We start from the raw sequence: 144,179 nt of genomic DNA on the forward strand, positions 1-144,179 counted from the left end.
TATATTTTTGTAGGCGTAACAATATAAATACCGGCAAAACTTCTTATTTATCGATGCAAACAATAAGCACCGTCAATAATTCATATTTACCGGCACATACAAAAATGCCGAAATATAAACGCCGATAAATTGGTTTTTTATTTTTTATTTTTGTAGATATATTATCATATGTGTGCTAATTAAAGGAGAAAATTCAATAATATTCATAAAATTGAGGGGAGGATGCATCTTAAGCTAGTTCTGCTGAAGAGGTTGGTAATTTGTTTACCAATTTATATAAGGAGTTATTTTCGTCTTCAAGTCCAAAGGATATTGGAAGTTGTATTAGTTCTATGATCCCAACAATCACTGAGAAAATTATTTCAATTTAACTAAGGAATTCACTGCTCTTGAAGTGAATGATGCTATTTTTCATATGAATCCATTGAGTTCTTATGGACCAAATGGATTTTTATTAGCTTTTTACCAAGACCATTGGAGTATTGTTGGGCAAAATGATTGTGAAGTTGTCCTCAAGTTCCTCAATTCAAATTGTGATATTGGCCACATTGATGATATTTATATAGCCTTAATCCCAAAGGTTAAAAGTCCAAAGAAGGTTTTAGACTTCAGGCCAATCAGTTTATATAATGTAATTTACAAAATTATTTCTAAAGTGTTGGCAAACAAATTGAAGATAATTTTACCAATTGTTATTTCCTCCACACAAAGTGAATTTCTTTCTAAAAGATTAATTGTAGATAATGTAGTGGTTGCTTATGAAACTATGCACTTGATGAATAGTAGGAGCTTGGAAAAAATCAGGTTATATGGCAATGAAGCTTGATATGAGTAAGGCATATGATAGGGTGGAGTAGGGTTTCTTAAAAGCTGTGATGATTTAAACGGGATTCAATGGAAGATAGATTGATCTTATTATGATATTGTTCTCCTCAAAGTTCTTTTAGACCAACAAGAGAGATAAGACAAGGTGATCCTTTATCACCCTATATTTTTATTCTATGCTCTGAAGCCTTAAGTAATTTGCTCAACAATGCCTATGCATCTACTGTAATCTCCAGTATCCAATAGCTAGAGGCCAACTTTGCATTAATTATTTTTTTTTTACAGATGATATTTTACTTTTTTACAAGGAGAATTCATTGAAGTGGAGCCGATTGATTGCAATACTTGACACTTATGAAAGGGCTTTAGGACAAAGACTGAATAAACCAAAAAAATCTATCCATTTCAACACCAATACTAGTAATGAGTTTAAGGATATAATTTTGAGTATTACTGAGTTAGATATACTTCATCCTATGAAAAATATTTGGGGCTGCAACTATCATTGGTAGATCTAGAGCCCAATCTTTTAAAAGCATCATGGAGAGAATAAGAACCATATTAAGCAATTGGAAGACAAAATTTTTATCACCAGTGGGTAAAGAGATTTTGCTCAAATTAGTGGTTCAAGTTTTGCCTACTTATAGTTTGGGTGTTTTCAAGCTTCCCAAAGTTCTACTTAAGGAAATAAATAGAATTATGAATAATTATTGGCAAGGACAACAGCAAAATAAAAAGAAGGACAACAACAAAATAAAAGGAAAATTCATTGGGTTTCTTCGAGTAAGATGGAAAATCAAACATAGTTGAAGGGTTAGGCTTTGGAGACTTGGAGAGTTTCAACTTGGCAATTTTGGCAAGTAAGGGTGGAGGATTATTCAAAGGCGTGATTCACTTGCAGCAAAAATTCTCAAGTCAAAATTTTTTTCAAAAACTTCTTCTTCCAAGCCAAAATTAGTTCAAGACCATCTTATATTTGGAGAAGCATCATGGTAGCTAGGCATATAGTGGAAGAAGGGTATTTTTGGAGGAGGGACAATGGAGAAAGTGTTAAAATATGGAAAGATAAGTGGATTTCTCAACCAACTACATACAAGATTCAAATTGTTGTTGGAATTTTTCGAGTTTTGAATGATGATGAATATGTGGATGCTATTATTAATTCAAACACTAAATACTAGGATGTAGATTTGATTGAAGAAATATGCTCTTATGATGAAGGTGCAATTATAAAGATACCTATTAATTAGGGCATGCTTGAGGAGTGAGATGAGATGAGAATTTTGTAAATATTAGTGAGATAGTTTGTAAATAGTAGTGAGATAGTTTGAGTTATTGTTTTATGGGATTTTGGGAAAGAATTGAGAAAACGTTAAATAAAAAATATTATAAAGCTAAAATATTGTTAGAATATAGTTTTTTAATATTATTTTTGTTTGGAGATTTGAAAATGTTGAATTGTTTTTTTTTTTTTTTTAAGTTTGGAAAAGTTATAATGATTAGTTTAAAAATGTTGTAATGATTAGTTTGAAAATATTTGTATTTGAGTAATGTTTGGAAAGGAAATGTGATGAGTTGGGATAAAATGAAATAAGATAAGGATTTTAGGATGGAAACTTTTTCCAAACAAGGCCTTAGTCTATCAAACTATCCAAATAAGGTAATATGGAGATGTACAACAAGTGGTCAATTTACTATGAAAAGTGCATAATATTTACAAAAAGAAATACTGGATTGAGCTAAAGGATAGTCTTCAAATTCAAGTTGCAAGGAAGAATTAAGTATTGTACAAAATCTGAAATTAAAATTCCTAGTATGGTGGGCTTGTTTAGAGGCATTACCTACAAATCCAAAACTCTTTTAGAAGGAAAATAATGAAGTCACCAAACTGTCCAATATGTTTAGAAGATGAGCAAAGTACTATCCATGTTCTTTGGGAGTGCATAGCAGTAAAGAATGTATGGAGTCTATGATCAAAGAAAATCCAGAAAAGCAGCTTGACAGCATAATGTTTTAATGCATATGTAGCCATGCATAATCTAGTTGGTGAAGAACATATGAAAGAAATAGTCTTGATAGCAATGAGACTTTGACAGAGAAGGAATGACTTTATTTTCAATAGCAACTTTTCCCATCAAATTTGGTGATGCAGCAATCAAAACAGTATTGATTTTAAGGAAGCTCAAACAGATTTTGTCAAGCCAGCAACGGGTGGAGAAAATTTGATGAATAGATGGAAGCCTCCTACTGGTAAATTATTCAAAATTAACTGAGATGCAGCACTTAATAAATCTCTTGGTAAAGTTGTTGTTGGCAATATAGTAAAAGATGGTGAAGGTAATGTACTAGCCACTACAAAAAGAATGCAAAGGTTGCGCAACCTGATTTTTTCTATAATCAATTGCTGGCTGAAGTTTTTAGTGCTCTTCAAGTCACAATTTTTGATAATGAGTTGGGCTTAAGAAGGATTATCTTGGAAGGTGACTCTCTCCGAGTTATTAATAACATCAAGCAACATGATACTCTTTGGAATAGTGCAGGTTTGATCATAACAAGTGTGAAAGATAAGCTTATACTATTTAATAAAGGGGTTGTTAGGCATGTTAGGAGATAAGCTAATATTGTGGCTCATTGTTTAGCCAAGAATTCTTAAGAGTTAAGAGGAGAATTCTATTGAGATGTAGGATTGTCCATCTTGTATTCTATCCCTTCTTTGATGGAGGTTCATTAATAAATATATTGATATTGATTCTTAAAAAAAAAAAAAAAAGTTTGTGAAAACCCTTTGTAGGTCTAACACTTATCGTATACTAATTTTGATGATTTTATATTTTACACCCCACAATTGTTTAATTTTCTCTCATCTAACTTAATTAGGTCATGAAGATTTTTGTCCATTGCCATTGGCGTGATGAAAACTTTTAGACCAATTAACTTATTTAAGAAAAAGTTTATTTATAAGGCGGTGTGGATAACAGATCTAGTAAAATATTTACATGGTATAATTTAATTGAAAAATACTACTCTCAATGAGAGTAGCTATTGAAAAAATAAAAAATTTATATGCAGTAACTTTTTTGCACTCCTTGTATACTCCATTGATGTAATTTGTCAAAATAATTATGTTATATTAAAAAAAGTGATGTAGTCAATCACTTCAGTGAAGTGCATAAAAGTAATTGTATGTAATAAAACTCTTAAAAAAACCACTGAAATGATTTTTTTTATTTTTTATTTTACTTAAGAATCAAGAAAGTGGTTTTAATGACTATGAATTTTTTAAAAATATTTAAACGGTTTAAAAAAGTATCTGAAAAAATAAAATAAAATAAAAATTACGTTTTTTTGTGAGAATTCCCGATGGGTGTAACATTGCCCAATTTAATTTAGTAGGTAAATTTTAAGTTTTTTTTTTTAATACAATTAGGATAGGGGTTTTGAACTCATGATTTCTATTTGAAGAACCGGGCCGTATACCATCAAGCGATCAAGATTTTGACATAAATTTTAAAATTTGAATCTTATAAATCAAATATTACCATTTAAAGTAGATAATATATTCTACATATCAACTTAAAAATAGAATAAATTTTTATTTAATGATAGTACTACATCAAATAGGAAACAAATTAAACAATACCATTTTTTTCAATGAAACAAGTCTAAATTAAATCATAGAAAATATAATTGGACAAAACATTTTTTTTTATAGAAAAAACATATAATTATTTGTTCAAATTTAAACGACCCCGTAGGTTAAAAAAAAAAAAAGGGACCCCGTAGGTAGAACAAACATAACCGATGCCGTATTCCGTTACATCCAGTCCCCAGCCCTTTGGAAACGGCAGCGCATGTCATCTGACTCGACTGCTTGTCGCGACAATTTTCTTTTTGAAAAAATATAATTGTAAGTATAATTATGTATTAATTTATATATTAATATAATATAATTAATTAAAAGTAAATTTTATTTAAAATAATATTAATTTAAATTTTAAATATAAATAAATTAATATTGATAGATATTAGTATGCGAGTGTTTATACGTAGCAAAACTCTTTCTTCTTATACCTCTTATTCATTCACCGGGTCCTTGAAACTGCGAGTGGGAGAGTGTTTTTAATTTTACAGAAAGAGAGATGGGGTTGTTGATCTATATCTGTTCTTTGGCTCTGCTAGTTTCTCTAGTACCTCTGGGTGTCGCAAAAGATCAACTGAGCTCAAGGGAGTGCGAGGATCTGGGTTTTTCGGGGCTTGCTCTATGCTCTGATTGCAAGACTTTGGCTGAGTATGTCAAGGACCAAGGTAAACCATTTAAAAACCCATTATTTAAGCGAATTGGCGGGTATGTCTTCTATTAATTGGTAGCTCTCTCGAAAAATCATATATGTTTTTATTTTTAGGAGTCGTTATAACATTTTTGTCAGTCTGGATTTATGTAGTTCACTGGGCTTTCAATATTCTATTGTGGTATTGTTTTTTTCTTGCCTTGGATTTGTAATTTGTTTCTTTTTTTCCTGGATTGTGGAATGTTAGTTTTGTTTATGAACTCTTATCATTTCCTTTGGTTCATATTAAGGGTGTTCGTTGACTATTAATTATGAGGTTTTATGGGATTTTAATAGTCTTTCTCTTGATTATCATTCATGTAAGTTTCTTGGTTTTCAAGTTTATGGGGTGTTATGCTTGATTTTGGCTTGGAATTTTAGGTTCTTAATGGATTTGTATTGTTGTATTGAATGCTAGCCAGCATTGTTTATCATTTCTATGATTTTGGTCTTTTGGGATACCTGTTGATCATTGGTTTTGCGATTATCTGGACCTTTAGAGATTTATATATTAGGCACTTGCGTGTTTTGTTTCCCAGCGATTATAGTGTGATTTTGGGTGATAATAATGTGTTCTGCTGTTGGTTTTTTGGATTTAAGTCGAATACGTGGAAGACTTCTGAAGTAATGGATGGATACCTTTTAGTCTTATAGAAGTAATACTAAAATCTCAACTCTCGGTTTTGGTTTAGCAGAAAAATCTTTCTCTACACAGTTTTATAAGATATAAATCTCTGGTGAAATCTTTGAATTGGATAAAAGTCTAAAGACATGTTTTCTTCCTCAAGCAGACTGAAAAAAGAAATTGTAACAAAATCTTTTACAAGTAGAACTTGCAACTCATTAGTCTAGGTGCAGGGTGTTTATCATTGAACATATAACTTGTCTGGAGATTAGATGATGGGACGTGAACAGCTTCTATACATGAAGGAGACAACCCACATTTATAAATATACTGATTATTAGGTTGTTCCTCGACACTTTGACTTCTGACTCAAGTTATGCCCTAGGGATTCTCCATAAATAAGACTTGTTGCTACTACTGTTGTTATAGATGTGCTAACATCTGATTTTGGCTGTAGATTTGGTATCAGACTGCTCGAAGTGTTGCACTGAGGATTCTGATGATTCCATTAGCAAGGTATGAATAATATTTCCAGAATTCTAGAAGCCAAAAGTGATAGTTTCATTTAATATATTTTTAGATTCACTTGAGCAAATTTTGCTAACCCGAAATCAGTCAAAAGACAAAAGATTGATTAGGTAAACATTGATGAAAATAAGACAACAGGTTAAACTGTCAGGGAACTGGCATGACTGACGACACTTATTTTGTCCGTTCACTCCTCTTTTTTATTTTTTATTTTTGATAGGTCTCCACTTTTTTATTTTCTTTCCCCTTAAATTATGAATACGTAATTTAGCTTTAAAATTTTCAGTCCAATCTTTAAGTAACAATGTCCTTTAATTATAAAAATGTAAATTGAAGTTCAAGATGCTAAAACAAGAAAAAAATGCACCGTGGATGGCTGTCTCAATCATACTTCCTTTCTGGGCCTTCTTGTACCTTCTAGCACCTTTTAGCCATGTGTTAAAAAATTTAATTGATTGGACGCTTGGATATGTATTGGGTATATTGAGAGTTTGAGTGTATCAGAAAGGTCTCTTTACAACATGAGTGTACATGCTACTTGTCTAACTCGCCCTCTTTCAAAGATCTTTTCAACTTCACGTGCATCATGTTCCAAATCACCATGTCTTTACCCGCATCATTTTCCATCTGGAGCCGTAAATCTTCTTGACTTTTTATTTTTATTCATTTACTCCAATGGAAGGAAAAAGATGCTGTAGTTTAACTCTGTGGAACTGCAGATTACCTATTCTGGTGCTGTACTGGAGGTATGCATGAGGAAACTGGTTTTCTATCCTGAAATTGTGGGCTTCATTGAAGAAGAGAAGGATCAGTTCCCTTCAGTAAAAGTTCAATATATTTTCAATTCTCCACCAAAGCTGATCATGCTTGATGAGGCAGGCCAACACAAGGAAAACATAAGGTTAGCTTTCTTTTGTTAGTGTCAACTGTTGAGCACTGGTCTCTCCACTGGATGGATAGAAATTTTGGTTGAGAGATTTGCTTGACCTGATTGATGATAAGGGAGTGATGATGCTGAAATTTGTTTAATTTGTATATGTATAAAAACCTCGCTGCTTGGTTATAACCCCTCCCCCTTCGTTAATCCCCAGTATGTCATGCACCAAAGACTGAGCTCTATGTTACCCAGCTGATGTTTTCTGCCTGGCTCGTGTCAAAGTGTCAGAAACATTTGTTTTCCAAAATTTCTATCATTATAGAGTTCCTAGATTTTCATATCCTTTACTTTGTTATTGTCATGTTAATAGGGGCAGGTGCGGTAGGGTGTTTTGAGGGGTTTGGAGAGTCGGGAGTTGTCCATGCCATGTTGACACGCCATATTTGGGTAAATCAAAGATGGAACTGACAGATCTTGCCTTGATCTGATATCGGTAGACAACCAAAACATGTACCTTAGAAATTAGACAGCTGCAATTTTAGATTTTGATGTGGCTGCCGTACAGTGGCATTTTAGGTTGAGATCTCGTTTTAGTCCAATTTTGGCACAGAAAACACAATTGTCTGGTTTTAGTTTGTTCCAAGTGAATAACGGGTATACGTTAGGTCTGAGTTATTCTACATACTTCTCTTATTGGATCACTTTTTTCCCTTATCACAGGATCGACAACTGGAAACGGGAACATATACTGCAATTCTTGAGAGAGAAGGTTAATCCCACTTCAGCAGACTGAGTTCTTTTTTTTTTTTTGTCTCTACCCTTCTGTGTCCTGATTGTTACAGATGTCCAGATTCCTTTTCTTAGAATTTAATAAAAATGTAGACGATAAGAATGGAAACATCATATTTTCGGGCTCCTTTCTTTATATACAAAAGATGTGAACTACACAAATGAATTGTATTGATGAAAGCTGCCTCTCTAAACCATAGCTTGGATTTGGTGGAAGATTCCGAGGGTCCATGAAGACCCGACATTAGTAATTTAGTGTTATCCTGCTTAATTTCTCTTCTCAAAATTAGCATTCCATTCAGAGTAGCTGGATCTGGGTAGGTTTATTCGTCTGTAGCTGGGCTCCATCAGAATGAAAGGTTTTCAACTAATAGATCCACCTATAATTTCCATTCTCCGGTTTATCTGTTCAATCATTGAATATTGTTCTGGGCAAATGGCGTGAGCTACAAAGCTGCATGAAGCATCAGCAGCTAGATAAATTGGATCTCTGTTCCCAGTTTTATTGTGGTGATGACAAAAATGCACTAGTCTAGCAACAAGTTCTAGGCAGACAAAAAGAGAAACAACAAGTTCTAGGCAGACAAAAAGAGAGAAATAGTATCCATTTAGTGATAATGAAATAACCCATAACTCTCTACATTTTAAACTATATGGATGCTATTCATTTAAGTTGATACCTTCTCTGTCAAATGTGGTAACAAGATAGAATAATGACCACTATTCTACTACAATTTTACTATTTTTTTTATTTTTTATTTTTTATTTTTAATGATTAAGAAAGCGACTATTAGTAAAATTATATATTTTTAAAATTTTTTTTAATGATTAATATATTAAAAAATAAAAAATAAATAAATACACTACAAGTAGTAAAGTGGGGATATACCATCCTCTTATTTTTGGATCAAAAAATAAAAGAGGAGGATGGAGATTGGACATTTGATAAATGGCGTCACAACGGGAACTGCTTTGATCACTCAGGCAAAGAAGTTACGTAAAATGATATTCCCCCCTCCATATATTCATAAATAAATTAATTATCATCATCCTTATACAACTCAGGTTTTTCTAAATATACATTTTCGCATAATCAGTAGAGAGATGATACACATTCGATACTAGGAAGCTTCTACCATTACCAGCTTATAATCAGGATGTTGAGGAAATTGCTTTCCCACAGTTCAAAAGATAGCCTATTCACGCTCCAGATTTCCATGGATACGCCGTGCTGAAGTTTTCGGTCACTAATTTGCCTCTGCCCAACATAATATTTGTTGCACAGTAAAAGTTGGTTACCCTTTACACCACCATTCTAGCCGCATCAAAACCCTTGCGGTCTCTGTGCGACGTATTGCCTCTCAATGGAATTGAGAAATAGCCTTCTCAAACTTGGGAGAAGTAGTCTTGATAGGGGCCCAGATATCTGCACCATTGCTTCGAGCAACTCCAGCTGTGCAAGAGACTGGAACAAGACATAAACCTTTGCTTCTCAAACTGTATGGTCCTAATTCCTGGAGACAGAAAAAACACTGCCTTTATATTCCTGTCATTCCTTTTCTCCAACTATGCTCAGTTATATGGCATTTCTGAGATTGGAATCAAGGATTCAAGGGCATGTTGAATAGCCGAGCATCTAAAATCAGATCAGATTTTTCTTTATTTTTTTGTCCAACAACCTAAAATTGCAGGCATGACCAAATTATTTATTATAGGGAAAATTTGTATACCACCAATCCTAAAGCAATCCAGTACCATCATTTGCAGTAATTGTTCGGTTTCCTATTTTGGAACTGTTGTTTTAACTAATTATGTAAGTACTGTTCCAAGTACCATAAAACACCCTTTATCAGAGCTGCTTCGGAGAAAAATCCAAATTTGACCATTCAGTGTTTAGTATATCCTACAAATGTTCTGCTAATGGATGGCTCAAGCTCACCTGCATTACACTTGGGGTACTTTGGAGGTATGGAGCACTCAACACCTGAAAGCACCGATAAAAATCAAAAAGCAATGAGACCAAACTGAAATCTGTCAGCCATATCTTCAAATAATTAGATACAGATGTCTAGTAGTTCAATCTTCAAACATCAAACTTTAGCCTCATGTAGTTTGGATCTCTCAAAACAGTTTTTAATGGATACAGATACAGATATGATCAGTAGCCCAAGAGTCCAAACAAAACTCTATCACCACAAAGATGGTTGCATCCCTCAATAAAACAGTTTTTGATGGAGCAACCCTTGGGCGATGATTTTTAATCTTTACTTAGGAGATAATCCATGATGGCACAACCCATAATAAATTGTCTATTTGCTTTATTGGACATGGCCAAACAAGTCCAGCACATCTCAAAGTTGGACAAACAAGATTTTCTACAGGATAAAACTTTCATCACTGTAAAACAAGACAACAAAATGGTCACAATCTAGGGAAGTGCTATCACGTGTATGCTATAGATGGGCTACTAATGATAGTTCAGAATTAAACGATCCTAGTTAATAGATGGGCTGCTAATTATAGTTCAGAAAAACAAAGCAGGAAAAGAACAAACCTTAACTTGTTCATGAAGGAACTGTATGTATTCCATTGCCTCCAAAAGGACAGAAGCTGTATCTGTCTGCAGTCAAATCAGAAAAGCTTTAGAAACAACATCAATGGTGAACAACTCTATCAGGGAGAGCTTTAATGGATGAGCTATAACCTAGAAAGAGAACAATGTGTCCCCAAGTAACATCTTTCTTTTTTCCCTAGGGCATCCCTCAATAGCATGCATCTTAACAACATTACTATAATTTAATGTTTTCTTTTCACAAACTCAGTTGGAGATGAATATCCTAGAACTGATCTTTAAAAGGATCCATGCTTTAATTACAATGTCAATTTTCTGTATTACCTTCCCATATGGTGAAACAAGCTGTTGCAGAGTCACAATTCGCTCGCCAAGTTTATCCTTCCTCTCCTATTGTTAAAGTGAGAAAATAAAATAGTAAAATAAGAAAAATAAACACACCAACAAATTACAGATAGTATGCAATAGGGTGAATTGAAGCAGCTCCAAAAGGGACTCAAAATTGCACTGGGATAAATTCTCAACCACCTTCAAGAAATGCTTTCAGATTTCCTCTAGAATAATTTAGCCAACGTGACTGTTTCAGCCACGTGGCCTTTTGGCATTCCCTTTATATTTGCTAGTTATGCCACTTTACTTTTGGAACTGCATATATTCTGCTGGAAAACCATACTCCAACAAAGAAATATAGAAAACGAAAATGGAAAAGGAGATGAAGAAACCTTGGCAGACAAATCAGCCTTATGCCGTTTGGATGTAAGAGAAGTGAGACTTGTCTCAACAGAACAGGGGCTCCTTTTGTGTTCCGTCATCTTTCCTAACTCTATCCCTTCTTCTCCCTAGTTTGAAATAATATAATAATCACTCGGTGAGATAAGACAAAAGGCAACAAGGGCAAAAAACTTGCATGTCCATAATCCGCTTGAAAATATATATAAATCTAAACCCAATAACCAGTATCTTAACTTAATTTATGTTCATATATTTTTCATAATGGAATGATATCTAGACTAAAGGGAGAATGCGCCTATGTGCTTGCCGAAATGTTATACCAGCCCTTCAATCAAATTCTATAATGCTGACTACAGAAGTAATTCAAACTACCGTGAATAAACTCATATTCCAATAAATTAAGTCTTTTCTTGTTTGCATGCGATACCGGTAACACAGAGTAACCATGTAATATGACCAGAATCATTTATACAATATTATGACAAATCAACAATGGACGTATTCTTCATAGTTTTGGAATTTCTGGAGTTTTGAAATTTGGAGCCAGTCATGGTTAAGCAAGTGAGACTGCGACTGATCTGGGGGGCAGTACTCCATAAAATGAAAAACAGAAACCAAACTCGGAAAAATTAAATTAAATATCTGTGGGAAAGCAAACTCTTAATGGAAGTCCCAAGAAGCAAATGCATTTTGCTTGAGACCTCAGCTAGGAGGAAAGGTCCATCTTCACCTCAAGATATGTCACACCCGCGTGTCCAATCAGTCCTAGTAAACAGGCATGATCTACACCGGTACACCTTGCAAAAATCCCAACCCGTGTGGTAATGCCCACAATAATAACAGATTAAAGTTGACCATCCAATGTAATTGACTTTACTTTAAGAAGCATCCCCGAAAGAGGATAGCCATTTTTAGCCAATTATAAACCAGATTGGCATTCTCAACATACCTTAAAAAATCAAATTTTATATGAACCATACACGAAACCATGCAAAACAAATCATAACATTACAAAGTTCATATCTTTAAAAACAAGGTATGAACCATTTTGGTCAGAGGCTAACCACCCTCAATTTAAAACATCCTGTAATATACTTCTATCTGATATTATCAAAAAAAAAAAATCAAATATATATAGATTATATAATATATATATATATATATAATCATAATTAATTAATAGTAGGCTCCACAAGCAGACAACGGGACCATGAATCCATGAAGAACAGATCACCTACACTCACAATTAATATAATACGAATTTATGATACAAAACAATTTTATAATATATAATAGTAAGAAAAATAAATAACAAAGGACGCTTACAATTGCTAAAGACAATTGCTAAAGCTAATTCATCATAGCAATCAGAATCACTGAGTTCTTTCAACTTGGCGAGGGGTCCATGGTTTGATTAATTACACCACACCAATGAGCCAATCTAACAATTAATTGGGGTTTCCTTATATGATAAAAGATCAGATGAAAATAATTAATAAATCTTTTGGGGATAGGATTGGGAATAAACTGGATTAAAGAAATTGGGTATGGTGGGACCAGATTAAATATTAGACAATGCATGAAGGAACCGTAAATTAATCCAATTTTGCACATAAATCAGCCTTCCCACCTTTATTTAATAGCCAGAATAATATGTTAACGAATACCAAAAAGTAAAGACAGCAAGTAATCCACAAAGCGAGAGTATGTCCAGAGAATGTCATGAACACCACCCCTACCATCACTTATTTCAAAATAAGAATAAGCAGGAGAGAGAGAGAGAGAGAGAGAGAGAGAGAGAGAGAGAGAGAGAAGAGAGAGGGGGGGGGGGGGGGGGGAGGAAGATAGAGAGATGAAAGAGTGGCAGAGGGAAGTACTTTGATCGCAAGGTTAAGAGGGGAAGATTAATAGTGATAATTAGGAACATAAAATTTATCAACAAAAGGAATATTTAACATGAGTTTTACTTTTATCATGTGAAGCAAGTTAATTACAACAAAACAAAAGAAACTAGCGGAGAAAATGAGAGAAAATAAATGAAAGGTTTAAAGCTTTGAGTACTTACAGGGTACTTAAGAGTCTGCATTGCAAGGAGCTCGCGATCGTCTCCAACTTTTTACTCCAAACCCTCCAAGACCCACCACAGATGTCACCCAATCTAAGGACCACTTTGATTGAAACCCAAATAAATGTTTCTTATATTGATGTTCCTACTTACTATCCCCGTCCAACTTCCAAAACCAAAAAAATAAAACCACTCTTTCTTCTCTTCGTCTCTTTCTCTCAGTGTATTAATTAAAACTTCTGCTAGAGTTTGTTGGGTTTTCAAGTTGTAAAGTCGTGGACTTTAAGCACAATCAGCGTACATGGTTTTCACTGAATCAGCCACATACTTTTTTTTTTCCCCCAAAGTTCCAAGAATTCGCTGAAAACATCAGAAAATTTGCAGGCATATGATACTAAAAGGGGAAAATAGTCCGAAAACGATTCCGAACGATGACAATGGTCGGACAGTGGGAAAGAACGAAACGAAGAGAGAGAGAGAGAGAGAGAGAGAGAGAGAGAGTGTGTGAGGGAGCTTGTGTAAAGAAAGCTGAGGGAGAGGGCCGGAAGTAGGGGGAGGTGAAGGGCATCTGAAAGGGTGTTATAAAGTTTTTTTTCAAGTTAATAAAAGGCTCGGAAATTAAATTTATATAGATATATGATTATTTATTTGACAGCTAATATACAACCGTGTTGAGAGAGAGAGATTGAAAGTAGTTAATTTAACCATAGATGAAGTCACTGTCCTAACTATGGTTCAAAGAGGCTGGAGAAAATAAATTTTAGTTAATTAATTTTTTCAAAAAAATAAAAATGTGTGTAAGCAATTCAATTCTTGTGGCTTGGCTTGTGAGTTGTGATGCTTTCTGCTTGAACTTAGCTCTTGGAGAAAAAGTCAAAGTTCACAATCTGCCATATAAATGCAGCTTCATCTCTCATGTACGCTTGAAATTAAAGAGAGAAAATATTGCCCGTTTTCTCGTCATTCAATGTAAAGATGGAAAATCTGGGATGCTGTACTTGTCCCTTTAATTCAATAAAGAGAGCTCATCATTTTTTTAATCAAAGCTGCTGTAAAAATAAATAAATTACAGATATAAGGTAGGGAATCGAATGTTTCAAACAAATATTCATTGAAGAAGTGACAACAACATTCTGGAATCTGGAGAAAGATGTGAATAATATATATATATACATATATATATATATATGAGTGCATAGGTATCGTATTCTCTTTAAAAAAAAATTAAGTAAATATAATTAATTTTTTAATAATAAATTTTACTTTTTTTTTAAATAATTACTTGCTCCTTGGACCACACTTTATAATTATACATAGAATTATATATATATATATGATAATGAAGGTGTTAAAGTAAGGGATTGCCAAAAGACAGTTTGCTGTAATGTAATTAATATATCGATTAGTTGTGATTAAAAATTGTAATTAGTAAAAAAATACTGTAATTATCTGTTTTGGTAGTTTCGTTATAGAAAAATTTTGGTCTTTAATGACATTCAAGAGAACACCCAGAGAGAGCATGGCATACAAACTACCATGTATTAATCTTAAAAATATATATTTTATTATAAAGTCTATGTAAAACATACCTATAAAGTGGTTATATGATATAATTTAATTTTGAAGATTAAAACTGAATGATTAATGCTACTTTACATCTAATTTATACAACTCCCTTTATCACGTACGTGGCTAATTAAAAAAGTTCAAAAATATATATTCAAAACAAAATTATGCCCAAAAACATAAAAAATTATAAGTTTATTACTATTTTATGTTGTGCTTTTTATTTTTTAATAAGTCACGTGACACCGCAACAATATGGCAAAGTGGATGGTATAAATTATAGGACATAGTAACATTACTCTATTTAAATATTACAAATCAAATCTTACTATATAAATCATATGACCATAGTATGCTCTACACACCGATTTGAAAATATAATTACTCTTAATCATATAAGTTGCAGTTGAGTGATTATGCCATTAAACTACAATATATTGATCCGTCAAGAGTAAAACCTGTTCTTAATTTATCATACTTGATTTTAATTAGATACCAAAACTTAAAAGATAACAATAATATCAATGGATGTTTGCATAATAAAGTCATATATATAGAGAGAGAGAGAGATCTTATTTAGTTATTAAGTAATTTTAAAATACGGATAAATAATATTCTCACTAATTTCAGATTTACTATTCTATAATCTTCCAACACCGACACGTGCAATTGTAACTCAATGTCGATGGCATGTACGGTTCGTGGAACATGCATAACGAGTGCAACCACTTTTCACGACGAGAATATTAGAAGTGTAGCCTACGTTTGAGGTGGTGAGACAATGCTTGCTTGCTTGGCTATTCCTAAGAAGACTTTAATTCTCGTAAATGACATTCAAAGTAAGATGCTGCATTGATAATTGGATCAAGCATGCATCTACAAAGCATACTCTTGTAAATTTGGAGAAGATTGCTTAAAATTTTGTATTCGTCGAGGTTTAAAGATCAGGACAATCCCACCATCTATTTATGTTGTTTATTGGGAAAAATGAGTTTTAAGACTAGTTTAGTTACATAAATCTAAACTATCTAATTTCATCTCATATAATCATTATAAATTTTTTAAATTCTTACATAAAATATAATAAATAATTTAATTTTTTTAGATTTTAAAACAAAATTAATATTAAAAAATATTTTATAATAATATTTTATTTAACTTTCAACAAAACATCTCATCTCATATTATTTGAACTGTATAACCAAATGAGACCTTACTTTTAATGTATACATAATAAACGGTAATATATATCTTAAATTGTAAAATTTAAATTATAAAATTTATATATTAAATCAAATTATATCATTCTATTAAACATATTCTACGATTTGAGAATAAATTTATATCTATATGTGAGAGAAAACATGTTACATGTAATCACCCTATCCTATAATATGCTCCTTTTTAACTATATTTCCTTCTAGACATTATTGTTAGTTTATTGATGTACAAGGCATTCCATCAATTGATGAGTTGTCGGATTTAACAGATAGGACATTCTCATCTGTTAGCTTGAATGACTAGACAATACTATACTTGAATGACTTTTTCTTTTTTCCTTTCTAATCATTCTGATTGAATTAAAGGGAAATGCCGGTGAGATTGGCTGTCGAAAAAAAAATTCGATTTTTTATATATTTAATTATGAAGAATGTATTTTTAAATAAATAATAAATTTTGTTTCCTTGTTAAAATGTGTAGAGGGGTTTAAAAAATTTTGAAAAAAAAAAGGAATTGCACTCCTTAGCACAAAAATTCGATAGGGATAGGGCTCTCAGTCGCCTAGCACTAACCGAACACTAAAAGAAAAATGGACTTAGTTATTAATAATCTTTTTATTACATTGATTGTAAAAATCTATTTTTCTTATAGTAAAAATAAAATAACAAAACATAAAACTAAGTACCAGACAATTCCAGATGCTACCAAATGCAATTCAATCAAGTTTGGTTCAAATTATAGAATAGAGCAATGATATATATAAAACTATTTAACAATTTTTAATATAATCAATATTTATGTAAAGTGATGTTATTTTTATAAGTTATTTTATAAAAATATCTTTAATTTAAGACATATTTGTATAAAAAATTATAAAAAAGATTGTATATTTATCATTTTCCTATTTATAAAAGACTGATAATATATAAACTCAACTCGACTTGAGGGGATTATTCGAGAGTTCCAACCAATAATGTTGTTTTTATATATGTCCAAACTTTACTCGTAGCTCAAGAGTTATAATCGAATCAAACCTACTAGTAGATTTTGTTAGCTTTTAGATTTAACCTAGAAAATGGCACAACTAAATTTGAACTAACATTTCAAATCCATGACGTTATTACTAAAATGCATGCTGGTGCTAACTATATATATATATATATATTTTATGAAACATTAATATCTTATTAATTATCAATATTTTATCTCTTGACACCCAAACATTAATTAGAGGTTGTTTGAAAGATGTGACGGTTTCATCTTATTTGATCTCATATCGTTCATAAATATAAATATTTTTCAATTTTTTCATATAATCATTAGCTAATCAATATAATTTTTCCAAACTTACAAACAAAACATAAAAATAGCTCAACTTTTTTCAAATTCTAACACAAAAATAATATTTTTATTATACTTTTCCCCTCTCATTTTTTAAAATTCCATGAAACATCATATAACTCAAATCATTTTACTACCATTTACAAATCATTTCATTATTATTCACAAATCTTTCATCTTATATATCTCATTCTCTAAGCATTCCAATGTTATGTTTATTTATCGAGGAGATCTCAAATTATTTGAATTTATTTGTGAATAGTTATATTTTGTGACTTTCATTAAGATGTGTTTAAATGTGTGGCGTATATACATTTGAATATAAGAAATAAATTAAAATATATTTAACTTTTTATAAGAAGTTAAAAATATAATAAGTTTTATTAATAAATAATTTGAAATAAATTGAAATGAGTTTTACGTGATTGGCCTAGAACGAAGAAGAGAGTGGTTGGTTTTGGCAAATAACACGTTCTTAGAATTTCTATCCAAACATAGCCTTTTGTCCCCCTCACCAAAAACTTCCTCCCAACAAAACTCATAGGATGAAGGGAGACACTTCATTTTCACCGTGTCATAGTTTCAATATCCGTCCTTAATTTCCTAGCCTTTCCCTCCTTTCACATTTTCGCTAACTTTCTCGTTTTCTCCAACCCTTTAGAGACTAGAAGTCTAGATCTATGGTTCTTGACTCAGTACCATCTCTTTATATGCTTCCGCAATTACTAGCAAACCCGCCATTCATTCACCAACCCCACCGCCGAACCCCCTTTAATTGTTTTGCGTTCTACCTTAGTTTTTAGTTTTATTATTATTTTTAAGGACATTGAACACTAATATTCTCGCCCCAAATATTCTCACAATAAGATAACTATACCTTTAAATTATATAATATGATAAATACATTTGAATTATAAAGTCACGATAACGATAATATTTTGTGCACAATAACACATTAATTTAATAAAGAATGTTAAAATATACATGACTTTAATAACATATAATAAACAACCCCTTTAAAAAAGGTAAGGTAGCAAATTTACGCTTTTGACAATTGGAAAGAAAAATGCTTTTGACAATCGGACTTGTCATTCAAACGAAAACGAACCGAATCTGAAAAGAATAAGAGATGCATTAATTTGGGCGGCATACAAATAGTCATTGATCATCTTAATAACGTTGAAATAAAAAGCAAATTTTATTGCTTTTTTGACAAATGGATCGACGCGTGTATTTTGGCAGAAAAAAGTGATGGTGGTTCCAAGTTAGATCCTTGAATTTGTCGCTGGATTTTCCGAGTAATTTGGCATGGGATTCAGCTTGAAATGGAAGTTTTTTTTTTTTTTTTTCGACAAAGCAAGCATATTATATATTAAGGCATAAGGTAGAAAAGCGGTTCAGCAGCAGTCATGTATATAATCAGGGGAATCTTTCTTATTATGAAAATTAAGTAAAGACGGTGGAATAGAGATGAGAGGTATGCTTCTAAATATTTTGTTGGTATTGCTTATTGTGTAATGGAATGTACACATCGATTTATATTTCGATATATTTTTCTCATTTTCTAATTTTGAAATGACTTTAAAGCTAGTTTGGATGATAGGTTGAGTTGAGATTAGTTGAAATAAAAGTTTAAAATATTATTTTAAGATTTAAAAATTAAGAAAATTATAATAATTAGATGAAATGAATTGAGTTGAGTTGGATAACCAAACGGCACCTAAAGCAAGCCTGATATCTTGGATGATTGGCTTAGCTAACTAGTATGGATTGATGCTTAAATCCTTAACTGCCTGTAATGTATTTAAGGAGTGTCCAGCAATTACAAGCTTGAAATGGAAGCTAATTATGACTGCAAGCTTCCTATAAATTTAAGAGTTTTGATACACACAAATCGGTGTATTATCATATAATTTATAATCGGATCTATTAAAGTTTCTTTAAAAATTAAAACATTAATATTATTTTAACATAATTGATATGAAAAGTTTTCACATTAACAATGTGTTGGGTGTACAATTAAAAGTTTTCTCTAAATTTAAATACGATTTTAAGAGTTATGTTGTTCGAATTCTAGAAGTTCGAAAATAAAATTAATATCTATTCAAATTTTAAAACTCAATAAAAATTATAGAACCCAAATTAAATATTTATCTTTTTTTACTTAAATCTTAAAACTTGAATGAAGAATCTTGATATGGTACGGTGAACATTTATTTATCGTTGAGAATTATTTATAATAATACTAAAAATTCAAAATCGTAGAATTATTTATGATAGTAACTCATGATCAAATATAAGTTAAGTAGTCAAAGAATTTGGAATAAATTTGGAATATGAACCGACAATAAAAATATAAAAATTTATTTGTACAAATTTTAAATAGATAATTCTTATATAAGATCCCGTAAAAGAGTGAATCTTACTTTAAAAATATATATAAAAAATTATTCTTTATTAATAAAACTCATTTTTTTATTTAAAAAAATATATATAAAACTTGCCACTCAAAATATAGCATATCCTCATTTGAATTGAGAAGTGATCTTATCTTATTTTATATCATTTTATCTCATTATCATAATTTTTTAAAATTTTTATATAAAATATAATAAATAATTTAATTTTTTAAAAATTTTTTAAATCTTAAAATAAATAAAAATATTTTTTTAACTTTTAACTTTTATTTAAAAATAACTCGTCAAAATTTAGACGAAGCCGGATCCACCACCAAATCTACCACTCTCTCTCCCCAGTACGCCAAATGATTTTGACTTATGAACAGTACTATTTCCTACAATTCTAACAGGGTAACTACACACGTCACAGACCAAGCTGCTGGCTCAACTTAGCTATACACCGAACCGAGCCGAGCCGAGCGACACTCACCGTGGTCTCCGGTTTTATTTTTTTAATAAATAAAATCATTTTTTTATTTTATTTTTAGAGAAATGTTTGTCTGCTTTTGGCGGGAAATCGCTGTCAGAGCAGTTTCCGCATTCAGGTGGAAGGTTTTCTGACAGCGGGTCCCACTCATGTTGTCGGGACCCACCATCTTTCCTCACCTTTGATTCCCCCAAATCCTTTCCCAATCTCCGCCCTATCCATCCCTTTTTTCCGCTAAACTTACTTTACGAATTCCGTCCGTGAGCTTGGATTTCTGGTCCTACTTGTGTACTCGCTATCTACGCTCTCCGCGTGTTATAAACGGCACGTGCCACTCTCGGAGGCTGGCTTGGACCGTCACCGTCTAGAAGAGAGAGTAGATGCAAGTCGCGAGTAGAGTTGGGGGATGTGGGGCCCACGGCACACTGCGGCCGTGCGCCAAAAAGTCCACGAGGAGGAGGATTTAGTCATTAGTGGGACCCACGCGGTTTTGCTCTTTGTCCTTCGGGAGTACTTCTTCGGACCTATGTGGGAGTGGGAGACGCATAGGATAGGATTGGTGCCTAGGCCCTAGGCCATAATAAATATCGAGAATTTATTTATCTAAAATATCTTATTTTATTTTATTATTATAATTATTATAATTTTTTATATAAAATATAATAAATAATTTAATATTTTTAAATCTTAAAACCATATTAACATTAAAAAATTATATTATAATAATATTTTATTTAATTTTAAAAAAATCTTATTTCATCTCATCTATATAACTAAATGATATTATTTTTTCTTAATAATTTTAAGTTGAATATATATAATTTTAATTTATATTAAAATTTAAATTCTATAAATTAGATTATACCATATAGATAGTATAGGGTGTAAAATTTTTCAAATAGAATTATTCATATAATTTTATAAGACAAACATTTTATCTACCAAATGATTACATAAAAGTAATGTCATAAACTGATATAGTTTGATATGATTTGTTAGATCATTAAGTTAATTTTATTACAAACTAGATTTAATAGATCACATAAAACTACTGTTAGATGTGAAATTACTTTTATATAATTTCTTTGTGGTTATAACACTCACATTCATATAATTATGCAATTCATCCAAAGTTAGATATATTATTTTCTATAATATAGATTATAATTATACAAATTTATAAAACAAATTTATTATAAACATGAATGGTGGATTTTTTTATGTTGTCTATCGTTAGGGTAAGAGAAATTATATTTGCAGTTTTAAAGAGAGTGTGTAAGTTCAGTATATTCTATTTGAAAAAATTGGATAAATCTATAATCTAACTAATTTATTTAATTTTTTAATGATGAACTCGAATTTTTTTTATCAAAGCAAGTGTGGGCATATTCTATTTAGCATTACTTTTAAGATAAAATGAATGCAATAATAAACTCACAAGAGAGTCTATGGAGATTGAAGGTTTTGTTTACAAAAGTATAAAAGAGAGAGGGAAAGAAGGTGAATTACCAGCCAAGTCATGCCCTCATGAGGTAAAGCAATGATAGACTTGAAGCGGGACGAGAAGGCATAAAAATATAAAGCTGAAAGATGAGACACAGTCACACAAAGTTGAAAAATATGACATAAAACGGGAAGATAGGCTATAAAAAAGAAGAGGAGGGAAACAGAGACTGGGTTTTCCGGATTGGTTTCGTGGGAGAATGGAACTGATACCAGAGATCACTCCATGCATGGAAGACCACATAAACACTTTATCTCCTTCATTTCATTTTAAGTAAGTCATGAATTAGAGTTCTAGCCACATTACCACTGCGAACTATCATATGAGATGAGAGAGTCATTCGATCATATATACTGTAAGCATTCAAATGTGACCCAAAAAGCCTGAAAAACTATATATTTAAAATTAACAAATGAACTTGCAAATAAATTTAAAAACCGATCCGAGACACAATTAATTTTATTGGTCATTTTGACGATCATAAATATACATATTATACGTTGGACAAAGCTGTTACAATCAATTGTTGCTATGAATATAATTTTGTCTGTTTGTCCTTTGGCAATTATTCGAAGAGTAGTAGGGCAGCTAGCCATGCATACTTTTTACATAATATATCGCTAAAGAATACTAGGTATAGGGCATTTGATTGAAAAATATGTAGGTATTAAGAATGTGATGATTAGCATCATTGAATAATTTTGATCTGATTAAAGACTACGACAATTGTTTGAACCTAGACTACTCATCACTCATGTCTCCTTCCCTTTACGCTTGCTTGATCAACAATAATGCATTTTGTGTGCTGTCGAATTTCTCATGTTATATGCTTTCTGAATTAAATGCCTTCTCACGAAATAATGCACTTTTTTTAAAAGGGGGTGGGGGTGTTTTGAACCCAAATTTTCTACTTAAAAAACTAGATCGTATGCCATCATGTCACAAAATAATGCGCCTTTGGTTGCTTGCCATATGATGATAAAAGTTGTAATATCTTTCGGACGTAACTTGGTAATCTTTTTTGGGCTTTTTTATGCGGGCGCGGGCCTACTACGGTCTTGAACTCTCAAAATCTTTTCAACTCCTATAGTGGTACGTACTATTATACAAATATCTAAAAGAAATAATATTTATAATTTTAAAATATATAAATTTCACGTATTATCTTTAAAAGAGAAGTAAATAAATCTAAAATTTAAATAAAAATTATTTTTTAATAATGAACTCTATTTAAAAAAAAAAAGAGTGCAGAAATTTTACACATTCTAAAATTATGTCTACTATTATGTACTTTATATACAAATATATAGAAAGTGAAGGTCTTATGCCGGTGTTTCGATGCATCTTTCGATTGTTATGTTTCTATGTTTATGTTTTTTCTAACTGATGATAAGGACAATTGTGGTCGTGGAAAACTTCTACAATCAATCTAGACAAATAAGATGCAAAACATTCCGTTTCACTACGAATTTTTTAGTGGCAATTTGATAGTTTATTTATTAGACTATTCTAAAACCGCTTCAAGCGACTTTACCTTTCTAGGAAATTAGTGGGAACCATTTTTTGACTCGAGATTCATTTTTTCTTTTTATTTTTTTATTTTATTTATTTCACTACATTTATTTGTTTTGATATAATTGTTGGGACTCTCACTCAATTAAATCTTGTATTATGAAACTTTTTAATTTATCTATAAATTTACTTGCTTAAGTTAAAAAAAAAAAATACAGTACTGATGTCAACATCGATCATAGATATTAGTGGTCACCATGCACTGGCTGATCCACACGATTCCAGAGAGTACGCCGATTAGAAGCAGTTAATTGCTTTCAATCCGTCACCTAAAAATCCTTGTATCCACCTACTAAATGTCACCGATCTGCCCAACTTATGGAATCCACCACCGACAGATTGACCCCCCCACGCCCCTAATGCAGTATTTCACACGTCGCTCTACAGCCGTTTTCACATGCAAGTACGTAAACCAACGAAGTGGTACGAACAGATTTAGAGGGCACCGATGTATCGTACGCTCGATCCCTATGCACCCAGTTGATCTAGTACTCCAAGCAGCCGCAAGCTCCATGAAATGTACTATGTACACGACTTGTAAAAAGAGTCAATTAGACAGACAGGCATGCATGCACCACCTGCATATATGCAGGGCGCAGGCACGGCCCATGGACCATGCCCGTTTATGACTACTTGATCAGTACGCATTTTCACGGACGATCATCAATTGATGTCGAAGTTCGATCATCCAATTACCCGACCACGATTCACGCATGAACATTGGATTATACGTTGAGTACTGCATGTGAATGCCTTCCCAATTATAGCGAATGTACAGTACGGAGTCCTGATGACATTGACTCACGTATGTATCATATTTTAAGTGATTTATCCATTAAATTAATTAAAATAATGTCTTACATCAGTTAATTATATCATGATTTCAAAAAATAAAATGTAGCTAGCATGAAGATTAATATTATATAATATTGCTCATTATCTTTATATGTGAACGATTAGTAATTCTAGCTAGTGATCAAATCACACTCATTGGTCCGGCCGGCCGGCCACCTATCATTACTAGTCAATTTGGCGAATATCTAATAGGGATAACTAGATATGCTTTGCTTGCCATTTTAGATACATTCCTTTAGGCATAATATTTTTGGAAGGGTTGATAATTAGATGAATTTGGAGGAGGCCAGGTAGGTAAGTATTGTCTGGGTTGCATACATGCACCTTTATCATTACGTACTATACTACCAGTCTCATGACGAATAAGATCAGTTTATCTTATCTTATATATGGTATGTATCTTGAATGAATGGTACCGGATGTACGTACTCGTCTTAATATTACTTATTATCAAGTTTAGCTAGCTAGGCTCGTGACCCAGGCCTTGTCATCTAGCTAGCCTCGTTATCTACATCCAGACCCAGTTTAAGTCTGGCGAAGTTTTATCGGATTAGATGATTTAACTTCAAAGGAAGATGGGGTGTCTAATTTACATAAATGTTACTCATTGGCAACGGCAACGACAACGTCGGCCTGATCACAGACGTACAAATATCACAAGCGCCATGCATATATAGTAGAATGCTCCGTACGTACTACTGCATGCAGGTTATTTGTTTGAAATTTCAGCGCCCATCTTAGTGATTGTGCATATAAAATACATACGCATACATGTATGAGAAATGTTATATATAAGTTCTAATTAATGGACAAGTTTCATCAAAACCATTTGTCACTACAAGAAAAACGGTCTTTTGCAGCGATTTATATATTGTTGCAAAAAAAATCGCTGCAATAGGTAATCTATTGCAGCGATTTTAATTTTGTCGCATGATTTTTAAATTAAAAGCGGAAGAAGTCCTTAATTTTACATTTGCAGCGAAAAATACGACGTTTGCATAGATTTTGATCGCTGGTGTTACTAAAACACGTTCCAACGCCTAAATTATCGTTGTTATTACTTTTGGGCGCCAAAATTTTAAGAAATGTTTTATTTTTCCCCCCGATTTCTTTTCTTCTCCACTTCTCTCTGTTCTTTCCTTCTCCAAAATCGCCTGAGTGTCTATGCCCAATTCTTTTCCTCTCTCTGTAATTTCCTTCGATCACCAACCTTAGTTCCTCCGCCCCATTTACCTCCCACGGCTACCCATTGACCCAGCAACCCAGCAACCCATCAGACTCCATTTTAAAATCCTCAACATCCACCCTTCCCAGTGACCTTTCCTTTTCTCCCTTCCCTCTACTCCGAACGCCCCTTCCATTTTTTTCTTGGCTAATTCTCTTTTCCTTTCTCTCTTTCTCACATTCTCTCTTCCCTCTAGATTGGCCCGATCCTCCCTCTCTCCCCTTCTCTCCATTTTTCATTTTCTTTTCCCACTTACGTTACTGCTTTCCTCCTCCGAAGGTTGTCGATTTCTTCTCTCTTGGCTTAGGTTAGGAGCAGTTGGCAGTTGGCAGTTGGCAGTTTCGTATCGGTGGAAGACAGAATGTTGACATCAAATTTTCACTTCTTGCATCGTTGTGTTCGGACTTGTGCTTTCTGCCCTAGACTGCCTCTCCGAGTTGGTCTATTTCGATTTCTATTGTGGGGAAAGGGTAAAATTCCTACTTTGGCTTGTGGATTCGATTTGTATTTGTATTGGTTGATTTTTTTTAAACTCATTTAATCAGTGATGCTTTCGAAGGTTGGCAAGTAGTATTTGATATATGGATTCAATCTGTGATCCTTTCTGCATTTGTAAATTTCGAAGTTTGCTTCCTAATTGAATTTGAATGGCTTATTTCTAGTTGCTAGGATTATTAGGTTGGCAATGCTAAAATGAAGCTGGCGTGTAGTCTGAGTTGGGTTTATTTTGAGTGAAGTAAAATCGGGTTTTTTCGAGTCTATTTAGTTTAATGCATATTTTGGCTGAAGAGAAGACTTTGAGCAAACTGTGGGTGATATTTAGTTGCAAAAACCAGAGATCTAATTTTTTTGATTAAGTTCTGGAAATTAGAATTCAGGGATAATATTTATGAGGAAGTTTATCAAAATTGTTAATTCATTGGATTGGTTTAACTTGGGAATGCCGATGGTTGCTATGTTGGTTGAAAAATGCAGTAATTAGGGCTGTGAGTATTTTTCTGCATAGTGCAGGCTTTTATCAGAAGATATTAATTGGTCTTATAGATGTTAAGTTCAGATTGGAGATTCAGTTTGGACTGCTAGTGTAGGATTATTCTCAGTTCAAGTTTGGTACATGAAAATGTGTAATGCAGTAATTGGCGCTGTGAGTATTTTTCTGCATAGTGCAGGCTTTTATCAGAATAGTATAGGAGCATAGTACATGCTTTTCTCATAAGAGCAAAGTTTGTGATGTTTTTCATCGTTGACATAGAAATAAAGGAGACTAGAGGATAGGTTATCAAATTATTCAACTAAATTTTTTGAATAAAGGATCTATTTATTAAATAATAACTGAAGGTCTGCTGAATTAATTACATGGAGTATTTGTGATGCATGCACACATGGACATAGAGAGAATTGAAGGGGAAGCAATTGATTCAATTATATAGAGGGAGATCAACATAGATGGTTAGTGATTAACATCAAAGAAAATTTAGGAGACTTGGAGCCACCCTTATCAACTGATTGTTGTATCTACAGGCTTCAAACTAATGAAGAGTTGTTCACTCCTCTGCAACACTCAAACTGTAATGTCTAGTGATTTAGTAGACACAATAAAGAGTTTGGAAGGAAATGCTACTTTATCTAGAATCCAATTAGTTGACTGATGCAATTGGTTTTTATTTTTATATTTTAAGCATCTCGAATATATATTACTTTATCTAGAAGGATGACTCTAGTCTTAATAAACCATTTAAGCAACTCAGCAATAGTACTTATCACTCAAGCCTGTTGTAAGGTTTCAGGTCTTAATTGCTCCAAAGTAATTATTTTTCAAACATAAGTGTAATCTCTCTAATTTGTATTTGGAAATGATAGTACTAAATCAAGGGATGTGAAATAATCCCCTCCATGCCAAGCGCATGATCAGCCAATCTTTGCTCTTTCTTCCCTTTTGAGTTCAAAATGATTATTAAACAATTAACTTTATTTAGCTGCCACCTTAACTTTGAGCTTTAATATATATAATCCCCCTCTCTTTCATCCTTGTTATATTCATTTATTTTTAGTCATATATAGCCATAGCTCAATCTAAAAACCAATATAAATGATATAAATGATGTTGAACATTTCAGTTGCCCATTTATTTCCTTGTTCCCTTGTCTTGCAGAATGGATACTCTTCACTTCTATCATTCACAGTGACTGACATTAACAATATAGTGACAAATAAGAGCAGTAAGGGAAATTACCAAGAAAGCAAGGATTTCTTTGTTTGTTTAATTCTTGTTTTCTTCTTTAAAGTAAGTTTCTTCCCCAATACTACATATTTTCTTCTTCTCTTTTTTGCTATGTTGCCCTAGCTCTTAGTGTAAATGGAGGTATTGTTACTGCTTGTGTTTTCCAATATCAATTCATATTTATAATTTTCTTCTTGTGTATATCATTACAAAAACAAGTAATTGTTTATGTAAACATCTAACTATTAGAGTTCTGAAGAAGAACTACAAAGTGTTTTGGTTCTGTTTTGAGATGATGGGCATCATTTGAAGATAGCCCTCTGTTTTAGTGAAAGCTTTTGCTCTGACTCGATTTTTTGGTTAGGCTTAGATGACTCTTCATGTTATATAATAGTAAAGTATTTGAGCACTATGCTCACTTGCGACCCTAAATTGTGAATTTAAACAAATTTAAAAACCGTAACTTTGTCAGAATTTATACTCGAGATCCTAATTTGGGAGCATTCAATTTCAGTTCAGCTGATGGCTTTGTGTATCTAAGGTAGATTTCTATATTTATGTCTATATATATATGCTTACATTCATACATACATACTACCTATAAATGCTCACACATACATAGAAAGAGAGATCGATTTGGCTCTTCTGTGCTTGAGCTGGACGATGAAAAGTTATTGTGATGCATCTGCTACACTTGTGGTCTTTGAGCGAAGGTATGCATCCATGTCTTATGATGGCCAGATGGACACTTACATGGCATAGATACTAGTACGAACCTTTTGTCATCAGTTAATGTTGCTATGTTGTTGAAACATCATTTCCATAAACTATATTTGGAATTTAATTATCAAATTTCATATTTGCCATTAGGTATGCATCTCTGGAAAATTATGTCGCTGAGCCAATCATAAGTTCAACAGAAAAGCAGCCACTCCTTGAAACTCCAGGAGAAGTAAGCTTTGCATTTTGTTATAAGCAGTTAATATTCTAGAAAGATTGGAAGTCTCTGTTGGAAAGAATTGATCAATTTGATAAAAATCGATCTCTTTGGAAGTAATTCACCAGATTAGATGTTGTATTTTTTACTTTTGTGTTTGCCATCAAATATTTCTGCCACACTTTAAAAAGTTGTCAACCTATAATGTTATTTCTTTGGAGTTTGTAATTTTTTTCCTATAATTTGGAGCTATATATATATATATATATGTCATTGGGTGTGTGTGTGTGTGTATATACAACTTACATAAAAAAAGTGTATATATACACATTTGAATTTGTAATATATACATCTCTTTAGAGACATTGTATATGTTGGTGTTATAAGCAATAGCTAATGCACACGAGAGATAGGAGTACATATATATATATATATATATATATATATATATATATATTTATACTCTAACTGATTAGGCCCTTCTTGGACAGCAGTCACTACTTTTTTATAAATTGCCTATGCATGTGTTTTTGCTTGTATAATGTAACTGTGGCCATATAATGTAAATTAAAAAATTGATGATGGTGGTTTATTGATGTGGTAAACCAAGGAAGATGATTCCTGATGTGCTTACATGTTGAAGAATTATTATTATTTTTCCCTATCTTCCTGAATCAAGGGTGGCAGAGATTTGATTAGCTAAACTTTTAGTCTTAGAAGCATCTGTTATTTATTTCTAGTCAAGTAATGCACCATATAAAAATAATAGTTTTTAATCCTCTACAAATCTTTTGATATAAGTTTGGAAGTACTGGTTTTTTAGTCAAGTAATGCTTTGTGTTTTTGCTTAATTTATATATATTTAGATTGGTTGCTGCAAGTCCTATGGATAATTATCTCTACTTTAATCATAAAAGTGTAGTTTGAAAGCAGTGGAGACCTAAATAAATATCTAAGCAAATTGTTTGTAAATTTGTATAGGAGTTTTGGTTTGGACAGTTATTGATGAGCTTCTAGTGTTAACAATACACATTTTTCCAGAATTTTAATAAAAAAAGGTTTGATTCTAAAGTTGTACTTTACTTGAATGAAGTTCTACTTTGAGATTAGTAAATTAGATTGATGTTGATGTGTTACAACTACTATGAAAAGTAGGTTTTCATGCATTCTTTACCTATAATAAGGCTTTCTCCTGTTTGTATGACTTCATGCTCCACTTTCCAGGTTTTTTGTTATACTAATCAGTTGGTATTGTGTCTTTCCAGAAAACTCATATACAGGTATGCCTTTGAATATGGGAGCAATTACTTTTAGTTGAAAGTGATGAAGTGCACTTAGGATCAACTTGAAGTTTCTGCTTGGCTATGTACTGAACATATTTCTACTTGTTGTATACTGAATGTACTGAACATATTTCTACTTGTTGTATACTGAATGTACTTTGTTGTTATTTTCTATGTACCCTTTGTATTATTAAGTAAAGGGAATTAAATTATTAAGTAAAGGGAATTAAATCCTAGCTGATCTACTAACTTTGCTTCTAATACAAGTGAAAAAAATTACTGAAACTGTATGTTTCAGTAGTAATTTTTTTTTTTAATTTTGTAATTAAGTATTGCAGCGATTTTTAGTCGATGCAAATAGGCCAAAATTCGTTGCAAATAATCAGCTTCAACGATTTTAGTCCTTGAAAAGTTTGCCAAATGCAACAAAGGAAGCAAGCGTTGCTTTTGCACATTTGCAGTGCTTTTTGATTTTTTGCAGTGATTTTAGTCCTTGCAAAAAGTATCAAAAGCAGCGCTAGAATGGTATGTTGCTTTTGACGTACACAAATTGCAGCGCTTATAAATCAATTGCAGCGATTTTTAGTGTTGCAAAAAATGGCAAAAGCAACGAACCAAATGTACCGCTATTCTTGTTGGGGGCTATTACAGCGAAATTTAATAATATAGCAAGGATAAATTTCGCTGCAATTGATCAAATGCAGCGCCATGGCAGTCACATGGGGTGGCCTTTTGCAGCGTGAAATTAGTGAGTTTGCAGCGGTTTAAAAACGCTGCAAATGAAGTCTTTTGCAGCGTTTTTTCAATAACGTTGCTATTGATCAAAAATATCACTTTTATACTGTCGAACATGCAAGGAGGGTAATGACGCTGCAATTGATCAATCACAGCGTTTTTTAAATATATTTGCAACGGTTTTAAGCGCTGCAAAAGGGCTAATTTCTTGTAGTGTGTATAAAAGTAAGTCCTACTATAAAATAATTGCTTTTTTTACACTTTTGAGATGGGGTTCACTTTTTTACTAAGGGACTAATTACCTTGCCTATTTGAAACTTATATAAATTATATAAATATATATATATATTACATATCATGTATGTATTTGTACATATTATTTTGTTTTATATGTTATTCCAATATGGGAGCTCATGAGGCTTGGTAGGTGGTCTGTTTGATTTGACCTAGCGGGCCTATATAACCGATGGAATCGCAAGAGTCCCACGAGAATGCAGCCAACCTGGAATTATGCCAGAAATTGTGGCTTCTATTCCTTGTAGAGCGGATTGAATTCTTGACTTTTGCCTCCTTAATTTCTAGGTATTCACGTACAATTATCTTTGCATTCCTACCATGTTAGGGATCTACAAGATAATTCCTTAATTTGAATATTTCTTGAGTACTGATCTAAAACAGATTATCAAGAGTACTTCATGAGGTAAATACTGCATTAAAGTGAGCTGATCTACACATTAAGTAAGCTTTTACATAAAGTTGTGGTGAAAAAAACAATACTCATCGATTTATTTTATATATATATACACACACACATCGATCGCTTCTTCCCACAAAGAGGTGTTCAATATTTTTGAACGCTCCAGAGACGAATTAGCTAGTTAATTTGATTCGTCAGTGCGCTAAATCCAAATCATCCGTGAACAACTCATGCTAATTAAGCTAAACTTCAATGAGACAAAAGTCCGTGACATTCTGAGTTAGATCTGATTGCCATCACTAAAATCATATTAGCAATCATGCATTTTATATATATAGTTTTCTGTCTTCTTCTTCTTCTTCTTCTTTTTTTTTTTTTTTTTTTTTTTTTTTTTTTTTTCCGGTTTGAATTTGTTTAAGTATGACTAACATTTTTTAATGAACCTCATATCAACATATATCATCAAAAGCCAAATCGAATCCATGCAATATCATAATTACTTTCATTCTATTCATCAATATATATATATATATATTTTGTTTCATGTCATTTGATCTTTTTCTTAATTTCCTGGAAGAATGTAAACTATATTTCAAACTAAAATATTTGTGTTTTGCAATTAATGTGCATTTTAAATTATAAAAACTAAAAGTCTCACTACTTAATCATTGATGCATGACTGAAATAATATTTTCATTCAATTATTATCATCGAGATGAATGAAGCATATCTAAAAGTAAGTGTCACGACATAATTTTAACAGTCAAATTTCAGCAATTTAACGAATTATATTACATAAATCAAGCTAGCTAGCTTTTGCGTGCCATGGAACGAGCTATATATAGACTAAGGAACATATATAAGATTCTTTTTCTTTTTAGTATCATGAGAATGATTATATACTCAACACATTCTCTATAGATTTTGAATTTGAAGTACTTTGTATGTTTAAAAAAATCTTTTTAAGTTCAAAGTTTCATAAGACTGTTAAAAAAAACTCCCTTATTTTATCTAATTAAACAAGAGAAATCGATCAACCTTCCAAATTCTTAAGCTACAACTTCAAATATTGAAATCTCACCACAAAATCCACCCTTATTAACCAAATTAGCTTATCATGTGTGGGGAAAGAAAATCATAAACTAGAATATCTCCCGGCCATTATTCAATGGAGTTGGTTAATAACGTCAAAGGCCAATCGATGGGGTCAACAACTCCCCTTGGTGAGTTCAAAAAAGGCTTCTTGAAGCTAGGTGCAAAATCATTGTCAATGCACATCATGCTTTTCACAAAGAAAGCAACCAACCCCCATTTGTCCTTTTTCACTTTCTTAATGATGGTGATGATAAGATACCTTCATCATAATCACTATTCTAAACTTTAAAAAAGAAAATAAAAGAAAAAGGAATCAAAGAAGAACGTACCTAGCATTCTATGCTAAATTAGGTCCATCATTATTTTGAAAAGCTGGAAAATAATGAACTTCTAACTTCTTCGAATGACAACATTAGCGGCAAGATTACTTTGATGCTTTTCTTTGTCGGGAGATCTTTTGCTAATTTTCTATGATACGTATAATGTCTTTGGTGGATCATGAACGTTTGCTTAATTTTTAAAAAATAAATCGACTGTCTCGCTCGAGAGGCCGGGAAAGTTCCATCAATCTAGCTAGCTATCTTGTCCCCCTTTTTTTTTTTCCTTTCCTTATGGCAGCTTTCTTGTCTTTAATTAACGTCTATGCGCGCATCATGTGATGATATATATTAAGGCATGGTTTAAAAACTCAAATCAACTTATTTAATTATTATAATTTTTTTAATTTTTAAAATAAAATATAATAAATAATTAAAAAATTTCAAATTTTAAAATATAAATAATATTAAAAATTAATATTTTTTTTTTTTAACTTTTAACTCAATATCAAATTAGATTCGATTTTGAATTAAGCCATCACGATCAAGCTAGCTATATATGTCCAACCAGAGCATTCAGGAGTCTATTCTCAAGGAGTCTATTCGCAAGAAGGCAAATGTTTTTGGGAGTATCAATTATCAAAAGTTAGCAAAAACGGACGGTTCTGCCGAATGTCGATTTTCTGTCAATTCTTACAGTTGTCCTCAAGTATTTTTTTTTTTAATTTTAAAATTTTTTACATATTTGTTATATATTTGATTGATGTGACTAGCTGTCTTATATTTTTTTAATATAAAATAATTATTTTAATTATAGAGTATATAAAATATATAAAAAAATGATTGTATGTAATATAATTAAATATACAAAAAGTTATCATATATTAGAATGTATGGCACACATTTGTTTATAAGAATTAATAATATATATAAATATATAAGATTGTATATATAGTGAAATGCCAATTAATAGTTATAAGTTAAAGGGTGCAAAAATGTATAAATTAAACCAAGAAAGTTGAGTGAAATAATTATTGCATTCTAGAATCTGTTTGTATATATGATCCATGGAAAACGTACGTACGTACGCATGCATGCAGTACTCTAATTCCTTGGAAAGAAAATTAAAAAAACTTGTAAATTTTGCCCATGAATTACAATGGAGAGGTGCTAATTTTCCGAGAAAATTGATTTTCACGGAAATTGATTTATAAGAGGAGTTTTAAAATAAAATATCTTATAATGGGAAACAACGTCCTCATGTTGCTATTATCAGAAAACGTTCACAAAAGCCGAGGGATATAAGATTTGAGCCGAGGTTGTAGCACGAGATCAATCGTCCTAGCCTGAGAAACAGCTAAAAAAAAATTTATTTTTTTTCTTTTTTTAATTTATTTTTTTATATTATTAAATATTTTTTATGTAAAAAAGTTCACAACAATATTAAAATATACTTCTTTAATCACTATGTAAAAATAAAAAATTATCTGGTTCCAAATGTCGGTAGGACTAGCATTTTTTATAAGATTTTGATAACCAAACTTCCGAACAAAGTTGGTTTAACTAGTAGATTGAATTAAACGGATGGCAGGGCCCAGTGTGATCTCAAGCCCTTCCTCTAACAACTGAAGTCCGGCCCAATTAGTTGGGCCATGATTTGGTCCCTCTTTAGGCTATACATGTAGACTAATTATTTAAGTTTAGTTTTTTTTCCCTCACTTTCAACGTTTCGCATTTATAACAGGGTTTACTATTCATCATTTTTATATGCCATATATCATATATTTTTAATTTTTTTTTTGGTTTTACTATTATTAAATTAATTAAAATTTTCTATTTATTATCCATACAATATATACTTGATAAGAAAAAAAATTAAAAAATTATATGTGGTGTGTGATGTGTGGGAATGTTGAGTATAATTTTTTTTTTTTTATAATATATATCATATATAACATGAATTAACTGCCATTTAGGATGGTAATATATATCAATGGATCGAATATTAATGGAATGAACCGTATATGTATCAAATTAACTAGCCAAAGCAAGGTATTCATAAGTACTCTTGCATCGACCTCATGATTTGAGCGTATAGGCTTGATGGAAGAACACAAAAACAATAGATATTAGCGAAATGTAAAGGGCACAACAGGCCGGAGTAGCAAAGATGTCAAAGCCACGGCGGAGGTGCCGATGCATGCAGTGGTGGAGCCAGGAATTTACTCTAAGGGTAAATAAAATTAGAACAATATACATAAAATATTTTTTGTTCTACTTTATATATATCATAAAAATGTATAAAAGTAGAGCAAAAAATTAGAACAACTTATGATACATTTTTTGCTCTATTTTTTAACAACTTATGTATTAAAAAATTATTTGATATGTCAAGAATAATATATCATTAAAATAATATAAAAGCATTCATACAAATATATTAAATAAAAGAAATATTGAGTGTCTAAAATTGTAACTTGCGTTTTTTTAAACAAACAAAATCATCAAGTATTGAATTTAAATATAAATTCTTAACTATTTCCCTTTCAATATAGATAATAAAAAGATGTTAGAAATACTACTGGTTATAGTTAGAATTTTTTTTAATTTTATTTATAATAAAAATATCTATTTTATTTTATACGAGATGTATTTTATTTATTTCATTTTTATATCAAATTGAATTTTAAGGAGTGGCCAAAATAATTTTTAGAGGATGGGTCAATACATAATAAATTAATATTATTTTATTAAATCAAAAAAATTAACATATATATATATATATATATATTTTCAAATTTGTCCCAACATGGCTCCACCACTGGACGCATAATCTTCACATGGTTTTTTTTTTTTTTTTTTTAAACTATATTTGAAGCCATTCCCATGCCTTCCATTCTTCAAACTCATCCATGACCATTTCAATTATGGTCCCATGGCTAGTGAGCATCGCTTTAGACTCATTGCACAGCACAACCCATCCACTTTCATTCTGGTAGCTGTAGGACGGTTAGGAATTTTGACATCACAAATTTATCCCCCTATGATATATCATTTATAAGAATAATAAAAAAAATAGAGAAATAATAACAATACAACATATTTAAGTGAAAACTTCTAAACAGAAGAAAAAACCACTTGACCTAAAAAAGAAAATTTATCATGTAAAAAATTATTACAATCACATAATTTTTCTCCTCACTCCAAATACACACACAGAGTTTCTCCATTAGCAAAATTTTAACTTCTCACCTCTTCTCCTTTTACAAAAAGGCCAATAGAAGAATTTAACAAAAGTCAAAAGTTATTAGATGATCTTTCAACTGATGTGTTTAAACTAAGAGACTTTTTATTTAAGTCTGGGCCTATGCCCTTTATTTTTTTCCCACCGGTGTGGGACTAAAGAATGAGCAAAAAATCAACAATCTTCATATTACGATTTTGACTGGTCCCATAACCAAGCTCCACCTTAATGAAAATCTTCAAACTTCCACTATCATGCTGTACCATAAATACATATATACTTAGAATAAACTAATTCCAAACATTTCACTTCGGCCCATTTCGAAAAACAACATTGTTGAAAATTATTATGTAACTTTCATGTTTGACTTTTCTGGAAGTTTATCAGCCATCAACATAAATTTCCTTCACACATCCCGCATTAATGCCAAATTAATGCCTGTGTGCAAACTTGTAGACCCGCTAACATTAACACATCCTCTATCATGACAAATTTTAGAAATTAACAGCATGCCATGAGGACGTGCATGTCCCTTTTTAAAGATCAAAATCTTTTATAGAGAGACACGTAACGTTAGCATTATTTCCAGTATTTTAATTTACTGACTTGGAGCTAATTGCCGAACTTGCTCTAACTATTGGATAATTTTTCTTGACGTGTCCAGATTGTCCACACTACCAGCAGACTACTTTATTCTTCATGCAGTTTTTCATCTTCTCATTTTCAGCTGCTGCTATTACTAAGTTCTCAAATGGAATATTACTTCCATTACCTAATTTTCTCTCTTCAGAAAAGATTTTACTGATAACTTCTGAAAAAATTATTTTTTCATTCCCATGTATCAAAATAGGCTTCATGTGCTCATAGGAAGGTGGAAAAGACCAAATGAGTCTCAAGGCTTGATCCTTATCATCAATTTTAACTCCAAAAGATTCGATCTCAGCGACAATGCCATTGAGAACGCTTAAATGACATGAAATAGTTGTATCTTCACTCATCCGCAGTGTATGAAACTGCTCTTTTAGGTACACACGATTTGAGACATTTTTTGTCTGATACAACTCTTCAAGTTTTTCTCAAAATTCCTTTACCGAAGATATTCCATGCACATTTGTAAGAACATTTTTAGCCAAACACAAACGTATTGTATGTACTGTTCTCAAATCTATATCCTCCTAATCTTCATCGCTAATTTTAGATCTGATCTTTTCACCAGTCACACTAGTACCAGTGCTGACTTCAGGTATTAGTCTACCCTTCAATGCTTTGTGTAATCCTGATTGAATCAAGATATCATTGACTTATACTTGTCACAAGTTAAAATTGATTTTTCCATCAAAATTTTTCACCTCAAATCTGAAAATATTTGAAACCTTCATTCTTGACGTTACTTTGATGAATTTACTATAGAAATTAATAGTACCTCACTAAGTAAGTTCCCAGAAAATATTGGAGGGTCATAATAGACACACTCAAAAATTTCAATCTTCTAGATAAAACCTCATTAGACTATACGTATCCACACCACCACACCAAAACTCCACTCCATAAAAAGAATCCAGTGGCTTTGATATCAATTGTTGAAAATTTGGACCTCCCAAATTCACCCCCTAGGATTTACCATTTGTAGGAATAATAAGAAAAATAAAAAAATAATAACAACACAATATATTTACGTGAAAACTCCTAAATAGGAGAAAAAAACCATCAAATCTAGATAAGAAAATCTATTATGTGAAAAATTATTACAATTATAAAATTTTTTTCCTCACCCCAAATACACATACAAAGTTTTTTCACTATCAAAACTTTAACTTCCCACCTTTTCCCCTTCTACAAAAAAGCCAATACAAGAATTTAACTAAAGTAAAAAATTACTAGATAAGCTTTTAACTGACGTGTAAACTAGGAGGCTAAATTTCTTATTTATAAGCTTGGGCTTATGCCCTTTATTTTCTTCCCACCGGTATGGGATAAAAGAATAAGCAAAAAACAACAAGGACAACAACCTTTGGATTTCCTTACTCACAGTGTCCCACAGTGCTATCTTCTTGTTAGTCTTGATGAAGAAAAAGCTTTCAACTTTGCTCTAAAAACGCCCTAGGATGCTGAGGTCGTCCTCCCATTTGTTGTCCTTTTCTACACAAAACAACTCTATGGGAATCCCCGTCTTCTTTATGATTAGGTCTTTAGCCAAGGCAGTTGCTTTTTTTAGCAAATCTTTGTATCCACCTCTTGTTCTTTCTTTCATAGAAGAAAACATACGTGTCCTCTTTGATCTGATTAATGAAGATATTAACATCAAGTCAACTCTATTTAAGGCTAATTTTTTATATATCATGAATTTGGAGATGCATGCATATTGAATGTGAAGTTTGCTTAAATGTTATTTGGACTAAGAAAACAACTAATTTACCACGAACGGTGATGTTGGGTTGATGCCATTGATTAACTCATCCAATTGTGTCTACTTGTTAAAACCTTTTCAGCCTCGTTAGTGAAAGGGAAGGCCTTCTCTCCCCAGACCCGAATCATGTGGAGTGCATTGGGGTATTCCACTTTCCCTTGTGAGTTCAATACCGGCCACCACCATAGGGCGCATATTCTAAAAATTCCAATCCTTCGAAATGAACTTGATGCCTACTATTGGTGAAAAGTACTTCACTATGTATCACTTCATCTCAAGCCTCAGCTTTTCAAATTTTCTGTGTAGATCATCTATCCACCTATCCATGATTGGGATCCACAGAATTTTATACTAGTCCTCCCCCTTTATTTCTTCATAAATTGGTTTCAAAATCGAGATCTCGTCAATGGAAATGACCAGACCCGAAATGAATAGCAAAACAATCTTTTTTTTTTTTTTTATCACGTCGTTGATGTTTACCTATTTAAACAGTACTTTTCATTTCAAGAGCCTAAACAACTACTGTGCCACGCATTTAATTTACATATGAGTTTTACTCTCGGGAATTATTCAAAAGTAATGATCTCTTAAACTGATATAATTTTATATGATTTATTAAATTTATTTTACAATAAAAATAATTTTATAATTTGACTAATCACATCAAGCCACGTTAATTTGAGAGATTACTTATATACGTGTGATCTATTTATAGTTAAAGTATTTCTCTTTACTTTCGTTTGCATATATCTTAAGAGAAGTGCTACAGATACGAAATAATTTTACAATAATAAACTCACAAACTGACATAATTTCATATGATATTATGTCAGAATTACTTTAGAATAAGTAGTTTTAAAATCGAATGTGTCAATTTCTCATAACAAATTACGCACAAAATCAACTTAATTTATAAAATTGCTTTTATATAATCGACTAGAGCACTCTTCATAATTTAAAGCTCTTGGGTGTTGTTCTCAGCGATTGAGAGTTAGAGCATTAGCATTGCCAAGTCCAAAATTTAGCTAGAATCTCACATTTTGGCCATAACATCAACTTTTAGTTAGATGAGTCCATATTAGATTAGCCATCTTAAAAGTAAAATAATAATATAATATTATATATTTTAATAATATTTGATAAATATTTTTTTTATATATTTTACAAATACACTTCATATAGTAATTAATAATTAAATAAAATATTTATTATACTTATAAAAAATATTAATTAATAATTTGTAGTACTTTTATTATTGTTTAAAAAATCCATTTCATGAAATTAACTAATAACATAAACTAATGATAACATGATCATGTCAGGTGGATGCATAAAATAGATATATTGGACAAATGATAAAATGTAATGAACGGAAGCAATTAATCAAAAACCAGTACAGTGTGAAAATTTATAAAATAATATTTTGGCATGTGGACAATTACTCTCCAAATTTGAAAAGCACCCAAAATTTAGTATTGTAATTCAAGTGTTGAGTTTTGGACTATTAGCTTGTCTGATATAGACTCGTGGAGGCTTTTTCTCACATTTAATTAAAGCTTAGATTTACATTGATATTTAGTTAAGCTATTGTCAATCCTCTTGGATCTTATTATTACTGTTATCAGAAAACGTTCCGGCCCAAAACCCCGAGTGATTTTTACTAATCAGGGTTTAACAGGACCAAGTTAATTTGGTGATTGAATAAGGCGGTAGGGCCCACTGCGACCTCAGGCCCAAACAACTGAAGTCCGGCTCAATAAATTGGGCCATGATTTGGCCCTCTTTGTTATATGTTTTATAAAAAAAATATATAATACTTTCTTTCTCAACAGAGTTTCCAATTACTCCGACTAAGGGTACTAAGTTCTCGTCTAGTAACGTAAACAAAACGAGGGGAAATGAAAAATTTATAAATAAGATTGAGATAATTTATAAATAATAAAAAGTTTGTAAATAAGAGTGAGATAATTTATAAATAATAGTATTGAAATGATTTGATCAGTTAAGTTATTTTATAAAATTAGAATATTGTTAGAATATTGTTTGAGTTAATTTGTAAATAATAAGAAAATAAGAGGGAAAAATTAAATAAAAATATTATAAAGTTAGAATATTATTATAATATATTTTTTAATATTATTTTTATTTTAGGATTTGAAAATTTTGAATTATTTTTTATGTTTTGTTTAGAAGTTTTGAAGAGTTGTAATAATTAAGTAATTATTAGATGAAAAAGTTAATGAAAGTTTGAAATTAAAAAGTATTTATATTTAAACGTTATTTAGATGTTGAGATGAAATGAAATTGATTGAGATCGTATGTAAAATCAAACGGAGTACTCTAAATTTAGTACAAGTAGCAACCTCACGTATATATGAAATGAGATAGGTTAAGACAGTTTTATTTTTCCTCATTTTTTGATGAAAGAACACAAACAGATCAATACAAAGCGATATGGAAAGCTAGAGCAAAACAAAAAAAAAAAGGGAATGCCATGCATCCATAATCATAACAAAGACGCCCTCCATGAACATAAAAGCATTAACACACAAACACTTTGGCATCAGATTACCGACGCAATCTAGATGCCCTTTATTACACAAGAGTACTGGCGGCCGGCCGGTGACAAAGATAGATCACTATGGGAGGCCGAGGCACGTGTTATTTGGCAGAATATTAATCGGTAATGATGATGATCATCTAGAGCCTCCGTTCATGGCATCGGCATCGACAGTGTGGCAGCACATGAAGCTCTTATAGGTCTCCATGGAGTGGTTACAGTAAGGGCAAGTTAAATCATCAGGGAAGGCATGTCCAGCACCCATGGAAATGTCAACGCGACAGCAGGGCTGTGGAACTTCCTTTTTAATATTGACATGGTGCTGTGTGATGGTATGTTCCAAGCCACGATCACGCACATACACTTTCCATTTGTTAAAGTCATCCACGACCCTATCAATGATTTCCCAATGACCAGCCAGAACCACGCTAGACCCTTTGCAAAGCACAGCCCATCCTTTTTCATTTTTGTAGGAAAACAACTTCCGAATTTCATTCGACGTCACAGCGTGATTCCGTACGGTCTTCAAATTTCCAGTAGTATTAATGATCAAGAAAAGGCTTTCGACTTTGTTCCAGAAACGCCCTAGGATGCGGTGGTCGTCCTCCCAACCGCTGTCCTTTCCCACACAAAACGACTCTAATATGGGAATCTTCGAAATATTCCTGATGATCGGATCTTTAGCCATGTCGATTGCTTTCTTATTGAATCTTTGGACCCACTCCTTGCACTTGCCTCCATACAAGAAAAAGTACTTGTTCTCGTCGATCTGATTGACATTGAACCAGATAGATATATGTCAAGTACTCTAATATATTAATTTGAGTTTTTGGTTTTGTTTAAATTAGAGTGAGTGCATGCATGAATACTGTCGTCATATATATATATATATATATATTTGAAGTTTTCTTCTTAAAGTTATTTGGATAATTGATCAGAAAACAACTTTATCACAAGCGGTGATTGATCTGGCCGGTTGATGCCAACGATTAAGTCTCCCATCCAATTGTCTATCGAAATTGGCTTGTTAAAAGGGAAGGCCTTCCCTCCCCAAAGCTGAATCCTGTGGACTAAGTTGAGGTATTCCACACTCCCTTGTGAGTTTATCTGCAGGACCTGCATCGACCTCTTCTGATATTTCCAATCCTTCGAAATGAACTTTATGCCTACTATGGGTGAAAAGTATTTCACTGTGTACCACTTCATCATAAGCCTCAGCTTTTCAAATTTGTTCTTTAGGTCAACGGTCCATCTGTCCACAATTGGGATCCACAGTATTTTATACTCATCTTTCTTCACTATTTCATCATAAATTGGGTTCAAAATCGAGATGTCGTCAATGGAAATGTCCAGGCCTGAAATGAACAGCAAAACATTCTTGTTTTCCAGGTCGTTAATGTCAACTCTTTTGATCTGCATCACAATTAAGTTCACCAAGTTAAGATTTGGGCTCGGAATTAGACTCTTCGTTAATTTAAGGGCGGCGCTTTGAATTAAAAAACTGTGCCCCGCATTTCATTTCTATATCATTCGTTTTCACATATCGTAAAGAATATATTGCGGTCTTCATCGCAATATACACCATGCATTTTGTAAACTGCCTAGCTAGAAATACATTACATTAATAAAGGACCCAAATTTAAGGCGAAGATCAGTTAAAAAATGAAAAAGAAAAAGAAAAATGAAGAGAAATTATTAACTTACCTCAACTTTGGAACAACCTTCAATTATTAGCGGCTCATGCACAGCATGCTTGCGGAAGATCAACGCCTTGAGAAGCTTCACGATCCCGCTGGGCGCTTGTGAGAGTTTTCTGAGTTCTTTTCTAGCTTCCAGTGAGTCTGCATGAATGAACAATAACTTTTAGTACTCATGAACATAGTCGCCCATTTTAAACAGTAAATTAATTAGCATGTCATGCTAAGTACGTACGTATACGTACGTGTTCAAAGGCACAGCATGCTTCATTAATTATAGTATTGAAAGCGGCCCAGGGGCTAACCTATTTCAATTTGGCAGAGTTCTTCCTGGGTCTTCAGGAACTGGAGGGTGGTGGTGATTTTCTCATGAAAGCGCGATAGTTGCTGTTTGTTTACCCTGAAACCACGGCTTTGTTTGCATTAGAGAATAAAGAAACAGCTGTATATATATATTGCACACGTCATGTCAAGGTATATATATAACGTACTCATCGCCACTAATGCAATAACGCATCTGAGTGGTGCAAGCTGCAATTGTTATGATAGCCCAATAGACATCCACGGGGATACGTTTCATGGCAGTTGACAGTTCAGTTACATCCTCTGTATCATAGCTACAGTATTTAAAATATAACTTCTCAAACGCAAAGATGGACTCGATGACTTTCAATGTGTTCTTGATCAGACCGTCAAGCTCAACTATCGCATCCTTGAATTTCTTACTGCCCAAGTGATTTAACATAGCAGGTGCCCGTTTCAGGATCCCCACCGATTCAGCGAGTTGATCATGTGATGAGTTAAGACTAACAAGCAGCAAGAAATCCCCATACTCCATAGCAAAGGCCGCAATTGTCAGCACTGCCTTGGTATCCCATGAATACTTTGAGAGTTTCCCCAGTATTGACATGGTTGTAGCGTGCGTATGCGCATCAGCGGGGGCCTTGCACGCCATCTGATGTACATGACACATTTTTTTTTTTTTAACTATGAAAATTGATAATGCAATAACATGGTAAATTCATCACATTTATCTTAAATAATAAAACTTGGTGCAAACTTACACGAAAAAAGAAAAGTCCGATATTATTATATATATTTACCTCGCTGGAAAGAGTTTTGAGCATGCACGTCGGTGAAGGGAAGCTGGCATATTTGGGCACCTTTTCCTCCAGGCGTTCTTCTTGTGGTTTGGTACCCTTTAGTAGGAGTCATAAGTAATTATAGGTCAATGAGAAAATGTACTGATAAATTAAAAACTAAAAAAAAAAAAGACAAAAAAGGATTATCATTAATGTACATACGTAACATTAATATAAAAACTAATTTCATATCAATCTCTGTGTGTGTGTGTATAATATCTGAAAGATGTTAAAAGGTTAATAATTATTAGCTCTCTGCCGTTTTGAGGACATAATATATAGCATGCACTGAGGAGATTTATTAAATATTTAGTGTAAAATCAAACTTCATAGTTACATCGACCATCTAAAGTACTTTAGTGTAAAATCTTTATAAAGGAAAAATGATACATGGGGGAAACATATACATACCCTCACAAGATTATCAATAACATGGCTGGTACGCTTAAGAATGTTTCCGACGACACCCAAAAGAGGGTCGACATAATCAGGCTTTTCCTCACCATGATGATCATGGGTAGGTTTAATTAGACTCAGGATATGGTCGTGGGACATGTTTGACAGGTTCTGGACGTTGCCGGCCGCGGCCATAGTATCGATCGAGGTATTACAATATAAGCGCGAGAGGTTGGAGAAGGGGGGAAGTAATTAAAAGTGATGAGTGGTGGAGCTGGCTCGAGTACGTCGGGGTTATTTATAGCTATCAGGACCGCATTAGCTAGCTAGCTAGGGTTCTGCATGCATGACGTGAAAAGTAGCCAGCGTATATTCCTGTTAAGGCCAATATTATAGAATTAATTAATTTTTCATTTCCTAAGACTACTCATGACTGTCCCTTCAAAATATTTTTTTTTTGTTTCTCATGTACTGCATATTCATAATTAGGACACATATGCATGTGCTACGATATATATATTATTGGTATAAGCTCTGGACAACGCACATGATCATGATCATGATCACGATCACGTTGACCTATAAGATTCCCGGTCGATTAATTAAATACCTTAGACATTAATGAAAACCGTGTGATGGTGGGAAATACTAGCTTAGCTGCGAGCCATTGCAGATTAAACCACGTGCATGAAAACTTGACTCTGAGCTAGTGTCCTTAATTAATCCGTTCCAGATCCACTGGCCGGCCTTCAGGTAGTACCGTTTTAGCTAGTATCAATATATATATAGTACTTTTTTTTTTTAAATAAAGAATGGTCGATCGAGATCGAAAAGAACAAACAGACACAAATGGATAATTAATTAAGACCAAGAAATTAAGTACTCCAACGTCATCGATGATGATGTCATTAGATGTGCTACATAATATGATCGATGACTCCACAAGTAACGTACCTAGCATATATATATTGAAAATCATGACTCTGCAGTAATCATAAGCCTTTTATCAAGGAATGTTTAGGTAATAAGATGAAATGATTTTATATAAAATTTAAAAATTAAATAAAATATTATTAAAATATTAATTTTTAATATTATTATTATTTTAAAATTTAAAAAAGTTGAATTAAAATTTGAAAAAATTAAATTATTTATTTTATTTTGCGTTAAAATTTAAAAAATTATTATAATAATAAGATGTGATGAAATAGATTGAAAGTGCTCTCGAATCTCAATCCAAACGGTCTCTTTGTACTATAAATCCAATATCGTGCTTTTTTAAAACTTATAAAGATTAGATTAGTTATCGAATTAAGATAATTTTTATTTGAATTATCCGAAATGGATACACTTATTTAAGAAACTTTTTATCAAAAACCTGTACGCAAATTGGAACTTTTAAAAAAATCTATATAGCGTATATAATATGCCAATAATAAAGTTATATACCATTAATCAATATAAAAATGCGCACACAAAAAAAATTAAGACTCTAAGCTGGGTCTTTTTAAAAAATAAAAAAATAAAACTCTAAAGCCGCGAGTGCCATTTAAAATTAATTAACACTCGGTAAAGAATTAAAGAGGACCAAAGCTCAAAAAGAAAAAATAAAGACCAAGACTTTCTCGATGTGATCATTAATAGAACCTTCCTCGTAACGTGATGCATGCATGTCGGTGCAGGCATGCTGTTTTTCGCCTAAACTCATAAACTAATGATCTGAATTAAGGTTTCTTTCCATTGTTGTGAAGAAGCGAGAGTTAAAAGAATTACTTTGCAATAACGTCTTGCAGCGCCACACATCATCGATCATAAAAATAATAATTATAAATACTAAGAAGAAAAATAATTATAGGTAACTAATTAAGGTGGATACTATCGACGTACTCCTCATGAAAAAGTTAAATGAAAAACGAATTCATTATGTATATATAAAGTCGCACGTCCAGGCAGATTTTCAAATATCTGATCTTTTTTCTGAAGCTTTAAATCTCATTTCGACTAGAATACAAATGCATTAAACTATGTTCACATGGGTCAGTCATTTGTAACCCTGCATACATAAAGGTCTCCCAAAAATAAAATAAAAGAAGACTTGGATTTTCAATGATATCATCAAATTAAATATAAGAATCTAACTAGGAATCATATATAATGTTAGAGGGATTGGGATTTAATTAAAAAATCCCCTCCACTTGAAAACTATTAATTTTCAGAAAATAGCACAAGGAACATGTTGTTTTAATATATAACATCGTGTATGAAGAAATTAAAAAATAAACACGAGAGAAATCTCTACCTTATAAAAACTTCCTTTTAGCTGTAGGCTGCTGCTTTGTCAACATTTCCACGTTATAATTAATCATTACTTGTTTCAAAAGCTTAATCTAATGAAAAAATGTAGATTTAATTATTTGTATTATATTCGTAACACTCCCCCTCTCGGTGGGTTAGATTCCATCTCAATGAGTAATGAGTCCAACACACGGAACATTTAATTAAAGAGAAAACCTTCCCGCAGGCACACCCTATCTTCTAATAAAAACGGCATCCAATAAAATTTTGCCACGTAGGTATTCTATTTCACAATCATGTATCTGCGTTATAAAGGAACCCGATTGTTGGACTTCCCCCCTCCCTCTGTCATTTTCTCTCTCGCCCATTTGCTCTCTCAGAAGAGAGATTATGTGCCCTAGCCCTGCCGCCGAACCTGATTGTTGGACTTCCTCCCTCCCCCTTTCATATTCTCTCTCGCCCATTTGCTTTCTCTCAGGAGAAAATTGTGTGCCCTAACGGTGCCACTGAACCTGATTATTTGGTCTCTCTCATATTTTTATAAAACCTTCCCACCGGCACGCCTCCTTCCCTCCGTCTGCGGTGCTCGTGCAATCTATTTGGGGAAAACGTTCCCACCGGCACCACTCCTTTCCTCTGTCTGTTGTGCCCGTGCAATCTCCTCTATTTTGCTATTTCGGTGACGTCACCTATTTTCGCTGTGGGTATTTCTTTAATTTGCGTTATGATATATGGTGCTTTGTTTTTAGGTTATCATATACCAGAGTACTGCTATATAATTTTGTGCGAAGATTATACGTGGGATTTTAATTGAACATGTCTTGTTTTTTTTTTTTTAAGTTATAGTGCCACCGACGACGATGATAGAGACTCTGGTATGCCCTTCGAAACTTATTCTCTGGGTTTGATTGTGGTTTGATGCCATTGGATTGTGGTTTGCTGCAATTGGACTTGATCTGAAATTGGATTTTTAATTTCAGCATGCGTTTGATTGGTTTGATGCCATTGGATTGTGGAATCTCAGAAATAGTCTATTTGTGTTGGCTGCTGTTTACCTATAATATAAATATAATTGAGTATCATTCCCCACATGAGGTGCTTGGTGATGATCTTGATTTTACTCTAGAAATGGATTCCCCAGCACTTGCACTCCTGTTGTCACTTTTGGTGTAGTTAGGCTTGGAATTCTGTTGGACCGGCTGAATGGCTTGATATGAATCTTATGATAATGACTATGGTTGGTGAAGTTGAACTTGTATAGTATAAAAACTAGTGGAAAGAATTCATTGGTGATTTTTATTTTTCGCTCATGGCTAGGGTATTAGCATAATCCTTTGTGACAAAAAGGCTTGTTCATTTTAAATATGACTTGACATGTCAAGGTGCAACCCTGGTTTCAATAGATACATTTAGTTTAATTTGATAGATAATTTGGAAATAATATTTGAGTCTCTTTTCATCCAGCACCTTGTATAAAAAAATTTGACAAATAAGGTTTAATTTTCTCTTAACATAAACTTGTTTGAGTCTCTTTTCTTCTACTATTTTTCAGATCTTTAGATTGAGGTTATTGTACTTTTTATCAAGTACTATGCCATGATCTGGTTTAGCTAAAAGGATAAACTAACAATTTTCTTTTGTCAGTATAGATTTTTCAGAATTAAGCATTATGAAATACGAAGACAACAGTGACAATTTCGAGAGGCCATTCTGCTACTGTGGGATTCCATCTAGGCTAAGTATTTCGGGCAAGGCTACTAGTTTTGGCAGGCGCTTTTACAACTGTCCAAATTATAAAATCAAGAAGCAATGCGGATTCTTTCAATGGGTAGATCTTGAAATGGAACTAAATACATGTTGCAAGAGCTAGCTCAAAGAAGGAACAACATATTAAGCCAAGAACGTGTAATCACTGAACAAGCCAAATTTATTGCTACGGAGAAGAAGTATAAGGGAACACTAAAGCTTTATTGTTGTCATTAGAGGTGCTACCCGCATCATGCGGGGCGGGTGCACCCCTTCCCCACACCCCGCCCCCGCATGATGCAGGGGATGAAATTTCATCCCGCACCTCGCCCTCGTGAGGCGGGGGCGGGGCCCCCCGCTCCGGTGCCGGGGGGGCGGGGCCCCCCGCTCCGGTGCCGGGGGGGCGGGGCGAACACCCCATCCGCCCCGGCCCCCGCCCACTTCAAAAATCCCATATTTCAATGGGTTTAAAAAAAATTTTTGTGTCTAAAAATATTATTTTTAGACCCAAATTATTATATAATTAAATCTTAAATTAAAATTTATATATATAATAATAATTTAAAAACTAATAACATAAAAATTATGTTACTAATTTTTAAATTTGTTAAACTTGTTCACAAGAATCACAAGAGAGTGAGACTTGTTCATCACAAGCTTGCATATGCCGCGGGTACCCTAGGCCTCATTTATATAGAACTCTAAGGCCATACAAGAGTCTTACTTGAGCAATGTGGGACTTAACAGTAAGTCTCACATTACCCATGCGGAGGCGGGGCGGGGCCCCCGCTGCCCACCCCTAGTTTTCATGGTCTTGTTTTGTACTGATTTGGGCTGTAATAATTTTGTATCGTAGCAACAATTATGTATGTAGGCCAATAGTTACAATCTATGAGTATTAGACTGTTTGTGAATTACCTTTGTAATGTTGTTGAAACTAGTACTTTTGGGATGTAATGATACTTATGTTGGAAATGTAATGATACTTATGTTGTAATTTCTGACTTTGTTAAAATACATGCTTTTTGTGAATTACCTGTATTCCAGAATCTGTTGGTAAAAAGTAATTATGAGAATCTATTCCAAAATCCGTTGGTAGAAAACAGTGACGAAAATTTTAATAAATTGAACATTACATTAACTTGCTAAAATCTGAAAATGCACAACATCAACATTACACTAACTTGCTAAAATCTGAAAATGCACATCATCAACATTATACTAACTTGCTAAAATCTGAATATCCAATAAATACATAACATTTCCACAATCTAAACTAGTACATCATCAACATTACATTAACTATCCAAAATCTGAAAATGCACATCATCAACATTTTCAAAAGCATTTCTATTAAATCATCAACATTACACTAACTTGCTAAAATCTGAATATCCAATAAATACATAACATTTCCACAATCTATTCCATTACAACACATTTCCAAAATGAACATCTCCATTGACCCTACGGAATTGAGCCATCATTGCAATCCTCCAACTTCATCTCTAAGGCAACCAATAGAATTCTTCATTCTTATTAACTGTAACATAAAAAAAAATAAAATACAAAACAAAACAATTACATCCAATAAGAATAATTTAAAAAACAACACCATCACATTCGATCCCCATATCATTTAAAACACCAACCTCATGTTTGACCCGACGAATCCAAGTTTTGAGATATGTTCCCACCTGTATTTTCAAGATCCCTACATAAAAGATAATAAACCATAAAAAATTATACATGTACATATTAAAACACAAAAAATTTCCAACACAAATTTCCAAACTTTAAACCAACCTTACTGAAGGACAGTTGTTCTTAGAATGATTCTCAGTCTTACAAATGCTACAACGCCTTTTTTTCGTGGTTTGAGTCTCTTTCGGATTTTTTGCTCTCAATGCTTTTGGTTGGCCCTTTGTTGGCACCTTTGGAGGATCTTGTAAAATTTGAGAAAAATTTGATACAACTTGGGATTTCAACACTTGCGAATCATTTTGTGACATATTTCCACCTTCTATATTTTTTTTCCCTCAATATCTTCCATAAAGAGCAACTCCTTGTGGACCTTGTCTAAGGCAAGAGAGAGGTGGTTGTATTTCTGTGGTGATTGTGAGCCAAGTTCGGCAATATCATAAAATTGCATCCTCAACTTGCTTTTACTTATCATTGGATCATCGTGTGTCATTACATAGCCATCGGAATTTGGTATGTCAAGAATGGCCCGACTCTTAGCATTAATGGTCCATCTCTCTAGAATATAATGATGTGGCAACATATTTAATTTCGATTTCTTCTTAAAGACACATAGGATATGCCTACAAAGAATCCCCACAAACTCAAACATATGACATGTACATATTGCCTTCGCATCTCCACTCTCCAAGGTCACATGATAAATAGGTTGCTCTTTGCCATTCAGTGTGACTCCATATATCCTTCTCTCGTCCTCTTTTCCAACTTTGGTTGGAATGTACCATTGGCTATTGAAGAGCTCATCCTGGAAGATCATGAAAGACTTCCTTGTATAGACTGAGGCTGCATCTGCTTCAATTTTCCATAAAGTTTTCATAACAGCCCGTGTCGATTTTGTTTGCACATCCTTCTCTTTCTCCTTGAAATAACGTGCATCTAAGACTTTCTCGTATTGATGCACAAAATCACTCACCATCGTGCTTGAACGAACATAATTTTTAAAAAATTTATTCATGCTTTCGCTCTTTTGAGTTGTTGACATACTGGCACAAAACGTGGTTCGTAAGTAAGCTGGAACCCACTTATCCCGTCGGTTGTAAAGATTTTGCAGCCAATCATTATCTAGTAGACTATACTTCGTTAGTACTGAGCTCCATTCTTGCTCAAACTCATTAGTCGTTATTGTTTCATGGATACAATGACGGAACTCTTTTTAAAAGTCTGAAAACTTGTTATACACATGTGCCAAATGTTCTGAAAATTTTTGTAAAATATGCCATAGGTACAACCTATGAGTTGTATTAGGAGTACCACACCAATGGCCTTCGCCATCGCCTTGTCATCATCAGTAATTATGGTTGAAGGGGCATGTCCAAGCATTGCCTCTTGCCATGTTCTCAGTAGCCAAATATATGATTCAGCTGTTTCATTAACTAACAATGCACAACCGAACATGATCGTTTGGTGATGATGATTAACTCTTGAAAATGGGACAAACGACATCTTATAAATATTTGTCAAATATGTCGTATCAAAGATGACAACATCCCCAAAATATTGATACACAACCCTTGATCTTGCATCTGCCCAAAAGCAATTTCCCATCCATCCATTCTCATCAACTTGCATGGAATACACAAACTCATGTTTTTTACGCTACCTATTAAGAAAGTAGGCATACAACCTTTGTGCATCTCCCTCTTCAAATAATTTCCTTCTTTTATTTTCCAAGTAATTCTCGACGTCCTTACCAATACATCCAATGTTAAAATCACCACCTGATTCTTTGCTCAACACTGACATTAACTTCCTTGTCGGTACACCAGATTCATTTAAAGTGAGAATGAGTTTTTTTTGGACATGTGTTACGCCTCTATGTCCACGAAGCAAACTCGTGCTTCTCAGTGTAAGTAGTTCATGGTTGTGTTCACGGACGAACTTGCATACTGTCCACTTTTCACAATCCTTTTTTATACACATCGTTGCTTTACACTCAATTTTTGTTTCAGCAGGTTCAAGAATTTTTCGTTCAATTTGTTTCTGACTTTCACGCTGAAATCCTTCACTTGAGCAAACATACTCTACTAGAATTAGTTTTCTGTCCTCTTTTGATAATCGAGTATGGTTGGTTCTCATTGCAAAACCCGTTCGTCTTGCATACGCCTTGTAAAATGCTTGGGTGTCTTCTACCTCATCAAACTCCTTCCCAACAAATGGCTCAAAAACACCACTACTTGAACTGAAAATATTATTAATTCCATCTCCCACATCCACTCCATCTTCCACATTCACACAATCTTCCAAATTCATATCATCTTGTTGTACTCTAGAATCAGTCTCAATAGTATCATCTTCAATATCAGGGCAATTTCTACTCATCATTACCTCAACTTCATCACTATTCGAACTCGACAGAATATCCTTCATTACAACATAAAACAAAGAAAAATCAATCCTAGGATTTAATGTCGGAACAAAATAATTTTTATTTATTTCTTATCTTGTAGGTAAAAACAAGATTAAAACAGTACAAATCTTTGAAATAAATTTCTGCCTTCTTCAACATTATATCAACTTCTACTTAATGGCCGAAAGATCCTCTACTTAATCGTTGAAAGATTCTCTAGTTTTTTAGGTATCCATATGATGAAATACTTAAAATATAAACAACAATTTTAATAAATTGAATTAGATTTTATCAACTTAAACATTCGAATGATCATCATAATCTTTAGAAAATTATAAATCCTTCTCTTAATATATTAATTGGCTATTTAACGTGAAATTAAAAGAAAAATTAATTTGAAAGCGTGAAATTAATTATTCATTCTCACTACTACGATGCAAGAGAGTGTTAGTGTGAAATTAATTATTCATTTTCACTACAAGAAGCATTCAGTTCAAAAATATCTATTTGAAAACCAAATCTCAAAATTAATTTCATTTTTACCTCTACTTAATTAATCATTCTCACTACAACCATTCAAAAATATCACTCTGAAAACCCAAATCTTAATAGCTGTTGTTTTGCAAACTTACCATGTGCGGGGTTGTGAAGGGTGCGACAGTGCTGAAGTTTGGGCGGGCTGGAGGTCTACGACGGAATAGAAGGCTGTGCGGGGCAGTTTCGTCAGTCTGGAGTGCAAGGGAGTTTTGACTTTACACCGGAATAGAAGACTATGCGAGGCTACAGTTTTGCCAGAATCGAATCGTTGGTTTGGAGTGCAAAGGGGTTTCGACTTTACACCGGAATAGATGGCTGTGCGGGGCTGCAATTTTTCCGGAATAGAATTGCCGGTCTGGAGTGCAAGGGAGGGCTGTGCGGCGCTAGTATTTGAGTTTGCACGGGAGGAAAATGGATTGGTTTCGACTCTATTGGTATTTAATTTTGCAATCGTGTGTGATGCGGTTCATTTGTTTTAGATGTGGATGGCTGATGTGTCATTCTATTATTTGCTACCGTTTAGTGAGGGAGAATGGCATGACTGCTTAGAAGAGGCCCTGTTAATTAAATCTACATGATAGAGTATAGAGTCAGAGTTTAAATTTAGGAACTTTATTTTAGTATTATGTGAAATCACTACAGCTAGTCTCAAAAAGTTTAAGCTGCTGGAAAAAGATAGATTTAATTATTTGTATTATATTTTTAACAATCAATGATGTTAAATATTTTCAAATTCAAACTCTTTTTATCAATTGCATGTGTTAGGCTTTACTTTCTCCCTTTTTTGGGGGGGCACAACAAATTTGGGGTCGGTTAAGGTTCTTGCAACATTACGCATTCCATTATATATATGCACAATAACCATAAAATCATGTACACCACTACTGATTTGATAATGAGAGAAATGATATTTGCAGTCATAGAATATGCAAGTATCACACAATTGCTTTGAAAAATATAAGTAAATAAGAGATCCACATGAAAAAATTTAATTTTTTAATAGTAGACCATACTCTTTTTCAAAAGAATTGCATGACATTTGCACATTCTAAGACTGCAAATATTATTTCTCTTTGACAATATCCATGACTTGTTTGCTGCTCTTTCAAAATATACACATGATCAGTACCACGACCAACATCATGACAAAGTGGAAATTAATTAACATGCAGTATTTAAAGGCTTAATTACTCTTGGATCGTACATCGATCTTCAGAAATCTTATTGTGGGTTAAATGCAATAATTTATTTATTTATTTTTAATGGGACCCTAATCTTATTGATCAACCCTAATTAGTAAGTACTTTTGGCGAAGGAATGAATAACATTTTTTAACGGATCTCATCATATCAACATATCATGTGTTTCTCAAAAGCCAAATCGAAATATCCTTGCATATATAATATATAATTACTTCCATTTTATTCATTAATTTTTTTTCTTTTTGGTTTCATGTCATTCTTTTTCTTTATTGGAAGAATATTGTAAACTATCAAACTAAATTTGTGGTTTTGCAGAAAATCGTATGTTGAACTCGTCCTGACTCCGCCACATTACTAGACGGAGGGTAGAGCATCATTAGTCCAGAATGTGACATTGATGAAGGTTGTAATTAAGCATGGTGTTAGAACGACTCAAACGTATGTAAGAAAAAAAATATAAAAAGTTAGAAAAGAATCTACCTAGATCATATGTTGAACTTGTCTTAACTCCTCTGCAGTACTCGACGGAGGCCGGTAGAGCGGTACAAAATGTGATATTGATGGAGGCTGTAATTAGGCACAGCATTAGAATTGCTCAAATGCATGTCTAAAATCTAGTAAAAAAAGCTTATAAGGAATCTACTTGTCTACCCCATGTTTATGTATATGGATTTGGATATGCATTTAGATGCATCATAAATGGCAGGTAATGCGAATTTCTTGGACCATTATACCTTTATAATATACAAATAAAAATACATTAACTAAATGGAAATATCGTAAATGGAAATATTGAACACAATGACATTTTTAAATGACCAACGTCTATCATACTTGAGTCAGTGAAATTGATGTAGAAGGCCTGTGTGACCTTTCATCTTCATCTTTGTCTATTACGCTATTTCATTAACTGAGTTTTGAGAATGAAGTTACTAAATAGAAACTCATAAATCATTTCACACATGAAATAGATAGGCTCTATTGTAGAGAGGCTTTCCTCTATTATTATACATATTTTAATCATATCTTCTATGCAAGTTCTTCCTTAGAAACTCATATAATAGGAAATATTAAAACTGAATATCTCACCACCGGTACATATACACTTAAAAAAAGGTTGACAGCTAAGTAGTTAAAAAAATAATTAAATATGGAGGAAAACAAGGTCTTATGATAAGTTGTCCACAATTTTTCTAATAAAGTCTTAATTTTTTTAAAAAATAGAAAAATGATTTGGTTAAGACAATTTCAAGCTTCTACCTATTATCAAGGATCGAATCCCACCGAATGCGTGTAAATTTTTAAGAGGACAATGCCCCATAAGGTTTGTTGAAATAATACTAATAGTAAATAATTTTATTGGAGAGGCTGGTATGAATAAATATTTGCCGTTAGGATGAAAGTTCATTTTGTTTCCTTGGGATTATGCTTATTTTGTCCATTAGTGGGTATTATTATACTTATAGAGTTTTGCTATATATAAATACAGTCGCATACTTATTTATATATCAATATTGATTCATTCCTATTTAAAATTTAAATTAACACTGTTTTCAATAAAATTTACTTTTTGACCAATCACATCACATTAATGCACAGATTAATGCATAATTATACTTGCAACTATATTTTTCCATACTTAAAACCTATCTCTTCTGTGCACATATGGGTTATTATCTCGGCTTGGATATTGTGGTTAAACTGTTTTCCGCTGGTAGTGTGTAAATAGAAAAACCTACCCATTGGAATGACTAGTGAAGTACCATGGTCCATAGCACTTTCGTGCTACATATATATTGTGACACAATTCATTTTTATTAATAGGTAAAGAATAAATAGATAAGTTGATGTATAGTATATTGTAAAAGTTGATATATAAAATAAAAAAATAAATTTTAATGATGTGTTTTAAAAAATAGAATACATTTTTAAAATCCCTAATTTTTTTCCCGAAAAGAAAAAACAAAACGATTAACGACATGTGATGTTGATCTATTAGAATTTAGACCAGTGACTGGCCCGTTATTTGGTAATTACTCTACTGGATTTGAGCTTAAGCCCAACAAAGTCCAGTTCACAGATCAATTCTAAGTTGGGCTAAAAGGGGAGAGCACGAAGCAAGAACCTTCTCGTGGCGCTAGTTTCGCTCAAGTGGAGTGGGGTTCAACCATTGGGCTTGCTCTCCCCTTTTAGCCCTGGCGCTAGTTTGAATTTTGGTCGGCGTGGAACACAAAAAGGATTATTGTCTTTCCGTTATCCGGCTACCAAACAGCGCCTTCCGTGAAAGAGGGTTGTCTTATAAACTAACCAGGGTTTCATGTGTCCGGTAGTTGAATGAATGGTGAAAATTTTTGGAAGAGGATTGCTTGGTTCTGAATATACTGTTCGAATTCTCGGCATGTGAGGTTCGGGCTTAATTATGCCATTATGTTTTGTTGCCGAGAAAACTGAATATTTCGTTGTGTATTTTCATGAAAATAAGATTCTAATTTGAATAGAAAAATAATTGCACAAAAATTTAGGAAAATTTTTCAACAACCGAACATTGTGATGTATAGTTTTGCCAGTGGATTTCAAGAATTTTCGGTATATATGGTACAAATTGCTAGCTGATATGGTTGGAGAGGAGTTTGTCAGCTCTACTTTTATTCTATATGCTGTGTTTTTTGCCTATAAAATCCAGGGGCAAGTTAAAAGAAACTGTACGTTGAGACCTCATTTTTCTTGTTTTGGTTCTGGATGAGGGATGGTACTTCAGTTAACTGAGTTAAGCTCATATTTTGATGGTAGAAGAAGATTGCCTGCCTTTTCCATTTTTTTTTTTAAGTCTGCTCTATGTTCCAGATGCGGGCTTCAAGAGTATACATCATTAAATTTTAAAAAGATAAATTGATCCTTTGGATGTATTCATGATTCTCTTAATTGAAAACAGATAGTTTTCATCTGCGTTTCATTCTGATATGGGTGACATTATCGGAATTTCAGGTTATTGCATAACTTACCAGTGCTGTACGTGTGATATTGGGATTTACTTTACTGCTATGAATTCATGGCGGGCTATCAGTCTTCGCTTGTCCACACTTATTCCTTTTGGAGGAGGTTTGTGTGCTTAGGGAGAAACTCATCAAGGACTTCAAGCATTGGAAATTATCTGTCCAATCTAAAAAAACCATATCTGATTCTTCCTTCCTCCAAAGTATCCAGAAAGGTATATTACCTGTACCTGACAATTCTTTGGGTGTCTAAAATCATAACGTTATTACCACTAAGAGCCTGGTCCGTTAACTTCCATTTTTAGTGCCCTACCATAAACATAGAATAAAACACATATGGACTAATTTAGTATACCTCACTTTGCTTGTATGTTGGTTTGCAATTATCCTTGGATGCTTCTGAAAGTAAATATATTTTTCTAGACTTATCAAATAGGAGGTGGGATCTGGGTTCACTTGTTACTACAGAGTGTTGTGCCTGGTGCTATTTTGCAAATTATTTTTACGCATTTCAAGTTGTGTTAGACCATGCCTTGAAGGATGGTGGATCTTTTCTTTGTTTTAAAGGTTTTTTTTTTTGGCAGGTACGCTGTGAAACTTTGTGGAAATACCAAGAGCAGTCAATGGAAGAGCTTAGAACTTTTTTTTTCCAATACTTTACTCCATTGGTCGATTATAGTTGATTTTCATGGCATGACCTTCCATGATTTCCTTATATCACTAAACTAGCACGCCTAGGCGTTGCTCTTGTATATGTCTCGTATACTTGGGCTAATGCCTACTCGTTTGATCAATAAAAATTTGTTTACCGATAATAAAAAAACTGTGGAAAATGACCCCTATTTGCCTAATGTGGTGTGTTGGGAGGGAGAGGAAGGATCAAAGTTTCGAGCTATGTTAGAAGAATATGAAGGAGCTAAAGGATTTGTTCTTTATATCTCTTTATCATTGGATGGTAGCAAACTCAAGTTTTCTCAACTTTAGTTTTTTGACCTTATTACTCCCTTTGATACCTCACTTCAATAAACTCAAGAGTAATATAAGCAAAGATTTTTTTGACCTTGTTACTCTTCTACTTAGGTGTTCTAAAGAATCCTCCCTATGTACTTGGGTATCACTTTTTGCTCATTTATCTTACTTATAAAAACAAAAATTGACTTTCTTTGGGAGTGAGAATAATCTGACTGAAAAATGATCGCGGAAACCCTCCTGGCTCCCTCAAGAAGATTCAAAAGCTTTTTATAACATTCCCTATAGAATTTATCAACATTTTTTTGATAAGTATTAACATTAAGTTATATATTGGTGACTTCAAGATGTTTATGTGCATAAATCCTCCTTCAACTATAGGTTGGGTTATGTGCAAGACCGTCAAATAAAACAAGGAGTAAACAATGGTGATAGGCATGCACAGCAAAAATAGAAAATGTAATGTGAAAATAGAAAACATTGCATAACACGTGAAGATCTTGCTTTTAAGAAATTCCAACAGTCATGTTTTCTTTAAAGCTCTTGATTGGTTTTTGGGCAAATTTTGTGCTTCCAGAATACAATGCAGAGTAACTTAGGTTAATACTATGTAATCCATTCATTGTATTCTATCTGACTCTTTTTTCTCAGGGCAATTGTAATTTATCCAATAACGTGAAGTCGTCTTTACCTGGTGCTATTTATGAAACATCTCCGAGTAATGTTGTAATTCCTTCTGAAAGTGAACAAACACAGCATCAAGATGCAGTTCCTAGTCCAGCTAAGTGTGAAGAAACAGCACTGAATACTAATCCTTCTGATGGTAGAGTAATGCTCATTGATGGCACATCAATCATCTATAGAGCTTACTACAAACTTCTAGGTATGTTATGGTTTTTCCTACACGCTGTTAATGAATTGCATGCTAAGGCCTAAGTCCATTCAATTAAGACAGTAGGTGCCAGAGTTTTTTGAAAGGTTCTCTATAACCTGTTTCCTGGCTTTCCTTGTTAGCCATGCCTCAGACAGTCTTCGATTGGAAATTTAGAGGCAAATGTTTCTCACCAGTTACCCAATATTTGGATTTCTAATACTGGCACTGCATTTAAGGGAGAAACTCCTCCACTGGCGTTATTTTTTTTCTGAAATATTGGGATATCCCTTTTCACTGTTTATCGGCTCCTTTTATGATTTCAACGGCCTTTAGCTTCAGGGTGCAACCTAATGTATCATATTTTCATTAGACACATTTTTATTTTTATTTTTTCATTTGTTGACCAATAATATGTTTCTACTAATCATTATTTTGTTATCTTTTGATTGAGAGTAGCAAAATTGCACCATGGCCATCTATCACATGCTGATGGAAATGGAGATTGGGTTTTAACTATATTTTCAGCTCTATCTCTCGTAAGTAATATTTATATTAGGTTTGTGGAAACAATTTTCTTCTGCTGTACTTGCAATGACTTTGGCTTCTATGTTTTGTTGTTGAAACTTCATATCATAAATATAGACAACAAAAATATATGAAATTTACATAATTTAAATCATTAAATATAGCTTTAGGTTATTGAAAAGACAAACTACCTCTACAATTGGTCCTCCCTGTGGAGTTTTTTCTTTTCACCTACACGATGTGTTCTGGTTTGTGGAAACAATAATATCATGATATACTCAAATCCATTGTAGTATTGTGGATTGAGATGGCTAGTGTTTTATGGAATGCTACAGTAAGTTTTGCTATTCCCAAAGCAAGTAGACTTGTGGTGGGGAAGGGTACCCGTATAAAATTTTGGAGGCACATCTGGTGTGGGGAGGAGCCTCTAAAGGACTCATTTCCGTCCGTTTTCCGTGTGGTAGCAATCAAGAATCGTCAGTGGCAGATCTTATGGTTCGCTCAGGGGACCAAATCCAATGGAATTTCATTTTTAGTAGAGCAGTCCAAGATTGGGAATTAGACAGCTTTGAGACTTTTTTTAGCCTTGTGTATTCCGTGAGATTGAATGGACTGCGAGCTAACAAGCTGTGGTGGACCCTTGTGGGTAAAGGTACTTTCTTGGTTTGCTCCTTTTACAAGGTCCTTACTCTTCTACCTAATTCATACTTCCCATGGAGAAGTTTGTGGGGGAGTAAGGCGCCCCCCAAAGTACTTTTCTTCACTTGGACAGTGGCCCTGGATACGATCTTGACAATTGATAAGCTATGAAAGCACTGGGTAATTATTTCAGACTGGTGTTGTATGTGCTAGAAAACCGGCGAGATAGTAGACCATCTTTTGCTTCATTGTGAGATAGCTAGTGCCGTGTGGAGCGAAGTGTCCAATCGTTTGGAATTAAGTTGGGTAATGTCGGCTACAGTGATTGAGTTATTGGCAAGCTGGACAAGTCCGGGTAGTGTCCCACAAATCAAAGCCGTGGGGAGGATGGTCCCTATATGCATTATGTGGTGCATTTGGCGAGAGCGTAATGAGCGAACATTCGAAGACAAGGAGTGGACACTAGAGGAGCTTAGAACTTTTGTGTTCCATACCCTATTTCTTTGGGCTTCAGCTGTGAACTTTAATGGCCTAAATCTTTATGAGTTTCTTATTTCTACTAGTATGATTTAGATAGGTTTTATCTCTTGTATATCTTCTCGTGTACTTGGGCAATGCCTATTCTTATTAATACTACCATTTACTTATAAAAAGAAAGAAAGATGGTTTTGTCTTTTATTTTTAGGTGCTTTTCATTTTTATTTATTTTTGATAAGTAATAAGAATATTATTATCATGAATTGGCAAAGCCCAAGTACACAAGAGGTATACAAAGGAAATACCTACTACACTCTAGACAAACAAGAAAACAGGAAAACTAATAAAGAAACAGATTCAAAACATTCTCATCAATCCTTACAAAGATCTTAGCCCACAAGCTCAAAGTATAAAAGAAAAAGTTTCGAAGATCTTCAAAAGAGCGCTCATTGTCTTCAGAACATCTCTCATTTCTTTCCAGCCAGACACCATATTAAACAGAAAGGAATCATTCTCCACCCTGGCAGCAACATCTTTCCTCACCTCACAACCATACCAACATGCAAGAAGCTCCACTACTTCCTTAGGCATCACCCAAAATAAACCAGTCCTACCAATAACCTCATACCACAAAGAGTTAGCCACCTCACAATGTAAAAACAGATGACAGATTCTCCATCCTTCTTGCACATGACACACCAATCTGCTATGCACAGGCCACGTTTTCTTAGATTATCCATAGTCAATGCTTTCCCTAAAGCAACCACCCAATTGAAGAACGCCAGTTTAGTAAGGTACCTTCACCCTCCAAATGCTTTTCCAAGGAAATACACAGCCAATGTTACAATTAAGCACCTTATAATAAGAATTGACTGAAAATCTGGAATTTCCAGCATAGTCCCACAAAAGCTTATCCTCCCCTGCATCACTTTTGAATTATAAATCCTTCCCAAAAAATCTGAAACAACATTAACTTCCCAATCATTAGGATTTCTAAAAAAATAACATTCCATAAAATATTGTTATGCGTACATTGAAGATAATCTGCCACAACAACATCTTGATTCCTTGCCAACCTGAACAATGATGGAAAATCTGATTTAAGAGCTGATTCTCCACACCAAATATCATGCCAAAAGAGAATCCTCTTCCCTTCCCCCACCTTAAATTTGATATGCTTAGAAAACTGCCCCCATCCTTTTCTAATATACTTCCATAAACTCACCCCATATGCACCTCTAACTTCTTTAGAACATCAATCGCCCCACCCACTCCCATAGTTGACAGCAAAAACATTCTTCCATAAAGCATCTCTCTCTTCATGATATCTGCATAGGCATTTCCCAAGGAGTGCTTTATTAAACAACCTCAAATTTCTAACCCCCAATCCTCCACAAGAAACTGACTGACATACCTTATTCCAACTAACCAAATGAAACTTCTTTTCTTCTCCTTTTCCTCCCCATAAGAAATTACGATAAATATTCTCAATTCTCCTAGCAACCCCAACCAGCAAAGGGAAAAGAGAAAGAAAATATGTGGGGATATTGGACAATGTACTCTTAATCAAAGTAATTCTTCCCCCTTTAGACAAATATATCTTTTTCCATCCAGCCAACATTTTCTCAATTTTCTTAATAACCCCATACCATATCATAACAGATTTGTGACAAGCACCCAATGGAAGACCAAGATACTTCAACGGCAATGAAGCAATCTTACACTCCAAAATATTAGCCAAATCAGAAATATTGCCCACAGCACCCACAAGAACAATTTTAGACTTATTTAAGACCCGAAATAATGTCAAAACATAATAACAAATTTCTCACATCGAAAATACTCTTGGTTAGGCTTGCTGAAAATCAACGTATCATCGGCAAAAAGAAGATGAGATAATTTAATGCTACTCCTTTCCTCATTTCCCTCCTCAAAACCCGACAAGAACCTTCTTTCAACCGCCAAATTCAGCATTCTACTCAGCGCATCCATAACAAAGACAAAAGAAAAAGAGATAATGGATCTCCTTGTCTCAAATCTCATGAACTATTGAAGAACCCAACCGGAGTGCCTTTCACCAAAATGGAAAATCTTGATGTCGATATGTAGTGTTTGATTTATTTATTAAAAAAAAATGTAGTGTTTGATCCACCTACACCATTTCTCCCCAAAACCATATCTCCCAAGTAAATACATAAGAAAATCCCAGCAAACATTGTCATATGCTTTTTCCATATCCAATTTAATCAAAATACCAGCTTCATCAAATTTAATTCTGCTGTCCACATATTCGTTAGTGACTAAAACCGAATTAAGAGTTTGCCTTCCTCTTACAAAGGCATCTTGCGATTTCATAATTATGTTTCCCATCACCACACCCATTTGATTAGGTAACACCTTAGAGATTATCTTGTAAACCCCATTCACCAAACTTATTGGCCGAAAATCCTGAACCTCCACCGCCCCTACCTTTTTGGGAATAAGTGCTATAAAAGTAGCATTAAAACTTTTCTCAAATTTCATAAAAGTATGAAATTCAAGAAAAACCTCCATAATATCATCCTGCACTATCTCTCAGCAAGATTGAAAAAATGCCATTGAAAAACCATCCGGATCCAGGGCCTTTTCCCTAGCCATTCCTCTAACCACATCAAGAACTTCTTCCTTGTCAAAAGCTCTCTCCAGCCAATCTGCACTTGCTTCATCAATGGAACAAAAAAACAGTCCATCATGCTTTGGCCTCCAAGCATATTCTTCACTAAACAGCTTTTCATAAAACTTGACAATGTTATCCTTAATGATCTCTTGATCTGAAATGATGTTATCACCATCATGAAGAACCTCAATAGCATTATTTCTTCTATGGAAACTTTTATGTGGACAAGTTTCACTTCTTTATTCATACATGCATCTATACATACATATATACATATACGTGTGTTTTTATATATATACTCTTAACTTTCAGTTTTTATTTGAGTCTATTAGGTCTATGGCATTTCTTATCTTTTTGCTCTTTGTGCAGATAATTGATGTTCTGGAATTCATCCCCTCCCACGTGGCGGTATGTTTCCTTTCTATGAAGTGTGTGTGGGGCGAGTCAGAATTGCATTCTTTTCTTTGTACTTTTTATCTGTTACAAACTTTTTCTTCTTCTTTTTGACTTGTAATAAGTAGTCTCACATAACAACTTAAAGAAAAAAATAGTCTCACACAACACTAGGTGGAGTAGTATACAAATCTTATATCATTTACTTGATTTCAAGACGTATATCAGTCATCATAACTGTATGATAAAATATAGTTGTACAGTCTTTGGAAGCATAATATTCATGCTTCAATAGTTTTTCTCTGTTAGGTGCTATTTTCTCCCTTGCTACTACTTATTTTATATTAGGATATAGCTGTCTTTTTTTTCCCTTTCACAGATTTTGCTTTGTTATTGTTGTTGTTGTTGTGTTTGAATTGCATGTTTTCTTAATGGTTTTTCTGTTTTTTATCTTGTTCCTTTTAGTTTCTTTCTTTAATTTGTTTGCAAGCTTGTGCTCATCATTTTCCTTTTCCCATGCAGGTGGTATTTGACCATGATGGTGAGATATTCAGTCACATTTTTCATTTTATATTATTATCCTCTTAAAAGTTAAAAGTATGCTCGAGACCTATTTCTATATTTGGTAAATGTTGTAATTGTTTTGCATGCCATACAAGATCTCATTCTGCTTGTTTTAAACTTCAGAAGTGGCTTGAGTTCTTCTGGAGTGCATCTACGTGGAATAATTTTGGCCAGTGGTGTGACTTCAGATGCCCATAGGAAAAAAAGATGCCCTGGGGTTTATCAACTAATTCTTTTCGTTCCACCCTAACAATTATGTGTGCCTTCGGTTTTGGGTTCCCACTAACTTCTGGGATGGTTGCGGTATGACATTTAATCGAAGCTACTCAATAGTATAGGGCCTGTAGGATTCTCAAAAAGGAAGAAAAATAATTTGATATCCTTTGGAATCCATCCCATGTTATTTCTTCTAGTCCTTGTTCCAGACATTTTTTTTTTCTTTGATAAGTAAGAGAACATTTCTTCTTTTGTTTTAAGCTGATAATTGAAAATTTTAAGTTGGAAAATGGTGGAACTCTTCCCTTCTTCTCCCTTTTTTTTTTGTATGCAAATAATTTTTTATTGAATCGAGTAAAAAGACATAGCCCAAGGTACACAGGGAGTATACAAGAGAGAATACCTAATTACAAGTTAGGAGCTAGAAAAGGATACAAGAAAATCATGAAAAACCCCATGGCGTTAGCCCAAGTGGTGAAGGCCTTGGTCTTGGGGTATCACTTCATTCAAGATCCAAGTTTCAACGCCTCATGGGTGCAAACAATCCTTTGGGGCCACACCCCGTAGTGAAAAGCAAGCAATTTAACCAGTTTCGTGTATGGAAATTTCTGAGGGTGCTATGCACGGGACTGGGGTTTATTCTGCAAGGGTGGGCCCAAAGGGCCCCTGCCTTGGAGAGGTTCCCCGACATGTTAAAAAAAAAAAATCATGAAAACTAACCCCATCATGAACAACTTAACTACCTAGTTTTGATGGGATTAGGTGCATTAGTGCTGGCATGATTGCACCCATCTTAATATCATCAAAGGACATGTGGTTTATGATGTCCAGAGAAAAATGGGGCTGAGGTAAATTTGGATTAGGTTTTGTTACATATTGGGATTAATTGAAATTGGTGGTTTACAGCTGAAGACTTTAATAAAATCTGTTTGGAAACTATGAATAAAACTAGACAGCCGTGAAAACAGATATCAACTACAAGCATCACTCTAGGACTCCCTAGGAATCTCTCCTGCTAAAAGAGATCATCATTCTTTATAGATTATCATCCTGCTTGATCCTGCTTATTTTACCCTTTTTATTCTTCCTTGAACTTTTAACTGTCTAATTCCTATCAATATGTAGTCATCTTGCTTACTCCCTGTGCATTATCCCATTTTTTGGATACTCTAGACGATCCCTTCTTTTCTTTAGATATTTCTGATTTTTTTTTTAATTGGATTTGGAAAAAGAATAAATCAGAAATTTTGGATTGAATTATTGATATATGGATCAAGTTTTGTGTCTCCATTTTCTCTCCTGTGCATTTGACAGAAATACAGACTCAAACATTCAGGTTTGATAAGCCAAGAAAAACAACCACTACGTTCTACTTATAAAAAAAAAAAAAAAAAAAAAACAACCACTATGTTCTTGTTCAGGTTTACTGAATCTGAGTTCATAGCAATATTTCACACACTTGATTGGAGTTCAAGTTCCTTTGGGAAGAGGCACTTTCTTGACGTGTCTTTACCGAAATGTTCAACCTCTTGAACATTTTTTTGTGGATTGGCACTGGGTGTCCGGAACAGTGTTCTGACTAATCCTAATTTTGGCCCTGTGCAAAGCCTAATTTTGGCCCTGTGCAAAGCACAAAGGCCAAAAATTTTATCCCTTTGGCATTTACTACTCAGGTCTCCTTTTGGAATGACATTAGCTGTACTCGCCTTAATGACGTTGAACCTTGTATGATATGTTCTTTGTTTGATTGCAGTCAAAGGTTAGTGTCTGGAATGGTGCTTTTTTGACTGTCTAGTTCTGGTTGAAATGAGATGATTAGGATGATTAATTAATTAATTTATTTTTCTTTTCTTTTTTTCTGTTGTCTCGTTAATTGTGGTTGGGAGGATATGAAGAGGAGGATGAATGGATTTCTCCTTTCTTTCTTATGTTGCATATGATATAATTCTTGGATTTTAAGAAAGGTCTATTTAGCACATTGAGATGAGTAATGTGATAACTGTAGAGAGAATGAAAGTCATTATAGCTGCATAATTGGTGGCTTTTCATCTTTGATGCGTGGATAATCATTTTAATTGCCAAATTGTATCTGCACATTTTTTTTCTTTTTTAAACATGCAAATTTTGTATGTGTGTGTTTCAGCATTTCCTTTTCAGTGTCATCTGAAGGTTTTAGAACTTCAGAAAATTCTGCTTGGAGTTGGCAGGAAACTATTTTGGGATAAGAATTATATTTTCAAAATTTGATAGTGTTGCATAGGGTATCATGGCATTTACACTTCCACTAAAGCTGATGTGTAATTCGGTATTCAAAAGATGAAAATAATTCATAATTATTGAATAGGACTACTCTTGCTTCTTCTGTCTTTTGTTGACTCTTCTTCTGTTTTTGCCCTTTAGAACTATAGAAATCTACTTTTCCATTAAAACCCAGTAACTAATGGGAAATAAAATATTCTTTGTAATTGTTATTAGCTTTTTACGCTTGAGATCGATAAAAAGCTAGGATGATAAACATAATCTTATATACAGATGTGCCGGATAAGTACATTCTTGTGAATGTGATCTGTTTCAATACCACCAATGAATGGACTTAATCTTCTAAATGCGAATGAAGCTTCACATGGCTGCTTGTGCTGCTAGTTCTTAGCACTCTTTTTTCTTTGGGCCGCAGCTGTAGATTTTCGTGGCCCCGATTTTCATGATTTTCTTGTTTCTATTACTTCTCTCTAAATAGGTGTGACATTTTGTATACCATCTTGTGTACTTGGGCTATGCCTATATCAATATAATTTTTTACTTATCAAAAAAAAAAAAAAAAAGTTGTTAATATCCAGGTCATATCTCAGGTTAAGATTTTGAACATTGGTTGTTTAGTCTTCTGCACCTTTTCCCCAAGCAGTGGCAATAATTTGGGTTGTCAGGAACTTTAGTACCTTAAGCAGTTTGTTCAAGCAAAATTTTGATAAAACAAACGTTTTCTTTTCAGGAATTCCATTTGGTCATTATTATAAATCTTCCAAAGAAAGTATTAAGGGGAAAGGTATGTTTTTTTATTATTTTTTATTTCTATAAAATTATTACTTGCACATGATTGAATTGAAAGGGATGGTGTTCAAATGAGGCCAAGTGGCGTTTTATGTGCAAGCAAAATGTGAAAAACATTGATCACGTTCTTCTAGATTGTGAGTTGGCTAGGGACTTATGGGTAGTGATATTCAACACTTTTGAGATTGAGTTGGTTATGCCCCATAGGACAGTGAGCTGTTGGATTGTTGGTGGAACCCTTGTCGGAGTCGCAAAAATTTGGACATTTGGAGAACTGTCCCAATGTCCTTCATTTGGCAAAAACGCAATTCTCAAACTTCTGAACAACATGAGATGACAATAACAGAGTTAAAAGCCAAAGTCTTCGACATTCTCTATGCTTGGATGACTGCTCAGTGCTCATAACAGCTTCCAATTCTCCAACCTATTAGAGTTCAAGTATTTTTCCTTTTTATTTTTTATTTTTTTGCATTAGTTGGGTGTATCCTTCTGTATGGTTTTTGTATACTTGAGTTGCGCCCTGCTACGCTTTTAATAAAATAGGTGTTACTTATCAGTAATGAGAAAAAAAGAACAGAATTGAGTTGAAAATTTGGGTGACCATGATTCGATTATTATGGATTACAGTATAAGAATTTTATTTTAAACTTTGAAACTGGTTTCTAGGTGAAACCTTCTATCAGCGTTTCAGTTTCATGCGGTGTCGTGAGTATGTGATCAGAAGTTTGACTTATTTTACATTGATTAAAGTCTGCCATTGAACCCTCAGCCAACCTGATAGGGTGAAATTCGTTTGTGCACTGTTGTACATGAACCCTTCAACTGTCAGTAACTCTTAAACAATCTATAATGTTCACATATTTTGTAGTTAACCACATGATTTTCAGTTTTTCTGCCATCTTTAACATTTCTTAATCTACATACTAAAATATGTGTCTGTCACTGAATAATTAGTGATTAGGGTCCATATACCTTTAAATCTTGGAATGGGATTGTCCTGACACCTAGACAAAGATTTGCACGTGCACCATGTGCCCACATGTCCAAGTGTCGAATAAAAATTCTTATGTATTTGTGGTGTCTGTATGTTTTGACAAACTCTGATACTTAAAACCTTCTTGTTACTATAGTGAGGTTCAAGACAACACTTTCATTTCGGTATATTTCTTGAACAATATAATGAGTTAGTGGTTTTATACCAATTGTTCTATCAAGTTTCTGTGCTGAAAATGAGGCACTATATCCCAACTCATGGGATTGGCTTCAAGAGACCTTTTTCTCTCTCGTTCTGCTCTTTTGAGGGAACTAGATTTTGGTTAAATTGATATGACCCTTGTTTATCTGTTTGTATATATTACTCCCTTCATTTTTCTTTCTATTGCTTTCATGTTTATCCAGTGATAAACTTGTAAAAAAAAAAAAAAAAGGTTTATCCAGCAATAGATTTTCAATTATCTAACCATGTATTGCCTAGACATTACATCTATATACCTTAGCTCCTCTAGAACTAACCTTTCATATATAATGTGCTTAATGTTCATTTTTCTTTTCATTTTTTTAAGGTCTGAATTTTCGTCACACTTTATATCCTGCCTACAAGAGCAATCGCCCTCCTACCCCTGATACTATTGTTCAGGGACTTCAATACTTGAAAGCATCCATCAAGGCTATGTCCATAAAGGTCATTGAGGTATTAACTGTGTCTTGTAGATATATATGGCTACTTAACCCTGGTAAGAAGTGGTTATTGACCATGAGTTTACTCGAAGGCAGGTACCAGGTGTAGAAGCTGACGATGTGATTGGAACATTGGCAGTAAGGAGTGTTGATGCTGGGTACAAGGTGATATTCTGAGGCTATATTTCAGAAACATGGAATAATGTCCTTGATTCATGACAAATATTTTTACAGTATTGATTGGAAGATTTATAATTTGTTCAGAGAAATTTCCTTGGACCAAAATTCATTACCAGTTTGATTTTCGTTTGGTTATCAACCTGCAAGAAGCCAAATCAGATACTTTGATGGTAACTGTGTTGCAACTTGCGAGTTCAAAGCTTTGGAAGTTAAAATCCTGTATTACAATAGAAAAATTCCAGAACAGATTTTTGTGTTTTCCTTTTTTTGCTTACTTTTTATTGGAACTTATCAATAATCATTAATGTTTATATCTATCTCTTAAACGGCTGGGCGTTAGCCTACTAACACTTGACAACTTTCGTGCTAGCATGGTCGGCCATTGCTTGTTGGGAAGGGGTTTCTTCACTTTACTTTTAATCCAGAAGCGTGTCTTTTGTTTAAGCAAAGTTTGCATTGCTTGGATTGCCTGCATGGTTATCACAGACTCACATGTGAGCATCCTGTGTGTTAGTTTGGATGCTTCAATTAGGCAAAATGAATTATTATTCAATTAGGGTAAATTTGAGCTTTAGTTATTGGTCAACTACTATGATAGTGTATAATACATGGAGATCTACTCATAGCATTCAGCCAATATCCCTTAATTTATTCTTTCTATGATATTGGGAACACCAGAAAAATATAATAGGGAAGGGAGCTTCTATTAAAAGTTGGTGGTGATATTAATTGAGGTTTTGGTGCTGAGATTTTGCTGAGATGTTTCAGACGTGCAATGAAAACCTATCAATACACAGGTGAAAATAAGTGTTGTTTCAACTTGGAGCAGAAAGCTCAGAGGGAAGCTAAAATGACAGTAAATACTGAAAATGGACATGATCATTAAAAATGTAACGTAGAAGGTGGCCTTGATAACAGTAAAAGATGGATCAATGGAGAATTTAGGACATTGATAAGTTACTAGGTGTGGCCTCTCGTATACTTGTGTGCATGGGTTGCCCCAAAATTGACGTAAATACACACACACATGCACACAAACATCATGTGTAGTGATTTTTTTTTTATCCTTTTGAAATTTTACTTCAATGGAGCCATCTGCTATGCAAGTTGGCAATGTAATTGCATTCATAAAAATAAAAAAGGTATTTGACATTTTAGCCATGCGACATAACATCCTATCAGCTAAAAGTGTTTTGCAAAGGTAACGATTATTCTTGAACGATAAGGTTGTGATGGGGAATGTAACATTTGGAAGTAATAAACAAAAATATGGTGTATTAAATTCATTTACCTAAAAGAAATCACGTGTAGTTGCTCTTAATCACATTTCATGACAGGTACGAGTTGTGTCCCCAGACAAAGACTTCTTTCAGATCCTTTCTCCTTCACTACGTCTACTACGGATTGCTCCTCGCGGGGTTGAGTAAGTTTCATATTTGTATTTCCACATCTTTGCAGCGCTACTCTAATCGATACTTTTTTTCTTCTTATGGTCCTTTAAGATACGTGGCTTGTTGATGTTGTTTTATGATCTTGAAGTTCTATAATTGGTATGACATAAAAAAAAAAGGTATGAGTTATGTTGTTTAGAAGCTGGCAACAATAATCATATGCATACTTGGTAATATAAGCTAGATGTAAAGACTGAGGATATGCACTGAATTTTGGCACTCTTTGTTGTTTAGAACAAAATCTTGAACTTAATATTAAGTTTAGACCATCTAAACGGTTTTAAAATCTAATTATCTATTTTATGAATTTACCGATCAAAAAAAAAAAAATTATCTATTTTATGAATTAACTAGCCTTTTCAAATTCATAGAAATTTAAAATGTAAGTTCTTTTAAGTTTTTTTTTTTTTTTTTTTTTAAATCACATTGAATACATAAATATGGGAAAAAAAAGAATCGAAGAATAACCACAGAGAATGGAAGTTACTGACAAGTGTGAGACTTCATTTTCATTTTCGGTTTTACATTTTTCTGTGGGTTTCATTGTGTCTTCTGCTGCCCAATACAATTTAATTCTCCTAATTATATTATTCAAGTTTGGGGCATTACTTGCATGGTTTTCTTTCTCAGGATGGTTTCATTTGGAATGGAGGACTTTGCTGAAAAATATGGAGCTTTGAAGCCTTCTCAATTTGTTGATGTGATTTCACTTATGGGTGACAAGTCTGATAACATTCCAGGTTACTTTGTGATTCTCTTTGTAAAATTAATTTCAGAGCAGCTCTTCTACTTGGTAACTTAGCAATTTCTCGTGAACCTGGTATATGATATGCACCACATACCAATAGGTATTGGCATGCAGCTGGGATGCGGCAGATGCATATTCTGTGCATAGTACAAGGAAAAAAATATAGTTGGTGACTAAATATATTGGCATGCATAATCATACTCGTACAGATAGATACATACATACACTATATTTGGAAACTGAACGTGTTGTGAATTTGTTAGGATACACCTATGACATGCCTTGGAGATATTGTTTTTGTTTTGTTTTGTTTGTGTGGTGTTTTTTGTGGGTTCAATTATGCTTTCTGCTGCCTTATACAGCTATGCTCACATTTTGTGTTTTGGACATGCTCACATTTTTTTTTTTTTGATAGGTAATAGAGAGCTTTATTAAGATAAAGATGGGCATAGCCCAGGTACACTGGAGGTATACATGAGCATACACCTATTTAGGAACTAGAGACAGAAGCAAGAAAATCATGGAAGCTTAGGCCATTAAAGTCTAAAGCCATGGCCCACAGAAATAAAGTCTTCCATAAGAAACTCCGAAACTCTTCCGAGGAACGTTCATGATCCTCGAAAAGTCTCTCATTTCTTTCATTCCAAATACACCAAAAAATACAAATTGGAGCCATCCTCCACAAAGATGCAATTTGCGGAGTCCCGGAGATTCCTTGCCAGCTTGCTAAAAGCTCCACCACCCGACCTGGCATTACCCATGCTATTCCCATTCTGTTGAAGAAGTAGTTCCATATCTCACTTGCGAACTTACAGTGTAGGAGTATGTGGTCCACTGTCTCTCCATTGTTCCTACACAAACAGCACCAGTCCACAATAATAAGGCCACGTCTTCTAAGATTGTCAGTGGTCAAGATCTTCCCTAGTGCTGCTGTCCATACAAAAAATGCAGCCTTAGTTGGTGCTTTGCTTCTCCAAATATTCTTCCACGGAAACTTAGGCCTTTGTTGCATGGTATTGACTTCATAGAAGGAACGTACCGAGAATTTCCCCTTTCTATTCAGCCTCCAAACCATCACATCTTCAGTTGTGGCAGCAATGGGCAAGCTGTACAGTAAATTCATAAACTCCAGCAAGTCATTTACTTCCCAATCATTTGCATCCCTGGTAAGACTAATATTCCACTCCTGTGTGTCTTGAAAGATCACCCTCAAATCAGCCACCACAGCTGCTTTCTCCCGTGCAATAGCAAAGATTGTGGGATAGGCATCCTTTAGAACCAGATCACCCACCCACCTATCCATCCAAAAACTGATCCTACTACCATCCCCTAAACATAACCGGGTATTGCAAGAAAAGGACTCCCACCCCTTCCTTATATACTTCCAAAACCCCACACCATAAGTCCCCCTTCCCTCTTTAGAACACCAACCCCCACATTCACTACCATACTTTATGTCAATCACTCCTTTCCATAAAGCTTCCTTCTCACAATTATACCGCCACAACCATTTACCCAACAATGCCATATTAAAGGCCCTTACATCCCTAATCCCCAACCCACCATCTCTCAGCGGAGTACAAATCTTATCCCATCCCACCAAATGATACTTGAACTCTTCTCCTATCCCACCCCATAGGAAATCTCTCTGAAGTTTCTCCAATCTCTGTGCAATGCTAGCAGGGAGTGGGAATAAGGATAAAAAGTATGTAGGAAGGTTAGATAGCGTACTTTTAATCAAGGTTATTCGTCCCCCTTTTGATAAGTATACCTTTTTCCACCCAGCCAGTCTACGTTCGAATTTTTCCAGCACCCCTTCCCAAATAGATTTTGCTTTGAAAGAAGCCCCCAGCGGAAGGCCCAGATATTTCAAAGGCAAGGAAGAGACCACACAACCCAAGATGTTAGCTAGCCCCCTGATATTATTTACTTCTCCCACTGCAACCATCTCCGTTTTAGCAAGATTGATCTTCAACCCAGACACGGCTTCAAAGCATAGCAAAATAGCCTTCAGGGATTCTATATGACCTGCCGTTGCCTCACAAAATAATAAGGTATCATCTGCAAACAAGAGATGAGAAATAATGATGGAACCATGATTGCCCCCCACATTAAAACCTGAGAAAAATCCACCCCCTACCGCCGCTGACACCATTCTGCTTAGTGCCTCCATAATCAGAACAAATAAGAGAGGGGATAATGTATCTCCTTGCCGTAACCCCCGCGAGCTATTAAAGAATCCCACTGGATCCCCGTTAACCAAGACCGAGAAACGTGCCGTTGATACACAGTGTCTTATCCACTGCCTCCATCTTGCCCCAAACCCACTTCTAACCAACATATACACCAAAAAATCCCAATTCACGTGGTCGTACGCCTTCTCCATATCAAGTTTACACAAAATACCTGGGATTCCGGACTTGATTCTGCTGTCCAAACACTCATTTGCTATAAGAACCGAGTCTAAAATTTGCCTCCCCTTCACAAAGGCATTTTGAGATTTAGAAATGATCTTTTCCATTACCGTACTCAACCTATTGGCAAGAACCTTTGCAAGTATCTTGTACACGCTGCTCACAAGACTTATTGGTCTGAAGTCCGAAACCTCCATAGCCCCCGCCTTCTTAGGGACTAAGGCAATAAAAGTAGCGTTTAAGCTTTTTTCAAATTTTCCATGCGTAAAGAATTCCTGAAAAACCAGCATTACCTCTTCTCTCACCACCTCCCAACAAGATTGGAAAAAAGCCAAAGTAAAACCATCAGGCCCTGGTGCTTTATCCTTATTCATTTTCTTAATAACTTGGTGTACTTCTTCCTCTTCAAACGGTCTCTCCAACCAATCTCTGCTAGTTTGGTCTATGGTCTCAAAAGCTAATCCATCTAGGGTCGGCCGCCAATCGTGCGGTTCCGCTAGCAAATGTTGAAAATGACTAACCACATGTTCCTTTATCACCTCTTGATCTGAAAAATTTTCACCATTAATGTTCATGGACTCAACGGCATTGAATCTCCTATGCGCATTAGCCATCCTGTGAAAAAATTGTGTACACTTATCCCCCTCTCTTAGCCACAAAGCCCTTGACTTTTGCCTCCACGATATTTCCTCCATTAGAATCAATCTTTCTAATTCAGCACTGACTTGGACTTTACGGTTATTCTCCTCCAAGGTTTGTAACTCTAAAAACAAATTCTTTTTCTGAGCGGTTACATCACCAAAAACCTGTTCATTCCATATCTTCAAGTCCTTCTTCAATGCTTTCAGTTTATCCGCCAACACCTTACTCGGATTACCTTCGAAGGAGTATGAACTCCACCATTGCCTAATCAAGTCCACAAACCCCTCCACTTTTAGCCACATATTTTCAAACTTGAAAGGCCTTCTCCCCCTTTGTATACCACCACCATCTAGCATTATGGGAAAATGATCCGAACATAGTCTCGGGAATCTTTTCTGACTTAAGCCGGGATAATGTGATTCCCACGACGGGGAAATAATAAATCTGTCCAACCTTGACCACACATGGTTGTTGGACCAAGTAAATTCCCCACCCATTAACGGTATATCCATAAGTCCCATCTCGGAGATGAAGTTTGAAAAATCCACCATGGCTTGATTTTGACGACCCCCTCCTGCTCTCTCGCTAGAGAATCTTGTCACATTAAAATCCCCTCTGATACACCATGGAGCTTCCCACCATGAGCATAACCCAGCTAACTCCTCCCAAAGTAGCCGCCTCTCACTATCTATATTAGGACCATAAACCCCAGCAAAGGCCCACAAAAAACCATCATTTGTATTTTTAAAGAGACATCCCACCGAGTGTTCTCCCACGAACTCATCTATGCTCTCCACCACCCTCTTGTCCTACATAACCAGGATTCCCCCGGAAGCCCCGTTTGACGGTAAGTAAATCCAGCCTACATACATACAGCTGGACAAACTTCTAATAATATTTCTATCAATATGCTTCAACTTAGTTTCCTGAAGACAAATAATATCCCCCTTCCATTGCCTTAATAAAGATCTTACCCGGAGACGTTTATTAATCTCGTTAAGACCCCTAACATTCCAGCTAATTATTTTGGGCTTCATTTAACAACTGATCCGACCCTCCCTTTGTTTCTACCACGGCTTGCGCTCCCCTCCTTACCATCATAGTTAATGGACCAGGTCAATCTCCTCAACTATCTCTCTCTTTTAGTCCCAGCCCCATTCTGGCCTGCCTCAATGGCTATAATCAGAGCTTTAAACTGTTCTTCATAACCCGCGCAAGAGATTCCCAGACAGTTCTGAAGGTCCTCTATTTTTTTCAAAATCCAATCTGAAGATCTAGTAGGGGTTACCACACTGATAGGGGTTGGGTCTGCCTCAACATCTTCCTCCCCCTCTAAGACACTGTCACACGGCTCAAACAAAACCAAATTTCCCTCTCCCTCTATTAACTCTTGATCTGCCGTGACCTCTTTAGTCACCATAGCTAAGGAATTCATTTCAACTACCTCCGGTACCTCTCACATCTTACACACATCCTTCCAAGAACTGAAATTAGCCTGCATTAATTCGGGTGACAATGAAAAAACCACTCCTTCCCCTTGTTGTTCCCGTACTCTCGGAGACAGCTTATCACCCTCAAAGATTTCCCCCTCTTCTATGCACAAGCTTTCACCTGAAGGGTTACAGGCCTCCATCGATCCCTTCTATACCTGCTCAGCCTCAGAAAACAGAAGCAACTGTGGTACATTAGGCTCCCTGACTTTACCGAGAGAAGGCTCCCTCGCCGTCTCCTCCACCGGCGGCAGCCTCAGCGTCACACCACCGCCAGACGACTCGTCACCCTCCATCGGCCCCTTCTGTCCAAGACCCAGTCCAAGACTCGGGCCCCCTGGATGAGTATCGGGTCCCTTCAGAGAACCCAGAGCCGAAACATTTCGGCCTCCCGTGGGTACCCATATCTTCCGTGCTTCCGTGGGCTGTTGGCCGGCCCTTTACCCTTCTGAAGCCCATCTATCACTCCCTCATCCCCCCTTAAACCCAAGTCTTCAATATTCTTCTCAAAGCCCACCTTCATGGGCCTTACCTCTACCTGGCCCAGACCCACATTTTCCCCCCCTTCAACGCTGCGTTTCAGAACAGCCAAGGACTCCTTCAAATAACCCACTTGCTTCTCCATATCAGCCAAAGCACGAACCACGTATTCCATATTCACCCCCGACATCCCCCTGCCATCCCCTACACGAGTGTGACTTTTCACCAGAGAGGAAATCTCACCTGCTCCCTCTGCATATTTTGGCGCTCGAGACACGGCTTCATTGTACGACAGGGGATGGTTTCCCTGCCATGATGAAGGAAGACGCCACAGGCAGCTACCCCTGTTTTGCACTCTCGGAACAGAGTATGAAGCTGTGAGTTCCTGCAGCAACTCATCAAGATACCTCCATCCCACCCCCTTTCCTCCTTCTGGTATCATTAACACGCCACGACGTTTCCCATGGCCAAACTCTGATAAGGAGAAGAAACTCCCATATGAATTACGCTGTCTCTGCATTACCAGAACTTGAGGCCCACTTCTGCGTGACTTAATGAACTCTGATGACCCCCGGTGTGCTATCCCCTCCTTAACCATTGCAGCCAACCACCCCAAGGATCCATGGTCGAGAGAAATGTGATGTACAGCTCTACGACTGCTCTCTGTACATCTCCACCACCTCTCGCTAACCTTCTCAAACTCAAAACATTTCTGGTCAATAACAATGTTCCTAATCCACCCCATCTCAACACACTAACTCTAAAATATAACACTCACAAAGACTCCAAGACTAATCTAAGCATCACTAAAAACAATCACCATCGAAATGAATCTGTATTTTCTCAGGTGTACGGAGAGAAAAAAGATAGCAAAGTGTTCACCAAGTGGTTCTACACATGCTCACATTTTAAACAACATATTTTTTAAAATGAGATGTAAAGAAGGATTTTTAGTACCTAAATACAAACAGAAGTAAAATTAAAATGGTGAACAGGGTGATGGGGTGGGTCAGTCAAGTTCAAGTTTATCTTTTAAAAAAAAAAAAAAAAAAAAAAAAAAAAAAATTCTCAAAATTCTCAAAAAAAAAATGTTTCAAATTCTCAAAATTCTCAAAGATTCTTTAGCAAGAAACACACGTGGGAGATATTTATCAAAAAAAAAAAAAAAACACACGTGGGAGAGAGGGCAGGGGGAGATGCATAGAAAGATAAAATTTTAAATATTAAAATTCTGCTATCTTGCCACTAATTTATATTGAAAATAATGTAGATTCATGTATATTTCTTAAAACTGATAAAATTTTAGCCGTATCATGTTATTTCTGTTGGCATGCTTAATAGTTAAGATCTATTTATTTATTTTGGCATTAAATAAGTCTAGAGAGCATGTAGAATTTTTCTGATTGGTAAGTTACGTGAGCCTAGTGGGTTTTGATCTGTTAACCTTACCCTCCACTGTGTACCTGTAGGGAAAGGAGTTGCCTTCTAAGCTAGTGTTCATTGGTGTGGGTTCCACCAATTTTCTTTATATTGAACCCACCATAGCATTGAATAAAGAAGAACCCATGAAAGTGGTCTTAAATCCTGGTACTGTGAAATTGGTTGAAACATTGAATCTGATTTGACTTTGTCTTGATCACGTAAAATTTCATGTTCTATAATGAATTTTTTTATAAGTATATTCCTTAATGATATTATATTGAATGAACCTTTTTTCCTTGCTGTTGGAGAGTGTAAAACCTTTGTTGAAGGAATTGCATCAGATACTTGTTAGAAAATATGGGAAAAAATAGGAGAAAATATGGGAAAAAATAGGACCATTTTCTCCACTGTTATCTGGAGGAGAAATAAAACAAGATATAACTTTGATACCAGGTTATTCAAATAGATTGTCAATTTCTGTGTAACAAAATTTGCTTTTGTATTCCTATTTTTGATAAGTAATAATCTTTATTGAATAGAAAGAAACTAGGCAATATCCAAGTAGATAGGAAGTATACAAAGTGAGACACCTAAATTCCTAATTACATTCTAGTAAACTGGAAAGAAGATAAAAACTCATGAACATTCCTGCCCTTCAATACAATGGCAGAAAACCATTGGAAAAGAGAGGATACAAAAAAATTCCAGATTTCCCCCACTACATGCTCCTTGTTGTTAAAGCACCTATCATTCCTTTCCAACCATAGACACCACATTAAGTACAAAGGTATCATCTGCCACACTGCTGCCAGTTGAGCGCTATTGTGAGACCTATTCCAGCATGCAAGTAGATCCACCACACTCTTAGGCATAACTCAACTCAGCCCGGCTCTACTAAGGATACCAGCCCATAACTCCCCAGCCACCTCACAATGTAAAAGCAAATGATCTATCGATTCCCCACTCATTTTACACATGTAGCACCACTCCATGACAATCATACCTCGCTTTCTAAGATTATCAACCATTAAAATCTTCCCATGTGCAGCTGTCTAGGTAAAGAAATCAACTTTAGACGGTACTAAAACCTTCCATATACTCTTCCGCGGAAAGACATATATATATATATATATATATAAAAAGAAAAAAAAAAGAAAAAAAAAGAAAAAAAAAAAAACTCTTCCATGGAAAGAAAGCAGGTTGTTGGATTGTCAAAACCTTGTAAAAAGATATAACAGTAAACTTTTTGCTCCCTGTTTGAGTCCACAGCATACGGTCACCCCCATTGCCTTCTAGCTTTGATGAATACAAATAACTGTAAAAATCTGCCAGCTCTTCAAGTTCCCAGTCCTTAGTGTTTCTTGTAGAAGTGACATTCCAAGTTACCATCCCATTGGCACGACATAGTACTTCTGAAATTGGGGCCTGCTGATTTCCAGCCAAGTTAAAAACAACTGAAAATACAGTGCAAGAGGGCTCTCCCCACTCCATACACTAAACCAAAAGTGGGTTCATGCTCCATCACCCACCTCAAACTTGAGATGTTTTTCAAAAGTGTTCCACCCCTTTCTTATGAACTTCCATAGGCTTACTCCATAAGACCCCCTACCCTCTTTAGAACACCATCCTCCCCACACACAACCATACTTGTGATCAATAACCTCTCTCCACAATGATTTCCCTTCCATTTGGTACCTCCACATCCACTTTCCTAATAGTGCCTTGTTAAAAACACACAAATTTCGCACCCCTAATCCCCCATTCGCAATCGGACAGCTCACCCTTTGCCAACTCACAAGGTGAAATTTGAATACCTCCCCCATGCCACCCCACAAGAAAGCTATAAACAACTTTGCTATCCAGTTTGCCACACCCACCGGTAATGGGAAGAGAGAAAGATAGTAAGTGGGAAGATTGGAGAGGGTGCTTTTAATGAGGCTAAATCTTCCCCCTTTTGATAGGTATAACCGCTTCACTCGATAATCTTTTCTCAATCTTCTCTACCACTCCATCCCAAGTACTCTTTGCTTTGGATGACGCCCCCAAGGGAAGTCGAAGGTATTTCATAGGAAGAGAGGCAATTTTACAACCCAATAACTCCGCTAAAGAGGCTATATTACTCACATCCCCCACCGGAACTAACTCCGACTTTCCCAAGTTCACATTGAGTCCCAAAACAGCTTCAAAACACAACAAAACTGCCCTTAGAGCTTGAATCTGGCCACTAACAGCATCACAAAGCATGAGGGTATCATCCGCAAAAATTAAGTGAGAAATGGAGCTAACATTACGATTGCTACCAACCGAAAAACCAGCAAGAAATCCCCCCCTTACGGCAGCCTCCTCCATGCGACTCAATGCTTTCATTACAATAACAAAAAGGAAAGGGGATAGCGGGTCTCCTTGTCTTAAACCCCTAGAAGTCTGAAAAAATCCACATGATCTTCTATTGACTAAAACTGGGGGGACATATTCCTTGATATGTCCCTCTTCAACTTGTATTCCTTTTAAGTGGTGGTTTTGAAAAGGCTCATGCAATCATGCTTCCTTTTTCCTGTATTTAATCTTGATGTACTTCTCAACTATATCTTTGAAGGTTGTACTTTTTCTAAATTTGAAACATCTTGTTTTACTTTTTAAGAAACAATTATCCAAACGTTTCTCCATCTGGCACCTTAACTAAATGAGCTGAGAGAACTCCTGTGTACTTGGGCCATGCCTTTTACCATCAATAAAGTTTTACTTTTACTTACTAAAAAAAAAAAAACTAAATGAGCTGAGAAAAAGGAGATTACTAGAATCCTTGGTAAGAAAGCATTTTATAAATTGTAAAAAATATTCTTTTATTTATTGTCTTCTTTCTGATGTTAGATGAGAGTGAAAATTTGGTGCTTCATGCATCTTTATCTTATAAATGCAGGAGTTGAAGGAATTGGAAATGTTCATGCAGTGCAACTGATAACTAAATACGGTGTGGTTATCTCCTCCTTATATTTAGTTTAAAAAATGTAAAACAGTGTGCCTAGTTGTATGCTTTATATCATGATGGGATGAAATAGTTGAATTATCGTCTGCTTTATAATTTGCAAAAGTTGATGCTGACTTGGCATGTTTTTAGTTTTTTTTAGATTATTATTTTAAAGCCTTGAAAGATGGACTGATGATAGGCATTGAATGAATTATCCAATGCATGGTTCCTGCATGAACAAAATATATGACTCCTTCCTCAACCATAAGTCAAATCAAGGCCAATGGCCCTTGGGCCAAATAGCACCACCCCTGGTCCTTAGGGACCAGGCCCCCAGGGTCTCAATTCCCCCCAACTACTAGGGCAGTAGTCCCTCAAAAAATTATTAGCAAAGAAAATAGATGTCAAATCAAGGAAAAGCAGAGCCTCTTCTACATGAGAATCCTAGGAAATGAAGGATGTGTCAATGGCAGCATGAGAACACTATCTGGTGAAATATATGTGAGCATAAAGTAGTACACTTATGCTTGGAGGCTTTTTCCTTGCCTTTCAAATCATATCAACCTTTCATATAATTTTCCAACCTAAATGATGGGCTGTTGAATTCAAGTAATCTTTTGTCAGAAATAGGAGTCATCCTCTAAATTGTATAATTTACATCCCTGTTCAAGCTCATTGAGCATTATAGCCCATGTTGTTTGATTTTTCAGTATGTTCTTACTTGTTTCCTTTTAAGTTACTTTCTTGATGCTGATTGGTAAGATATCCTTGGTTCTTAATGGCAGGCACATTAGAAAATTTGTTAAAATGCGTGAATCAAGTTGAAGAGGGACGTATCAGAGAGGTAGTAATAATTAATGACTTTCACATGGATGCCATGCTTCTTTTGTACATAATTCATATGTAAATTTTGGGAGGTGAGATGTATGGATATAAGCATGCATAGCTTGATTGATCAAACTTATGAAAAAAAAACCTTGATTGATCTAATTCATTTTGGATGCAGAGAACCCAATTTTAAGGTTAACCCTCCGCCTCATGCGCTAGATTTCCCCTTAAAACTCTCCATTTGTTCAAAAAAATTTAATTTATAGGAAGAGGTGAATTTAATCATTTAATTTATAATTTAACAATCTCTTGTAATGGGATCCATTTTGATCTAGGCTCAAGATGGATAATCATGATTAATGACTTGAAGACGATAATATTTTGAGCAAATTTAAATCCTACCTATGGAACAAAAGAGTATATTTTCCCTAGTCGGTGTGTGAACGTTAAAGATTGATCTCTTGAAATTTCATAACCATCCCTTACGGAAAATCTTAAAACCTGAGTGTATGAGTTTTGACACAATAGTCTTCTATATACTGTGAACCAAATCCAGAATATCATAACATGTTCAGGAGAGTGCTAGATCTGACTTGGATGTAGTCAAAAGTTACACATCAGATCGGTAACTGCACCCTGATCCACTTTTACTTCATTGTATCTTTAAACTTTTGTTTTCAATAGTTCGAGACACAATTTCCTACTGATGATGGGTTGAGGATAATAAGAGAAAATAGCTGATTTCTTTTTAATTTTGGTTGAATGGGGGACAGGAGCTTATCATCCTCCTAGGACAAGAAAGAGAGGGGGCTGCAGGGAATAAGGAAGAGATGTTAGAATCAGTGTTGATAATAATGGTAACGAGGGAGAAGGGAGGCCTTATTCTTTTGCAGAAGAGAAATTCTCTATTCTTTATGAAAGATATGTAGTGATGAAATAGGGATTATGTAGATCCTACTCTCTTTCATCAAAGGTTTTACATTCTTTAATTACCCAAGGTGCACTTGTGGGAAATTCCTTGCCGACGCTTGTGCACTCCCGGGATTAGTCGGGATGCTGTTCCCGAACACCCAGTGCCAATAAAAAAGAAACATTTCTTATCCGGAAAGAGAGGTGGCTGCTTGTAGTGTTTACACTGATTTTGATCCTTCTTAGTCTAGACCAAGCACCTTCCAAGAACCATACCATCTTCTGGGAAGCCATTTCCTTAATTCCAGATCCTGTTTGGTATTAAATGAACATGGTTAATCCTAATAATCTTCCATTGGATGACATGACATAGCGAGACCTTTAGTATGATTTCTCTATTGTAATTTTTCATTTTTTTCCTTTGAAATGTATGTTGCATGTGATTTGTATTCTTGCGTAATTAGTCTGTTTTCATCTAGTAACTTGATGTACTCAAATTTACTTTTATCCTTGTAGGCCTTAATTGCGAATGCTGAGCAGGCAGTATTAAGCAAGAACTTGGTAATTTTGTCAATCTTTTCTAGTGTCTGCTATTATAACTTTTCTTTAACTTTATTTCGCATGGCAGATTATGGGAAGTGTTCTTGTGATTTATTCTTACCAAAAATGATGATTTTGAGTGCATGAGGAACTTATTATCTTAATTATCAAATTTTAGAAGATAGCACTTTCTTCATTTTTCACGGTGAATCAGGAGAAACTATAGGAATCCTAGAATGCTACATTGAGACATCTTTCACACTGTATTCATGATTTGGGGGCTTGATAGGTTTGTCGTAAGTACACATGGCTGTGGATGGCATGGATGCCCTCTCAAGCTACTTGGTTGTGGCTGTGGGTGGTGCTACTGGTATAGTGGCTGAGCTACCCGTTCTGTGTCTCAGTTTTTGGATTTGGTATGTTTTTTATTTACATATATATTGAAAAGGAAAAAAGATACTGTACTTAAAGTTTACATATGACACAGCAATGTGGCATAACGTAATCAGTTTAAGGAGGCACATGAAAGCTTTTTAGTAATTTTTCTTAGAATATTTGACACTTCATTTTAATCCACTACCATAGGAATGCTTAATGTCGGTTTTTGAAAGCAACGGAGGTTAACTGTAAATAGAATTGTAAATAGGCTTTTTTTGTATACTCCCTGTGTACTCAGGCTTGGCCTATTTACGTGGATCAATAAAATTTATTTACCTATAAAAAAAAAAACTGTAAATAGAATTTACCTTAGGGAGGTAAATCATAATTTCACTAAATAAAAATGAGATTTTCCCCAAAGAAAATTTGAAATAGGCAAAAGTCATGACCTATATATTCCTGTACAGACTTAATGTTGTCCCTCACCTAGCTTACCTGAAACAGAGAGAAAACCTACCCACTCACTTGTTTGCACGTGTGTCTGTTAGAATAAATAAGCACTGCTCCCTAAGGGGCCTCTGACAAGGAAGCCAAAATTATTACATAAAGCCAATGCTTCCATTCGGGAAAAAAAGAAGAGAGACTTATTCAAGTCTGTGGTGAATGAGAAAGCGGAGACTAGACATGATCCCGCTCCTTCTTATTTTCGTGCACCTACTAGGGGGAGAAAACCTCCATTGAATTGGTTTCTCCCTGCAATTAAATCCAATCTGGTTCCAATGAAGGCTCCGTCCAATTCATACAGGATGCCCATGTGGTCTAGAATTGATTGACAAATTGAAAAGTAAATCAAATTGAGAAAGCCTTTGTTCAGGTTTTCACCCATAGGAATGTAAAGACAAAATTGCCTGGCATGTAGAGTCTGATCAATACAAACAAACTGGACTCTAGTCCATGTTAGAGCAACCAACTAGAAATCTAAAATTGGGCGGGGAGACGCATTTAGTACATCAATCCTTATCAAGCGTGACACCTACTTAAATGTACAACTACTCCTGACAGATGATTTCTAGTGCATTTCAATAGTCAATGTCTCGTCATGAGGAAGCCTCCTTATCTATGACCAAAATTTCTTATTGCCATTTACAATACTGAGTTTTTTAATCCCAGTGGTTTCCTTTTCTTTTAAAGAAAACAAGATACCACAATCGACTCCCAAAACTCACCATAGCCTTTTTCCTATATGTTTAGTTTATTCCTTCGTAGGAGCTTAAGAAACACCAACATTATTGGTCTTGCCCCTGGTTTTGTCCTCCATTTTGTATTTAGACATGACAATGGAATTTTTCCCTCCCCCCGTTTCCCGTGCGACTGCTTTATTCAAGCTATTTTGAAGGCCAAATTTCAATCTTTCCTCTACAAACAAAAAGGTGGAGAAATGATTGTGTGATTCAGCCAACTCTACAAACAAAAAGGTGGAGAAATGATTGTATTTAGTAAACTGGACTTTGCTGCTCATATGTATCAGTTGGACCCTTTATTTCCTCAATTTTCCATTGTGAATAGACCTAATACATATATCCAAGCATTTGGGAAATGATTGTGTGATTCTGCCAACTTTTCTAACATGAAGTAACCAATGCTCATCGTCTTCATTTTCATTGATCAGTAGTACTGTGCTTGAATAAATAGTTAGTGGAATATGTTTTAATATGTGAAAGCTTTATGCAATGATAGGCCCTGCTACGTTCTGATCTTCCATTCTACATGGTACCATTTTCTACCAGAGATCTCACGTTTAACAAACCAGAGGTTTGTGCAACTATCGCTTGGCAAATATCTCTTTCTTTATTTAATTATTATCTCAGGAATATTTGTTGGTTAATCAAACTATTGATTTTGCTAATTTAAATCATTTGCAAGCATAAGCGTCTGAATCCTGCATTTTACCTAGGTGTTTGATTTCTGTTAAGTCTCAAAGCTCCGTTTGGTTACTTAGTTCATATGAGATAAGATGAGATGTTTTGTATAATAATAAATAAAATATTGTTATAATATAATTTTTTAATATTAATTTTGTATTGGAATTTGAAAAAGTTGAATTGTTTATTATATTTTGTATGAGAATTTGAAAAGATTGCAATGATTAGATGAGATGAGATGAAATGAGATTATTTGAAAAGTAGACCGCATGTTAAGGTCTACTTCAGACGAGTATTGTTTTGCAAACTGATGAAAACCTTCTTCAGTGTACCTTCCTTTTACGCATCCCTGTAGGTGGATGAGTTTCAGTAGCTAATTCTAAATTTTTACAGGATGATGGGGAGAAATTCACAAGCCTCTTAAATGCCATCAGTGCTTATGCAGAAGGATTTTCAGCTGATTCACTCATTCGAAGAGCATTCTACTTGTGGAAGAAGCTTGAAAGGCAACGTTGAGTTATGTAAACGGGCTAGATTTGCTATTCGCTAATTTTGAAAGTGCATGAGCGGAATACTGACTATTCTTTTGCTGTATTCTCAAATTGTCTCTACAAGGTTTCTCGTGCATACATTCCAAAAATTCCTGGTTCTTCATTCACCTGTTATTCTGGTATATCTTTATTCTGGTATTCTGGTCCAGAGATGACAAATGCAGAGTGAAGAGTAGCACTGCTCTTACCCATTGCTTTCTTTGGTTGCTGATAGATTGGAGAGCAAACTCCTGAGGAATCATATCAGCATAAAAGCAGAATCTTTCTTATCTTTGTATCTGGCTTCGCAGAACGCACAACTCTCTGCAATAATCCCAGCAGTATCAAGGAATCGTCTTCCATTAAAGAAATGAAACAAAATCCGTTGCTTGGAGTTGTAATACAATAGCACAACGATACCCATTATGCTGCACTGCTTAGTATTGAGTCTTGACTTTTGGCATGGCAGTCATCTGTGTAACTGCTATTGCCACTAGGACTGTAAATGAACCAATCTGCTTGATAGTATGCTTGGTATTCGTCCGATTAAACTTGAATTGAACTCGACTCGTAAAAAAAAAAAAAAAAAAAGCTTGACTATGAAAGCATATGCATGTTCAATTAGTAAATGATAAATATTCCATTAAACTTGATTCGACTTGGCTAAAGCTCATTAGGGTCTGCTCGTTTATGCCTGAGTTGACTCGGCTTATTCATATATTGGGAAATACACACACATATACATACATACATATATATATATATATATATATATATATATATATATGTATTCGCTAGGGGTGAAAACCGACATATCGGTTTCGGTTTTGGACAAAAACCGAAACCGCACCGATGGGTGAAAATATTGAAAATCTCGACCGAAACCGGTTGGAGAATGGGGAGGAAACCGTCGTCCTTGGTCTCGGCGTAACTCCGGTCGGTTCGTCGGCGGCTGTGTGCGCCGTGAGAGAGAGCGAGAGGCTGTGGTGAGGCCGCGAGATTTTTGAGAGACAGAGAGAAATATGACGCCGTAGCCCGTGAGGTGAGCATAGAGAGAGAGAGCGAGAGGGGGCTGGCGAGTGGCGAAGGAGCTGTGCTGCGTGCGCCTTGAGAGAGAGAGAGAAAGAGAGAGAGCGAGAGAGAGAGAGGAGCGGCGGCTGGTGAGAGTTTGAGAGATATGAAGAATGGAAGAAGAAGAAGACTGGAACGGTGTTGTGTTAACTCTAGAGTTAAAACGACGCCGTTCCTTTAAATTTTTTTTCCAATACTAAGTTATAAAACGACGCCGTTTCACTTCAGTTTAAGTGAAACGATGTCGTTTCATACATGTATAAATTAAAAAAAAAAATACTCAAACCATCGGTCGGTTCAGCGGTCCGGCCCAGGTTCAAACCGGGACCGAACCGCTGCACATCGGTTTTGAATCAAATCTACCATGCGCCGACCGATTCTACTCCGATTCCGGCCGGTTCCGACCTCCGGCGGCCGGTTTGAGTCGATTCCGGTCGGTTCTTCGGTTTTTTGTACAACCCTAGTATTCGCTAATAATATAAGCATATTACTTTACTTTTATAATTAAATATATAATATGTAACTTAATTACTTATGCTTATATAATGAATATGCTTCATAGCTATATATTATAATTTGTAAAATAATTAGTTGATAAGATTTAATCATTTCATATACTAGAATGTGTGAACCATATAATAAATAGATGTGCTACCATATTATGTGAATGTATTAATAATTTATGTGGGCATATATTATATTGTTATCAACTTATCATGGATAAATATCAACTAGTTACATATTAATTATTTATAAATTTTTTAAAATCTTATAATTCAATAGAGGTTATACTTGTTAGTTGTATAAATTCAATATTATCTTTTTTATTTATCTAATTTATTAAATATTAATAAATAAATAAATAACGACTCAAGCTGAGTTAGAACTCAAGTTTGTTTTTGGGACGAGCTCAAGTTTGAGTTGGGAGTTTAGCTTACCAAGTCAAACTTCACAAAGGTTAAATACAAATCTTGAACTCGGGCATTGATCTTGAGTTTGAATTTTTTGAGTCGAGTCGAGCTCAACAAGCCAAAGATTGGCTTGGCTTGACTTGATTACAGTCGTAATTGCCATCAAAATTAAAAATCAAAAAAAAAAAAAAACAGGCCCTCGTTTGTTCCCAATATTCTATGGAGATGTAAGATGGTTGTGTTCCTTTTTCCCACCACAGACATGGTGGAATGGTTGGCTGAGTGTGTATTTCAAACAAAAATACGGTTCTATGTTTTCATCAAGAATGGACATGGACATTACTTTGCACTCAAGAAAACTAGAGTTTTGTATCTTCTTGGATTTTTATTTATTCCTTAACATGTTCGGCTTCAGCCCTAACATCAAACCCTCAAATGTTAATATAGAAATGAAGATTCCATTATCAACGGGTAGAGCCCATCTGGGATAACAATGGACAACTAGCAAGAGTTCTTCAAGGTCGCTACCAATAATTGAAGGATGCAGAAAACCTCGAAAGAGTAGGGGAGAATGAAGAAAGAATTGAATGTTTCTCCAAAATCACCAATTTACATCTAGTAGAATCATCTCTATGTCTCGGTTTCTGAATTTTCAAGTTCAACTATAGCATTAAATCCAAATTCCTTCCCAGGAGTAAACAGTGACTTCAGTTCTGCTGCCGTCTGGGTCGTGTTAATTTTGTCATCCTTTACCTTGAGATTTTCCTGGTATTAGGTTAGGGAAGAGATTGAAGAAGAAAATGATTAATCGAGTCTTCTGAAATAGACGCATGTAGGGAGTTGTGACAATGAAAATACCTTCTTTACATAATCAGCCAGGGTTGAATTAACTATCTCTTGAATGACAAACTTGGTGACCCGCTCCTCACCAATTATCTGTAAGAGGAAGCTCTTCGGGACCTGAGATGAGCCATAAATTTGGGTCACCAAATGCATGCACAACAGAGAATTCCATGGAAAATATTTCAAAAAATGAAGAGATCCTTCGTAAAGACCTACAAGGATGCAGCACCAGCTAAGATAAGGGTATTTTAAACACATCAAAGACTCATAATCTCCCCCACTTCAGTGACATTGTTATGATACTACGTGTAAGGGCACCACAAACATAAATACATGCTGAGACACTAGTTGAATTATTATTAATTTTTTCAGTAACACTGGGTGGATTTATGTTTGTGGAACTTCTACATGTTACACTTTAGGGTTTACTTCATATGACTATCTTTTTGTACTCTTGGCCCAAAAGTTTGAGTAGGAATTCCAGAGGATCTGAATCTAATTATTTACATTCCAGAAATTCACAAACATCCAGCATATGGAGTTCATTGAAACATTTTAAACTGGCTCTTTCTTACATGTTTACACAAACATGATATGTGATGTGATATTCAACATTGTTGTTAATATTTGGTGCAACAAACGTTTAATATTTTCCAGTGATAAACCATTGGAAGGAAAAATTGCATGCTTTGCTACAAGAGAAGTATAACTTGATGTCTAATTTTTCGGCTACTGAAAAATGCTTTCATTTAGACATGCCAGAGCATCCACATCAAAAGATGTGATGAACAGATGACTATGATTCTTAGAAACACAGCAGCACCTAACTCAGGCTCCTTTGTCCATCTAGCATACTTGCAGACAATTAGTAAAGGGCGGAGGTCAGGGATCCAAGGCTCCATAGAAAGAAAGCATGGGTAGCAAAGCTTGATGGTATGAAGAATACCGTGGTGGTCATTTCATTTCTAGAAAAATACAAGGATTTTCAAGTAATCAACATTTGGACCAAATTAAGAATTGGAAATTTGAAACAGTCAATGATAAAACTATAGGTGTAATAGTTAAAAGCATAAACAGGCAGATTCAACCACAACCACAATTTAGGCAAATATCAAATAGCACTTTTGAAGGAAAAAAAAAAAAAAAAAACACTAAGGTCTAAAGCCACTTGCCTGTGATGTTTTTCCTTGAGTAGCACCAGCCCACATGCAAAACCAAATATTGTTAGAATTCATTTTCAGACAAACTAATCAGCTGCAGAAATGCAACTTCATTCATAAAAGGACAATATAGATATATCATTATAAACCGTCTATATCTATTCACCCACAAACAGAAAGTCAAAACATTCATTAACCTTAGACAAAATTTTCAATTTTATGATAATCAGGCCTTTTAACATGTTTTTTCAACCATTTAATATCAGATGAAAGGCTGGAGCCACCAATTGAGCCATAAAAAATATACTAAAAGGCTAAAACAATCAACTCAATTCTTTTTTACAACCCCTTCATGTTCTAAGTTATATACTAGATAAGAATTAATTAGATGCAACAAAATGAATACATCATTTGTTGGTTGATCTTAAATCTAAATATTTTCAGGAAATAGGACAAATTTAGTTTAGAAGGTAAACATATTCTGGATGGAACAAAACAATGATGGAAATTTAATATACGTTTTTTTTATAAGTCACACAAATGTATACATATATATCGTTAGACGGTTATTAAAAGTTTTATTTGCTTATAGCTTTGGTTTTTAACACCTTGGTTTTAGGCTTTATTGGGAATGTAACTACAGTATTCCTTTGCCATAAGTGAGGGTTTTTCAATCAAACTAGTTTTTTTTTCTTTTCAAATTTTTAATAAATAAATTACAAAGCAACTATGAATATTAGCAATCATCCATAAATAAATATCATCTACCTTTTGTACCCGTGCCCATAGGAACCCTATCTTGAGAAACTTCATTTCCATGACAATTTTCATATTCTTTATGGGGATAATAGACATAAAGCAAGGTTACCACTTGAACAACCTAAGCAAGTGGAAATCAATGTAATACCTCCTTTTTGCCTGCGAAATCCAGGAACTGGTGGTGCTGTGCGAGCTAAATTTGCCAAAACTTGATCAAATACTTTTTGTGTCTCATCCCCTGGCAACTTCACTCTTAGCTACCAATTGAACATCATGACGGCATTAGAAAAGAAGGTCCAATCCTGAATACTGGGAAATCCAGAAACATGGAGAAATCTGAGCTATAATTTCCCCAATGTGTTACAAGTAATTTGTTGCCCCAGCGCTAACATTTTGTTAGCAGGTTGTAGGATTCAGTTTAGCAACAACTTCCAGAGATATGAACTGCAAGTTCCATGGCTAACTAAATAATAAATAGAATTTACCAACAGACATAGACGAACCAATCAACAGTTTATATCCTCTCTTCTCCCATCTTCATGGACTTAAATACCAACTTTCAAAACCATATGCAGAATAGAAAAGTTGACAAGCCAAGCAAATCCAGCCAAACCAAGGAGAACGTGATCAGTTTAACTTTGGTAATTATAAATTGATTCATTCACATTCATTATACAGAGGTAAAAATGTAGTTTTTTTTTTTTTTTTTTAAATAAATAAATTAAAAAATTGACAGTTGGTACTTTCCCTTTGATAATGATAATTCCCTAGTTTCATTGATGAGCAAAGGGGATTAAATTATGAGATGTGATCTTCATTGACAGATTATCAATATGAGAAAGTAAACACGAATAAATTTTAATGCATATAAGGTGTCTTCGATAATAGAGGCCTGCACTTGAAAGATCAATGATAAGCAAAGGCAGGTCCAAAATTCGGGCCTTAAACAGAGTCTTGACACAGCTCATTTCCGTAGCATCTGAGAGTTTGAACAAAATCTAACAGTTAAGACTCCTAGGAAAGACTTGGTCAGAGAAGGCAAAGGTTTTAACTGGCATGCTATGGAAGAAGAAATGCGTAGGTAAGAATAAAAGAAACGGAAACAAACATCAAAATTAATAGTCACAACTCCCACTAACGATTAGAGAACTCATATCATCACTCCACATAAAAGCCAAAACATGTGCTATCAGGGATGACCAAAAAAAACACGAGTAGCACAAATTTTATCTTGTATGCTCACTTGTATCTTATTTTCATCCTGAGATTCAATAACCATCTCAGCATTTTTCAATGTTATTGCATTGTCCTTCTGATCTGTAATAGATGCCTCCAACCCTACAGCATTTTTCAATGTAAAAGTCAGATTAAAATGGCACAGATTTCAATAAAGTAAAAAATGAAGGGGCAAAAAAAACTAAACATATTTAAAATTCCGTTTGAAATTAACTTCACCTGAACTAGATGCAGATATCTGTCTGGGCAAATGTGTTGGACCTCTCCTATGGGGACTACGATGAATTAATAACCTGAAAAAAACAAAAATATATAACATAAATACTTCTGCAAGTCAAATTTATAAATGTCGAAAATGGTAGCAAATTAAATCAAATGGAAAATGGTGATGTTAAAGCTTAATGAAATTAGACGTAAAGCTTCAAAGGTATGGAATTCAAAAGTTTCAATGTACAAGTAAATCCTGTAAGAAGCAGGGGGATTAAAGTTAGTAAACTGAAGCAACCTGATAAAAAGTTGATACAAACATGCAGATACACATGATACATACACATAGAAAAAGAAATCTTTCTTTTAGTATACTGTTTAGTATATTATAAGAGGTGACGTGAATCAATCAATAAAGTACAAGATTTCTAGAATTGTTTTGCATGTGCATATCGGTTTTTATAACTCTTTGTCAGTCTTTTACAATAGACTTAGCTCTTCAAAATGCTGGTTAGTTTGGAAAGCAAAAAGACTAGGACATTAAAGAGAGACTAATAATTTCACACGTAAATAGGATTTGTTGGTTTGTTATATAAGCATTAAAACATGGAAAAAGCAATTTACATAAATTAATTATTTACCTCCTGCACAGATATTTTTGTACATTACAGAAATTGATGGATGGGGAGTTTCGACCTGTGAGAATATAACTGCGGCAGCTTGTCACAGGAAATTGCTGTAGAAAATAACAAGAACTTGAATGTTCAGAACATCAATCAAAGCCCAACTAGAACTAGAATAATCATAAAATCAATCAAAATACCCAGAACTTGAACCGTTCTACCAACTTCAAATGGCTAATTAGCGAAGATACCACTGGTCTCACTCGAAGCGTGCATGATAGAAGTAGCCGTACGATTTCAAAAGTCGGGATCTTATAAAATATATTACATAAATTCCTTAAAAAAAGCATCCCTTATTTCTTCACCCCACTAACCCATTAGCTCGTAACCGTTAAAACTTGCATTCCATTGTTTTTTTGACACACACAAACACACACCAGAAGACATAACGACAACTGCAGTTTATGAAACTCCTTAAAGAGCATTAAAGAGCAGTTGAAACTGCGGGAAAAAGAAAAGAATCCATTTGTGGTTTTCATACTCTGGAAGTTCGGAGTTGCAGTTGAAGTTCCGAGGGAACAGTTTTCATCGTGGCTGTAATTGAAGCCATGCTTGTTCTTCCGCAACAATTCGCGTTCGCTGAAAAAGCCTTATCCAAGTCTAAGCCCCAGAATCAACGACTTGCTGTTTGGTAATCAATGGTCAAATAACCTGCATTTCATGAAACGACTTGTCGTTTATTTGACTTGGCTGTCATGCACCAAAACGCACTGCTCTTTGTTACCCGACCCGGGCCCGAAAGAAAACAAAAACGAAAACAATACCTGACACAAGAAAAAAAAATTAAATAAATAAATAAAAAGAAGAGGAGGAAGAAGAAGAAGAAGTGAAGGAAAGAAGAAAAGAGAAGCTTTGTAATTCTCAATTTAACTGCAAAACGGAATTTGCTACTGAGAGAGATAGAGCAGAGAAAGAGACCTTTATTAGGGTTTTGCGTCGGCGATTAGAGCTCAACCGCTGCCTTCATCATGGTTTTTCTATTTTCTCTGTTCCTTTGACTTAAATTCCTATTCATGTATATATATTGGGTTGCAGCATACGGCACTTGTTCATTTTTAAAATCCAATTATTATTTTATTTTATTTTTTCATATGTTTTTACTACCTGTTATAGCTGATCCTGTTGTCCAATATATTACTGCGAGCAATAGGTTTCGTTGCTCACTTTTCGTCTGAGTTCTCTGGCCGATACTCTCGTTTGTATGTTGCCCATGTATATATGTATATGCATTTGTGTTTGTATTTATGGGCAATGCTTGAACTGGTTACTTAGCTATTCCTCGCTGCCAGTTTAATTTTTCTTAATTTTCACATGTTCGTGGTTTTCAATTCCATACTATCTCAATTGGAAAATTGTAATGTTATTTCTTTTTGGTTCATTATAAAAGAGTTCCATGTGTCGAAGTATAATTTCTTGTTTATATGGTGAATATAGCCCTCTTTTGGGTGCCTCTGTTTGCGGTTGCTTTTGTGCATGCTTCTGATTTCTTTGGTGATTGTGCGTGATTCTAAACTGAGTTTCTGTTCCTTTCCCGTCCCCCACAAAATATTTTTTTCAGGTTCTTTTACAGCTAGACCCGTTTCTTAATGAACTCACTAGCATGTTTGAGCACACCACCGAGAAGGGTTCTGTTTGGGTTACTCTTAAACGATGTATGTGTTGATTTTTCCTCTGCATTCCATTTCTTTATAATTGGGATGATGAGTTTTTGGATGTTCTGTTTGGCATTCTAATCAATGCTTTTCATTCTTGTGGTCCTTTAGCATCCTTAAAGTCTAAGCTGCAGAGGAATAAAATGGCAAATGGTGGCCAAACTGAGTATAGATGCCTTATCCGTGCTACTGATGGGAAAAAGACGATTTCTACTTCAGTATGTACTCTTTGCCCCTCTGTATTCATCGCTTGCTCTTCCTTTATTACGCTTTATCAGTTGTACTTGAGATTCTATGCGTTTTCCGGAATTAAATGATGTATGCCTGTTTGCTTGTTTAACACCATAGGAAATTATGCAGTTGTTATGTGGTTCTGAGTGTTTATATATATATTTTGGTTTCTTTAGTGGTTTCCTGAGTTCTGTTGGAATTTGAGTTTTGCATTTAGATACTTTGTCAATGAGCAGTTTTAGGTAGTTTCTCTTATAAATTTTGCTGGAGTAGGGAGCCTGTGGAATTCTTGATTTCAAGATGGTTAGAATATGAAGGTGTTGGTCCATATAAGTTGGTTGTCCCCAAGCTGCAATCTGCAAGGGATCTTGATGTATTGAGGATGGTTTCTGACAATTAATTTAAATGAGAGGACTCTATCATGGGTGATTGGTCAATTCCGGTAGCTGTGCTACTTTTTTTTTTTCCCCTAATCTTGGAGAAGGGGAGCTTTGAGATAATACTGGTTGATTCTGTGCAAAATATCTTTCTTCCAAGATCCAACCGTCCTCAAAACTTTTTGAGTTCCCCGCACTTTCTTGCTAGTTATTTTTCATGTAGCCATGTTTATGGGAAAAAATGAAATGTTCTTGGAAAAAATGAGTTCATGATACTGATGCTTTTAGGTATTACCTCTAAGAGTGGGACAAGTATTTAGTTTTTGCTGCGTGGTTGTGGTTAGAGTTTCCTTCTATTCTATTTGATGGTAAAGAATTGTTGTTAAGTGGTTCTTTAGGTTAGGAGAACATATCAGAGCTGATGATCTTATAAATATATATATATATCAGAACTGATGGATCATGTGGTCTTTTGAATAAGAATTTTCAATCTTTTATATCTAGTAGAAGATGCAGTTCTTATGTAGTTGGAAATGGTGCCAAAATAGGGATCAGTATTGACCATTCTCCAGATTGGTCTAAGTTGATGGACACGCTCTGTTTGTATTCTCTCAACTTTCAATGGAACTTTCGTGATTGTAGAGGTTAGTGCCTGTCTAAACCATTTTTACTGGCTTTTATTGGAAAGGTTGGAGCAAAGGATCATCAGCGCTTTCAAGCTTCTTATGCAACTATCCTCAAGGCCCACATGACAGCTCTAAAGAAGAGGGAGAGAAAGGATAAGAAAAAGGCTGCAGTGAATGATAAGAAAGAAGGGGTTGCTAAGAAGCCCAAGAGGGCGTAAATGAGTCCCTTTTTTACTATGTACTCTCTTCTCTTCTTCTTTTTTGTTTTTTTTTGAATAGAAAGAAAGAAAGAGACTATCTAACATGAACCAAAAAATTTTCAATGTTGAGCAAGCACGGGGACTGAAGCATATGCCTTTTGTTAGATGTTACCCTATAATTGACTATGTTTTCATGATATGGTTGAATAGAGAGACAGAGACTTTGCCCCATGTCTTAATGACATTTGATTGAATGCATATGAAAGAACTATATATAGTATGTTTGGCTTCAGCTTGTTGACTGATAGAATGAACTTTGCTTAGAAATTTCCTTGGATCAACATCAAAACATGCAATTTACAACAGGGTCGATTGATTTGCATAATGCGCTTGGACAGAATGTGTGGGCATGCCTCTTCTACTTCTAACAGGTAATGAAGAGAGTAGTTTGTTGTTTTCCGATTTGAGTATGGTCTTTCCAAATGCAAATGCAGAATTATGTCCTTACAAGAACTTCGTGAAATACAAGCCTTTTGTTTTCGCCTTAACTTTGATTGCTTTTTAGATAAAAGATTATGTTGCTTTGTCAGATCATGCAATAATGGAATAAGTTTGTGGTGTTGATGGTTCACAATGACCATCCAGCTTTGTTTAGAAAATAACAAAAATTTTATATGCATTCATTTTTGTGTATTCTATAACCGATCAATGAGATGGTATCACTTCATTAACCATTTTATTTCATTTATTTATTTATTAATTTTGAGTTTTCTATCTGACTTGAATTTCAAATTTTATAGAATTACATTAATAATTATACAAGATTGTAAATAGGTTGTAAAATAAATTGTGAATATATTATTACTCATTAGTTTAATCTCTCTATTTGATCATTAATTTCAAAAGTTCCCAATTATCTTGTGGAGAGAAGGAAAACATTATTTCCCCTTGATGTTAAAACATCTAAATTAAATTCAAATGTAATAAATTAAAAAGTTTTAGACCACTATTTATAAATTTAAAATAAGGTAAAAACAATAATTATTGTTATAGTGCCCAACATGTTTAAAAAAAGACTAGCGAGTGAGCTCACCGTCCATTTTGGGCTGTCGGAGTCGCCAAGAATTGTCGATGGCCCAAAACGGCGAGGAGATGACGACAGGAAGAAGAGGAGACCGAGTCTAATTAGGAGTTTTTGGTTTGGGCGGGCCGGCGAGGTTTTATGTGTTGTGTCTGTTTGGGTTGTACCATTATGGGCGTCCGGTCTTTTTATTTTTTATTCTGTAACAATATTGGGCCTAGAAAGAGAAGCCCAATCAAAAGCAATCACTCGGCCACCCCATGTTTACGCGTTTCAATTTGATTTGACTATATATCTTGCGTTCACGTGTTATTGGGCATGGCTTTGTTTCGATGGCATTCTAACGAGTATTGACCGAGACGCAACTCTTCTAGAATTATGTTGTAAAGTAATGTTATATTTGTAAATACCATCAATAGATTGAATAAACTACTAGATTATGAATTTCAAAGACTGGAAATCATATTCTTGTAAAGCATTTAATATTGATATTGCAATTAGTTATTAGTCTATGGTTTTAAAAAGTTGGCATGGTCCACAATCAATTGATCAGTATACCCAACTTGGAATAGACCAGAAAATCCACCTTCTACTTACACGTCATACAAACCCAAAAATTGGCCTTTGCTTTTACGAGTAATGATATTCACACAATATATATTTTAAAATGAGAATATTTTTATAAAATAATGTTACTTTTATAAGATGTTTTACATAAATATCTCTCTAATTATGTAAAGTGTTGTAAAAAATAACGTGTATTTATTATTTTTCTTGCTTTTACATCATATTAATTACTCAAAGAGAGGGCCCAAAGACTACTTTCAAGCACAAGGACATGAATTATTATTTTCGAATGTATCAGAGTTATTTTTAGGAGAAAAAACGCTGATCATATATATATATATATATATATATATAAGCGCGCACCCTTGACTTTAATCATAACTGAAAACGTTAATTCAGCTGCCTTCAAATTGATTACAAGATCGTGACATGGTAATAATAAGGCAGCCCCTTATGTTTGACATTCAGAGCTGCCTTCATTCATTCTAGAAACATGAACCCTATTCAAACAAGATTAATGTCTTGACTCGTGATCACCCTTTTACCTTATATGTTAATTGTCGTCTCTTTTCTTTTGGTCAAATCTATGGACTAATTGTAATTAAGATGGACATTAATTGAATGCGTAAAGAATACGTAAAAGTGACTACATATAGAATTTTTATTTCTCCACAAATATAATAGAGATTGTCATTCATGTGTTTTAATTCTACTAATAAGAATGGATGAAATTTGTTAAGGATAGTGGACCGAATTAGGTAACAACGCATATTCATGATATTGTGCACAACATAATTAATACTTCTGTGAATTTCCCTGACTAACCATGTTCTTAACTCATTAAAGAGTATCTTAGGTCCCGTTTAGAATTTGGATTGAATTGAAATCAAGTCTAATTTTAAACTAAGTTTAACATTTAAATATCCAACTTTCAAATCACTAAATTCATCTCAACTTGAAATATCTTTACACATGCATGAGACTCACAATCTTTTTCAACTCAATATCTCTTTATATGCGGAATCCATAACTTTTTTCAACTTCTCATAAATACATCTAAACTCATATTAAGATTTGAATACATTTAAACTCATTTTAGGTTAGTCCCACAAAACTCACTTCACCATCTCAACTCATTACTTTTAATAAAGAACTCAACTCAGCTCAATATCTAAACGGGGCGTTAGTATATTTAATTCCTGTAATCGCAGAATACTAACATTTATATATTAGTTAGAGTAATATTGCTAGATATAGTGTTAAGCTATGCAAGCCTCTACCTCCATTTGAAAAAAAGTGAGGTATATCATTAAAAAATATTTTTATTCAAAAATTTAAATTTATTCATTTTTTTAAAGAGGAATATATCAAATTTGCATATTCTAAAACTGCAAATATCATTACTATATAATTAGTTGAGATTGGTTATTGGCTATAATATTTAAAGAAAAGTGGTCATGACTCCACTACCTGAATCCTTTAGCTCAAAAAATATTAAATCCAGCTTTCAAACTGGTTAGCCAACACAGGTCTAAAGTGAATGATTTACATATACATACATATATATATATATATATATATATATATATATATATATATATTTATATATATATATATATATATATATATATTTATATATATATATAATATACACACCAATGCTTTTGCTAGTAGGCTCTAAAAGTTATTATAATCCACTAAGTAGCATATATATATATGTGTGTGTGTGTGTATATTTATACCAATACTTTGACTGGTAGAATTTTTCATTTATAAATATTGATTGTGGATGTCAAGTGGCTCAACTCATGATAATTAAGTAATTTATTCATTTTGGTCCAGCACTCAGACTAATTGGGACGAACTTTAAACGGAAAAAAAATTTACAAGGATAAATTAATTAACATCACTAAAATATTTTTGTAGCTAATTATAAAATAGTTATGTAAAAAAATGATTAGTTAATGGCATCTCGAGTGTAACATCTGCATAATATCATTGGCGTGACCGATTTACTGTCTATCTCAATAAGAAAAAAAAAAAATTAAAAAATAAAAATGGTTGGTTATTACATTTTTTTCTTGGAAAAATCTATTTGTCATCCTCACACTTCACACACCACACTTATTTTAATTTTTTTTTATTTTTTCTATAATAAATATGTAGTATGTGGATGATAAATAAAATAATTTAATTAGTTTAATAAGAATAAAATAAAATAAAAAATAAAAAAAATAAAAAATAATATTTTAATATATAAAGTGTGTGGTGTAAGATGATGTGTAGCATTTCTTTCTTAATCTAGGCATTACAATATGCTTAAGTTGACCGTAGTAGAGTTATTCAGCAGCCAGCCGGCAGCCACTATACATGCTTGGCTGAAAAATGGAAAATTTTGATATTTACAATTATTTATGCCCCCGACGTTGACCTGATCTGCACGTACAGATGCACCCATTAATCGTCATTTTTGACGAGCAAAGTCCACTCACGGACACGTAAATTACACGGCGCCCTCTAGAAACCATCCAGTTCAGATTCAATATATAATAATAATTCAAAGTCAAGAAGCCATTCACCGCTCACGTCAACTGCTCGCAGTACTATAAATCCGACCTCATGAATTCAGTTTTCTTAAGCAAACACAATCTCTTCCTACGTACCTTCGATCACCCACAAACTCTCTCAGAATGCTAGGGGCCCTTAGCATGAAGAAGAATTTTCTAAGTACCCTCGTTCTGATAGGAATTATAGCTGGAGCCTTTCCAAGTTACACTGAAGCTCAAAATTGTGGTTGTGCCGCAGATGAATGCTGCAGCAAATGGGGCTACTGTGGCACTACTGACGATTACTGTGGCGACGGGTGCCAACAGGGCCCTTGTTTTCCCTCTCCTGAGCCTAATAATGTCTCGGTGTCTGATATTGTAACATCAGAGTTCTTCGATGGGATAATTAGTCAGGCCGATGCGAGTTGTGCTGGAAAGAGCTTCTACTCACGAGCAACCTTTCTTGAAGCTCTCAATTCATATGATCGATTTGGGAGGATTGGTTCTATTGATGATTCTAAGCGCGAGATTGCTGCCTTCTTTGGCCATGTAACTCATGAGACTGGACGTAAGATCCAATTCCTTGATCTCTTTGAATCATAATATAATCTTGCGCATACATACATCCATATATATAGAATGTTCATGCATATGTGCATGCAAACACCCAGAAACTTATACATGATAGAATCCATGCATTCTAGAAAATCATCTCAATTCAAAACTAAGAATTGAAGCAAGATCATCGATGTTTTATTTATTTATTTATTTATTTTGGGTGCATGCAGACTTTTGCTACATAGAGGAGATAGATGGTCCCTCCAAGGACTACTGTGACGAGAATAATACAGAATATCCATGCAATCCAAATAAAGGATACTATGGCCGTGGACCAATTCAACTATCTTGGAATTTTAACTATGGACCAGCAGGAAAAGACATTGGATTCGACGGGCTAAACTCTCCTGAAACAGTGGCAAATGATGCAGTCATTTCGTTTAAGACCGCCTTGTGGTATTGGATGAACTTTGTTCACTCAGTCATAGACCAAGGATTTGGGGCAACAATTCGAGCCATTAATGGTGCCCTTGAATGTGATGGCGGAAACCCTGCAACAGTTCAAAAACGTATCCAGTATTACACTGAATATTGTAACCAATTAGGTGTTGATCCTGGCGAAAATCTCACTTGCTAGCTTAATTAATACATGAGTCCTCGATCATCGCCTAGCTACCCTTATGTATGGTATGAAAGGAAATAAATTAAGGTATTAAAACTAAGTATGAATATCCCAGATCAGCTTAAATGCTATTAGTGCATGCTTGCCTTCCTTTACGGTCTCATCAATCTCGTCTCCCTCATCGATTTTTCTCATGATCATCTATTTATATTTGAATATTATATAATTTTCAAGCCATGCATGCATCTCATCAACTATACTACTATTTTTAATGAATGATAAATATATAGTAATAAAAGGCTATATATATATAAATATTTTTATGCATGAAAACATAGATTAAAAGTTTTAAGTTTAACTTAATGGAGTACCTAATTGATTGGTTTCATCATCAATTGGATAGAAAAGTTCATTGGACAGCGTAGCAGCTGGCAGGGCTCTAACCCCCTTATATGCTCGTGCTTCGTCTCTCATTTTCTTCACCGGCCGGCCACTTAGTGATGTTAGATATGATTTTTTCTTAGATATAAATAAGCAATTAAGTTGCATTAAATTAAAAATAGAGGTACATGAGAATCAGAAGGAAGGATACTCCAAACAAGCGCCCCATTACACAAAGCTTTGTTTAAAGTCAAGAAGAGGATTGCTTGAAGCGATTTTCTATTGTCCAATGAGTAGACCGGTCAAGGCTTTTGGCCACAACCGGGTTATTGCAATTAGGAACCAATTTGACATTTTTATTGGAGATTCTCATTTGATTCCATTATCTACGTGCATGTCTTCATTTAGGGAAAATGATAAGAACATAATAACTAGATATCTAGAGTAAGGCAAATTTGCTGGCGGCTCCTAGCTAGGTGGCACATAGTAATTACTTTTGTGTAATTTATTTATAGATTTAACACTTATCGAGAAATACTTTTATATAATCTATTTGTGGCTATAGATTTTGTATAAGTCATATTAAAAATGCTATATATGTTTTTCAGATTGATAAGTGATCAATCTGAATTAAGCGCCCCAAGGCACCCCAAACAAATCAAGATAAAAGAAATTAATTCACCATCGGAAAACACTTATTTTAGACTATAATATAATATCCTGATGATCAACAAGAGATAATTAATTTGAAAGATCAGATATATACGGGGAAAAGAGTAGTGAGCTGCATGCACTACAACAAAAAACATTTTTTGGGACGAAATTACTTTGGGACGAATTGGAAATCGTCCCAAAAAGTGGGATTTTGGAACGAAATTTGAATTTCGTTCTAAAATGACGACGGTTATGCCAGACCGTTCGAACGCATTCGAATGGTATTCTTAGGGACGAAAATTTTTGTCTCAAATAAGTTAACCGTTAGACCGTTAATGATTAACCCTTCGAACGTTTAATTTTTACCGTTTTAACGTAATATTGGCGCGATAGGCAAAATTATTTTGGAGGGAAATAGATAAACCGTTCGAACGGTTAATATTAACCGTTCGAATGATGCATATTCACCGTTCAAACGTTATTTGAATCGGTCGAACGGTGACAGGGTTTTAATTTTTTAAATTTTTTGCCAAATTATATTTAGATTAACTAGTAATTATAAAAAATTGGTTAATTAAATAATATGAATAATCTAAATTAAGAATTAGTTTAGAAAATATAAAACAATACTATTTCATATAACTTAAATACTGAATTTACAAAACACAAAATATTATCCATACAAAAAACAGGAAATAAATAAATAAAATATATCATAAAGTAATTAAGACGCCAAGTCTTTGCACACTTCCTCGACTGCAGCTATACGTTCCTCTATTTGTGTTAGTCGAGTACTGATGGTGACCTGAGTCGCAGACATGGCAGCAAACTCTGTACAAAGCTTAGACACAGCAGAATGGATCTCCATACGCACTGCATCGATCACTGCTGATGTCTGCTCGCTGATCGTTGCACACACTATGTCAGCCATCTCCTCACGAGTAACACTGTGGACTGATGCCTCGGCCCGTGTAGATGTCTCTGTAGCTGCAGCTGAGACTCCATGATCTCCCGGCTGTGCATCTCTGTGAGGATCAACTGGTTCTGGAACATGTGCACGAAAACGCAGTCTCGAGTGTCTCGTGCTGCGTGAGAGGGTGGTGCTGTTTATCGGTCCCATCGGCTCCCGTTTACGCTCAGCAACATCTGCCACAACACCAACACATAGTAGATATCGGGTGATCAGGACTCCGAATGGTAGTATATCCATCGAAATGTACCGAGATTCTGATCGAATCCTATCGAATATATACCCCACCAAGTCGATAGGAATGCCACGAGCGACCCGTATCATAAATTTCGTCCGATCAATGCCAACTTCTGTCTTATGCTGCCGAGGGTCAATGTTATTGGCAATTATCAAATTTAATATCTTAAAGAAAGAAGATAAATCTGCCTGTTTGATGCTCTTCGTCCCGTCATACGGTGGAGCATCTGGACCGACAACCAAATCCCTCACCTCGTGATCAGTAAGGGTATCGACCTCATCAGTATAAACTGATGCCTCCTCCTCAGCTGTATCCGCCTCAACTGAAGGATTAGACTCTCTAGGCATCACATTCGGATATGCATCTGGCAGCCTAGGAATACCGAGATGCTCAGCAAGTCCATCTCGTGAAAATACAACGGGTACTTCTCGGACAGTGATACTGTAGGCCCCAGAATCATCTGCACTGGCACTGCCGAGTTCTCTATAGAACTCAGCAACAATGTCAATGTAGGAGACTGGCTCCCATGCTTCCTCCCGTTCATCCAAGATAGGTCCCCAACCACGATCACTGAATATTGAGGGCAATGAATGACCCTCCCAGAGAAGACTCTGGAAATCAGAAATCTTCACTGGTCGCTCCAGTGAAACTGTCCTCTCCCGAACTGGACCACTACTACTCTCACCAAGATTGCGTCGCTTACGTGCCGGTCTAGAAGTAGGCATTATAATCAACCTGAAATTTATAATTACAAACTAGATATATAACATTAACAAGAAAAATACAATAAAGAACTATTTACAGTAGTTTGAAACAAACAGCAATTTAATAATATTTGATATTCTGAACAACATTATCAACAATAAATATATTCCTCAATATCAATATTAATAATATAAATATAATATTAAAAACCGTTCGAACGATTACTGTAACGGTCGAACGGTTACAGACAAACCGTTCGACCGTTATGTTATATCGTTCGAACGCTACGCATAGCGTTCGAACGATCTTCGTGTCGATTGGGATTCCAGGCCGAGTCGACTCGGCCATTGAAATCCATGGAATCTTTCGATTCCCTGGATTTTACACCAAAATAAATGCAATAGAAACCTAAATAAACGTTCCTAACATGGATTTATGCAAATCTACCGATTATTTTGATGTATAAATCGGTTTATCCTAACTTAAACAATTAATCTATCAAAAACCTAAATCTAAACAGTAAAATGCTTTAAAAATGAAAAATACCGGTAGTTAGAGGTAGAGGCTTTGAGTGGGCATTGTTGACGGCGACGAAGACGGCATTCAACGGCGGAGATCGACTGTTTGGAGGCTTAGAACAGAGGAAATGGAGACGTAAACATCCGTGAAAGTGACGTCAGGGGTTATATATGCAGTGCCGTTCGAACGGTAAGTTACTACCGTTCGAACGTATTAACTGAATATTAATCACATCCCTAATTAATCAGTTTTTCATGATAATAAATAATATTTAAATGCAATATTCGGTATTAATTATATTAAATATAATAATTAATTCAATTATAATATATTTTAATTGTTAAATATATTAAATGCAATATATTTAATGCACTTATATATTATTAAACACTATGTATTATACATATAATTTTTTATATATATAGTATATATTATATTATATTTAATTAAAATATATTATACTATTGAATATTATATAGTATATAGTATAAGTTATATTATATAGTATAATTAATATAATATAGACTACTATATACATGAAACTGTGTTCATGTATTTATATAACATATATATTATATGTGATATTAACTAGTATCACATATATATACTAGTATAGATGACACTATATATATTAATAGTAGATATCCTATTATTAAATAATATAATAATAATATAATAGTACTAAACATTATATATATATGCATGTGATACATATAACCCTATGATATGATACCATATATATGTTATATATAATAGGTTAATATATGTACTTGACTATAATATTAGATGTAATATGATATTTTATACTATATATGTTACTAAACTATATAATATATGTTTGATTATATATTATATAGTTATATTACTATGGCTCTAAACTATAGTACATTTAGAAGTTATTATATTTAAAGGTATAGTGCAAAAAAAATACAATAAGCAACAATATAACTTAAACGTTTGAACGGTTTAATATTGGCGTTCAAACGTATAAGAAGACGTTCGAACGGATATCTGAACGTTCGAATGTTAAATTAGGGGGGGAACTTTTCCCGCTAATCAATTTGATGTTTGAACGGTTTAATATAACCGTTACAACGTTTAATAAAAACATTTGAATGTATATTTTCACGTTTGAACGTTAAATTAGCGGGAAAAATTTTTCCCGCTAGTCGATTTGATGTTCGAACGTTCATTAAACAACCGTTCGAACGTAAATGTTCTACATTTACACGATAGAACCTCACAATCTCGCACTCGTTCCAGTCGACTCAATATCACTCCCACGCTCATTTTCTTCCAACCAACGCCATTATTTTTCAATATAGCCCTCAAATATTACTAACTCCTATCAATCTCTTATATTTTCGGATTAAGAGGTTGTTTTTACCGTTTGGTGAAAAGTTTTTACCGTTTGGTGGATTTTCCGCTTTATCTCTCCAAATCAGGTATTCTCCTTAAATTTGACCTCATTTTAGTTTTTATATAAGTGTTTTCGTTTGCTTACATGAGTTCGTCATATAGTTTGCTATCTTTTGATGTAATATGGACTGTAAATGTTGGGGTTTTCGGAGGTTGAAGATGAGTGATTTCTGGAAGTAATACGTTCGAACGGTATTCGTGTTTCGTTCGAACGTATGTCCTTAGATCAAACGGTGACGAGCACCGTTTGAACGTTATGTTGGTCAGTGTTAAAATAATTAACATTTTAAATGCAGGAGTTGAATTAAAAATTAATTATTTATAATCTACATTTAATAATACTTAAATACTTAAAAGATTCAAATAATCAAATGAGAATGAATTAAATTACAAATCATCTAAGATTTGTTACAAAACTTAATTATTTATGATGTTGAATTATTAAACTATAGGTTAATACAAATAGTTTTGTTTTAATAACACAAAAATACTTAATCTTTGAATTAATAAAATGAATTTTAAATAAAATACAAATAATCTGGATTTAATAATACTTAAATACTTAAAAGTTAAAAGTAATCAAATGAATTTGATTAAAATATAAATTCCGAATTATAATTAATAAAATGAATGTTAATTACAATACAAATAGTTATAAATATTAACATGCTTGTTAATTACAATACAAATAGTTATAATTGATAAAATATTTTGAAAGATATAAAATAACTATCTAATTATTTAATAATATAAATACTTAATTAACATATGTTGCATTGTTTGTTTGATACATGTTAAATATTGTCATATCTTATATTGCTTGTTCATCAATATTAGCCTTAGACCTGTTCGAGAGTTATCAATCTGCCTTAATTGAAAGATTGATAACTCTTGAATTGTCCAGAGTGGACAGTTTGGAATTGTAAGATCATTCTCGCAAACTATCGATCTATATCTGTTATACGTTCAGCATTAAGATTTTGGCAGATTTATCCCTTGTTCTCCGGATATGCAGTTTCGGTGATGTTGTATCAACGATGGATAAGTCGGTGCACATAACCAGACGAGCATATTTGGAGAACTATGGGGAGATGCTGCCGAAATTTTGTTGGGCGTGACAGATTATAGAGGATAGGTTTGCGACTATGATCTTACAATTCCGAATGGGATAGGACCAACTACCCAGTGTAAGGTGGCATACTCCTTGATTGATACATGATACATGCTTGTTTGTTGATGCACACGTGATTGTTTATAATGAAGATAGTCAGCATGGATAAGAGTTGGATGCGAGTTAGCGATCGTTTGGGTCAGAATTACAACGTATATGCTGAAGGTGTTAAGAAATTCTTAGAGTTTGCATTGGGTACATGTGATAGTGATGGATGTATTAGATGCCCATGTAAAGAATGTAGGAATTTGCGCTTTCATAAGATAGACTTGGTGAGAGAGCATCTGCTTGTAAAAGGTATTGACAAGGGTTATACTGATTGGGTCTTACACGGGGAACCATATCCAACTTCATTCGATGCTCCACATGAAGAAGAAGCGATCGATGAAGATGTACAACCAGATGTTGTTTGGGATGAGTATGATGAGGATATGGAAGAAATGTTAGGTGACATCGGTGCGAGAATGTTTATGAATGAAGGTGGCACGGACACATCAAGTTCAAATGATGGGGGTCATAATACTTTTGCACGATTGTGGAATGAGTCACAACGTGAGCTATATCCAGGATGCAGAAGACACAATAAGTTGTCATTTACCGTAAGACTGCTACACATAAAATCAATGTGTCGATTATCAATTAAGACTGTCAATATGTTACTCGAGTTGTTTAAGGAGGCACTGCCATCAGATAATACACTTCCTCGTAACTTTTATGAAGCAAAAAAATTGAAACGAGGACTTGGATTTGATTACAACGTAATACATGCATGTAAGAATGACTGCATATTATTTTGGCAAGAAAATGAGCAGTTGAACGAATGTCCCATATGCCACGAATCAAGATGGACATCTGACAAACAAAATGTGCCGTAAAAGGTAGTACTCCACTTTCCATTGACACCTAGATTACAACGATTATATATGTCACGTGCAACAGCTGCAGACATGATATGACACTCATAAGCCAGAGTTAGAAACGATGATATTTTATCACATCCTGCTGACTCTCAGGTGTGGAAGGAATTTGATAAGGAGCATACATGGTTTGCAGAAGAACCACGTAATGTGAGACTTGGGTTGGCAACAGATGGATTTAATCCATTTGGGAACATGAGTACTAGTCACAGTACTTGTCCAGTCGTACTTATGCCGTATAATCTACCACCGTGGAAGTGTATGAAAGATCCATATTTCATGATGAGTTTGCTCATTCTAGGTCTGAGATCACCGGGAAATGATATAGACATACACTTACAGCTATTGATTGCAGAATTGAAAGATTTGTGGGAGAATGGGGTTGTCACATTTGATTCATCAACAGGCAAGTCGTTCAAGATGCATGCTGCCCTTTTATGGACAATAAATGATTTTCCAGCATATGGAAACTTGTCAGGTTGGAGTACTAAGGGGAAAATGGCATGTCCAACTTGTAACAAACATACTAAATCTGAATGGCTCACTTACGGGAGAAAATTATGTTTCATGGGTCATCGTCGATTTCTACCTGGTGATCATAGATGGCGGAGAAATTCACAAATGTTTGATGGTACTGTTGAATGGGGCCAACCTCCACCATATTTGTCTAGTGAAGATTTACTTGCACAATTTGTAGATGTTGGTTGTAATGAATTTGGTAAAAAACAACGAAAGAGAAAACGAGCTACATCTGAGTTGAATTGGACTAAGAAGAGTATATGTTTTGATCTTCCATACTGGTCAAAGTTAAAATTACGGCACAGTCTTGATGTTATGCATATTGAAAAAAATATATGCGAATCCGTATCGGGAACATTGATGTCAATTGAAGGAAAAACGAATGATACATTAAACTCAAGGAAGGATTTGAAGCGGTTGGGAATAAGACCGGAAATGCAGTTGCAAGAAAATAGTTCATCCGTTTACATGCCGATTGGGTGGTATACATTGTCAAGGAATGAAAGGGCTACTTTTTGTGAGTGGATAATGAAAATTAAATTACCGGATGGTTATGCCTCGAATTTGACAAGGTGTGTGCGAACAAATGACTGGAAAATAACTGGGTTAAAAAGTCATGATAGTCATGTCCTTTTGCAGTGTATCTTGCCTATTGGTATACGTGGGTACTTGACTAGAGACGTGCGCGTGGCTTTGACTGAGTTGGGTTTATTTTTCAAAGACTTATGTGCACGGACATTAAATGTAGAAGCTTTGGATCGAATGGAACGGGAAATTCCCATAATATTGTGTAAACTAGAAAGTATTTACCCACCGTCATTTTTCGATGTCATGGTTCACCTGACCGTCCATTTGCCACGTGAGGCTCGACTTGCAGGACCAGTTCAGTATAGATGGATGTATCCCATTGAACGATTTCTTGGGAAGTTGAAACGAACAGTTGGTAATAAAGCTCGCCCAGAAGGATCAATTGCAGAAGCATATATTGATGATGAGTGGCATACCTTCTGTTCCAAATATTTCCACGGAGTTGACACTAGGTTTGATCGGCCAGAAAGAAACTTTGACGTTGACAGAGCAAGACAACGAAATGTGTTTTCTGTGTTTTCCCAACAAGTACGTCCACTTGGTGCAGTGCGTGGTTTTGACTTATGTGGAAGAGAGTTTGAGAAAGCTCAGTGGTACGTGCTGAACAATTGCCCTGAGATAGAGATTTACTTGAAGTAAGTATTAATCTTTTCTTAATTTAGTATTCGCTCATTTACTTTCGCAAAATTCTAATAATATAAAATACATGTGGTAATCATCAATTTCAGTGATCATATTAACATGCTTAAGGAACTAGGAGTAAATGATATAGACCGGAAACATGAAGAGGAGTTTCCGAGATGGTTTGAACAACGGGTAATGACATTACATATGCGACACTTCATTCAATACAAATAGAAAATATTGATTATTTTTTTTATTGATATAATAGAAGTTTTACTTAATATGTAGGTTGTACAAATGCATGCCAATAATCCAAATGATATATCAGATGAATTGTATGCATTAGCGCGTGGCCCATCGAGACGGGCTACAAGATATTCTGCATGTATTTCTCGTGGTAGTAGGTATCACACAATAGATCGAGATCATTATAGGAAAACACAAAATAGTGGTGTCCTAGTTGAGGGAAGTCATGATGGAGAAAATATTGATTTCTATGGAGTGATTGTTGATATAATTGGAATGAAATATTTGGGGGAGCTTGCAGTGTATCTGTTTAAGTATGATTGGTGGGATTTAAACAATCCTCGAACTGGAGTCCGTGATGATGAATATTTCTTGAGTATTAATACATCAAGAAAATGGTACGAGGATGATCCATTTATTTTAGCTTCTCAAGCATCTCAAGTATTCTACTTAGATGACCCGAAGTTAGGAACTCAATGGCGAGTAGTACAAAAATATACTCCAAGAAATATATATGATGTTATCCCTCAGGCAGAAGGGCGAGATGAAGAAGAAGATGATGCCTCTACTCAAGAAGCATACCAAGAGAGTCAGCCCGTCTTTAATTTGTTTGTGGATTTGAGCCAGTATGAGATGATTCCATTGAATAGAGAAGATATTGAGGCTGAAATTGTTGATGCGACACTTGAGCAAAGTGTTGATTCATCTGAAGTATCTACAGAAGATGAGACTGAATTGTCAAATGATACTGATACAGATAGTGATTGACGAATTATATTTTCACATTACGTGATAATGAGCACTATTTTACTTAATGAATATTGTATCAGTTTTTTGAAATTATGCCTCCGAAGAGAAAGGAAGTGCGCAACCCATCTCCACCTGTTCCTAGCTCTCCTTCAGACTCACCATTAGAGATTGACTCTACAGAACAAGGTAAAATTCTAATAGTCATAAAAGTTATTAATTAAGATTATAATAGAAAATTGATTATAATGTTATATATCATGATGACTTCACAGTACAATCTCGTCAAGGTCGAGGAACTACGAGAGGCGTGACGTTGGAAAAATATCGTAAGGTGGGTAAGATCAAAGTTAACATTCTTGATGAATATACCGGAGGCAAAGGACAACCAGCAGCTTGGCTTGCATCGCATGTGGGTGCTCTTACACGAACTTATGCACCTTTGGCAACAAGTTCATGGAAGAAAGTCCCTCAAGATGTTAAGGACCTTATCAAGAAGCGTTGTTTGGTAATGTTTAATAAATGAAATTTAATTGGACTTATAATTTTATTTTACTTTAAAGTTAGAATATTATAAATGATAATATTTTTGTCCAAACTTTTTTCTGTAAGGATGATTTTGAATTAAATTTTGGTCGGAGAGAGGAGCGTAAAACTGTGGAAGAGCTTATGAGTAATGCATTCCGCAAGTATAAGGCGAGGTGTCATGAGCATTATAATAAGTTTGAGAATAGTGAAGAAGCACGCCAACATCCTTTTCAAGATGTGCAACCTTCTGATTGGGAAAAACTTTGTGACATGTTTGAGGATCCATCATATAAGGTATAATTAATTTAATTATTTTAGTCCTATTTTTAATTTCGCTTTCTAATATTTTCAATTCTTATGTAGGAGCGAAGTTCTATAAACAAAACAAATAGATCAAAATTGAAGATTACTCATCATGCAGGCTCAAGATCTTTCCACCGTCTCTCTAAAAAATTGGTATTGCTATTCTTTCATTTGTATATAGTTAACTGAATATATCAATCATAATGACTTTATATCTTAACAAATCTTTATTATAGTAAGATTCAGATGCCAATTATGATCTGACAAAATTATATGCTGCATCACATACTAATCGTAATGAAGAGTGGATTCATCCTGATGCTCGTGAAAATTATGTAAGTATTATAATTTGTTTTAAATAAATATATTTGAATATTTATGATGATATTAACTCTTTATCTTATGTTTAGGATAAAATGGTTGCCTTGAGTGCTGAATCTGCGTCAGATCAAAATTCCTCAAATACAGATGTTGAGATTTTTACACAAGTTTTGGGTGAACGTTCAGGATATTTGAGGGGTTTGGGTCGCTGTGTAAAACCTTCTCCCTCTTCCTCTTCTTCTGGGTCTGCCTCTATAGCTCAAGAGAATGCGAATCGTAGAATTGAAGAATTGGTTGCAAAACAACAAGAGTTAGAGGCTCAATTGGCGAGACAAGGAGATATGGAGATGTGCCTCAAACAACATGAAGAAGAACAAGCAGAGTTCAGGAGAGATATGCAACTTCAAATGCAACAGCTTATGCAACAGTACAGGCCTCCAACCAACTGATGGTTTTTTACGTCTAGCTTATGACATTATCTAATTATGTATGAACAATGTTAGTTTTATGGTTATTTATTTTTTCGCACTTATTATAAAACTTTTGTGAGTAATTAAACAGTTCCTAATTTATGTTTTTCAAATAATATGGATGTCTATTTAGTTTTTTTATAATTATTAGTTTTAATAAAAATAATATCCGTTCGAACGACCGAGTCACGTTCGAACATTAATGGGCATGCCATTCAAATGATAATGTACCGTTCAAACATCAATGCGCAAACCGTTTGAACGATGCCAGATGCTCAAAAAAACGTTCAAACGCATGACATTACCATATCGTTCGAACGTTGATCATCACCGTTCGATCTCTTCTACCGTTCAATCGTCTCATTTAACGTTCGAACGTATTTCTATTGATCGTTTGAACGTATCTTGATAACCGTTCAAAAGAAACGTTAACGTTCGAACGGTATATGAGAAGCATTCGAACGCTATTCTGGAATGAATTTTAACCGTGACAAAAAATCCATCGTTCGAACGGTATCGAACGGTCAATTTCAAAATCGTTCCAAAAGATATATTTTAGGACGAAATTGTGATTTTCGTCCCAATATATCTTCTGGGACAGTGATGTTGGGACGACCTTGGGACAAAATTTTTTTGTCCCAAAAAATCTTTCGAAACGAAATCTATATATTTTGGGACGAAAATTTTCATCCCAAAAAATGCTTTTTGTTGTAGTGATGACTTCATGAGTGATTGTGTTTCGGCTAATTGATCATTCTCATGTCGTCGAAATTAAGGAGTTAATTGAAAAACATCACTCATCTCAACCCCTAAGTGATTTCATTCACGCGAGGTATCCAACTTACTTGAAAAAATAATAATATCAAAATTTTAGTACAACGACGTCCCTTTATTTTGTATATATATCTATATATTTATATATGTATATAGGATCATCAAGTGCGTTTTCTAGTTCCATTTTCTTTTTGCTTGAATTGAAGTAGAAAAAATAAGAATAATGCTATGCGTCCATATCATGAATGCTATCCATCGACAGCTAGTGGATCCCGATTTATTTATTTTTTATTTAGTGATTAAGAATGTATTTTTTTAATAATGTTGTAAATTTTTTAAAATATATATATATATATATTTAATGATATAAAAAAAGTACTAAAAAAAAGCCATATGCGCTATCGGAATAATCTCTCGAGCTAGCACAATTTAAAAAAGAAAAAACAAAACAAAATGATCAAAAGCAGCTTCCTCTAGTACGGATGCCAGTTTTATTATAATTTAATTAATTCCCATAATCAGAAGCTTCCAACGAATTATTATTATTAAATAATTATGCAAACAACAATAATCTCCTTAAGCCACACAAAAGAGATATATGCACAACCGTCATTTTTTTTACTAGCAATAATATAAGTACTGTTGTAACAATGATTAGAAAGCAAAAATAAATAAGAAAATAAACAAACAATCAATCACATTACAAAAATTTACTTGGTTCGTCAACGTACCTACATCTACAAAATTTTAGACAGCTTTTTTATATGCTGAGGAATCATAAAATATACTTTGGGCCAAATTTTACTATTTAATCAATTGCACTGTTCATAATAAGCATATTTATAAGGTTACACGGTGAAAACTCTACATTTCACTTTTTTACAATATTCATTTGAACGGAGTGTCGAGCGTGTCTCAAGCGAATTTTTTGTCTGAACTTCGCTCAACCTACCTATCGCACGAATGTTGAGTGAACTTTCTTTCTAGTGCCTCTTGAGTCAAAAACAGTGCCCACGGCCAATTCAAATATAGGTTCCGGGGCTTAAGGCTAAAATTTTGTTTGAGGTTCTTTTTATTTTAAAAAGTGGAATTAAATAAATTTATTTTTATTTTAAAATTATATTTTTATTTAAAAATAACTCCTATCATTTTGTAAAGTAAAATTACTGATTAAGATTTTATACCACATTTTCAACTAATAACTGACTCAATTTTTATTAGAAAATTTTCAATTTAGAGAGGTTTATATAAAATCTAGTTTTATAAAATGTGTTTTAGACTCTTAAGACTCAGTTGAAAACACAACTATTCTAATGTATTCTCAACTATTCTCAAATTTAATTTTTTCTCTTTCATTTCTCAAAACTCAATCAAACATCTTAACTAAAACTAATTCAATGCTACTCGCAAGCTATTTCACTACTATCACAGGTATTCTGAGACATTCTTAGTATCTAAACGATCCATAGAAGCAATTATGATCATTATTGTCAATAAAATTCTATTAAAAAAAAAACCTATACATTTGGAAAAAAGTGGGTGCTTGCCTCTAAAAAGGATTATAGAAAAGTTTTTATTTTTATTTTTTATGAATACTTAAAAATTAGATTTTACTATTTATAGTTTTCACATTATATATTAAACTAATGATGACAAAAAAATGTGCATTCTTTGAAGTACATACCTGAAATAATTATTACATGGGATACTTTAAAAACTAATAATGATAATATCTATTAAATACTTTTGATGTAATTCTCTCGTTAAGTTAATTAATTTTTTTAATTGGATATTTTTTTTCTTTTTAAAATATTCTACTTAGATTTTTTTTTAGGTCTTCTTTCACTAGGAGCCTTAGGCAATTGCTTAAGTTGCATAATGGAAGAGCCGTCTTTCTTAGTGCCAAAAACTTAATTTATTAAAAATCCACTAAAAATCCATAATGAATTTTTGTTGAGTTGAGCCATCAAATCAAGCCGCCACAATAATAAACCAGATTCCACAATCCCAACAACAAGCCCTCTAAAACCATCATGATCATGTTTGATTTAATAACTCAAAGCTAAGACACCATCCACTGCTCACTTCACTTTGCACTATAAATCCAACCTCACGCCTTCAGTTTCCTTAGGAACACACATTATTCTCTTCCCACTTTCGATCACCAACAAATTCTCTCAAAATGCTAGCTAGTTGCCTTTAGCATGAAGAAGCATTTGCTAACCCTTATTCTTATCGATAGGAGTTATAGCTGGGGCCTTTCCAAGATATAGTATTGAAGCGTATTTAATTTGTGGTTGTTTCGTAAATGAATGCTGCGACCAATGGGGCTATCGTGGCACTAGCGACGAGTACTGTGGGAAGTTATCAAGGCCCTTGTTATCACTCCCCTGAACTCAACGATGTCTCAATGTCTGATATAACTGTGACATCAAAATTCTTGGACTGGATAATTAGTCAAGCTTATGCGAGTTGTGGTGGAAAGAGCTTTTACTCACGAGCATCATTTCGTGAAGCAGTCGATTCTTATAACCAATTTGGAAGGATTGGTTCCACCAATGACTATAAGCGTAAGATTGTTGCTTTCTTTGGCCATGTAGCTCACGAGACTGTGCGCAAGATCTTACTCTTTTTGAATCATATAATCTTGTGCATATATATACAAACATCCATAGATTTTTCGAGCATGCATACACAAGGAGCTTGTAAATATAATCCATTCTTGAGCATCTTCAAAACTATATAAGAACTTAAATAATATAGTTTTTCTTTTTGTTTATGAGATTTTTGCTATATCGAGGAGATAGATGGTCCCTTGAAAAATGTTAGATTCGACTGGTTAAACTTATAAGAAATTAAAAACACACAATTTCAATGAAAAACACCACTCTTTCATTGACCTTTGAATCAAATATATACAAGTACATGAGCTATTTTTGATAACTACATATATACCGAAACTAGAGCTGTGCAAGAATGGAATTTACAATAAATGAAAAGATTCACAATAAATGGAAAAATAGCTAGGATTCTAAATTTAAGCCTGATTTAGTTGACTTGACTGATTGGAGCTGGAGTCATTTTTCTTGGCATGATTGTTGCAATCTTGGATAGAATAAGTTCAGTACGTTGCCTGGACAATGGTTTGGTCAGCAAATCCGCAAGCTGGTCCTGGGTATGAACATGCTTGACCTAAAGAGTCCCTTTTTGAACCAAGTCACGAACAAAATGAAGATCTATTTGAATGTGCTTCATGTGAGAATGATAAACTGGATTAAAACTTAGATGAGTGGCTCCAAGGTTGTCACATAGCAGAGAAGGTGGAGTTTTGAGGGGAAAATCGAGTTCATTGAGAAGGCCAATTAACCACATGGTTTCCGAGGCTGCATTAGCTAATGATCTGTATTCAGCTTTCATAGATGAGAGTGCAATAGCCCTTTATTTCTTGGAACTCCAGGAGATTGGGTTGGTACCAAGAAAACTGATATAGGCTGAAGTAGACGTATGATCATCAACATTCCCAGCCCAATCAACATCAGAGTATGTCATGAGATGCCATAGAGTGTCCTTTCTGAGTTGAATGCCATAAAAGATGGTTTGCTTCAGATATCGAAGTAACCTTTTGGCTACTATCCAGTGTATGATTATGGGCTTGTGCATAAATTGAGATAACTTGTTAACAACGAAAGATAAATCAAGATGAGTAAGTGAAAGGTATTGAAGACTCCCAATAACATGCTGAGATTCAGTACTATCAAAAGAAGTTGTACCGTCAACCAATTTTAAAGATGTACAGGGAGATAAAGGAGTTGATGCATTCTTAGCACCAATCATGTGGGTTTTGGACAGCAAGTCACAGACATATTTATGTTGGGATAGAAACATACCTGCAAGGGTTGGGATAACTTCCACACCCAAAAAATAGTGAAGAGGGCCCATATCTTTCAAAGAAAATCTAGCACCAAGTTGCTTAATGATAGAGTGCACAAAACTGGAATCATTTCCAGTGAGCATAAGGTAATCCACATATACCAGAAAATAGCATATAATTGAGTCACTTCGATAAATAAAGAGGGAAGAATCAGCCTTAGAGTTATGAAAACCAAGTTGAAGAAAGGCATCCCTGAGAGTGGAGTACCATGCCCGAGGGGCCTGCTTAAAACCTTAAATTTCTTTACGTAATTTGCACACATGATTGGGTTTGGATAGATCCTTAAGCCCTGGAGGTTAACTCATATACACATCCTCAGTAATTCCCCATGCAGAAATGCATTGTTAACATCCATTTGTCGTAAAACCCAACCTTGTATGACAGTCACAGTAAGGACAAATCAAATAGTGGCTAGTTTTACAATGGAACTAAAAGTCTTCAAGTAATCAATCCCTGGTCTTTGATTATACCCTTTCGCAACCAGATGGGCTTTGAAGCGATCTATTGTGCCATCAGCCTTTCGCTTAACTTGAAAGACCCACTTACAACCTATGGGATTAGAGCCTACTGGAGGGGAGACTAAGTCCCAACTCCCAAGTGCCATGTCTCATAAGGGTAGTAAGCTTTTCAAATATGGTGGCATGCCACTGAGGTGTGGATAAGGCTTGGGTCACACATGTTGGTTCAAGACTTGGAGGGAGGGGGTGTTTGGTGACAATGTTGAGTTGTTTGGGTTTGACTATGTTGTTCATTGATTGGGTGGCCGTGGAGTGAGTGCGATGATTTGATATGGGAAGTGTTTCAATTGGTTCTAAGTTGAAAACAGGGGAAGGGGACGATGTGATGGGAGTAAATTCACAATGGTGTTCAACCACACTTAGATGCAACATAGATGTAGAGTCCAAATTATTTTGAGAATCTAAGAATCCATGAGAAGGGGATAAACGGGTATTACCTGGAGGAGATGAGACCGCGGCAGAGACAGTTTTCAAGACCACTGGGACAACGTATGATGGAGCTGGTGAGGAGACTGCAGGTGTGAACGAAACGACGTCTTGTGGGAGCAGCACAGCAGACGGAGATGAAGATGGAGGTGGAGAGGAATCAATGGATGTTAGGTTTCAAGCTTCATCGAAGAGGACATAACAAGAAGTGTAGATTTCTTTTGTAATAGACTCAAGGCATTTGTATGCATTTTGGGTTAAAGAATATCCAATGAAGACACACGGGCTGGACTTGGGCTAGAGTTTGTGTGTTATAGGGCCTGGTAAAGGGAGAATTGAGATACCCAAGGGATTTTAATTTAAGGTAGTTTGGTTTTTGTCCAAAAATGGCCTCAAACGGTGATCTATTTGAAGAAGAGGGGTAGGGTGACAGTTTATGAGATAGGTAGTAATATGGAAGGCATGGGGCCAATACGAGAGAGAAAGGTTGGCATAATCAAGTAAGGTAAGACCAGTCTCAACTAAGTGACGGTGACAACGCTCGAACACACCATTTCGTTAAGGTGTGTGAGGGGCAGTAGTGTAGTGACTAATGCCATGAAGAGAGAGAAACGGTTTGAGACTTATATATTCGCCACCATTATCATAATAGAGACTTTTAATTTTAGCTTGAAAACGTTTCTCAACAAGATTTTTGAATTGGGGAAAGATGGTCTTAACACAAGATTTTGCATTTATGGGATAGAACCACATATATTTTGTGTAATGATTAATGAAAAGTAAATAATAACGAGAACCATCGAGACAAAGACAATGAATGGGTCCCCACACATCGGTATAAATAAGATCTAGAGGAGCATGACTTTGAAAACTCGTGGGCCAAAAAGGTTGTTGATGGGCTTTATTAATAGAATAAGATGAACACAAAGAATTCATTTTATTATTCATAACAATAAGAGAAAAGTTTTTGACAAGATGTTGGACAACTTTAAAGGACAGATGTCCAAGACGCTTGTGCCACCCATCAAACGAGGTCTGTTCATGCATGTTAGCCTCCATTTTTGAAGAGGAGCCCACCAGTGATTTCGGAAAAATATAAACGCCACTTTCACATGCACCTCTTAGTAGGGTCGCCCCCGTGATCCAAATCCATCACAAGAAAATGAGAAGGGTGAAATTCAACAAAAATATTATTTTGTGATGTGAAATGATAAACGGAAATCAAATTTTTGTAAATATTTGGGACACAAAGAGTATCACGAAGAATAAAGGTCCATTATGGGGAATTTAAAGTCAATGAACCAATGTATAAGATAGCCAAACCTGACCCATCACCAATAACAATTTCATCAGTGCCATCATATTCTGAGTGAATAGATAAATTCGCCAAGTCACCAGTAATATTGTAAGAAGCATCAGAGTCAAGAAGTCACTTGTGATCCTGTTGATTAGACATAGTTGCATAGTTCACTGTGACTTCAGATGAATGAAGTTGGGGACAAGACTTGGCTATGTGGCCTATTTGTTCACAAAATTGGCATTTTGGTTGATAACATTGATGATTGGACTGAGCTGGTGTATACCTACGATTATGTTTGGGCGGGTTTTGAGATGGGCGATTCTGACCTTGAGGCTGAGGAGGCCCACTGGCCTTATAAGTTATAATTCCCTTTTGATTGAGTCCCACTAGAGGATCTAGATTTTTGCTTGTTATGGTGAGAAAAGTTTTCAGAAGCTACAAGTTGTTGGGTGGTCATCTCCAAGTGTCGCATGTAGCTTTCATGGCCCACAAGAACGTCGTGCAGTTCTTCAAAGGCTAAGGATGTTTCCCTGGCACAAATCGGCGCTGCAATTTTCCTTAAATCAGAACCCAGTCCATAAAGAATATAAAGGGTAAGATCATCATCAAATATGAGATGATCGATAAGGGCGATTTTATCGGCAAGGGCTTTCACCGCATGCAAATAGTCAGAGATGGAAAGAGTTCCTCACTGAATCAAGGTAAGTTCTTCCTTGAGTTGCATGGCTTGGGTTCTAGACTTACTGGCATATATATGATCGAGTTTCTTCCAAGCCTCATGGGAGGTTTTGGCAGTGGCAACGAGGGGAGTAATGGTAGTGGAGGTTGAAGCCAGAATAACACTCAGGATTAATTTATCCTAACGAATCCAATGAGTTTTATTTAACTCGGTGGAAGAGGTGCCGATAGGGGAGGGACACTGTAAAATTCCATTAACATAGTCAAGGAGATTATAGCCGATAAGAAGAGCTTAAAATTGTGCTCTCCATTGAGGGAATGTAGATGGTGTTAGTTTCTCATTGATTTGTGTAGAAATATTGAGCGCGATGAGGGCATTTTCAGTGGGTGATACAGGCTGAGTGTTTGGAGGATGGGTAGATGGTTGTTCTGAGGAAGAAGCCATCTTAGAGAAGAAGATCTGTTTGCCCGTGAGAGTATGGCTCTGCTAATACCATATAAGAAATTAAAAACACACAATTTCAATGAAAAACATTACACTCTTTTATTGACCTTTGACTTAAATATATACAAGTACAAGAGCTGTTTTGGTAACTACATATATATGGAAACTAGAGCTACACCAGAATGGAATTTACAATAAATGAAAAGATTTACAATAAATGGAAAAACAGCTAGAATTCTATATTTGAGCTTGATTCAATTGACTTGGCTGATTGGAGCTGGAGTCATTTTTGTTGGCATGATTGTTATAATCTTCCTTGATAACACTTTCTTGAAAATGTGGTAAATGATCCAGTTATTTGGTTTAAGACCGCCTTGTCATATTGGATGAACTTTGATCTCAGTCATAGACCAAGGATTTGGGGCAACAATTCGAGCCATTAATGGTGCCCTTGAATGTGATGGCGGAAACCCTGCAACAGTTCAAAGACTTATAGAGTATTAATACACTGAATATTGTAACCATTTAGGTGTTAATCTTGGCGAAAATCTCACTTGCTAGATAGCTAGCTTTACGCACATGCAATGGACTAGCTACGTACCCTTATAATATATGGTCTCAAAGAAAATAAAGGGTATTATAATTAAGTATGAATATCCCAAATTAATCAGCTTGAATGCATGCCATTAGTACTGTTGCCTTCCTCTCCGGTCATCAATCTTGTCTCCCTCGAATTTTTTTTTTTCATGACCATGATCGATCTATATATATATATATATATGTTGTGCCTCCGGCCGATCCGAAAATCACACAAAACAATTTTAAAGTGGTTCAACAAATTGCTTACGTCCATTGGAGCCTCTTTTATAGAATTTATACGAGATTTACAAAACACTCTAAAAATTCTATTTCTCTCTCTCACGTTCCTCTTTCTCTCTTTACCCACTGCTTTTTATCATCAGAGCTCTCTCCTATTTATAGGAGAAGAGCAGCCCACCTGTTGCAGCTTCTTCTGACTTGGGAGAGGGTGGGTGGCCTAACAATGGTAGGTGATGGTGGGTGGGTGGTGGTGGGTGAGCATGAGTTGGTGGCTGCAAACCCAAACTCATTTCACACTCACACTTACACTTGGGTTGATTTCAACAATCACCCCCTCCACCCAAGTGTGCCATACCAAGATGCTTACAAACTGATTCATTCTTCAAATGAATGCACCACATTCTTTAACATGAGAGACTTCCGTTGTTGAATGCGCTCCAATGCACCTGAGGGTGCTCAGCAGTGTTCAATACTGATCAAGTCCAAACAGTGTTGGAACTTGATCCCTGTGACGACCTTCGTCAACATATCTGCTGGATTATCTTCAGTGCCAATCCTCTGAAGTTTGATGTCATCTTCTTCTAATATTTCACGTACAAAGTGAAATCGAACATCTATATGTTTTGTTCGAGAGTGATATACTTGATTCTTGGCCAAATGAATTGCACTCTGACTGTCACAGTAAATGGTAACCTCTTGCTGCTCAAAACCCAAATCTGTTACCAATCCCTGTAACCAAATAGCTTCTTTCACGGCTTCTGTTACAGCCATGTATTCAGCCTCAGTTGATGATAGTGCAATTGTTGACTGCAAAGTTGATCGCCAACTAACTGGTCCTCCAGCCATAGTGAACACATAACCAGTTGTCGATCGACGTTTGTCAAGATTACTTGCATAGTCTGAGTCAACATATCCAGTTACTAGACTATCTTCACTCTTCTCGAACCTCAAACCAATATCTACGGTCCCCGCAATATACCGTAGAATCCACTTAGCCGCATGCCAATGAACCTTTCCAGGATTATGCATATAGCGACTAACTAAGCTAACGGCCTGGGAGATATCAGGTCGTGTACACACCATGTCATACATTAAGCTTCCAACAACACTTGCATATGGGACATTCCACATGTAGTCCTGCTCTTCATCGGTTTTAGGAGACTGCAATGCACTGAGCTTGAAATATGGGGCCATAGGAGTACTCACCGGCTTCGTCTTCGAGTCGATGTTGAATCGTTGCAGTATTCTCTTCAGATACTGTTTCTGAGTAAGATGAACTGTACCTTTCACCCTATCTCTGTTGATCTCCATCCCCAGTATTCTTCGTGCTTCTCCTAAATCTTTCATTTCAAACTCATTACTTAACTGAGTTTTTAAGCGATCTATCTCCCCCTTGCTTTTACATGCAATTAACATATCATCTACATATAAAAGTAAATAAATGAAAGATCCATTTGCAATTTTTTTGAAATATACACAATGATCGTATTGGCAACGAGTGTATTTCAGATCCATCATAAAGCGGTCGAAACGCTTGTACCATTGCCGAGGTGACTGCTTCAAGCCATAGAGAGACTTCTTCAGACGGCATATCCAATTCTCTTTGCCAGTTTCTTTGAATCCTTCTGGTTGAGACAAATAAATCTCTTCTTCCAGATCACCATGTAAGAAAGCTGTCTTTACATCAAGCTGTGCTAACTCAAGATCATATTGTGCAACTAAAGCTAACAATATCCGAATGGATAAATGCTTCACAACAGGAGAGAATACTTCACTGTAGTCAATTCCTTCTGTCTGAGCGTAGCCCTTGGCTACCAACCTAGCTTTGTATCGCACTTCATTTTTAGCAGCTTGATCATCTTTCTGATTGAAGATCCACTTACAGCCAATTGTCTTCTTTCCTTTTGGAAGTGGCACAAGCTCCCAAGTCTGGTTCTGGTGAAGAGACTGCATCTCTTCATTCATCGCCTTTGTCCATTCAACTTGTTTACTGGACTGTACGGCTTCTCTGTAAGTGGTTGGGATCTCACCCCCTTCAGCTGGTAATGCATATGTCACATAGTCTGCATAACGTATTGGTACACGTTTCTCTCGTCTCGGTCTGTTGGTTGCTATTGACTCAGGTTGACTCGGAGGTACTGTGACTGGATTATCAACCTCATCTTGTCCATGCTTTCCCAACTTCTTTGAAATAAACTTCACACTCTGTGAATCATCTGATGTTTCGCTATCACTGCTACCTTCACTGGAATCTTTATGCTTATGTGATTTAAGCATCTCAGATTTGTTGAATGTAACATCTCTACTGATGATTACCTTTTTAGACTCTACACACCAGAGTCTATACCCTTTTACACCGATACTAAAGCCCAATAATTTTGCTTTCTTAGCTCTAGGATCAAACTTACTTTCTTTAGCATGATAGTAAGCAGGACATCCGAAAATGTGTAAAAAGTCATAATCAGTACCATGTTTACCTCTCCACATTTCAATGGGCGTCTTCCCATTATTGGCAGCTGCTAGTAGTCGGTTGATGAGATGGCAGGCATAGGTCACAGCTTCAGCCCAAAATTGTTTACTGAATCCAGCATTCAGCAACATACATCGCACTTTCTCTAATAAAGTACGATTCATTCGTTCTGCCACACCGTTCTGCTGCGGTGTACCTCGTACCGTGAAGTGTCTGACAATTCCCTCTCTCCGGCATACTTCCATGAAGGGGTCTGAAGTGTACTCACCTCCATTATCAGATCTGAGCTCTTGATCTTCCTGCCGGTCTGAGTCTCAACCATTTTCTTCCAATCAAGGAAGATTTTCAGCACTTCATCTTTATTCTTCATCGTATACACCCACACACGATGAGAATAATCATCAACAAAAGTTACAAACCAATGTTTACCTCCCAAAGATGCATTTTGGGTAGGTCCCCAAACATCAGAATGCACATAGTCAAGAATTCCCTGTGTATTGTGTACTGCGGTTCCAAACTTGATCCGCCTCTGCTTCCCCAATACACAGTGCTCACAGAAAGACAGTTTACCTGTCTTGGCACCTTTGAGTAAGCCTTGCTTCGCCAGTGTTTGCAAAACTTTTTCTCCTGCGTGTCCCATACGCATATGCCAAAGACTGGTGGTGTCGGCATCAGTCTCATCTAGCTTCTCACAGCTTATGGAAGCTCTTCCATCAACAGTACTTCCTTGCAAGAAGTACAAGTTTCCTCGCCTCAAACCCTTCATTGCCACCCGAACTCCCATTAGTACTTTGAGAGTTCCGTCTTCAATGGCGATTCTGAATCCCTTTGAATCCAGAGATCCCAGTGAGATGAGATTCTTCCGCAAGTCCGGAACGTACCGAACTTCTGTCAGAGTCTTGACGCTGCCATCATGCAGCTTTAACCGAATACTACCTATTCCTTGAGTCTTACAGGCACTATTATTGCCCATAAGTACTGCTCCACTATCAATTTTTGTGAAGTCAGTAAACCAGTCCCGATTGGGACACATATAATAGGTACATCCGGAATCCATAATCCATTCATCAGAACGACAAATGGATGATGAACTTGCCAAGGCAAAATCTGACTCGTCATCTCTGTCCATGACATTGGCTATGTTGGGTTGATTCTGCTGTTGTCCCTTCCGGTTGGGACAATCCTTTATCCAGTGTCCTTTGTTGTGACAAAAGGAACACTCGTCTCTGGCGAATTTTCTGCCGACTGATGAACCACGTGATGTGGCTTGGGTTTTTGAATGAAAACCTTTCCTCCTTCCAGGATACCTTGACTGTGGTCTCCCCCTTGCTGTTAGTGCTTCACTTGATGTATCTCGGTGTACCTGTTTATATTTTCTCCAGTACTCATTGCTAATTAAAGAGCTAGATACATCTTCAAAACTAATCTTTTCCTTCCCATATAATAGAGTAGTAATTCAATGCTCATATGTATCAGGCAAGGAATTCAACAGTAGTAAAGCCTTATCTTCATCTTCGATTTTAACATCCAAGTTTAATAAATCAGCAAGAATTTGATTATAATTATTCAGATGTTCAGACATTGAAATACCTTCACGAAATTGGAATATGAAAAGCTTCTTCTTCGAGTGCAAACGGCTCTCAATGCTCTTCTTCATGAATTTATCCTCCAATTTCTGCCAAAGTACCCTAGCATCTGTCTCTCTCATGACAAAATAATTTTGTTATTTGGTAAGAAATAATCGGATTGTACTACAAGCTTGAGTATTAAGCTTCTTCCAACGCTGATCAGTCATATCATCTGGCTTTACTCCCAACGCAATATTCAACTCTTATTGGATCAACACATCCATGACTTCACACTGCCACATGCCGAAGTTGCTTGTTCCATCGAACTTTTCAACTTCAAACTTGGCATTTGACACAGTGGACCGACGTCCCGAGCTACTGGCATGTTCAGAGCTCCTCTCTCTTCCAGATCCTTCCATTTGAATTTAAAAAAATTTAGACTCAAAATTTCAAAATTCTAACCGTACGGATGAGTCCAGAACGATCCAAATAGTAGGAAAGCACTATTTGATTGTTGAAATCGGACTCCGAATGGCTTAGATCAAGCCGAAAATGGATCTGAAAAACAGACGGTTGTGATCTGTTTGGCGCGTGGGATACACGCGCTGCACAGTGCGAGTGGGCGGTTAGTAGGCGCGTGTAATACACGCGCTACAGCACTGTGTGCGCGTGGGGAGCGCGTGAGGCGCGTGTCAATCACGCGCTAAACCTCTGTAGGGCGCGTGGGGAGCGCGTGAGGCATGTGTCCGCCACGCGTCTTCAACCTCTGGCGCACTTGAGGGCGCGTGGGCGTGTGTGGCTCAGTTGTCTTCCTCCTCCGACACGCGTGGGGGCGCGTGGATGACAACAGTGCACGGGTGTGAGCTACTCCGACCTCCGTTTTCGATTCCGTTTGCGGCAACGGATTTGTCTCGTCGTGAGGAATACTCTGGAGTTGTCAAAAATTGATTTTGAGCAGCTTGAATTTTCAGACAGCTCGAACCAGAGCTCTGATACCAATTGTTGTGCCTCCGGCCTGTCCGAAAATCACACAAAACAATTTTAAAGTGGTTCAGCAAATTGCTTACGTCCACTGGAGCCTCTTTTATAGAATTTATACGAGATTTATAAAATATTCTAAAAATTCTATTGCTCTCTCTCATGTTCCTCTTTCTCTCTTTACCCACTGCTTTTTATCATCAGAGCTCTCTCCTATTTATAGGAGAAGAGCAGCCCACCTGTTGTAGCTTCTTCTGACTTGGGAGAGGGTGGATGGCCTAACAATGGTAGGTGGTGGTGGGTGGTGGTGGGTGAGCATGAGTTGGTGGCTGCAAACCCAAACTCATTTCACACTCACACTTACACTTGGGTTGATTTCAACAATATATATATATATATATATATCTATATTTTATATAATTTTCAAAGCAAGAAACGTTGCTGATCATATAATATTTAAACCATCATCAACAGTTTTATTATTATTAAATGATAACGTCTAAGACTAGAAGGCTATATATATGTATATATATATATATACATACACACACACACACACTATCCATCCCACTACTCATTTGTTACTAGCTATCATAGATGTGATGTTGATGTTACTCAACTATATTACCCAAAAAACAGAGGTTATTGGTCATTATGTTTGGTGGTATCAAGATAGATTTGCAAATTAATTATGAACAAATTTACTTTATATCTATTCAAATTCGTCTCAATTGAGTTTGTAATCAAGTATCCTTTGTACTAAGGATTAAGATAAGGGAGTAGTGGATTATTCACTTTGAGTGTCTACTAGTGGAAGTATTGGTAAATGTTAATCATTCACTTGGGTTAATCCTAATCGAGTTGAACGAGTTTTGTAGTTAGGACAGATTTAAAATGTGAATTATTTATGTCTACCAATACTTTATCATGATTTAATAATATTGATCCATTTAATACTTTTGAAGTAATTCTCAGTTAATTAATTTTTTTAATTGGGTATTTTTTTTTTTTAAAAATACCACTTAGATTTTTGTTTAGGCCTTCTTCCACTAGGGGCTTTAGGCAAACCCAATAATAAGTCCTCTAGAACCATAAAGAATCCACTAAAAATCCATAAAGAATTTTTATTGAGTCAAGACATCAAATCAGGTCACCACAATAATAAATCAGACTCCACAAACACAACAATAAGCTCTTTATAAACCAGACTCCACAAACCCAACAATAAGCCCTTTAGAACCATCACGATCATGTTCAGATTCAGTAACTCAGAGCCAAGACACCATGCACTGCTCACTTCACTTTGCACTATAAATCCAACCTCACGCCTTCAATTTTCTTAAGCACACACATTAATCTCTTAATTCCCAGTTTCAATCACCAACAAACTCTCTCAAAATGCCAGTTGCCCTTAGCATGAAGAAGCATTTGCTAACCCTTATTCTGATAGGAATTATAGCTGGGGCTTTTCCAAGATACGGTATTGAGGCTCAATCAATTTGTGGTTGTCGCCCAGATGAATGCTGTAACCCATGGAGCTACTGTGGCACTACCGACGAGTACTGTGGCGATGGATGTCAATGGGGCCCTTGTTATCAGTCCCCTGAACTCAACGATGTCTCAGTGTCTGATGTTGTGACATTGGAGTTCTTCGATGGGATAATTAGCCAAGCTGATGCGAGTTGTGCTGGAAAGAACTTTTACTCACGAGCAGCCTTTCTTGAAGCTCTCGGTTCATATAATCAATTTGGAAGGATTGGTTCCACCAATGACTCTATGCGTGAGATTGCTGCTTTCTTTGGCCATGTAACTCACGAGACTGGGCGTAAGATCTTACTCTCTTTTTTTTTTTTTTTTTTTTTTTTTTTTTTTGAGAAAAATATGCTTCATTGCATTCATCCATAAACGAAGTTACAACTGTGACTTAACAAGTAAGCCAACTAACGCAACTGCTTAGGAGCTTCCCCGCACACAAGGTAACAGACATTGTCTTAACTTCTAACAAGCTCTGTAAGACCAGAGACGAGGACCCCTCCAACCTCCAAGGAGGCAGAAAGCGGGATACAACCGCTATGAATAAACAGTCCAATAGCATATAACTACACTAAACCTAGAAACTGACAAACCAACGAAACAAAAACTAACAAAAACAAAACAACACAACCACGAGCACGACATGAGCTCTAGCGGCACATCCTCCACAGGCAATCGGCATCACGAGCCTCCATGAGACGAGCACCCAGCTTGCGCACGGACCACAAAAACCTCCTCAGAGGAGGCCGGCCGTACGACCACCGGCCATAACATCGCCCATCGCTCTCAGCTCTTTGCCTCAGATTGAGCCCCACAAAACCTCATAACCACACCGTGGACTTCACAAGAAGCAAACAGAACAACCAAAAGCAAACAGGAACCACGGCGGCAAAGGCCGTGCAAAGCACCGACACAAAAACCAACACCAAAAAAAGAGAAAACGGAAACACCCACACCGGCGACACCAACCAACAGTGGCAGAGATCATGCAAAGAGAAACTGGACGCCGAACAAAAGGACGGAAAAACAGAGCACAAACAATCGGCACATAGAGGCCGAGCTCGACTCAAAAACTAACTCTAGGAGGAACACCGCCGTTCAGAAACTGAAGAACCGGAGACTGAGGATCCAAAGAAGCCGAGAAACTCATCTGCAGGTGGTCCCTTGAAGGCGCGTGACAGCCACACGCCGCAGAGAGTCAAGACTTCGACCCGCTCGTGCTGGCACCGCCCCTCTCCGATAGGCACCACGATTGGTGGGCTTGTAGATCGGCACCTGGCCAACACCTTGGAGGGGTGCGTGTTGACGGTTGGCAGCTGGACAGACCGGAGCGGCATCCTCCCTTATTGACTTGAAGAAACCTAGAGAGAAAAAGAAAAAAACAACAAAAGGAGAAAAAAGGGGAGGGAGGGGGAGCGGGAGACGAAGCTCCCACCCCCCTCGTCGAGCGCCTTTGGGTTGGGGGGTTAGAGAGGTTTCAGAGAGAAAGGGGTTTCAGAGAGAGGGATCCGATCTAGGAATCGCTACAAGGAGTCATTGACAGGTGATAAAACCGATCTTACTCTCTTTGAATCATATAATCTTGTGCACATATATAAAAACATCCATAGATTTTTTGCGCATGCATACACCAGGAGCTTGTAAATATAATCCATTCTTGAGCATCTTCCAAACTATATAAGAATTGAAACAAGATACTTTTTCTTTTTGTTTTCAGATTTTTGCTATCTAGAGGAGATAGATGGTCCCTCGAAGAACTACTGCGACGACCGTTTCGAAGAATATCCATGCAATCTAAATAAAAGTTACCATGGACGTGGACCACTTCAACTGTCATGGAATCTCAACTACGGAGCATCAGGAAATAATATTGGATTCGACGGGTTAAACTTTCCTGAAACTGTGATAAATGATCCGGTTATTTCGTTTAAGACCGCCTTGTGGTATTGGATGAACTATGCTCACCCATATATGGACTTAGGATTTGGGGTAACAATTGCAAGCATGAAAGGTGGACATGAATGTTTTGATGAAAACCCCGAAGCAGTTCAGAAACGTGTCGAGTATTATACTGAATATTGTAAACAATTAGGTGTTGATCCTGGCGATGATCTCACTTGCTAGCGAACTGGCCTTACGCACATGCAGTCAGTCGACTAGCTAGCTGCCCTTGTAATATATTGTCTCAAAGGAAATAAAGCGTACTATAATTAAGTGTGAATATCCCAAATTAATCAGCTTGAATGCATGCCTTTAGTGCCGTTGCCTTCCTCTCCGGTCATCAATCTCGTACTTAGATCTCCCTCAATTTTTTTTTTTTTTTTTTTTTCATGACCATCTATTTATATCTGTATTTTATATAATTTTCATTGCTCATGGTCATAAGCAATGAAATGATAAAAACGTCTAAGACTAGGAGGGCGCTATATAATATATATATATTATCCAACAAATAAAATAATCAGATGATCTAAAGCTTTTAGTCCGAGATTAAAAACCAGCTTAAATCAATATCATTTTCTATTAATTCGAACTCTATGGTAATTAAAATTCAATGGACGGCCTAGACAGTGATACGTTAGAGATTGCAGGATTTATCCCACACACACACACACACACACATATATATATATATGATGCGACAAGATAGCATAGTTTGCGAAATCGCTCGTGCCTGACATTTTCGGAGCTAAATGGTTATTATTAATCTTTGAATCTATTTTTTCAGAAACGATTGTATTGACTATGGATTGATCGATAAATTAATGATGTCTCGCGGTTAACACACGTAAGTACATATATTTTGGGCTTGTGAAGATCCAAACAAAACCATATGCATGCGTGCGCAACAGAGTAAAGAATCTAAATGGCAGACATCCAAACTCTATGATCATGTGAGGTTCGTGATTATCATTGATGTGATGTTGATGTTACTAGACTATATTACACAAAAAACAGAGGTTGTTGGCCATTATGTTTGGTGGTATCAAGATAGATTTGCAAACTATGAACAAAGCTACTCTATATCTATTCGAATTCGTCTCAGTTGAGTTTGTAATCAAGTATTCTTCGTACTAAAGGATTAAGGGAGTAGTGGATTATTCACTTTGTGTGTCTAGTAGTGGAAGTATTGGTATATGTTAATCATTGATCACTTTCTGGGTCAATCCTAATCGAGTTGAACGAGTTTTATAGTAATTAGGACAGATTTAAAATGTGAATTATTTATGTCTGTCAATATATACTTTATCATGATTTAATAATATTGACCGATTAAGGAGACCCCGGGAACGAATACTGTGTAATGAAACTCTAGTGAACAAAGCAAATTAACAAATTACCCATTACGCGTTTTTACACCAAAAACTTAGTTAATGCTAGTAGATATATATCTAGCTAGTCTAGTTAATAGTAACACCTCACATGTCATCTATGTGTAACATCATTGACATGGCAGGTATTTCTGTGTTTGCCACATTGAGTATATAAAAGTAATTCTATACACTATAGTACTCTCATCCTAATTTTATCTCACTATATATATATATATAAGTTGTGTCACATTTTTTACTATTGGTTACTAAAAAATCATTCAATAAAGGATCATCCGATGATACTAAATACATCACATGATCTTACATAGTAAGATAAAAGTACGTGAGATAGTAACGTGGTGTATAGAATTTTATATAAAATATTGATCAAGATTTGGGTCAAGTTCTTTTTTGGAATTTGATTTATTGGATGTGGGACATATCATGTCCTTTGTATCCTATTGTGGAACACGCCCGTGTATTAACTCCAACAAGAGTTAGACATCTAGACATGACCATGCATAAACTGCCCACTTCAATTTGCAGTGCCATATATCCAACGTCCTCATGACTTCAGTTTTCTTGAGCACACAATCTCTAATTCCAACATTCGATCACCTACAAACGTCTCTCCCAAAACGCTAGTAGCTAGTGGTCCTTAGCATGAAGAAGCATTTGGTAAGCGGCCTTATTCTGGTAGGAATTATAACTGGGGCGGCCTTTCCAATACACTTAGGGGCATAAAATTGTAGTACTTGCGCCACAGATGAATGGTGCAACGTCTGCAGTACTACCAACGAGTACCACTACGGCACGGGGTGCCAAGAGAGCCCTCATTGTGCCTCCCAAGAGCTCAATAATGTCTCGGTGCCTGATATTGTCTCCCCAGACTTCTTCGATGGCATAAACTAATTGGGCTAACATGAGTTGTGCTGGAAAGTATTTCTATTCACGAGCAGCCTTTCTTAAAGCTCTCATCATATGATCAATATCAATTTGGTAGGACCGGTGCCATTGATGACTCTAAGATTGCAGCTTTCTTTCGCCATGTAACTTATATGTGGGACTAAACGTAAGATCGATCTTGCTCTCTCTGAATCATGCAATCATCATGCTTGTGCATACACAGACATCTATTATTTGATGTTCATACATGCAGCATGCATGCATGCAGACGCCCAGCATATTGAAGCAAGATGTTTTGTTTGTGCAGTTTTTTCCTACATAGAGGAGATATATATTGGTCCCGCCAAGTACTACTGTGATGATGAGGAAGAATACACAGATCAATATCCATGCAATCCTGACAAAGTTTATTATGGTCGTGGACTGCAACTATCTTGGAATTAATTTCAAGTATGGACGATCGAGAAGGACACGATCGACATTGGATTCAACGGGTTAAACTCTCCAGAAACTGTAGAAAATGATCCAGTTATTTCATTTCAGACCGCCTTGTGGTATTGGATGAACTCTGTTCACAGCTTAATTCCTCATAGACAAAGATTTCGGAGCAACAATAATTCAAGCCATTAATGGTATCCACGAGTGTAATGGTTGGGGACCTTGAAGCAGTTCAGAAACGTGTTGAGTATTATATATATATTGAATAGTGTAACCAATTGGGTGTTGATCCCGGCAATAATCTCACTTGCAAGTGTACTATAATATTTAAGTATGAATTATATCCCAAATAAGCTTCAATGCAGCCTGCAGTATTTCTTCATGTCATTACGGTCATCAATGATCTCTTCTCCCAGCTGGATTTTTTCAAAGCATGAAGTTTAATTTAATTAATTTGCTCCTATTAGTCACCTCATAAAGAATAATTCTGCTATATTAATTATTATTATTATTAAATGATAACGAGTACTATAAAATTATAAATTAAGCTATTATATCATCCACTCCCTATTTGTGTTATTAATTATATATATAATATATATTATTAAGTATTAAGCTATATCAGCCAAAGCCGGAAATGGTCGTAGATAAAGTATTTACTGTTGTCCATTTGGTCCATGGCTTGATGTTTGAGATCAGTCAAATCATTTGTGCTGGAGCTTTGACCCTGCGAAACAACAAAACAGTACGTACTCGGATGTCATGGACCCATGGGTTGGAAAAGTCAATATGATCTGGACATGAACCAGAAACAGAAAATCCTAGCTCCTAGCTTACAAAAAGCGAATCCTCCAACTAGCATGCACCAGAAAATCCGGGTCATGAGTTGGGAAAGTCAATACGATCTGGTCATGCACCTGAAAATCCTCCTAGGCTCCTAGCTAGCGTTAGGTACGTAATCGATCTAATTGTTTTAGATAAAATTTAAAATTAAATTAATATGTATAGATTACGTATCGATTATTCTCTTAAATAAATATTATAATTTTACTAATTTTCTATCCAGTTTAATCTGATTTTATAAATTTTAATATACTATATTATATATTATATAATATATATACTATATTATATTATAATATATACTATAATTATATTATAGATTATAATGATATATTATAGTATATTATAATATATAGTGATATAGTATAAATATAACTATTAATAGGCACTATATAATATTAGCATAACTATTAATATAATAAATAAAATGATATAAGATTTTAAAATTTAATATTATATTAATTAGTAATTTATCATATAATATAAAACTATTTTATATATAGTTATATATTATATATAAATATTATATACAATATAAAAAATTAAAATATATATAAATCGATCCGGTCTGATCTGGTCTGGTTTTAGAAAAAAAAATCGAAACTAGACTAATTTTGACTGGTTTTAAGAAAAATAAAACCAATACCTGACCGAACCAAACTCAGAATTAGATTGATCCCACTAGTTTGATCCAATATACCGGTTTATCAGTTTTTTTTTACACTCCTAACTAGCGTACAAGCTGCGAGTCCTCCCAGATATAGTTTCTTCAGTACGTACGTACGTAACAAGCTCTAATATTATAAGTGTAAATTTGAGGTGAAACAGGCTAGAATTAGTAGTTATGCATGTAAACGGGCAAGGAAACTTTCCATTACGGGATCAAGCTAGGTTATCTTAACTTTTTTTTGTTCGAGCGTGAGGACCTGATCAAGTGAAAAGGGATAGATCACATAAAATGAGTTTTAGTACATTTTTTTCTTCTTTAATGCTACCTAACGTACATTTATACAGATGATAATAAATATTGTAAAATCTATTTGATATGTCTATAAATATTTCTCTTTCAGATGATGAGGTTCTCCCGTTTAAACAAGAATTTAATTTAAGCTCTTGTAATTAGCTTGAATTCCAAATATATTACTAAAACTTTAGATCAAGATCTTCTAGAATTCTCAATTCAAATTCATGATCTACTGTAAAATTAAAAGAGATGGATCGATCTATATAATTACCATATGCATGTGGTATATACTTATCTCGCCTGGGAATCAGGATTTATAAATATCCAAGTTTATCGCAAATTTCGACAACTTGTAACGGCACTTCTTTAGCCGCAATGAATCCCGAGGCAAAAGATCACTTCAATTAGACTTTGTACGTCATTGTAGTGGGTCTTCGATCGATCTATATTCTTGCACTGATTTGAGGGTCCTTTATTTTTTTTCTTTTCTTTTTTTGTGGTGTGGTTAATGGTTTTTTGGGGGCTTACGTAACAACTTTAAGGACAAGGACTTCTTCCCGCGCCATTTACGGGGGTTTAATTAATCATATATAGGGCTGCCAGTGCTAGATTAAATGTATCTGATCATGTGCATGACGGCCTACCACAGATATACATTATCCAATTAAGTTTCCAAGCTCGAGCCCACCAGCCGATTCAGGCGTTGATAGGGGCAGGGTCGGCTAAATATAAATTGAGGAAAAATTCTAAATTGAGACCTAAGGGAGTATTTAAGCTAGTCACTCTTAAATATAATATAATAAAATATAAATTATTATATTAAATATTTTTTAAAATTTTCAATAAATTTAAATAGAACATTTTGAATTTATATTTAATATAATAATTGAAAATGAGGTTTTGTTGTAAATTTTGTGTCTCATAAAAATTTTAGAAAAATTATTTAAAAACATAAATGATTCATTGTATTAAATATTAAATTTAATTTTATAGGCTTTGTACACATTAAAAAATATAAAAAAAATTAAATTTTTATTTAATGATATGCTTTTTGTCTAAAAATATCAAAATAAAAATATCTTCACTTCTAGTTTTGGGGCGTTGCAGGTGGGGCCGATGGTGGCCTTACCCTTGAGCCCGCCTGGATAAGGATCACTACCGTGCCAGTTTAAAATTCTCTTATTTTTTTGGCTCCATGCAGGTCGTTCAAAACTCAAATTCCGTTACGAGTATCATCATCATCGTGTAAATTAATTGTGGGAAAATACAAGGCTATATCCCATCAACTTAAACATTTCAGGGTATCCTATATAACTTGAAAGAATATCCGCGCCTAGCTCGATCCATGATCGATACCTTCCACATGATTATAAGTAAATGGAAAGTATTGGGACAAAGACACAGCAGCATGCACCCGCGACAAGCGATAGACAGATCAAATTCACCATTGAGGTTGCCGTCTCAGCTTGGACTTAATTCGATCAAGAACGTAACGATAACTAGTTTTTCTACTAACAAGTCAAAATTCCGGCCAACAACAACATCCGTGTCACACACGCCTTCTAGGAATTATCATAGTGAAATTGAAAATTAACCAAGCTAGCTGGCTCCAGAAATTTCCCACCTTACCACTATTAATATCGGATGCTTGGCTTTGCTTTTGATCGCACATCATCTTCTGGTTTCGTCCTTAATTCCTTCACAAGATAATCTTCCCAAGATGGTTTCATTTAGCATCACAAAAAATCTTCTAACCCAGATTATTCTAGTCGGAATACTCTTAGCAGGAGTTGTGCCCGGCAATGTGAAGGGTCAAAACTGTGGTTGTGCACCAAATCTATGCTGCAGCCAATTTGGCTTTTGTGGCACTGGCAATGAATACTGCGGCCCAGGGTGCAAAGAAGGCCCTTGTACTTCATCGCCTACGACCCCTAGTACTAGTGGTGCTTCGGTGGCCGATATTGTGACAGAAGGTTTCTTCAATGGGATACTTAATCAAGCCAGTGGAAATTGCCCAGGAAAGAGCTTCTACACAAGAGCTGCATTTCTTGACGCTGTTAATTCGTTTAATCAATTCGGCAAGACTGGTTCTGCTGATGATTCCAAGCGTGAGATTGCAGCTTTTTTTGCCAATGTCGCACATGAGACAGGATGTAAGATTTATAATTCCACTCTAACCTATACATGCATGCACACACAATACCACCTTATGCACCAAAAAAACACAAGTTAATTCACCTTATAAATATTGAAGCAAGTTTATGTATTTGTGGGCAGCTTTGTGCTACATAGAAGAGATAGACGGTGCATCGAAGGACTACTGTGATGAGAGCAACACACAATATCCATGCAATCCAAACAAAAAATACTTTGGCCGTGGACCTCTTCAATTAACTTGGAATTACAACTACGGAGCAGCCGGAAATAGCATTAAATTCGACGGATTAAACTCTCCTGAAACTGTGGCCACAGATCCCACTATTTCATTCAAGACGGCCTTGTGGTTTTGGATGACCAATGTTCACCAAGTTATAGGCCAAGGGTTTGGTGCAACAATTCGAGCCATCAATGGTGCAATTGAATGCAACGGTGGAAATGCCGGTGCAGTCCAATCTCGTATCAAGTACTACACTCAATATTGCAGCCAACTCAATGTTGCTCCTGGTGATAATCAGAGTTGTTAGGTGTATCGAGCTTATTAAAACAATAAATAAAGATATTAATGCCAACAAATTAGTAAGTTGGCAGAGTTCGGGATTAATCAAGTCGCATCCTAGTCTTAAAAATTAATTTATATAAGGGTGAGAGAATTAGTATGATCTCTTGTTGTATGGCCTGTAGCTTTAATGGGCATTCAATGGCTTGATAAATAAAAGAAATAAGAGTATTCTTAATTATCCTATTCTTTGAGTCTGGACTTCTTTCTAAAAGGGTTTTAAGTAGGACCAAAAGGAGGTGATAATTTGGAATGGACGTGCTGGCCGATAAAATAGAGTGATTTGAAAAGGAGGATAAATGATTTCTTTTTATTCTAAAAAAAAAATTATATATTTATAATCTCATTTCTCATTTTCCTCTTATCAGTCTATGATGTGGTATTAGATGATAAGTTATAAATAAAATATAATAAATAATCTCTAATCATCTAATAGCGCCACATCATAAAATAATGAGAATTAAGATAATAGAATTGAATTATCTCATTTTTAACTCTATGCATAGACTAGTCATCCAGCTAATTTTGAAAATATCTATATGAGTTTATTTATTAACAAACTAAATATACTGATACCCTTTTGATTTTTTTTTTAAATATTATTATGAGTTTCACAAAAAGTGGTGTTTACATACCAAATTATAAATATAAATACTATTTCACTCGAAAAAATCCTCCCGAAACCAAAAAAATCTTATTTTTAATTTTTTTCTTAATGATTAAGAATTATTTTTTAATAATGTTGTGAATTTTTTAAAAATATAAAAAATAATAAATAAAAAAATTTTGTGCTTACCGGAAGATATTCGGATTACCTTGGGGATGTAGCACTGCTTAATTATAAATAGCAAGTTTTTGAGAAACAATGCCTGCATGTGAGTGTACATGTATTTCAACGAACCTAAAGTTCTATTTGAAATTAAACATTAGGGCACCATGGCCTTTAAATATAACTGTAGCCGAGTCCAATAATTATGTAAGCTAAAGCCCTCAGCCCAACCTCTAAATTTTGGGTCTAGCTAGCTGCAGGCACGTTATTGGGTTTCTCGGCCCATTGTTGCACGATCTTATTAGGATAATAATCTCTTGTCAAAAAGAAAAAGATAAACGTGTATACGTGTCAGTGTTTGTATGTGTGTGAACGCGTAGATATAACGTGCATGTGTGTATATATAGAACGCACATGTCCATACAAGTGTGTGCAAAAGGAAATTGCATAAGAGAAATTACAAGCTAATATATATAGCTTATAAGGACATAAAAAATCTTCAATAATAAACCTGAATAAATCTATTATCTTTATACTGAAGATTACAAGCCAATTAACCAAGGACTAAACGTAGGTATAAACGAATAATATATATATGTATCAATTCTCAAGCTTTTATTGGTGTAACTAAAGCTTGTAGTACTTGACAATAGTATAAGCCCGTACATATGTCTAAAGATCGTAAAGAACGGAAGATCAAGATTTTCTCATATTGTTGTCTGAACTTGAGCCCCTTAAATTCATATAAGAACTTCATAAGATCTTGATCCAATGAAATTTCCTAGTGACCGCCGCCTTTATCACTAGACCCAGTTGGCAATCGTTGCAGCCAATATGACATGGTGTATTTTACCTTCTCGTATGTCTCTGCAGCTTGATAATTAGAACTACCCAAATCCTCACATAGTATCCTGGTTGCCTCCACGTTGCACATCAAGATGGCTGCGGAGATGACAAAAATGATCAAAACAGTAGTGCGGAAGTTCATCTTCGATCGAGAGAGCGAAAGTTTTTGAACTTTAATAGTTCCGAAAGAACGATTTGGAGGTTAATATATGTTAGTACATGAACGGGATAGCTAGCTTTTGGGTGCTTGAGGATGGATGTGTATGAGAATTGTGAAAGTTAGGAGGTATGATATTATTCTTATATAGTGATAGAGCTGTACCAGTAGTCTCCTTGTGCACATGATGTTTCGTGGGCTTTTCAGGCTTACGTGTTGACTACGGTGCTTTTTATGGCAAAGACTCGAAGAAAGTGTCCCCAGTATTTTTCCGAGCAAAGGGCCGTGGACGGGATGTACATGGTTTTATACGTTTGAATTCATGTTTGTCCGTGTTTACCGCAATAATTGGCTATTTGAATTTTTTATTTCAAATATAAAATTTTTATTCCATTATTATAATTTTTTTAAATTTCTATATAAAATATAATAAACAATTCAACTTTTTCTTAACTTTTTTAAATTTTAAAATAATAATAATATTAAAATATAATATTTTAATATTTAATCTTAAAATTCAAAATTCTCATCTAAAAATTCTCAGTAACCCAACAAAACAGGCTTTGAAGTTCATGACAAAGCTGGGAAATACATGCATATTTCTTTGTCACTTGTCTCAAGAATCAACAGAGTAATTAATAAGTACGTCAAGTCCAATATATATAATTTTGATTTTGGGTGTCACGAGTCTCGGTCGTTAATTATGTCTTCGGTTGCATTGACTGGGCTAGCCATATTATATAGTCCTATTAATATTGTTAGGGCAAGTTCCATATATAATTTGGTTTTGTACGTGTAACACATTAATTATAATTATCTCAAAGTTTGCATGATTGACTGACTATATCATATATAATATATAAAAATGATAGTTACAGTTGTGAGTGCGCAAGTGTCGTATAATCATTTTAAAAAAAATGAATAAATATGTAACTTACATGAAAATTAAAAATTAATTTTTTAATAATAGATCTCACTATTTTTTAAAGCGATTGCATGACGCTTGTACACTCCACGATTATATATAATATTACTTATATATATATATATATGACCGATGGGCTATATATAGCATTACTCATATGTGCATGCATGTACATGATATCATGCAAATACAGTGATCTTTTTTATGTGATGATCATCTTGTTAGAACGAAAAAAAGAGAGTACTTTGATTTTAATGTGATATTGTCGAAACGAAAAAAGAGAGTATGTAATTGAATGTTTAATATATAATTTATTTAAGTTTTGGCCCTGAATATGTCTATATTTGATCTATGTAATACACGATTTATTAATGCTACGCGTAAGTGCCTACTAAGAGAAAAGTTGCTACGCGTAAGTAATTATGCTCTCGTGTTAATCAAAGGCCATACAACCATGACACGTACGACATCATGAGCTAACAAATATACGTGTGGGTAAATCTAGTCTCCCACTCACTCATAATTGTAAATAGAATTTCTTATATATATATATATATGAAAAATTTTACTTATTATTATTATTTTTTTTTTGTTGCTAAAAATTTTACTTATTATTCTTTACACTAATAAGCTGCGTGATTTATCATTTTTGCTATTCTCTTTACTAAAAATACACATTAATATATAAATATATATTTTTTAATTGGATAAAAATAAAAAATTATATATTAATGTATAGTGTAGAAATGATAAATATCATATGAGTTTTGCTACATACAAATAAAGTCGCATACTAATCTGCACACCAATACTGATTCTTTTATATTCAAAATTTAAATTAACATTATTTTTAATAAAATATATATTTTTTATCAATCACATTAGATTAATACACATATTAATATTCAATTATATTTGTAACTAAATTTTTCCATATCATATATATATATATATATATATAGAGATTAACCAAAATTGAAGAATGCAGGAGCCAGGCTAGCTACGTGGCACTATGGTTTCGGCATACATATTTAAATCATAACTGATGTGGTAAGCCACGATGGCATTTGTTAGTCATGGTTAAAGTCTCACTTTTGATTGCGTGACGTGCATATTGTCTGTGCACGGTCCGTGCCTGTATCACTCTCGTACCAATTTGATTTAATATATAATTGATAAGTATTTCTATCCTAAAATTTTTATATTATACATTATTTATATAGTATAATTTGATTTAAAAGATAATTTTAAAATTTAAGTTTTACAAATTAAATCTCCTAGGCTTGAGGGTTCTCGTACGTACAAGCTTTTGATACATGTATATTAACTACTACCGAACTAATAAGAAAGTATAAGGCAATAGAACTTTAGTTAACTAGTGTCATACCTTCAGTAGTTTGGCAATATGTCTTTAGTTCTAATATGAATATGGAACCGTCTAAGGATAATTTATTGAGTTCGGTAATGGGATATCAAACGCTCTCGTTGCGTTGGCTTTATTTTATTTTATTACTTAATGATTAAGTACGTGCTTTTTTAATAATGTTATGATATTTTTTTAACAAAAAATACTTAAAAGTATTAAAAAATATAATTAAAAAAATACATAAAAACAATTAGCTAGCGGTGACTATAGTATCACACTTTGTAATGATCTAGATTATTTTATTGTTACTTATAAAATATTTTATTATTATTTACTTAATTTTTTATTTAATCAAATATGTACAATCAAACTAGGCTAAATTTTCAACGTCCAGCGCGAAGGCACGAAGATGGAAAGGAGGGAGGAGGTTTCCTTGGGTTCACGCCACCTAAAGGCTATAAAGGACATTTTCTATTTTGGGTCCGAGAAAACGAAAGCCAAGTTGATTGCGATTTTGCGTTTGATAGCCTTTGGACTTTTAGCCTGTTTGGTTAATCAAAATCAAAAAATTTATCTTCATCTCATTTTAATTTATTATTATAATTTTTTTAAATTATAATATAAAATATAATAAATAATTTAATTTTTTTAAATCTAAATATAAAATTAATATTATAATAATATTTTATTTATTACTATTTAAAACATCTCATCTCATCTTATCTACGTAACCAAACAGGCTAATCTTCAAAGAATTTTAGCAATCAAGCTCCCCAATTCCCAATGAGTAAGATACTATTATGATCAAGTCCTGATAGGAAACCCACCTTTAGTATTATCCCCTCCTACCTTTTTATACTAAAAAAAAAAAAAAAAAAAAACACCAAGGATCATCACAACATGTTGCAAATATGGTACTTGCCAAAATAAGGTAACCGGAAAGAGGACGGATTAATAAACAAAAACTCATTCCAATTAACCAATATGATCGTATATATGATTGTCCAACCGATACTAGAAAGTACTAATTATAATTAAATGAGTACATACAATAATTATCACTGATGAAAATTGGATTAAACCAAATAAAGCTATTTTCATTTACAATATGAGTGATATTAGTGTGTCGTCCAGCTTTGACCGTGCCTACTAGTATAAATTTTACATTTTTTATTTTTTAATTTTTAATTTTTCATTTTTTAAACATCTTTGAGTTAAGTTTTTTTTTAAAAAAAATACATCAATACACTAAAAGTAACTTTCTTAACCATTAAGCAAAATAAAAATAAAAATAAAATTTGAATACATGAGCGGTAGGGCTGCACACCGATCCACTCGGTCCATAGTTTGGACCGACCCGACCCGACGGGAAAACAAAATACGATTGATTCGATCCGGTCTGTGAAATTCAAGTAGGGTCGAACCCGTTCTAAACCCGTTCGCCTTCTCCTCATTTGTTCTGCCATAGTAATTCTTGCATCGAAAGCATCACCATGAGGGGTGCCAATTGCAGCTTGGCCAATAGCCTCGGACTAGCCGAGGAACACGGTTTTGATTACAGAATTGCTCGAAGTTGGAATTGTCGTGCCAGGCATAGCTAGTGATGTCAACCACTATAGAAAAAGCTGTGAAACTGTTGATGGCATCGAAGGAAGGGCATGCGATACGGAAGAGGGCGGCGGATTTGGGCAGTGCTGTCAGGCGGTCCATGGATAAAGGTGGAGTTTCCCGCATGGAGTTGGATTTTTTCATTGCTCATATCTCTAGGTAGGTAAAGTACTACTGGATCAAACTTTGGGAGGTTAAATGAGAAGAAAGACAAAGATAATAAAACAAAAAAAAAAAAAAAAATGAAAGCAACCCGTAAAGAAAAATTCCAGCAACCCGGCCAAGGTGAAGAGATCTGAGACCCAAGGAACAAATACTAGAAAGCAATCCGAAAGAAGGTGTAGGAATCTTGCAAGAAGCCATGTGGGTTGTAGAGGACGAACCCGTTGCAGGGGAAGATCTGGACGCAAGGTGGAGCAGCAACATAGGGCAGCAGCAACGTCGATGGACGACGGCGACGACGAACGGTGATGGACAACGGCGACGAAGAACGGCGACCGACGACAGAGTGGTCACACCGGTGGCTAGGGTTTGTGAAACGAGGGGAAGAGGTCCCTACCTTGGTTCAAAACGCATTGCCAGTATCGATTTCGATTGATAATACTTAAGCTTGACCCGCTAGTGACGTGGATCCAAAGAACCGACTTTTGTCGGGTGGGCTCAAGTCGGATCATGCGGACGGATCGGCCCAATGCATTCCATGCACAGGCCTAATGAGCGGTACTTAATATGAAGGAAGGACAAACTCATGGAACATACTAGCATTTTCTTTAGAATATTTGTATCCAGCTGGCCACTAACTAAACCTACGTACAACGAAAAATATAATCCAAAAAAAAATTATAAGTCCAAACGAGAGTGTATATATATATATAATAATAATATAAATCATTCCTCAATCTTTTATTGATGTAACTAAATCTTGTAGTACTTGGCAATGGTATAAGCTTATACGTACATCTAAACAGAATGGAACGGAAGAATATTTTCTCATATTGCTATTCGAACTTGAGACTTTTAAGTTCATATAAGAACTTGATCAATTAATGAAACTTGCTAGTGACCCTCGGCAATGTCATGACTAGGTCCAGTTGACAATTGTTGCGGCCAATGTGACACGGTATACTTTGCATTCTCGTATGTCTGATCTACAGCTTGATAATTAGAGCTACCA

General features: G+C 34.9%; 10 protein-coding genes, 1 long non-coding RNA gene and 1 pseudogene across 17 annotated transcripts; 8 read left to right on the forward strand and 4 right to left on the reverse strand.

The window, feature by feature from the left end:
• Positions 1–4,877: 4,877 nt before the first annotated feature.
• Positions 4,878–8,147, forward strand: LOC122275862 (selenoprotein F-like). Its single transcript, XM_043085164.1, has 4 exons — positions 4,878–5,130; positions 6,236–6,294; positions 7,026–7,207; positions 7,904–8,147. Exons 1-4 carry the CDS (start codon positions 4,965–4,967, stop codon positions 7,974–7,976), a joined length of 480 nt encoding a protein of 159 aa, XP_042941098.1. The 5' UTR covers positions 4,878–4,964; the 3' UTR covers positions 7,977–8,147.
• An 818-nt stretch (positions 8,148–8,965) lies between these two features.
• On the reverse strand, positions 8,966–13,922 carry LOC122275868 (transcription factor bHLH153). Of its 3 annotated transcripts, XM_043085188.1 has the most exons (7): positions 13,342–13,920; positions 12,007–12,073; positions 11,267–11,383; positions 10,869–10,934; positions 10,527–10,592; positions 9,912–9,956; positions 8,966–9,486 (listed from the first exon to the last, which is right to left on the reverse strand). In XM_043085188.1, the coding sequence occupies exons 3-7, from the start codon at positions 11,354–11,356 to the stop codon at positions 9,334–9,336; spliced, it is 420 nt and encodes a 139-aa protein (XP_042941122.1). In that variant the 5' UTR covers positions 11,357–11,383; positions 12,007–12,073; positions 13,342–13,920; the 3' UTR covers positions 8,966–9,333. The 3 variants fall into 3 exon arrangements, with proteins under 3 accessions (XP_042941122.1, XP_042941116.1, XP_042941108.1); XM_043085182.1 differs by lacking the exon at positions 12,007–12,073 and having other exon boundaries at positions 10,533–10,592; positions 13,342–13,922; XM_043085174.1 differs by lacking the exon at positions 12,007–12,073 and having other exon boundaries at positions 13,342–13,918.
• Positions 13,923–27,668: 13,746 nt separating this feature from the next.
• On the forward strand, positions 27,669–30,084 carry LOC122302966. The gene is made up of 3 exons (XR_006240566.1): positions 27,669–28,445; positions 28,603–28,684; positions 29,935–30,084. It is a non-coding gene; the product is annotated as an uncharacterized LOC122302966 (long non-coding RNA).
• A 10,735-nt stretch (positions 30,085–40,819) lies between these two features.
• LOC122302968 (protein SIEVE ELEMENT OCCLUSION B-like) lies at positions 40,820–44,495 on the reverse strand. The gene is made up of 7 exons (XM_043114464.1): positions 44,258–44,495; positions 43,808–43,903; positions 43,196–43,659; positions 43,010–43,104; positions 42,712–42,848; positions 41,959–42,420; positions 40,820–41,776 (listed from the first exon to the last, which is right to left on the reverse strand). Exons 1-7 carry the CDS (start codon positions 44,435–44,437, stop codon positions 41,144–41,146), a joined length of 2,067 nt encoding a protein of 688 aa, XP_042970398.1. The 5' UTR covers positions 44,438–44,495; the 3' UTR covers positions 40,820–41,143.
• A 5,811-nt stretch (positions 44,496–50,306) lies between these two features.
• Positions 50,307–50,960, reverse strand: LOC122300140 (protein FAR1-RELATED SEQUENCE 5-like). Its single transcript, XM_043110589.1, has one exon. The coding sequence runs from the start codon at positions 50,958–50,960 to the stop codon at positions 50,307–50,309; it is 654 nt and encodes a 217-aa protein (XP_042966523.1).
• Positions 50,961–56,342: 5,382 nt separating this feature from the next.
• LOC122275885 (DNA polymerase I) lies at positions 56,343–86,668 on the forward strand. 5 transcript variants are annotated; one of them, XR_006228715.1, is made up of 17 exons: positions 56,344–56,535; positions 57,116–57,338; positions 58,744–58,975; positions 59,423–59,502; positions 63,633–63,671; positions 64,179–64,197; positions 67,426–67,479; positions 69,047–69,174; positions 69,258–69,326; positions 70,679–70,764; positions 71,423–71,532; positions 80,909–80,959; positions 81,742–81,800; positions 83,210–83,254; positions 85,349–85,423; positions 85,927–86,203; positions 86,299–86,668. XR_006228715.1 is itself a non-coding variant. In XM_043085197.1 (16 exons), exons 2-16 carry the CDS (start codon positions 57,180–57,182, stop codon positions 86,047–86,049), a joined length of 1,329 nt encoding a protein of 442 aa, XP_042941131.1. In that variant the 5' UTR covers positions 56,344–56,535; positions 57,116–57,179; the 3' UTR covers positions 86,050–86,668. The 5 variants fall into 5 exon arrangements, 4 of the variants coding, with proteins under 4 accessions (XP_042941158.1, XP_042941131.1, XP_042941144.1 ...); XM_043085197.1 differs by having other exon boundaries at positions 85,927–86,668; XM_043085210.1 differs by having other exon boundaries at positions 56,344–56,530; positions 85,927–86,668.
• Positions 86,669–88,388: 1,720 nt separating this feature from the next.
• Positions 88,389–93,573, reverse strand: LOC122275908. Its single transcript, XM_043085250.1, has 8 exons — positions 93,415–93,573; positions 92,892–92,986; positions 92,263–92,336; positions 92,051–92,145; positions 90,956–91,064; positions 90,061–90,074; positions 88,904–89,005; positions 88,389–88,810 (listed from the first exon to the last, which is right to left on the reverse strand). Exons 1-8 carry the CDS (start codon positions 93,481–93,483, stop codon positions 88,676–88,678), a joined length of 693 nt encoding a protein of 230 aa, XP_042941184.1. The 5' UTR covers positions 93,484–93,573; the 3' UTR covers positions 88,389–88,675.
• Positions 93,574–93,715: 142 nt separating this feature from the next.
• Positions 93,716–96,299, forward strand: LOC122275914 (signal recognition particle 14 kDa protein). Its single transcript, XM_043085262.1, has 4 exons — positions 93,716–93,904; positions 94,492–94,585; positions 94,697–94,803; positions 95,882–96,299. The coding sequence occupies exons 1-4, from the start codon at positions 93,902–93,904 to the stop codon at positions 96,035–96,037; spliced, it is 360 nt and encodes a 119-aa protein (XP_042941196.1). The 5' UTR covers positions 93,716–93,901; the 3' UTR covers positions 96,038–96,299.
• A 3,983-nt stretch (positions 96,300–100,282) lies between these two features.
• LOC122275903 (endochitinase EP3-like) lies at positions 100,283–101,493 on the forward strand. Its single transcript, XM_043085238.1, has 2 exons — positions 100,283–100,781; positions 101,002–101,493. Exons 1-2 carry the CDS (start codon positions 100,358–100,360, stop codon positions 101,406–101,408), a joined length of 831 nt encoding a protein of 276 aa, XP_042941172.1. The 5' UTR covers positions 100,283–100,357; the 3' UTR covers positions 101,409–101,493.
• A 26,373-nt stretch (positions 101,494–127,866) lies between these two features.
• LOC122275929 (endochitinase EP3-like) lies at positions 127,867–130,425 on the forward strand. Its single transcript, XM_043085276.1, has 2 exons — positions 127,867–128,445; positions 129,871–130,425. Exons 1-2 carry the CDS (start codon positions 128,019–128,021, stop codon positions 130,275–130,277), a joined length of 834 nt encoding a protein of 277 aa, XP_042941210.1. The 5' UTR covers positions 127,867–128,018; the 3' UTR covers positions 130,278–130,425.
• Positions 130,426–131,603: 1,178 nt separating this feature from the next.
• Positions 131,604–133,164, forward strand: LOC122300147 (annotated as a pseudogene).
• A 3,106-nt stretch (positions 133,165–136,270) lies between these two features.
• LOC122275922 (endochitinase EP3-like) lies at positions 136,271–137,520 on the forward strand. The gene is made up of 2 exons (XM_043085270.1): positions 136,271–136,771; positions 136,896–137,520. The coding sequence occupies exons 1-2, from the start codon at positions 136,339–136,341 to the stop codon at positions 137,300–137,302; spliced, it is 840 nt and encodes a 279-aa protein (XP_042941204.1). The 5' UTR covers positions 136,271–136,338; the 3' UTR covers positions 137,303–137,520.
• Positions 137,521–144,179: the final 6,659 nt, after the last annotated feature.

The sequence above is a fragment of the Carya illinoinensis genome, chromosome 1 (genome assembly GCF_018687715.1).
Source record: "Carya illinoinensis cultivar Pawnee chromosome 1, C.illinoinensisPawnee_v1, whole genome shotgun sequence".
Lineage (NCBI taxonomy): Eukaryota > Viridiplantae > Streptophyta > Magnoliopsida > Fagales > Juglandaceae > Carya > Carya illinoinensis.

What these genes read in the sequence shown, in the direction of transcription:
- LOC122275862 (XM_043085164.1), top strand. Translation starts at nt 4,965, where the DNA reads ATGGGGTTGTTGATCTATATCTGTTCTTTGGCTCTGCTAGTTTCTCTA. An exon ending in CTGATGATTCCATTAGCAAG is followed by an intron (nt 6,295 to 7,025) that starts GTATGAATAATA and finishes GTGGAACTGCAG; the next exon opens with ATTACCTATTCTGGTGCTGT. An exon ending in CAACACAAGGAAAACATAAG is followed by an intron (nt 7,208 to 7,903) that starts GTTAGCTTTCTT and finishes CCCTTATCACAG; the next exon opens with GATCGACAACTGGAAACGGG.
- LOC122275868 (XM_043085174.1), bottom strand. Translation starts at nt 13,362, where the DNA reads ATGCAGACTCTTAAGTACCCT. An exon ending in TGCAGACTCTTAAGTACCCT is followed by an intron (nt 11,384 to 13,341) that starts GTAAGTACTCAA and finishes ATTTCAAACTAG; the next exon opens with GGAGAAGAAGGGATAGAGTT. An exon ending in AGGCTGATTTGTCTGCCAAG is followed by an intron (nt 10,935 to 11,266) that starts GTTTCTTCATCT and finishes CTTTAACAATAG; the next exon opens with GAGAGGAAGGATAAACTTGG.
- LOC122302968 (XM_043114464.1), bottom strand. Translation starts at nt 44,437, where the DNA reads ATGGCCGCGGCCGGCAACGTCCAGAACCTGTCAAACATGTCCCACGAC. An exon ending in TCAAAACTCTTTCCAGCGAG is followed by an intron (nt 43,660 to 43,807) that starts GTAAATATATAT and finishes CATGTACATCAG; the next exon opens with ATGGCGTGCAAGGCCCCCGC. An exon ending in ACTCTGCCAAATTGAAATAG is followed by an intron (nt 42,849 to 43,009) that starts GTTAGCCCCTGG and finishes TCATTCATGCAG; the next exon opens with ACTCACTGGAAGCTAGAAAA.
- LOC122300140 (XM_043110589.1), bottom strand. Translation starts at nt 50,960, where the DNA reads ATGGTGAGTGATTTTGTGCATCAATACGAGAAAGTCTTAGATGCACGT.
- LOC122275885 (XM_043085197.1), top strand. Translation starts at nt 57,180, where the DNA reads ATGGCGGGCTATCAGTCTTCGCTTGTCCACACTTATTCCTTTTGGAGG. An exon ending in AGCTTACTACAAACTTCTAG is followed by an intron (nt 58,976 to 59,422) that starts GTATGTTATGGT and finishes GATTGAGAGTAG; the next exon opens with CAAAATTGCACCATGGCCAT. An exon ending in TATTTTCAGCTCTATCTCTC is followed by an intron (nt 59,503 to 63,632) that starts GTAAGTAATATT and finishes CTCTTTGTGCAG; the next exon opens with ATAATTGATGTTCTGGAATT.
- LOC122275908 (XM_043085250.1), bottom strand. Translation starts at nt 93,483, where the DNA reads ATGGCTTCAATTACAGCCACGATGAAAACTGTTCCCTCGGAACTTCAA. An exon ending in AGGATGAAAATAAGATACAA is followed by an intron (nt 91,065 to 92,050) that starts GTGAGCATACAA and finishes TTCAATTGGTAG; the next exon opens with CTAAGAGTGAAGTTGCCAGG. An exon ending in TGGCTGATTATGTAAAGAAG is followed by an intron (nt 88,811 to 88,903) that starts GTATTTTCATTG and finishes ACCTAATACCAG; the next exon opens with GAAAATCTCAAGGTAAAGGA.
- LOC122275914 (XM_043085262.1), top strand. An exon ending in TTGGGTTACTCTTAAACGAT is followed by an intron (nt 94,586 to 94,696) that starts GTATGTGTTGAT and finishes GTGGTCCTTTAG; the next exon opens with CATCCTTAAAGTCTAAGCTG. An exon ending in AAAAGACGATTTCTACTTCA is followed by an intron (nt 94,804 to 95,881) that starts GTATGTACTCTT and finishes TTTATTGGAAAG; the next exon opens with GTTGGAGCAAAGGATCATCA.
- LOC122275903 (XM_043085238.1), top strand. Translation starts at nt 100,358, where the DNA reads ATGCTAGGGGCCCTTAGCATGAAGAAGAATTTTCTAAGTACCCTCGTT. An exon ending in TGTAACTCATGAGACTGGAC is followed by an intron (nt 100,782 to 101,001) that starts GTAAGATCCAAT and finishes GGGTGCATGCAG; the next exon opens with ACTTTTGCTACATAGAGGAG.
- LOC122275929 (XM_043085276.1), top strand. Translation starts at nt 128,019, where the DNA reads ATGCCAGTTGCCCTTAGCATGAAGAAGCATTTGCTAACCCTTATTCTG. An exon ending in TGTAACTCACGAGACTGGGC is followed by an intron (nt 128,446 to 129,870) that starts GTAAGATCTTAC and finishes TTTTGTTTTCAG; the next exon opens with ATTTTTGCTATCTAGAGGAG.
- LOC122275922 (XM_043085270.1), top strand. Translation starts at nt 136,339, where the DNA reads ATGGTTTCATTTAGCATCACAAAAAATCTTCTAACCCAGATTATTCTA. An exon ending in TGTCGCACATGAGACAGGAT is followed by an intron (nt 136,772 to 136,895) that starts GTAAGATTTATA and finishes ATTTGTGGGCAG; the next exon opens with CTTTGTGCTACATAGAAGAG.